This window comes from Dermacentor andersoni, chromosome 2, assembly GCF_023375885.2.
Source record: "Dermacentor andersoni chromosome 2, qqDerAnde1_hic_scaffold, whole genome shotgun sequence".
Taxonomy (NCBI): domain Eukaryota; kingdom Metazoa; phylum Arthropoda; class Arachnida; order Ixodida; family Ixodidae; genus Dermacentor; species Dermacentor andersoni.
Genome location: NC_092815.1, coordinates 184,781,569 through 184,914,381, shown reverse-complemented (window position 1 = coordinate 184,914,381; position 132,813 = coordinate 184,781,569). Strand labels below are relative to the sequence as shown.

Genomic DNA, 132,813 nt, shown 5'->3' with positions numbered 1-132,813 from the left:
GGCAGGAGGTAATGAAACGAGTGTGCGGGAAAAACCGGATTAGTAGCTTGTATTCCTGTTTTCTTTTTCACAGAAATTCATCGCCCGCGCACAACAGCTGAGCTTGGTTACGCATTACGTATTTCTCGTTACCAGATGTCTGGGCACTAAGTAATCGAGTTCAATTTTCCTGTTTAACTCATCAATAATGGACATCCCTACGCAACTGTGTTTGGTCGATTGTTTTTTACCGGCCTTCTGCGAAGACATTCCAGACGTTTCATACTAAGTACGGAAAAAGCGGCTGCTCTCAGTAAAAACTCGAGTAGGACTTTTGACGTCGTTATTGTTGCAAAAGTGCGAGCGCTCCTGCCGCCCTTTGAAAAGAAATTGCGCGTATACATGACACCGTATGGCGGGAATCGCTATCTGTAAAGGCCGCTTCTTGCATGGCTCTAGTGGAGTCACAAATGGTCGTCTGCATTTTTTTGATGGTGTATGAAATCATTTAGCGTTGTGCTGTCGTCTTTGCGCTGTTGTAAGATCAGTGAAAGCCCGTCCCGAATGCTCGATATGTTATTCCAGCACCCTCCACTCGCGACAATATCATCAATTTTATTAACGCTTCGTTTCTAGAGAACATCTCAAAGAACAAGTTACATTTATTTTAAACAAACGAAGCGAATACCGCGCTTCAGTCGCTTCTCACGGTGTTTTATTAACTCTGCAATCTGTTATACCACAAAACATGAACCGGGTGGTGTGAACGTCAATCAGCAGTAGAAAAATGAAAAGAGTCGTAAGCACGTACGCACTAATATCATATCGCGTCGTACACATTATATTACGATAACAGCATTATGATAATGGCGATAATTGCATCACTCTAGCTTATCACCTACGCAACCAGAGGTCTTATTTTAAGTGGTCCTGGTGCCACTACGGTGAATTATTTTCAATTAAACCGTGGGCTTTGCTACTCTGATTCCCTGCTCCGAAAGGAAAGTTAAAATTTGGTATTTACCGAACATCATCTGTGACACGGCAGTCTCAAGACAGAGAACGTCATAATGATTTGAAAGGCACCTACTATAATTTCGTTTCCCTCTTCATTGTGACTTTGCTAGCGCAATGCAAGCGGCCGCTATTACCTCAAATAAAGCAACCTAATGATTTTAGCTCCTCAAAAATTTAAAGCTTTGTCGCATCGCTTCCGTACGTGTAACCGTGCAAGAGCGATAAAAATAATCTCGTTTGAGCAAGCTGATGATCCTACTAACGTATCGCCACTCACAGGGGCTTAGCTTATCTAAATGAACTTTTTGAACATCACAGCGAATCAAAAAAGAAAAGGAAAATGAGATATAGAGCGCGCATTATTTGGTGATGTAGAGTGCGCCTTAACTTGCTACTTTACCTTACTTCTGAAGGAATACAGATCTTTCTTACTAGTGCAAGATCTGCACAGAATGCCGTAATGCTTAACTGGCGCTACGATTATTATCAACAGAGCAGGCGGAACGCAAGCGAAACATACACAAAAAAAATTGGCAGAGGCTTAGCTTGGCTAAGCATAGTGGATTGCGAAAGGAATCTTCTGTTCAGGTTGTAGAGTTCCATAGTGCTCATCGAACGTGTAGATGCAGTCTTGTCGCCATTTAAAGCATCCATAAGGCTTGCTGTCGAACGATCAGGTGTCGCCAAAGTCGCGTCAGCATTTAGGGCATGCATGATACTTGTAGATGCACCCAGATCAAGAGATGTTGAACGCATTCGCCTGGCTGCATAATATGCACGCCGTTTAGCTAAACGTTGTTCCCGCTCTTCATCCGTTTCTTCCGCACGCCGCCGCTTCTTAGCTGCAGCACATCGTTGCAGCTTCACCTTATACACATCATCCGACATGCCGTGGAGGATTCGCTGGGACGACTGCGACGAGCCGAGTTGGGGGGCCGCTCAGGCCCCGCACACTCTCAAGTTCAACAAACGGCCACAGAGGGCGAAAAATCAATCGTGGCACGTTTCAGCGTAAGCGCGCGAGTGGAGCTACTGTAATTTGGTCGCATTCTTTAATTTGTGCTTTCTCTGCCAGGGGCGCTGAACATGCTGAATTTTTTACTTTACACAAACCATTGACATAACCAATCGAGGTGTCTAAGGATGTTTTTTACCTCAGGCAAATAGGCAGTTGATTTTTTTTTAATTGGATTGTTGAAGCTGCTTTTTAGTCATAGCGTCAAGGTTTTTGTACTTGATTAACCACCGACAGCCTATTGGTATTGATGTGTTTCCTGGCCGTTGGCGTTCGAATACTACGGCGGTACAACATTTTCAAAAAGCATGCTGGTTTCGTCTGCGAGTCATTACACAGACTTGCTATAAAGAGGTCTACTCTTGGCAAAAAATAGTGCCTCATATTGTTTAGGCGTTGATTATCATAATGAATGCGGCGGAGGTTGAGGGAGTACGCTTGAAGGTACGTTTTTATGCCGTTGATCTCCATAACACCGTAAGTACGCAAACCGATGTCACAGAACACCCGATGCATCATTGTGTGTTCTCCGTCATCGCTTGTTTGCTGCACGCCTACTAATCCTTCATTTGTTCTTCAAGTGTTGTATCCTCCTTTTGTCCTTGTTCTCTTGTGCTTCACTTAGAGTATGTCGTTCCGTCAGCTGTAATGCGCATTTGCGAAACCAATACATGTTTGATAAGACGCAGTGGTTATCATAATTTCACTGCACATGTATTAAGCTGGCACATATGGTTCAGATACAGATATCTGTATGCGGACTTGCACGACGTTGATGCGGAGATTAGAATAATTATTACACCCGTAAAGAAGAGGCAGCTGACGGCCGTAAGCAGTTGCGTTCTTTCCGCCAAACTACCCGGCCTGGTAGTGCTGTAAAGATGCTGTATAAAAGTGACACGCGGTGACAGGGAAATTATTATGCTTAGCAGCCGACCGTACGTTTCGTAGCTTAGGTCTTCTTTCTTGTGCGTTTGTGCTACCCTTATTAATGAGCCATTTCTTGACTATGTTCTTGACTATGTAACCGCGTTTGTGTGGATGCGTAGACGTGTGCTTTTTGTTGTGCTTGTAAAATGCAAATAAAATATTTTCAGGCTTACTCAATATTTGGTGTCGTGTGCGTTTATTCCAGTCGAGGCCATCGTGCCGCCTGGAAACCGTATTCTGTCAGTAGCCCTACACGAAATTCAACAGCTGGAGCGCGGCGGCACAACTCGGGGTAACGGCGGCGTAATAAACGAAAAACCGCTCGGGATGCCCTTAAAAGTCAGTTCAGAGTGTGCCTTAACTCGATATGACTCAGCGCTACATATATGTATATATGTAGGCGCTACGTTTGCCACACCGTTCTAGAACACTGTACCACACAGCAACCAAACTGGCGGGGGCACGATAGAGGCGCAGCAGCCAGAAACCCAGTAAAGCCACAGAACACCTGCGGCCATACTGTACAAAACCCCGTTTCCGTTTCCTGTTGTACAGCGCCACCTGTGGTCGCATACTTTAGTTCACGACGCCACCGCTACGCTTATTTTCGTTGCACTGTGAAAGGTACAGTTTCCCTTCTCTAAGTTTGTATAGGTGTTCTGTGGGCCGCTTTTCCACAGCTGGCATGACGTCACGTAGAGCGAGCGCCTCCCCCACGGTAGCGGCGCGTGGAGGATTCGCTGCAACGATCGCGACGAGCCGAGTTGGGGGGGGCCGCTTTTCCACAGCTGGCATGACGTCACGTACAGCGAGCGCCCCTCGCGGCAGCGGCGCGCAGCTGCAGCATGGAGCCACGGCCGGTCTCGAGGGGTGCGCGCGCTTCTCTTCTTACGGCCTTCGCAATGGGGTCTGTTTCCGCCTCCCACCGCACCGCGGTGGGGTCGCCACTGCTCCACCGCTCCGCCGCTGCGACCGCCGTTCACGCGGAAGGAGAACGCGCGCCCGCTCCAAGTCCGTCCCGCGTGAGTGGTAACGTCAGGTCCTGATATTTCACCCCTATGCATTATGCAAAGACCGCGCAATCAGCCTCTTCGATTTGACAGCTAAGAGTTATAAACAACAGAATAACTACCGCGCGCCATCGCGTGCTCTTCTTCAGTATGACTGCATGGTCGCATGAGGCTTTGGTACACTCAAGTCAACACTTTCTACCCGTTAAATTTGGAGAGAAACAAATCTATATCAGCCTCTTCAGTTTGCCTACTGACGGGTTTTAACCAGTGTGTAGAATTATAAGCGACCTGAAGCGTTTATATGACAGATTCCTAAGAATTCCGAAGCGTATAAAATATAGCTCCTGAAATCTCAAGCACTGCCATTTTTGTTTTGCACGAAAGCGGATTTAGCATGAATTCATGACGCTGGACGGATTCAGAGAAACGAAAACAAATTTATTCACAGCTAAATTCAAGGTGTCCAATGCGTTGCGCTCAGATCCATAACTTCAGCTTCAAACGGAGTCACTCGCGAGGAAATGCCGGCTGCAAACCACACTCGATGCCGACTTGTCGTTGAAGACGAAATTTTCTCTGGAGATGTTTTTGAGCCATTTTGCAAACAGTTCTGAATCACTTGGGAATTGATGAAAAGAAACTCCCTGAGTCTTAACCAACTGCGACTTGCAAAGCGGTACGCAGCAGTACACCATCGCCGCGTTGGATGAGCAACGGCGGGCAATAAACACCGTCGCACAGCAAATAACTTAATCCGTGGAAGAAACAGGTAGAAACGTGCACCAGCGCTCACAACACTAAAGGCCACGCTGCCTGCCGGCACGCAGTGCGATGAGAGCACTCCCCGTCCAAGAGAGAAGTATGCGAGGCTCGGAAAAAAAAAAAAAACAAGCGCAGACCAACAGTGACGTTTGCGCTTCGCACATAAGAGGGAAGTCAAGTTGGCAGGCTTTTCTGCACATTGTTAAGATCGGCGAATTCGGACCTTGGGAGGATTCTTAGAAAACCACCGTAAGGCGGATGAGTCGGAATTCGAGACATAATTCGACACACAGCTGCGAGGAATGCCGTTCGCGGAAGCAGCGGCGACAATGGCATCGTCAGGTAGCCGAGTCAGGAGACGATACGCCAGGTGGTCGAAATTTCCAGAGCCCTTCACATTGGCGTCCCTCATAGCCCGAGTCGCTTTGGGACGTTAAACCCCCATAAACCATTCCGTTAACCTTCGCATTAACTAAATTCTCTACCAGCACTTAACTTCGGCATGGACTATGAGACATGCAAGAAATTGACCGAAATACGACCTTCGGCATTTGAGACCGCAACATCTGTCATTTCCCTGTCATACCTTTCAGGAATGAGAGTGATTGGACCTTTGATGTTTCTATGGTTCGAATTTTTCTATGAAAACTCCGTTCACGTGTGAATTTATTGGCTGACATGTAGATAAATCATTTGCTTTTTGTTTTCTTTCGTTTCGGTGAATCGTTGAACAAGAAGCAGCGGAAAAACAGCACGAAACCAGGCGATCACTGCCCGCCGCCGCAGAAGCAGGCGGGCAGAGAGCAGTCCCTAGCAGTAGGGTCGTCGCGCCCCTGGCGGCGGCCAAAGGCGTAACTCTTGGAGAAAAACTCCCATTGCTTCCGCGGCGAATGCGAAGGCCGTAAGAAGGAAAGCGCGCGCTCCCCTAGAGACCGGCCGTGATGGAGGACAGGCCCCGCGCACGCGGCCGGTCTCTAGGGGAGCGCGCGCTTTCCTCGAGAAGCGCGCGCTCCCGTTTCCTCGAGAAGCGCGCGCACCCCTCGAGACCGGCCGTGCCGCGCACTCTCAAGTTCAAGAAATGGCCACAGAGGGCAAAAAAATCGACCGCGCGCCGCTGCTATTAAACAAGCATAGTAGAACACCTCTAGGGATTCCCGAGTTAGTTTTAATATCTCCCGCTATGGGCGCCGTAATAAGCGCAATTTTTTTTTTACAAACTTTCTCCTACAGTTAGCGAAGCATGTTTATTACATAAGATAAGCCATAAAATTATCTTTGCTAATTAGCTACTGTACTTTTCATGAGTAAGTTTACTGTTTTTGTCATTATAAACGCAAATAGCGTTCAGCATCATCCATCTTCTACGTGACCCCTCGCCTGGATTCAAAATTTTTTTCGAGTGCATGGCGGCACGGATTCATTCGTTCGTACACTTAGACTGGTTGCTTCTTTGTTGCTAAAATTAGTTTATTGCGATTCGATGTCTCGCGTTACTTAACTTGGGGTGAAGTGACGTGTTTGCAAGTGGACATGTAAGCCCGAAAGCTACGTTTCGGTCGTAAGCCATGCGTCTGCATCGAAATGGGAACCGTATTCTGCGACTGAGGACAGCAGTACCGGTGATTCGTTTAATATCGCTGCCTGAATCCTTAAGTAGTATTGCTCTCGTTAATTTACAGGCGGAGACAAGTTAACGAACTAGATGCTGCATTAAATATGGGCAGTTAGGACCCTCCGTTGCTGTTTCCGAAATAAACTTTTAGTTGCGAATTCACGAAAGAGAAAGCGATATCGGAACGTGCGTCACATTTTTTATCTCGCAGCCGTAGCCATGGGTGACAGAGTAGACTTATCAATGTATTTTTTTTTTTTCGAGTCCGCCTGCAAGTTCTTTCGTCCGCAGAACCCAATAACCCTTTGATAAACTGAAGCTAAATTATTGAATTTATTGTATCAAACAGTTGCACGCACGATAATTCACCCATATTTCGTACCTGCTGGTTCGAAATGTTCTTGCTGTTTAGTTTGGTTTACCTGAGGACATTTATTTTTGTAGTAGTGAAGCGGTTCATCACGTTCATGCAGAAAAAGAATGCATCATTGATAATAGCTTCATGTCTTTCATGCATTTGCTTGTGAAACCAGCAGTGTGATCTCTTCTATTGTATAAAATGAGCGCACGAATGCTCTCATTTGTGATCATAATAATACTTAAGCTATTGACACACATTGTAGTTAAGTAGATACCAAAGTTATGAACAGTGGCAATATTTATTTAACCCCACAAGGCCCAACATATCATTTTTGATAAGCTGGATTCGATGCCTGAAAAATTTCATTTTGTGCTATAAACCCAATGTACAGCCCATACTAGCCTTTTCGATATTCTGGAGGAAGTGTTCAGTTGTGAATAGTTCAGCGAATGAATTACTAATTCGGTAATCATCACACTAATTCATTTTACTGAATTGTAATTTTGCTGTTGTCTTCGTACTAATATACTCTCTGGGACCAGAAATATGTGTTAGCAAGTATTTTTTTAAAGTTTCTTTGACGTGGGACGGTGTGCATTTGCATGTGTTCTGCAGTCACAAACCATTACAGTGTCACAGTTTCTTGCATTTCACATAGCAAAATTGATCTTTTTTCAATTTCTGATTGAGTCAAAATTTATTTTCCAGACATGCAGTAAAAAGGAACAGAGCCTGTCCCAAGCACGCCTGAACCCAGTCAGTTGACGCAGCTCCACTACCCAGTGAGCACGACTCCGCCAGTTGTCATTCAAGGTGCGTTAACAGCTAGTGTGTGGCTAATTGCTGACGTTCTTGCCTGTGCTGTATCTGATGTGTTGCAGTTCTGCCCCAACAGAGCCTGTCCCAAGCACGCCTGAACCCAGTCAGTTGACCCAGCTCCACTACCCAGTGAACACGACTCCGCCAGTTGTCGTTCAAGGTGCGTTCACAGCTAGTGTGTGGCAGTGTGTGGCTAATTGCCGACGTTCTTGCCTGTGCTGTATCTGATGTGTTGCTGCTCTGCCCCAACAGAGCCTGTCCCAAGCACATCTTGGTCCTCGTCGCAGGAGCTACCATCTACGCCAACAGGAAGAAGCCGGAGCAGAATCCGCAAGGCTTTTACACCACGAACTAAGAAGCGGATACAGAAATATTTCGATGAAATAGCAAGCCTAGGGAGGACGGTGTCAAGACTGAAAAGTGCCTCGGCCTACATTCCACCAGCACGGATATTGGCAGAGTCATCCAGGTACCTCAACAAAGACTTTTTAGAAATTCTTCGTGTTCAGATGCACCTGCAGCCCATGAGCAAGCACGGACGACGCTGGCCAGCAGAGTTCCGCCAGTTTGCACTTAACTTCTATTTCAATAGCCCAAAAGCATACAGGTACCTGGCAAAAACCCTTAGCCTTCCAACAGTAAAAACATTAAGAACCTGGCTGTCAGCAATATCGCTCAAACCAGGATTGATGCCAGAGATTCTGGATTTTGAGAAAGAAAAAAACAAAAAATTGGGATTTGATGGACACGGCATGTGTCCTTATTTTTGATGAAATTTCTCTGAAACGAAACCTGCAGTATGACTCTAAGAATGATGTGGTTCTTGGTTATGTTGACACAGGCACTGAAAGGTCTGGTCGTGTAGCAAACACAGCACTCTTGTTTCTTGTGTCTGGTATAGCGAAGCAGTGGCTCCAACCTGTAGGTTTTATGATAGGTGACGGCACAGTTCCTTCTGAAGCCATCTTGAGTTTGCTGAGACAACTAATAAGTAAGCTGAAGGACAGTGGTCTCCTTGTAAAGGCACTGATCTGTGACCAAGCTGCCAACAACTGCGCACTTGGGAGAGCCCTCAAAATAACCCCACAAGATCCTTTTTTTGAAATGGATGGGACGAAAATATACTTTATTTTTGATCCGCCACACTTATTGAAGTGTACTAGGAATAACTTGCGGAAGTATGACCTCAAGGTTGGCAAGGATGTTGTTTCATGGAAACAGATACTCAAGATATACGAGTCCACCCACCACTTAAAGCTCAAATACCTGCCTAAAATCACTAACAAGCATTTGTACCAGACTCCTTTCGGCAACATTAGAGTAAAGTTCGCCTTGCAGGGCTTCAGCAACAGCGTGTATTTGGCAATTGAGGCCTTCATTGCTTTTAATGTTCTGCCTCCTACTGCCCCACACACGGGCAGCTTTGTAGAAAGGATGGACAAGCTATTTGATGCTTTGAACAGCTCCGCAGTACGTATAAAAGAGCGAAAAATGAGACATGCCATGACCTCATCCACAGAGCACATTGAATTTTTAAAGGCTTGCGTGCCTTGGATCAAGTCCTGGAAGTTCGATAGCCCTCGCCGGCCTACGACTATATATGGATGGCAGGTAACAGTCAAGGCAATCTTGTCGCTGTGGCAAGATCTGCACCACTCTTTTAATTTTCAATTCTTGCTAACCCGGCGACTCAATCAGGACCCAATTGAGAATATGTTCGGGCTCATTCGGCAGCAGCATGGTTGCAATGAAACTCCAAACGTCTGCCAGTTTTGTGCCGGTCTACGGCACATTGTTGTGTCAAAGCTTTTCAAGCTTTCTGACAGCAGTAACTGTGAGGAGGACAAGGGGTTTCCTTTAACTCAACTTAAGTCGCTGCAACTGAACAACCTTAGCAGCCCGGCTGAAGGGGCCCCTAGCTCCACAAGTGCTGCTTTTACAGAAGGGCTCTCTGAAAGTAGTGTAGAAGCAAGTGATGACGTGCTTGAGTCAAACATAGTTTGCTATGTGTGTGGATATCTTATACATGCATTGCTAAAGAAAAGTCAGTGCAGCTCGTGCCACGACCTCCTGAAGGAAAGCAACCAGGACCTTGCAAAACCTAGTCAGTTATTTGTGATGTTTAAAGCTGTCCCATAAGCGGCAAATCCCTCGGCCATTTAACTGTTCAAACTGACGCAGCATATGCGTATGTCGTGAAGCTTGAGGACAAATTTACACACGCAGTAGAGGCTGTTGTACACCATCAAGGTGTTACAAATGAAGTGTTTTCCGTTGTGGCAGAGGAGACCGGCAATCTGCTATTTTGTAGTTCAGTCTGCAAGCAGCAATTTCTGCAGCTCTATGTCCACCTTGGACTTCTTTGGCATTTGCGGTTGAAAAACCGGGAGTTAAGCTTGTCAAAATCACCTAAATCTGCTGCGAAAAGAAAACTGGAGAAGCTGCAGTAGGTAACTGTCAGGGCGCCTTGCAAAAGTAAGGGTAACACTTCCTATCTTTTTCACTTCAATGACTCGTGGATTTTGGTTTTCTTTTCTTACTTAGCTTCCTGGCCTTGTCCAATTCCATTTGTGTCAAGTATAAAAGCTTTTTCATTCTCAATTTTTCTTCGAGCCAATTCTTCCCCCTCATCCAAACGTACAGGTCAAGCAATTCTTGCTATGTAGCATTTGCCTTCTTGTTTTTGGCCTCCATTGCTTACAGAGCGTAGTGGCTTCCTACTTAAACGCAAGATTTCTCATCCCCATATTGCATTGCTGGTCTCATCCAGAATTGCTCTCCTTGCTGGGAAGACTGGGTTTTTTGCCAGGTACTGAAGCAAAACAGATTGAAAACACTCTGTTTCCACTGCTGGTTGTCGCTTGTTACCAGACCGCCAGGTGCGACGGAAGGCAAGCACTATACCTGCATTCTAACGGCTGAATGTGCCGCAAGCCACCCATGTACGCGAGTGCTCGCTGATGCCATGTTGATGTTAACCAATGTATACAGTATACAGTGAACCTTATGCGAGTGGTACGCTGAAGTGATTGATTGCAGAGTTTCGTTGAGATGCTGTCCTTCTCGGTCATGGTTCTCGGATGTGGCGGCCTGGTCAGTTGCATTGGGTAGCATTCTCTCGAGGTAAGCACCTGCTGCTGCAGTCCGCACAGTGACATGGACTCCCAATTCACACGAACCATGGGCAAATTGTGCTTGCGGCCTTCCTCGGCGGCCGCGGTCTGGCATGAATGGAGACCAGCATACGTGCTCGCATGGTCTGAAGTGTCCGATATTGTTAGCCACGTGGGTGGAAAGGCCCACAAAAGTGGCTGCCAAAGCTGATGCCCATGAAACGAAGGATGAACACATTGAGACAAAGTGGGGCGCGAAGTGCGAGCGACACTTTAGCGGCCCCCGAAAGAACAAAAAGAAACATGCAGGTTGGAAAGGAGTTTGAACTCTAAAGTGGCGGGTAGTCCATGTTACTGTGTTGGCTGCGGCAGCAGATGCTTGCGTCACCCGATTGCTTCGCAATGCAAGTTGCTCATCTTTAACGGCGACTGCCACTGCAAACAGGTGGGACACTCTGTCCAATCTGCTTGCGCCGCTCGTTGTCGCTCGTACTAGACCGCCATGTGCGACGACGACGGTGAGCCGTTTACGAGCGCGCGTCAAAGATTCCAGCGTATCTCGACATACAAATTTTATTTCTGCTATTGCACGAGAATGTACAGGGACACTGCTTTTCTTCTGCCAATAAAGTCGCACGTTCAGTTCACTCACTTGTCTTGTTTGTATGGGCGTCAGTAGAGGCTCTTTGGTCTCCTGGCAATTAGAGCGCACCAGCTACCCAGCAGCCAAAACAAGCCATGCCGCAGAGCCATAGAATGCATAGCCAGCAGGGCGAGCACAGCGCGTTCCAGCGCACGCTACCGGCGAGAAGCGGCCATATTGTATATTGCTCTAAAAAAAAAAAAAGAAACTGCTATTCCGCTTCCGTGTTAAGCATCGCCATCTGGCGTCCCCCCCGCTAAGTTCCATGCGCTGCCGCTGCTTATTTTCGTACCACTGCGGAAGGTACAGTTTCCCTTCTCTAAAGTTAGTCTTTATTCTGAAAAAGGCCGCTAGGGGGCCGTGACGAGCGGACGTGTATCACGTCGGCTCTGTCTTCCTGCAGTGATTTCTAGCGGCAAATGTTGACGGATCGACCAGAGCTGGTTAAAATCATCAATCGGAAGCTGCGAGGACTCTGCGGACACCAGCGTTTGGTCCGTAAGTGGATTTTTCGCCACCTTAGAGCCACACGTCTGCCAGCCGTGGTGCCGACGCGCTAACACGAACGCCGGCCACTGGGCCTAACGTGGGCTAAGGCTTACCGAAGCCCCCGGTGCCGCCGCGTCAGCTGTGCGGCAGCCAACAGAAGGAATGAATATCACCGTGGAAGGTCGCAGCGCCGAACAGGGCGAGCTCGACGCCCCGGATTGGATCACAGTACTCAACAAATGCAACCTCGAGGAGAAATGGGCACGGAACGCCAAGCGCGTCTCAGAAGACACCCCACCACCATCAGCGAAGCGCGACGGCAAACAGCACGCGGAGAAATCGATCGCCTCGAACCAAGTCAAGCTTCCCGAAAATGGATGGAGAATCATTTTCCGCCCCAAGGGAGGCATGGTAGTCAAACAGTACGATGGACCAACCCTGACCGAAGCCATACATGTAGCTGCGAAGATTGAATGGAACAAGGCGTGCCAGCTTGTAAAGAACGAGAAGCAAGGAATTTTGGTCTTCTTCACCCCCAGCACGGAGGCAAGAGACAAGCTCCTACGCCTCACAAACCTGGAGATTGAAGGAAAAGTGCACGAAGTCACCGTTCACCTGGCAGTACCCGACGACTTCTCGAGAGGCGTCATCCACGGCATAGGACTACAGACCTCACTGCAAAAGATCACGCAGGGGATAGCAGAACATGAGGAGAACCCCAAGGTGCTGGCGATCAGGCGACTAGGACAGAGCAAGACCATCATGCTCACATTCGCCACCAAGGAGGTACCGAGGAAAATCAAATGTCTAGGTGCCATCCTGAACTGTTATTTGTACAAAAAAAAGTACGACGTATGCTATAAGTGCGGAGCCCTGGGACATCGTTCCGACGTTTGCGAGAGCAAGGAAGAGAAATGCAGAGGCTGCGGCATCCCCAACCCAAGCGAGGGACACGACTGCAACCCCACCTGCAAGCTGTGCGGCCAACCGCACCCCACTGGCGCCAGAATCTGCAAGGGGATCTTCAGAACGCCATACATCGTTAAGAAACGACAATGGGAGAAGCTGCAGCAACAGGAGGAGGCGGAGAAGAAACTACCAGAGCATCGCAGCCGGCGGGACGCTAGCAAGACGCGGGCCACGAGCAAGGAGCGCCGCCGGTCAGCATCCTTTCCGAGGCTACCACAGCAGGCCACCCCCACCCCGCCAAAGAAGCAAGGGACAACAACCATCAAAAAGGTAGGCTGGGAAGCGGGGAATTCCCATGACTCTGACATAGTGAGGGAGCTCAAAGAGCAAATGCAACAACAACACGAAATGATGAAACAGCAACAGGAACAATGGAAACTTTACCAGGAGCAAACAGTGGCTCAGATGCAGGAGCTCCGTAATCACGTTATCGAGTTGCAAAGGGAGAACACTGAGCTCAAGGCTCAACTCATTAGACAACCGGCAGCGCGTCAGGATGCCATGGCCGATACGTCGTCCGAATCAGAGCAAGAGGTATCTGCACCACCAAAGAAAAAGCGAGTTAAAAATACCGCTTCGGGCCTTGAAATCGCAGAGGGCAGGGCAGAAAAACTTGAGGTAGACATGCAGCAACTCAAAGAGGTAGTACAGCAGGCGGCCATAGCTACCCAGCGTAACGCGGAGAGGATAGACCAACTCTCAGCCCAGCTCAGCCAACTAGTCATCCCAATGGGAACTCGCCTTGATCAACTAGCAGAACAGCAAAACCAACTCTTTCTGCGGTTGAACCATGGCCAGACTCAACACTAGGGCAAACACAATATGGCAATGGAACTGTAGGGGCTTTATAAAAAAAAGAAACGTTCTCCAAGCCTACCTTGCGGGATGCGATGGTCCCGACATCATCGCGCTGCAAGAGTGTGGGAAAAACGCTAAACTCAGCGGATACAAAACATACCCAGGCCAGTCGCCAAACACTCAGACTGCTACCCTGGTGAAGAGAAATATCACCGTCATACAGCATGAGGTAGGATGCACGCAGATTGACTATGTGTTAACGGAGATTCTACCGCAGAGGCGGAAAGAACGCAGCCTGCTAGTCATAAACGTCTACAGCTCTCCTAAGCTAAGGAAAGGCTGTGGCTTCAGGGAGCTCTTTGCCAAAGCGCAAGCATTAGCACGGGGTAAGCAGCGTCTCGTAATCGTAGGGGATTTTAATGCTCCCCACCAAGCATGGGGCTACCACTACTCCCAGATAAAGGGAAGGGAATTATGGGACGCTATGATGAAATGCAATTTAACACTCCTCAACGATCCACTCGCACCGACAAGGCAGGGGAACAGCGTGTCATTCGACACCTCCCCCGACCTGGCCATGGTCGGAGCGGACGTTGAGGCTACTTGGCACAACACGAGAGAGAACCTGGGCAGTGACCACAGAATCATAGAGATCGTTGTCCAAAACGGAGTAAACATCAAACGGGAGAGAAAAATCCTAAAATCTATCAACTGGCAGTCCTTCCGAACCAATGGAGCGGATTGTGGGGCGATCACCGACATAGTTGAATGGACCAATGGCATTAAGCGGGCGTGCAAAGACGCTGAGGAGGAAGTAGAATTAGATGAGGAACAAAACTGGGTTGATAGCCACATGAGACAGCTGTGGCGGAAAAAAAACGAAGCAGAAACCGAGCTAGCCCAAAAAAGGGGCAACCGTAACCTGAGAAGAAGAATAGCAGCTCTCAACAAGGAAATTGAGAGCCATGCCCAAACCCTAAATAGACAACACTGGAACGACATCTGCGATAGACTAGACGGTCAATTAAGCTCCGTCACCACCTGGAAACTATTGAGACACCTCTTAGACCCAGACAACACCAAAGCTGAGACCAGGAGACAAATGCAACGACTAACCCACAATTTCCAGGGGTCGGAGGAGGATATGATAAACCAGATCAAAGACAGGTACATAGGAGAAACAAACACCGAAACATTGCCCGACTACAGTGGCGAAAACAACGAAGAGCTGGACCAACCAATCACCTTAAGAGAGGTCCAAGCTGCCTTAAACAGGCTCAGCGGAAAAACCGCGGCTGGCCCAGATGGGGTCACCAATAAGATGCTTCGAAACCTCGATGACCACTCCCTCCAGCAACTGACAGCATTCTTTCAAAAGTGTTGGGAACGGGGGGAGATACCCGGGGAGTGGAAGACAGCAAATCTAGTCCTCATCCCCAAATCAGGAAAGGAACTCAAACTTGAGAACCTTAGGCCAATCTCGTTAACCTCCTGTGTAGCCAAGCTCATGGAACACGTCATACAGACTAGGCTCAACGATTACTTGGAAAGTAAGGAACTCTACCCAGACAGCATGATTGGTTTCAGACAACAACTGTCCACAACTGACGTCATGCTACAACTCAAAGAACAAGTATTGGAACGGAAGACTAGCGACTCGAGAGTCATAGTCGGACTGGACGTCAGCAAAGCATTTGACAACGTCAAACACAGAGCGATCCTGTCACACCTCAGTCACCTAAATGTTGGAAGCAAGCTATACAACTATATCAAAAGCTTCCTCACGGACCGAACGGTGAACATAGAAATCGGGGGCACAATAAGAAAAAACATTAAGCTAGGCAACAAGGGAACACCGCAGGGATCAGTGCTCTCCCCTACCTTGTTCAATATTGCAATGATCGGGCTGCCAGCACGACTCAGAAAGATAGAAGGCCTCTGCCACACACTCTATGCTGACGACCTCACCCTTTGGGTCGACAGAGGGGGGAGCGATGGCCAAATAGAAGGCACCCTACAAAGGGCAATATGGGAAACGGAATGCTATCTGAGACCCATAGGGCTAAAATGCTCGCCGGAAAAATCGGAGATGCTCATCATGGGCAAGCAGCAGGTCAATATCCAGCTCCTGGTCAACAACACCCCGGTACCAAGGGTGGACAAGATCAGGATACTGGGTATGTGGATACAACAAAATGGGAAAAACACCGAAACAATTAACCGACTAGCCGCCACGACCAACCAAACATGCAGGCTTCTCAGGAGGATAGCAAACAAAAACGCGGGGATGAAAGAGGCAAACCTACTTCGGCTCGTTCATTCTTTCATCATTAGCAGAATCACCTACGCTATCCCGTACTTAAAAACAACTAAAGCAGAGAGAGACAAGGTAGACATTCTCATCAGGAAAGGTGTCAAAACAGCACTAGGTTTACCAGCATGCACATCAACCGAGATGATTCTGAACCTAGGAGTGTCGAACACCCTAGAGGAAATGTGCGAGGCGAAACTCACGGCACAATATATCAGACTAACTGGCAGCAAAACGGGCCGATCCATCCTCAGAAACCTGGGCTATCAAAACCCAGAATCACGTGATAGGATAACCGTCATCCCCAAAGAAATTGCTAACAAGTTAAGAATAACCCCTATCCCAAGAAACATGCACCCCATACACAACAAGGAACGCAGGAGAAGCAGGGTCCAAAGACTCCAAGGCTCCCTCCTCCAAACACAAGGGGTAGTGTACACCGATGCGGCAGAATACCCAGAGGGGCATTATGCTGCAGTAGTAGTGAGCGACAAAGGCGCGCTAGTCTCTAGCTGTAGCGTACGACACTCTTCACCAGATGAGGCAGAGATGGCGGCGATTGCCCTGGCAATCACACACCCATCAACTAGAATAGTCATCACCGATTCTAAAACTGCAATCAAAGCCTATGACAAAGGTAAGGTTTCCAAAGAGGCCGGCAAAATCCTGCAAGCAGGCAAGGAGAACGTACCTAACGACCTAATTAGGATAATATGGGCACCCGCTCATAGTGGACTCACAGGGAACGAGATCGCCAATGAGGTCGCCCGAGGACTCACACACCGGGCCCCAGCGCAGGCGGATTACTTCCTGTCCAAAAAGCGAGAGTTAACCACATACAGAGAAATTCTAGAACACTACAGAATGGGGAGGAGAACTCTGCCTCCCCCCCATAGATCTCTCACAAAGCAGGAAGAGGTAATATGGCGAAAACTGCAGACAGGTACCTTCCCAAACCCGTATATTCTGCACAAATGGCATCCTGAGGTGCACTCTCCAAAATGTAAAAACTGTGAAGGCACAGCAACGCTAAATCACATGCTTTGGGCTTGCCCAGCACTAAACGGCCTACATGGAAACAGAGAGTCATGGGAATCCTCGTTCCATAGCCAGGAAGAGCAAGCCCAAAAACAGGCCATCCGTCAAGCCCAGGCCGCCGCCGGAAGCCAACTGATTCCGGCCGACGTCTAGGGGGGAGGTAGACGGTGATAGGGAGAGCTGCGTCTCACCCGATCACCCATACTCTCTGACGGGTGTAAATAAAGTGCTATCTCTCTCTCTCTCTAGTCTTTATTCTATGTGGAGGATTCGCTGGGACGATCGCGACGAGCCGAGTTGGGGCCCCGATTTTCCACAGCTGGTATGACGTCACACATAGGTCACGCTAAAGGTCAATGATGGATTCTCCGGGACGACGGCCAAGAGCGGAAACCTCGAGCCGTATTGCTTTCGCAATAAAAATCATGAGCCATTCCACTCTGTGAAGGTGGATGACCAGCGAAACTGCGTAGCACACTACAAAGAGGTGACAAAGAATTTCGAACAAAGGTACGAACACATTTCTAGTCTTGATTGGTGGTCATCGGGACGAATGGTAGGCACATACGTTTATTTTTATACATCCGCGTTCTTTCGCGTCATCCATTCGTCATATGCATTCGTGTATTCATTTCGCGATATATTGAGGCAAACCTTTCGAGACCGAAATCACCGCACCGACTGTCAGTGGGCCAGTGCCATCAGCGCCTTCGCATAGGGTGGGGCAGTATGGGAATGCTGGCAAGATGAGCGGCAACGGAGCCAGCTGTGGAATAGGATGAGGGCGTCGGACGCCCGAGATGCGACACGAGCGAGTTCGCGCGGTTACGCCGAGGGGCTCCAAGGAGCCAGCTGTAGTAGACAACGACGAACGCGCTAACAGTGTAACAAGCCATTGCTGACGATGATAGTTTTCGCTCAAACAGATGTGTTGACGGAGACTAAAAATGCACGGAACCCTAGCCATGAACAGGTTCGCTGTAAAAGCCCCAGAAAGTGCCGAAACAGATATTGTGTGACTGAGTGCCAGTCCCCCCGTTGAATGCAGGTTTGAATGTGGCCATTGGAGGGCAATCCCTATTGCAAAACCCAGTGCCACTGGGACCCAGTGCACCAGATTATGGGCCCAGTGCAGCGCGCTGGACGCTGGGAAGGCGCGGCGTACTGGGAGGCACTGGCTACTCGTGCGAAAAACAGCTGTAGTGCGTTAAATATGCGGTGCCTGGACACCGTATATAGTTTTTTGAATACAGAAAGCAAGAAAGAGCGCTTTAGTGCAATAAAAAAAAAAACGAAAAAAAAAACGTGAAAAGTAAGGATTTGAACGTCCGACCTATAGATCCCAAGCCCGTCACTTTACCACTACGCCACGCCATTTTTTTTCTTTATTCACAAAATGACATACATACATAAAAACACGTTGGCCTACTTGGACCAACGTGACAAGCTAAAATTTCTTGAAATTCACTAATTCATCAAGAATACCCAACCAGTCAGGCGGATCTGCCTGTAACGATATATCTCACGTATGAAAATAATGCTTTCAACAAAATTTTCTCGTGCTGAGCGCGCATTCACATCGGCGTGCTTTACCGCCATCCGTGTCTTCCAAAGACTATGGAGGCCCAGGAGCATTATCATGTCGTACGGAAAGCCCTGATGGCTGTCTACCGACAGGAAACGTATACCCTGTGCTGTTATCGGCAGTTCCTTTTTAAGAGTTCTTTGCAAGACGTCCCAATAAAAAATTGCATCCCAGCACTCAATGAAAGCGTGCTCAATGGTCTCCGGCTTGTTACATAGTGCACAGTTTGTCGTCCATGGTACAAATATTCCTTTGTCGGCTATCCATGTTTTGACCGGAAGGGTAGATGTATGCAATTTAAAGAAGAACGACTTTGCGCTTGCTCTCACTGGCATCCTTTTAACTCTTTTTAAAACATCTTCTCCTGGGCCTCCATAGTATTTCATTCGGTACAATGGCACTGGCATCATAACTTCAACTAAATCCTTGTAAAGTTTCTTTCTTGTTACTGTGCTCAGGTACTGAAGGGAAAACTGAGCTTTTAATATTCGAAGGGAGTCGACTACCTCTCGCAAGTAGCTTTAATTATCCGAGCAGCTCCGTCTGATGGCGTGGCGTAGAGCTTAAAAACACTACGCCGCGCCATCAGACGGAGATGCTCGGATAATTTGCCATGTCAAACCCGAGAAGCAGTTTGTTCCGCAGAGCTACGTCTCGTACAGACATGGTTGATGCGCTATGGCCCAGCAACTAAAACTCACGCCTGTTCCTGAAAGAAAAAGTTGCTCTCCGTATTCAGCAGTATGCTTGGAAGTGCCACACCATCGATTTTCACTTGCGATTGCTATTTTAACTACCCGCGCCGAGATCGCTCCCCACCGAAGCTTAGGCCTAGGGTATCCGCCGAGTCCGTCCTCTGGGCGTGTCTAGGCGCAGGAATCAAGAAATCTAACAAGGATAAATCACTTTATATTGCAGCTTTCGCATCGATGTTCTTAAACAAACAATTTTTTCATGTCTACAGTGCCAGCACAAGAAGCGATGACCGCAGATGTGACGCGTCATAAACACAGGTATGTGTGCTATCGCCGAAGGCTCCCAGCACTAGCGCGCGCTTCTCTGACGAAGATCTATGACTAGACAGGCGTGTTGACTGAAAGACATCACTGAACTAAGACAACGGTGCATATCCTTTGCGTGAAGAACAAGAAATGGCTATCGAAATCGGCAGTAACAAGCGATACACCATCCCGAGTCGGCGGTTCATTTAGGACTTCTTTTCGAAGTTAAAATAGCAATCGCAAGTGAAAATCGATGGTTTGGCACTTCCCAGCATACTGCTGAATACGGACAGCAACTTTTTCTTTCTGGTACAGGCGTGCGTTTTAGTTGCTGGGCGATAGCGCATCAACCATGTCTGTACGAGACGTAGCTCTGCGAAACGAACTGCTTCTCGGCTTTGACATAGCAAATTATCCGCGCGATCATGTGTGGTGGCGTGGCGCAGTGGTAAAGTGACGGGCTTGGGATTTCTAGGTCAGGCGTTCGAATCTTGTTCGAGCAGTTTTTTTTTCTTTTTTTTTTTTTAATGCACTAAAGCGCTCTTTGTTGCTTTCTGTATTCAAAAAAATATATGCGGTGTCCAGGCACCGCATATTTAACGCGCTAGAGCTGTTTTTCGCACAAGTAGCCAGTGCCTCCCAGTACGCCGCGCCTTCCCAGCGCCCCAGCGTCCAGCGCGCTGCACTGGGCCCATAATCCGGCGCACTGGGTCCCAGTGGCACTGGGTTTTGCAATAGGGATATAACATTAATTCATTGCAATCAGCGTGTTTCACTGCCAGAAAATTGGGACAAATCTTTCATAGCGGAACGCGGTCGCGCCAATTTCAATGGGTACCGTCGACAGCCTCTGCACACTAACGCGGCGGCGGTGCTACCACCTATTGTTCGATCACGCAGCGACCAAGCAGACACCACAGCGCTTTGTGGTGTCTGCTCTGTCTGTGTCTGTCAATTTCTTGTGCGCTGTGATGAAATGGACAATTTTTGGTGGTATTCTTTTTCAAACATTCATATTCTATTAGAAAATTTAACTATTCCAACACCCCCACTACATATGCATTACAGTGAAGTTCTGTTTCGCTAAGCCTGTACTTAATTCGCCTCATTCATATTTTGTGGGCTACTTCCTTGGTGATAATTTATTTCCTTGAAGAAAAGGATCCTAGAAGAATAAGCCATTAAAGAAAGATAAAAAACACGATTATAAAACAAAGGAAGCAATATAAAATATTGCGCTGATCAAGTGCCCGTTTTTGTAATCTTTGTACTCGAAGCCGTCCTGAAGAGGTTAATATAAATACCATAACACTGCTCGTATTTCACAAGGTAAGCCGCATATTAACTGCCAGCCTGCCTCAGAAATCAGCAAGAGACGTAAATCCCCACTACGCTACTCACGTGCCCAATGCGATTGTGGATCACACTGTATCCGAGATCGGCTGAGAGTTCATCGCGCCACCGCTTGGATCAGTTCAGTTTACTGTTGAACTGTTTCCAGGACCAGCACACATTATTTGGCAAGAAGCCGACTGAGCAGATGCGCCAAACTCCTAGAAGTGGGAGGCTTAGACAGCTTCGCTTTAATAAGGGAATATGCGCATGCAAGCTTATGTCTGTTGCAGCGACAACATTTAGGTACCATTTGTTGTTTCAGTGCGTATTTGTGCGGAGAAGAGAGCAAGAAACCGGCGCAAGTGCAGGGCTAGTACAGATGGGCTACATATAAGCCGATTCATTATATAGGTGCTTTCGTGCGTCTGGGTGGCGGTGGCGGCGGCGGCGGCGGCGGCAGCAGCAGCAGCAGAATGGTAGCCAAGTACGCCATCGTTCGGGAGTTTTCGTCTATACAGGGTGTCCAAGCTAACGTTATCCAAGCTCTTAAAAAAATATGTAATGTACGAGGATGCAACCAATGGTATTTCGTCAGCAGTGGCGTACTGCAGCAGGACGTTTCTTTTTTTTCATAATTGAACTATCGATAATTAGACTAATTAGTGAACATTTTAATTATTGATCTGAGGGCGCGAATAATTGTTTTCAAACACCCGATTCAGTTGTTTTCAATATGCTATGTCTCGCGTAATTATTTTTTTCCCCTGTTATAAAGAAAACGTGCGAAATATTCAAATAGCCGCATGATTATGGGTCCGCACGCCGTGACACCAGCGGCGCCAGGCGTTACTCGGAAGAAATAACTCTCTGTTTATTCGTGTTCGCCGTCCTCCGTCTCGTTTTTCTTCGCGCTGGTAAAACACTGGTCATATATTCAACATTTTATTTTTAGGAGCTTGGCTATAACATTAGCTGGAACATCCTGTACATAGAAAGCTTCGCTTTTCAAAAATGCCGGGTGCTGGGAACTTGCTTCAGAGTACGACTAGCACTGCACGTGTCGTTCCCAGCGTGAGAAAACGCCGTCCAAAGTCTTACAAACAAGCTTAGATAGCCTGCCACAAAGCCGCCTGGCTCCCAGGAGAAATAGCATTACTTATCTGCAGAAAGCCTTGTCATGTCCTATCACTAGCATTATCTTCTGCGATTTTTCTGACCGCCCTGTGCCTGCTGACCATGACGCTACCAGGATTTCGTGGGCGCCAGCTGGTGTGCACTGATTACTATGCGGAATCGCCACCAGTGTCTGCGGTCCCTCTGCGTGAGTAGCCAGGATGGCGCGTCAAACGCGAGTTGTGATGGCATAAGATTGTGCACCAAACCCGGGTGAGTAGTTGCCTTCCCTAACTTCATTTCGGATATTTGATCCAGTCGCCCCTGCGTGATAAGTACCGAATGAAAATGAAAAAAAAAAAAGAAGTTGTGGCTCACAGCGCATTTACTTTTCGGGAACATGTGTTTGGTAAACAGAATTCGTAAGGCCAGCTCTTGCAGAGAACGTAAGTTTTTGCGAAATAGGTTTTGAAGCAGTTAAGGAGACGGCGGTAATCTTGAAAATCCGGGATTCTATATACATTCTATTTAGTAGAGTAGTTTTCTGGGCCAGTTGGTGCATGGTAAACGTATAATGGTTTCCAGCAAGTACGGACGCGAACACAAGTAGAAACGGACATTCTACATTCTATTCTATATTCTATCAAGGCACAGGTGCAACGGCATCTGAGCGCTGGAACCGCTGCTCATTCCTCACACATGTCTTTTAAGGATAATCAGATATTTTAACCTTTGAAAATATGTACGTTGAACACCAGCCATTGTATACATGTAATTTTTTTCAGTTGGCGAGTGTACGTTTATTCAGCCATGTATTTTAAGCAGATACACTTTAATACCTTGGTGGCTTGGACTCATTTTCATATCCATGGAAGAATTGCAGTTTATAATTGCAGGCCCTATCTTTATTTTGATTCGCACATTATCCGCAGCTACTGGCTGCTTCAGTATAACCATTTGGTTTCCGTACTTTCTCTACGCTCATTGGGGTGCCTTTTCGGCGGTTATTTCCACATATAAAGTCACGCGCAGTTGTAGGAAAATATAATTACAAGAGCGGTAAATCCTGGCTGAAGGGTAGAAAAAACACGCCTGCTCAATCTTTTTGCCTGCTTCGTTGCTCAGGATTTTTGTAATTCTATTGGCACTCCTACAAAGAAGTATGCAAGTCAATTGGTTAACACTTCCTTACGATACATTTATTATTATGGACTGTTCATTATGAGGTTACAGACGGAAGAATACGGGGTTAGCGTGCGAATGCGGCGCCTAGGCTGTAAGATAAGCCGCAGAATTTCAGACGCCCCTCTTTCTGACGCGCAATACAGGCGGAAGCTAAGTAACCTCGTTCTCTGCAGCAGAATATAGTTGCCTACAAAAAATACCAAAAAAGGGCATCACTTGAAAGAATGACTTGAGTAGTGTAGCAGAATGCATCGGGTAACCTTGAAGGAGTTAAGATGGCGGCAAGATACCAGACTCCTTGTCGCCATCTTAACTCCTTCAAAATTACCCGATGCATTGCCACCACACTACACAAGTCATTCTTTCAAGTGATGTCTGTTTTTAGTCTTTTTTTGTTACTCGCGCACTGACCGGCTCTTCTAAAACCACAAATTCCTGCCGCGAACGACCCCCTGAATGCTCCCTAATCTCTCGCTCCCCCGACAGCCTCACATGCCCTTCTTTTTCTTTTCTTTTTCTTTTTTTCCCTCTTGGTCTCTTCAATGTTCCCCTTTTTTTTTCTATTTGTTTTCGCCCAGCCTCCCCACTCTCCTGCTCTTGTAACCTAGTCTTAGTACCCTAGTCTTACAGACGTCAGGCGACAGGGCTCATTTTCTTTGAAATCTCCCCCTTTACGACCGGCCGCCACCGACAACAACAGGACGTGACGTCACTCTACTAACCCGTTAAAACTAACATATCGACGATGACGAGGCCTCTTTGACGAAGAATGGTACTCCTATCGAAACGTTGGCCGGCCTTTCTGAGACAGCTTATCGCTATTTACAACCACCTTCACACCACCTTGCGCCACTCCACATCTCAGCCCCACTCTCGATTTTGTATTACCTCCTTGTATGAGATTTTCTGAAGCACGCTTTTTTTTAGGCACACCATGCCCGTGCACTTCTCCCATCTGCATGATGCTCGGGCATGTAAAAATCGGCATCGCACCTGTTGTCATATTTCTTTTCTTGGTAGTAACCGTGACCACCCGCCATGAGCTTCCAAACACACATATAGTAACTATTAACTTCCAGCAAGCAAGCCAACGCCAATGCCGACATCGCGAGTGCGTCTAAGGTGTCTTCAATAACGGTACTTAATTGAAACCATTTTGGCGGAATATTGTTGCAGGCTTTGTTAAGCTACACAAACCGCAGACATAGTTCACGGCGACTGCATTGTTGTTCATGTCGTCACCTTGCTTCTCATACAGAAGGTTCTGGTGGTGCAATCACAATATCAATGTTGTATTCTAAGTTTGCTGCACGCTCAGCTACATCCAGAGCATCGCGCAATGTCACTGCACTGCACCATATCAAGTACACCAAACTTTGAATGCGTGTTCCGCTCTTGGGAATGAAGCCCCAGATTCGACAGTTGGTTTCTAACGCGTGCACAACACATGAACTAAACACTGTGAAAAGCACAACGCAAATATATAAAGCAGGCGAGCAGACAAAAAGGAAAAGAGAGTGCTCGTCCCAGTTCTTTACGAATCCGCAGTTTTGCTGGAATTGGCACAACATTTTTAGCTATGAAATAAACAATAGATTTTAACCTGTGTTAGGTTGTATGTGTGGGGCCCTCCGTGCACGGTACAAGAAACGAAAATAGCCAAAACGAAATATTCAGCTCTTCGAGACGGAGGGATACAAACACAAGTGTAGTAGTTACAGTACAGTGTGCGCTAATGTGTTTACCCATTAGCGTCCACTGCGTCAATTGCCGCGCGACTGGCCGCTCGAGGCGCTTTGCGCGTATTCGCGGGCTTCTTTGACGCTCGGAAAAACATTTTTATGCAGCACGCATTGAGCAACATAAAGCTGTATCGGGAGTATTTTATATTGCTGTACAATTTTCTCATTGACGCTTTTATTCTAATTATAACATTTTTCAAGTTACTTTTGCGCTTGAGTGCACAAAACGACGATTTTGTAAGAAAGTAACTGGAACGCCGATGCATTTCTCCGCAGGATTCGGGGATTAATATCTCGAAACTGGTGTCACCTAGAGAATTCATTCCGAGAGGGTCTGCCTTGCGAACTCGACGGCTTGAATTTGGAATTTGCAATATGGGCAAGAAAGTAATTAGTTAAAAACCTAATTAGTGAATCATGATTAATTAGTCGACTATGCATTTCCATTTTTCTTTTGCAAGTAGTGTCGACCTCTACGGGTAAACCAGCTCATGAACTAGAATTGGGCTATTCGCGACAGGCAACCTTTAAAAATTTTTGAAAGTGTTCGCTGAAACCCCCGGTATACACGTAGGAACAAGCATACGAAACGGAATTGCGTCCCTCTTGCTAAGTCGCGGAGTAAAACAAAGACTCGCAGATATTCGGTTTGTGGGTTTTTATTATTTCTCTAACCATTACATCGTCTAGTTAAGCAATAGATCAAACAAGTAACTGCACCAGCCTTCTATAATTCTCGAGGTCACGTACCGCGGTGAGAGACGTTACAGCAGTGCGAATTACGCAGACGCACTTGTGCGTCAGGCCTCGACTCTCCGGTGGGGAGTGCGGCTCCTTCGAGAAGAACGGCGTGGGGCGTTTGATTTGAAATTTCTGTTGTTTTTGCAGCTCACAACGGCGCAATACTTTGCAGACGCGATCGTCAGTGCGCAGTTTATAGACTGCGCTTGTCTGTTTAAAACAGCCAAACCTGGTAAATGGCCGTTGTAAGAGAACTTATCATTTGATGTACAATATTTGTTGCTTACTCTCCGTATGAAAGCGCAGCTCACCATTTATTCCGTACTAATCAAAATTCAGGCAGAACTCATCTCACGAGGAATATCGACATCGATGGTAATCTTATTTGATGAAGCTGGTGACATAGCACATTACCAACGCCGAAACGCTTCATGCATGTGGCTTCCCCTTGACATGCTGCACCATCTCGTGGCGCCGCCATGAAGTCCGCGCGTGAGACGTGTCTCAGTATATGTTGGGACAAGATTGTCTTGATTGACATGAAGAGGTTCGATAACGCCCGCAGAAAAGTTATTTAAAAATATTTGTAATTAAATGGCTGTACACACCCAGTAACACTTATCCAGTGACACAAGTTGACGGCAAAGAGGTCTACTGAACAACGGCACATATCCAGTGTCACACATAGTCAGTGAAACAAATGGATCCGACGGCTGGTTTTTAACATGGTTCCGTCAGCACAGTAGCCCGATGTTTTAACCATTAGAACATGGGCTACCCAGTGACCGACGCTGGCGGAATAACAGAACGCAAATAACAAACAAACTGCAGGGACAAATACGGGTGCCAGCAAAAGACGTCAGAGAAGACTATTATTGCTGCTCGCGCTCGCTCTGCTAGGCCGTTAACAAGGCCGCTTTCATGTCTGTGGACTCCTGTGACAAATAATGTCTGGAGCAAAACTTATGCTTGCATTTGGTGGAGGTGCTGGTTCCACTCTCCATCTTCGGATTACGTACCCGGACTCTAGTTCTGGCCGCGGCTATGCCTGACGGCGTCGGACAGCAAGATGCTACCTCGCCCCCACCTGTCGTCTGTGCCCACATAATGTAAAGCTATTCCAATATGTGTTATTGTAATATCCTCACTTCAAATTCAGAGTTACGTAACCGTCGACGGAAGGGTCGGGCGGTGACCCGCAGCGTTGTTTCAATCGCCCAACCAATTATGCTCTCCTCGTTTATTGGAAGTCACTTTTGTTTGCTTCCAGAGCGAATAAGCCTCGTCGACCTTGATATGTTTTTCTTATCTAATTGGCTGACTAGAGGCGAGGAGCCCGCATACGTGGAGAAGGTATTGGGTAGGGCCGAGCTAGCGCAGTGAAAGTAGAAAACCTGGTGATAAGGGTGGGGCCGGCGTTTGCGATTTGCCCGCTTAACTTTGCTTACCCTTGCACGGCACGCTTGTTTGTTTGCAGTGGCTGGTCGAAACTCGCGGCAGCGTGAAATGGAAGGGTAAATATGCCACCGAAACACATCCTCAGCCAGCAAGAGTTGGCAGAGCGATGTCGTATTCGTGAAAAAAGGGCTCGATAGCGTGATATTGCCACACAAACATTTTTATTATGCGCAAATAAATCCATTCTTCTGGGCAGCTCCGAGTAGCCAGTGCCAGAGTGATCGGCGGGTAGGCATCCTCGCTTCCTTTCGGAATGATGCACTCTCCTTCTGTTCAGAAAAAAAAAGTTTTGTCCAGCATGTTAATGCAGCTTTAATGCGTACACGTCACTTGTACGTGGTGAGTTTTCGTGCCTTTGTGACGTCGCATCACAGACAGGCGAAGTGGGCGAAGCTGGAAACATCTTGGCCAATCGCGGAAGACTAATAGTAAGAAAGGTGTAGAATCGGAAAGAAATCTTTTTTGATGTTGTTCGGTCTAATCATGCCTATTCAGTGCGTACACGTCATATCAGACGGGCACTTTTTGCGGTTTTCGCAATGTCGCGTGACAGACAGGTGAAGTGGAGGGGGCCCGAAAAGTTTAACCAGTTTGGATGACTTACTGCAGAAATGAAATAGAAATAGTTTGGAATCGCTTTACATTATAGCGCCCAAGTCTCCGGCAATTCCGAAGGAAAGTTTAGTTTTGTTCGGCATATAAATGCATCTTTAACGCGTACGCGTCACTTTTACGGGTGGGTTTTCGCGGTTTTGTGACGTCGTGTGACAGGAAGGCGAAGTGGGTGCAGCCACGAAGCTTTTGACCTATAGCGGAGGGCTAACGGTGAAAAAGATGTGGAATCGGAAACAAATACTTTGGTTTCGTCTAATCATGCATAATAAGTGCACACACGTCATGTCAGATTGGGAACTTTCGCGGTTTTCGTGACGTCCAATCAAAGATAGGTGAAGTGGGGGTACCTCGAAAAATTTTCGGCCAATGGTGTAGGGCTGATTGCAGAAGTGGAAAAGGAACAGTTTGGAAAATTTTTAGGCCAGAAAGAAACCAAAGAATCACACTTCTCCGCTGCTCAGCAACGTCGTTCGTAGTGGGGCTTATAGCGCGTGAAGAGACAAGGACGAAAAGGAGACATATGACACACACAGTAGCGCTTGTGTGTGTCACGTCTTCGTTTCGTCCTTGTCTTTTCACGTGTTATAAGCCTCACGATGTCAAGCCATCAAGCCCAAATCTGCATTACAGTCGTCCGTAGGGCCCAGGGGCTCTACCACTTACAAGAGGCTTTACCAAAGTGCCGTCATATAACGTGGACAATCGGGTAGAGAAAAATGAAAACTTTTTCTTTTGATTTCTGCTGTCCCTATTGGTCCCCTCCATTCGGTTCACCTGATTCTTCTTTCCTTTGGCCACTACTTACATTGCAGCTTCACGTCAAAAAAAGCATAGATAAACGAAAGCGAAAAGATACACAATTACAAACAAGTTAAAGTAGCGTTTCCCTTGCATATTTCTGGAATCCGCGTGCTACCCGGTCTCGTGCGTTCTCACGCAAACGACATGCTCGAAAACGAGCCGCGTACCGTTTCCATCTGGGCTACTCGCTACCATACGCGACAGCCGTCGCAAGCAACGCGGCCTCCGTTCGCTCATCAGTTCGAGAGGACCGCTGGCGGTGCGTGGCTTTGTAGCCTTTGTCTAGTTGGTCCAGCGACGCCGCAGGGCGACGACAACAATCGAGACCGCCGCGACGTGTGCGGCGCTTCGCGGAAATCATCAACCAGTGGCGCGATCGGAGATATTTTGTTCGATACGCGTTCTGTTCAGTTGCTGCAACGTCACAAAGTTGCAGTATGCAAAATTTGTGACAGCGGGGCGGAGAGAGCAGCCAATCAGGAAGCGGTGACCTCCCCGGAAGTTTACTTCCGTCGTTTGTCGACTGCTTGCAGACAGTATACTACAAAACGAAATGTTTCTCGTCTTCCAAATGAATGAAATCGTTACCAAAAAAAAAAACGTATTTTATCTTCTCAAGCCCAAACACGTTTTCAAATAGTAGTACGTGTGACTACTGCAATTTATAACTATTAGGTTCTTCGCCTCGTCCCTAGGTGGTGTCGCGCACAGCGAGAAGAAAAAAGAAAAAGAAAACGACAAGAGGAGTGGCGCACTTTTCAAGGGGCAGCGACAACATTCCAGTGGCTCGCTGGCACCAATGATGTTGTCGATTTATCTGTGCAACCAACGAATTATTTGTTTCGAGAAACAACAACGACGCCGGAATTCACTTTCTGCCATTTCTTCAAACGCGTTTCGCACCGCCACCCGCTCTCCTCTTTCCTCTAGAAACGCCAGCGCAACCACCTAAGTTCCCAACGCAAGCGCCATTTTCTCGAATTAAACTATGGATCGGATTCAAACGTGCTATTCCGCAGCCGAAAAGGCCGCCTGTTGGATCCGATCCAATCCACCAGACGCGCCATGCGAAGCCGTATGATCGCTCCAAACTTCTCAACTCCCGTCGCGTTCGGACGAAATGCTCGGTGCGCGGATGATTGACAGGAGCGTGTCGTCATTTTGACGTCACCAAAAACGGGGCGGCGCCCCGCGGCTGGCGACGTCGGCGCGGAGTAGGCCAATCGCGCGCGCCGGTAACCGAACGAACGCGCCGAACAACCATCTCCGATCGCACCCCTGGTGACAGTTACGGCGCTTCCTGCTTAGAAACTCGTCCGACCCGCCTTGCGCAGCACCGACCAAATGCCGGGCCAGCGGCCAGCAACCACTTAAAAGCCAGCCGGCAGCGTCAGAACAGGATGGTCGATCCGTCCGTCCGTTCCGCCTTAGCCCGGCCACGTGCGCACGCCCAAAAGGCGGATAGTGTCGCAAAATTCGATACACGCTCAATCCGCACGAGCGGATCGCACGCGCATTCCTATTGGGCGATGCGGCCTGTTGACAGCTGGCAACCGTTCGGCGGAGCAAAGGCGTTCAAGGTTGGCAACGACCTTTGACAGCACACGACACTGGCATATTTTTACAGATGTGGTTTCAAGTTTCCGCGTACCGGTGAAAATGCGATTCCAGGCTGCCACATTCTGTTCTGCAGCCGTATGTGTTGCATTGGCACCGTCATTCTTCTTCGAAACATTGCACAGTCGTCTTACCTGCGCCACCTTTTACAGATGTATTGCAATCGCATGCACGCGACGTATTCTAGGCTGATTACTTTCAGTGTGCGCTGCTTTGGCTGGTTGAACAAAACCTCTCTAATTATCCAACGTGCTGCGTTTTGCGTCACGCGAAACTGATAGTGTCGCTGGAAGCGCGGTGGCGCGGTTTCTGTAGTGGTAGTGACAGCTTACAAGAATACGGAACGCGCGCACATCTGTCGCGGAATGCATTTGCGTAGATCACCAAGACACACCTTTTCACCACTGAGCACGCGTGTGAGGCTCCGAGTACAGCTTGCTGATACGCTTGCTCGTGCTTCTTATTTTTTTTTCAATCTGCCAATTTTAAGAGAGTGCTTAAGGCAGTTGGATGCATGGAATGCCTTTTCCTTTTTTTACAGATATAAAGGCACCAAAGGATGAGGCATGAAACATGCACCTTAAAAATTTAATACTTGCTCCTTGTAAACTTTCAAAACAAAATATAACCTTAAATGATGTGCTCAGCAATGAATGAAGTTCTCACCCTGTGCAAAAGGTTGTGCATAAGTGGTTAACTTCATGCAGCAAGGAATTGAAGGTTAAGCAGTGAGTGCACAATTCATTATGACTGGCTTAAAGCAATATGTATGTATAGCGGTGACCTTATGCAGATATATGTATATTCATGAGATGTTTCCAAGGGGAGTTTATTTGAAAGCATATAATTTACATTGAGAGAGAGAGAGAGAGAAAGAAATGATAAGAAAACTTATGTTGAGTGAAATCGAACAATTGCATTCTTTCTTGCCAGCCTGGGGGGCCAATATGTTGCAACCTTACTACTTAATATACCTAATTTAACATTTCAACAATGTACAAAAATTACCAAAGCGCACAAAATTAAGCAGTACCTTGACAGGCATGCTTCCTCTCTCACCCATGGCAACAAACAAGGATGTCCGACTTGAGACTGTTTGATACTGTCAGCGTCATAGATGCGTGTTACTATTTTGATTGCTCTACATATAAAAAATAGGCTCTACTCAGGTTATATGAGTTGGTTGGGCATGGCTGCATGTTGTTTATGTATTTATGCACTAACAACATAACTAGCTCATGCACAGCCATATTTTAGGAAAATGAAAATTGCATAGCACAACATAAACAGCTGGCCAGTGCCTGCATTTATTTGAAAGCAAACCGAGATTGTCAAGTGTAGCTTAGCAGTGAGTTCAGTGACCTTTCGTGGTGTGAAAACGTTGATGTAGTTAGTAGTTTTGTGTTTGTCTTTCTTAATTAGTTGCTGTTTTAACATGCGCATGAAATTGAAATGAAGGCACATAGGGCAGAAGACAGGGCCACACAAAAATAGAGTTAACAAACAAAATAACAAACCAGCGAATTCAGTTCAGCTCAGTTTTGTGAATAATGCACAAGGTGTTCTGCATAGAACTGAAAGATTGTTGTGCTCCCTTACCTATTCATTATTCGGGTAGCCAAATGAATGATACCCCCTTTAGAACTGCGAGAGCACAGAAATTGGCATACAAGAGGCCGCAGTGGCTCAGCCTTTGTGCCAAATGTAAGATTGTTCCAGAAGAAAGCATGGATACTGGTGAATTGGGTATGCATTCGCATCTACTATTCAAATGCACACATCACAAGTAATTTCTCATTCCCTGATGCATTGCTCACCATTGTACAGACCTTGTCTCAGCGTTGTTGTGCGTAGTAATATAACTTGGCAAATCAAACCTGTGGTCATTCAGTACACTGGAATCAACTTTGCATGTGGGTTAGATAATATAATGCTCTTACATATGGGCCAGCTTAGTATTATCAGCCGCTTTGTTTACTTGTCGTTCATTGTTATGCCTGGACTATACTGTGCCACTGGACAATGCTGTATTCCTGCAGGCATGCTTGAACAGCTTGGCTATGCCCAAACATCCCTTTACATTGCGCTTAAATTGAGGTGGTGTAGATTTGCTCTCAGAATGTGCTTATAAGCATAACTGCTGAGCATTCAAAAAAGCATTTGAAATGTAAGGGTGGATACTCAGCTTTGCAGGTGTGACATTTTACATTTATAGTGCAAGGACACATCGATGGACAGGAAAGATACCGCACAGATCCTCGTGTTGTGACCTCGCAGTCAAAATGCGAGTAGTTTTCTGTCGTTTTTAGCTATAAACATGTGAAGCAATCTGTAAATTCAAAACTGTATTAAGTAAACTTAGACACCATGAAAAGCATTATAACACTAAGGTGTACACATTTTTTGTCACATCAGCTCTTTGTGGTGCAGATCAAATATGTATACACGCTATTTGTAGCTAAAACAGCATGCATTTCACATTTAGAGCTCAGAATATTCAATAGAAAAGATTTTTAATGTGTCAGACATAGATATGGTACCTTGTCCAATGCTTTGCACACAGATAACTATGCTTGGCACAATTTGAGTAGCACATTTATAAGAGACTACTACATGCAAAATCCGTTTTGAACCTCTCCTTTGATATTCTACCCTCCGACACAGAAGCAGAGACTGGAATTTTTCTTTATGTGAATATGTAAAAGGAAAACAGGTTTTTGGCATGACAGGTCTCAATCTTCCACTGAGGGGACTTATTACATACTCTGAATGTGCATTAATTGCCGATGATATATCTTCTAATGTTAAAATAGGTTGTTCGACATAGCTTTACCTGATTATTTTTTAACTTAGCCATAAGTTCTCTGCCCTACTTGTATATACCTCCTTCAGTACTGTTATCTGTGATGTGCCTTCATTAGCGCAGTAAATGTTGTGAAAGCTCTTAATTCATAATGCAGGAAGCCCATCCAATATAAACAAGAAACTTGCAGGCAAGTTAATCACGACAAACCGGCTGAGATGGTGGTACTAATCTACTTGTTTTCGCTTGTGATAGCACAAGTGTTCCCACTTGTGCTGCTGGATCGTTGTGACCAATATGCTCGCGAAGGTTTGGGTCATTCACATTTTAAGAGATGAGTAACTGTTACATACGTGCAACATCTTCCTCTGCCTATATCAATGACTTAACTATATGTGGCAAGTTTAGCTGCGCAATTACTGGTGCAGCTGAAGTGATGTGTCACACATAGTTTCCGCACACTGCCCGATTGGCGAAAAGCATGCAGGAATTGGTCTTTGAGCTATTGGTTCAACGGTGGCTTTCCACTAAACTGGCTGTTGAAGAGGCAGATTTCACTTCATCGAAAGGCTCATGTGAAAATGAGCCTCGAACTCATGACCCCAAATACTGTCACCATGCGTGACTGAAGAACAACACGTGACAGAACAATGAGCAGTGGAATTAATCTCACTAGTATACAAAGAATTGCAACTGCATTCAGTATTTCACTGCTGGTGTACTAAACACAAACCTTTAATGAGTTGTTTGGATGGCATAATCAACAAGATCCCTCTAATAAGCTACGGAAAAAGCTAAATAAAAAGCAGCTACCCCAGGTACAGCATTGGCCTAAAATACGCATTCTCACATGCATTGAATACAGTTCCTAAATTGGTTTACATACAGGTATGAAATGTTGTAACTGCACCATGTGATAAAATTTTAATAAGGTCAGCTGAATACCACATACAACAACTTTAATGGGTATAGTTGGTGCAACGTGCCTTGATATTAGAAGTTGTGCTGTTTTATTCACACACACACGTGCACGTAAATGCAAGGTACACATACGTTTGTGTTTGTGTGTTACTGTGTGCATCAAATGAACAGCACCACTTTACAACAAGCCATAAAGACAAATAATTTTTTCTTACCAGTCTAATTCCTATAGCTACGCAGCGATTTGTTTTCCCACATGCAGCAACTCAACTCCGTGCATAAGTTCAGCTGATGTTGCTAATCTAAGCTAGACATAGGTGTCCTGTCCAGAATATCATAAAATAAAGAAGTTAGCATGTGTACGGGCCTAAAATTGATGGTTTGGCAATATCTTGTCTGGCTGGGTAGTAAATTTATGTCAAAAAAGAACAATTTAGCACACTGACAAAGCAGTGTGGCTAACATAATATAGGGAGCAGACACTCTGCCGGCAGAGTCACTTGAAAATTTTGCAAACAGTTCGTTCTCATTGGCTGGCTTCCGTCACATAACTAATGCTGACATAACTGTGAAAATTTGTGTTCAGGATAAACTCATAGCAGCCAATAGAAACGTTTTATATAGCAGCTGACTTCTCAGGAACAATGCACTGTGGCCATCAACATGCTAAAGAATGACAAGAGGCAAGGTCCCCCTTTTCATAGTCTGGCAGTGCAGCTGAAAACGGTTCATTTAATGAGTGCAACCGTGGCCTATGCAAAATAAAGATCAGTCAGATAGCCACTTATAGCGTCCTACATCCCACACCCACGAATGATAGGTATCAGTAAGCTTACTGGCAGATGAAAGTGCACTGGAAAAACATTTCATGGACATACTTTGCAGGCCCAAGTCAGTTTAATACACATTATTTGCTAATGACTGTTGACAGAATGAACACGAGGAAAGGAAATAAAGCACTTATCAGGCACATAATGCTGGTACTAGTGCTATTGTTCGCTTTACACTGAAGGCTTGTGCCAAAACAGGCGACACGAACCAGATAATCAAATAGGGTGGATAAACAAAGTAATGACAAACTTTCGCTTACCGAATTCTGCCTGCATTAGTAACGTGACCATGGCTAGCCAGTCAGGAAGAACTCTGGGCGAAATTTCTTTCACGCAGTTCTGCTGGCTGCTCACCATACCTGTGACACTTACTTACTTGTTACTACTCGTCCTACGTGTTCATTTTTACATTCATATTGCTTTTTATCAGCAAACGTAATATTTTTACTTAATAAGAAGATACTATCCAGTTCTTATCTATAACATATTCATCTACCACGCAACTGGTGTCTTCGCAAACTGGCTCTGTGCTTAGTCACTAGTCAAAAACAAGCAGCTCAGAATTTTGGCTATGTAAGCCGCTTGCATCACAAAATATAAAACAATGTACTTTGTGAAATCTAGAAATTCTTGCTCTTCACACTAATGTCCACATTATGAAAATCAAGGCGGCCAGAAATTTGCAATCATGACATTAGTGCTCTCAGGCGCGTCCACATTTCACGACAGCGCTGAACGTCTTGACGTATGCAATTATTATGATGTTCTTCCTCCACCGATAGAAGCATCTTCAACCGTGCAGTAACAACGTTTGAAAGAAACTATAGATGTACGAAGCAGAAATGGCCGGTGTGATAGGGCTTATCTGTAAGGGTACTAAATATGGAAACGCGATCGGCAACACTTCTGCACAATTCAATTCTGAGCACACGCACATCGCGTAGAACGAGTACTTCAACACCCAGCAACACTGCGACACATCGCACATAATATCGCGGTTTGTAGCTTGCAAACGCACTTCATAACAGCAAGAACACAGCTCGAACGTCGCGGTCACCTCGGCGCGTCGCAGCCGGCAAAACGGCTCACGCGCAGTATAGCACACGCAGAATGGCAGCGATAACGAGGTGATAAAAACTTATCGCTACTGATCGTATCATTACTTCTGAGAGTTGCCAAGGGCTGGCGTTCACGACTTCGCGGCAACGATCCGCATACACAGAACAGAAACCAAACGTGTTCGCTGGGGGCGCCAATCGGACGCTACTTATTTCGCCACGCCTTGAACATGTGTGCTGCTCAGAATGCACGTGTATGTGATGGAGTTCTCGTCTGCGACACACACGCGAAGCATGGCACAAGAAATCACGAAGTCGATTGCTTCAAATATTTCTTCCGACGCTATCGTAAACACAACACACTTCCTGCGCTCCGTCTGTTTCTTTCGGCGATCGCACGCACTGACGATGCCTGGAAGGGTGCACCGGCTTGCTGCCTTCGGTGACGAGGGTGCCAGATAACTCTACTAAAAATCATAAGGAGAAAAATAGTCTGTTTCTTACGCGGCTGTAGCTTACGCCTCGCGTCGATCCCCGCTTCGCTTCGCTTCGACCAAGCGCCATATTTGCTGTGACGACACCCGATACCATCCGCCCGCCTCGGACAAGCCATGCTCAATCCGCACGAGCGGATAGCAGGCGCACTCCTATTGGACGAAGCGGTCAGTTGACAGCTGGCAACCCTTCGGCGGAGCAAACGTCTTCAAGGTTAGCAACTAATTTTGACAGCAGACGACACTGGCATATTTTTGTGGATGCAAGTTCAAGTTTGATGTAATAGTTCTGCGTAACAGTTCTGCGTAATTTTCCCCCATTATTAAGTTCAAGTTCAATATACAATTAATTTCTCTATCCATCTATTTATGTATTTAGAGAAAGAAATACGAAGAGCCACGGCCGAGACATCAATGCGTGTCTTCTGCTACGAACCCGAGCATACACTGCCTAGCTGCACCGAGCATTTGCGCTACAATCCAATGGGACGTGCAACTTTGAGGCATTACAGAATCCTGATTTAATCATGCATAATTAAGAACGACCACAAAACTTTTCCGAGCATGTGTATTTCGGAACGAAATGGCTTTTTTCGAAACAGTAACAAAACTTCTCCACAGTCAGGGAACGCCACAGCCTCGAATCGAAAGGTGCTGTGACTATTTCGTCATACGGCTGCCGCATTAATCGCTTGCATAGCGCTGCTTGGTTCTTCGCATATTGCGGGCTCCGAAAAATTTACCGGTCTGCTGCAGGCAGGCTTTGTGCCTGCCCAGCAAATTACGAATTATGTACACTTGTATAAGTAGCGAAGTTTCTGAAAGGCACCGGTTACGAATACCAAATATTTTCTCATTTCGAAACACATAAATACAAAGTTAGAATCTTGTGTTTTGGTGTTACGAAGCCAGTAAATATTTGCAGATATTAAATGCTCGTGCTTGCAGTGCCAATCACAACTGAGGAGCATTAGAATAAGAAATCGGAGCGTTTTCGCATTTAGTCATTTTTATTTATTTATTTATTTCCTCAGAGGTGCCTTGTTGAGACATTACACGAGGTAGTGGGTGTTTACTTGCCAAAAAAAATAATACAATTTACGATGGGATGTTTTCGAGGAGCCCCTCGAACTCATCTTATGCTCCGTGTCAATGACAGTAGAATGAAACAAGGTACAACATGTCACCACATACAATTAGGCTTAGGCTTGAGCTTGGTGCACTCTGCAAGGACGTGTGCTAGAGTGCCTTTTGATCGTCTGCAAAACGGGCACGAAGTGTCGTGCTCTGTTGGGAACATGTTGTGCAAGAGCACGGGATGCGCTAGCGACCCCGCTTGCGTGCGTCGCACGATCGTTTGCTGCATACGGCTGAGTTACGGATGCGGACGGCGAAGCCTGCATCTGCCGCTTCACGTAATGGCAAGCGGTAGTTTCAATTCTATACCACGCAGCTGCAGTGGATTCGTCGTCCGTTAGTATGTTGCGCGGCTCAGAACTAATAGCGGATGGTCGTTTGGACCGTGCGGAGAAATTATTGCCGTCGCAACGGCGACGATTTCAGATGTCGATGGTGAAAGCTAAAGGAACCAACGCGGCGAACAGAAAGCTAGCGCTACGGGCTGGAGAAAGCCGCGGGAACTCCGGTGGCCAGCAGTACTCAAACCCACCACGAAGCCACATACGGCCTGTTGTTTACCGGATTTAATGCGCTGTATGCTCATTTCACATGATTCCGCAAGTAAAAACATGAGAACGGTATGAGAAGACGTTGCCTTGCAAAGGCTCATTGCTTAACGTCATACTCCCTGCTAGTCTTTCTTTTTTCCTTTTTCGTCCATGGGGCGGCAAAGAGACCACTCTCAAACTCTTTCGGACTTCTTGGCGCTTCAACACGCGTGAAGTAGCTTCGCCCCTGTAGCTGTCCCTTTCTATATAAATGATTATGCTTATTTAAGCAACGACATGTACTATCCCTATTCATTTTTCACTTGTACGTAAATATAAACTAGAAGGGCTTCTTTCCATTATTATTATGTTATCGCCTGTGCTGTGTACTGCTAGCCTGCCTAGCGTTCAGCAGTGGACGAGGCTGCTATTTTTCGCGGTAGCGAGGAGCGGAGGAACAATGCTGCTTTTCTCGCGACTGGCGCGGGGTCGAAGGACGCTTCACGGCTTTCCGACGCGACTCACACAGCGCTTTGTGGACGGCGGTCAGCCCCAGGGCGAGGCTAGGGAGTGCGCGTGCTGTGACCAATCACCGAAAACACGTGGGCGGCTTAGTGGACACAGAAAGGGGTCGGGTACACTGACCCAGCGACGTCTGGCGGACGACTCGGCAGCCGCGGACATGTCACCGCCGGCGTACAAGTGTGGCACGGTCAGTGTTGCTTCGGCAGTGTGTCCGTCGGACGAGACAGGTTCCTGTCCAAACCAGGCCGGATTAACGAATGGCGGAAAGCACGAAACCGGAGTCCTTCGGCACTCCCCGGTAGATCTGGCGTGCAGTAGGTAAGCACCGTTTCTTTGAGAAAGGCAGGTGACGGAGCATTTACGCGTGCCTTTTGGGACTGAAAAGGACGTCCTAGCCCCGCGACTTCACGCGCCGCATGCCCCCCCCTCCGCACTCAGGAGGACATTAGTGGGCGCCAGTAGCAGATACAGTTTGTCTCCAGTTAGCGTCGATATAGTACGCTCTGTTTCAATTTTTCTTAACGTTGTTCTTTCGTTTTCCTGCGCAGCGCCTGAAATTATTTCGCATAGTTCTGACACGACATTTTCCTACTATTTATTTTTGCATTAAGTGAATTTCCTGCAGCCTGAAACCGCAGAAAACCTAACATACCAGGGAGTGTCAGAGCGTCGTGAATAATTTACTATTATAGGTGTTCCACGACAGAGCCTCAGTTTCGTTTCCCAGGAGGAGGTGTACGTGTCCCGACAACACGACGCTGAAGATGGCCACAAACTCATGCCGACATTCTGGCACTTGCTTCGGGTCATTCGGGCATCTGTTACGCTGCCACATGGAGTCGCGAAACGAGCAACAGCATAAGCGACAAGGTCGATGTAGCAGACGACCGAGCGAGTGACTAAACCTCGCCATTTTCTGCTCCCTCGTGACCACCTCCTGAGTAATGACGTCATTACACATACGGGAAAACCAAAACTGGGCCCGTATTGACATGAATTCTCCTGCTAGACTTGTTCGTAGGAGTATATGCAAGCCAATCGTGATTTCGGACTTGTTAACAAAGACGACTGCGGTGGGCAGATGGGGAACATCCTTTTTCAGAACTTTAGTAGAACTTAGAAGAGTGGGCACGTGGGTAAAAAGTCCTCGTGTGCTACCTAATGGCATCAAGGCTGTCAGGTTCGATACCTTCGCTATGAGTGAACGAGAAAAGGGAAACCAAGAAGCTCGATTTTTGCTAATCATGACCACATAAAGCCAACAGACAAAGAGTAACTACACTTATGAACAAAAAGTATTGCCAGTAAGGCTCCTGGTTGGCAAGTACGTATACAAGGTGTTGCCCTGTATACCGCGCGACTGGCCGCTCGCGGCATTTTTCTTGTATTCGCGGGCTTCTTTCAAGCTGGGAAAAACGCTTTTATGTAGCACGTATTGAACAACATAAAGCTGTATCGGGAGCTGCTCATGTTTCTATACAATTTCTCATTGGCCCATTTAATCTAATTATAATATTTGAGAAGTTCATTAATCAATAGTAATTGTCTAATTAGGCAGAATGCAAAAAATTACCTCAGCATCTCCAAACGATGACAAATAACATTGCCTTGGTTCAGTCCAGCTACGTGGCATTTGCATATTTTCAAAGCATGGCTCAATTTACGTGAAACACGCATAGACGACCATATAAAGCCAAGAGAAGATGAAGCCAAGTAAAGCAACGGGGGAAATTAGTTGTGGCTGAAATTGAAATGCAGATAACCAATGGGGGAAACGGGAAATGACAGTGGACGAAAAAATAACTCGCCGCCTGTGGGAAGCGAACCCACAACGTCTGCATTAAGCGTGCGTATCACTACGACTTGTGCTACGGCGACCGCTATCGATTCGTCCACTAACTCGGGTGTTTACTAGATCCAACACTGGGACTGTTAGCCAGCGCCACCCATAGCCGTGGTGGGCGGGTGTGGATTATTTCTTCGATGGCGTCACATCACATGTGTACCTTCATTTAACGCATCAAGCAATCAAAACCTAAAAATGTCAGTTCATATAGCCACAGCAACGGGTCCGGACCTTACGCGCGGGTATGGGTCTGCAAGTAGTTGGATGGCAGAGCGCAGTTCCATTTTTGTTTTGTCGGAATACTTACCGTGTTGCAGTTTCACAGGCGCGTATATACATGCTACCACTGCATGTAAACGTGTTTACGAACTAATGAAAAGCCATCGTGACAACTGCTTCTCTTGCTGCTGTGCAGTGATCGCTTACAATGTATAAAAACAGTTGGCGTTGTTTAGTTTGCCCAATTTGTCCACCGTTTGACCTGCTTTAATCGCTCGGTCAGTAATAACAACACACGTGGTGATCCATGTGCCGTTACTACTTAGGGTCCTGCCTTGTGAGCAAGGTGTTCGTACTTTGCAACACAGCCCTTCTCTCCAGTGCGCTCATCGAGCCAGCTTTCAGTGTCACTGCAGATGTCTTCGCGAGAAAACGAGGGAGTATTACCGAAGCAAATTTGGAAAAGGCAATTAGTTAAAATAAACAACGTGTGAAGCGCGGCGTAGGACGCATTGAATAAACTAGTCTAGCTCGTTCTATTTACTGTAGTTGTGCAGTTGTAATAAATGTGGAACGGAAAGTACCGTTAATTTTTATTACTTATTTAGTTATCTTCATGGGGCTCTAATTATTAACCGTGATCAGCTACATTTTTTCAAGGTGTTGCAATGTGTACAAGTCTGCCTAGAGTCCACACGATGTGTGTGTACGGTGGAAGTTGGTGGACTACCCTAAGAATGTGATGTGCGGCCCTAAAAATTTTGGCCCTGCAAAAATCTTTTCATGTCACCTGAAAGTACCAGCACGTCAGTATATGAAGCATTCCCAGTGCGGTCTCGTAGTGATGGCAAACGCTATCGTTAGTTCATGCGCCTCCTCAGCGCTCGTTCCGCAAACCTGGCTGATTTAAGCCCGTATGATAGTGAACCAGTTGCTTTTTCCCAGAATGTTCGGATTACGGTTCTCCGGTCCATTACAATGCGACTCAAAGAAAGGCATTTTATGTGACGCCGGCAGGTAGCTTTGACACCCTTTCACGCCTTCAGCTCGATCGCCGCCCTATAGCCCCACGGGTTGCGTCACATCGTTAAGGCGCAGCGACAATTTTTCCTTGGGTTATTGCGTGAAACAGCAACTTACGTAAAGCATTGAATTGGCGCGTAACTAACTGCCTCCTTTGAAACGGTATTTCGAGCGTAAAATTAGGAGAGACACCTTACGTTCCGACGCCCGTCTTGTGCCACCAAAAGCCGCACACCAGCGATTTCCAAGAGCTCCTCGAAGTGGAGAAAAATGCATTTGAAGGCAGAATAGGCTATTTCAGAAGGCACCTCAATGCGTTCAACAGAAGCGGACTTATTCGCAATCAAACACGCCCTTCGCTTTGCTTCCGCTCGCACGGCGAAGGCTACGGCGGAGCGGGGCGTTCCCATAACGCCCCAGCTACTAAATGTAACCGCGGCTTCCAGTTCTAATTGCATTACGGTTGTTAACGTAGACGCCACTGTTTCCGATTTCGGCGCCTACGACGCGCCAAACTTAAGGTGCACGCGGTTGTCCTCAGCGAGCCGCAGTCCGCTTAGCCAGTGGACTCGTGGCGGCACCCTGAGGCGACCGCGGTATCTACGCTACGTAGAACGTGGCCTCCGCGATCGGCTCCGTTCCGTTGCTCCGGCCATTCCATTCGCACGGAGAGAGCGTAATCGGAGAAAGTGGTGTGACTGCTCCTCTCGCCGCACCGTGGCGCGCGCAACCCAAGGCTCGCTTTGCCTGATGCGGACGGGCGCAGAGGACGAAAACGCAGTTTTCGCAGTCTGTGTGCGACGCGCACTAGAAAATTATCGCACAGCACAAGTAGCTGACTGGTGCAATTAGGCAATTGCTTTTTAAATTATGACGAAGACTTAGGACCGGGGTGAGGCAGATCGTCATGAGAGCGTTCGTTTCACAACACACAGGCAATTTTCTTTATTTCTGTAGCCGTGCATGGTTTGAAAACACGGAACATTTTACAGTTGAGCGGAAAGGATTATTTTTTTCTGCAGTTCTTTTACATATTAGTTTAGAACCTGAAATTACTTTTGATATATAGAGATCAAGGAGTTCTGTCAGTTTTCCTCTAGAAATGGTACAAATGTGATTTGTACTTACATGCGTGTAATATGTTTAGCTTTTAACGCTTGCAGATGCCACTGAATGCATTGTCCCACTCAAATGTCGGGCTTCCTTTTTGTAGATGGCTCTTTTGTGACGCGTTCAAATGTATCATATTGTACCCCAATCCTGCTACAGCCTCGAAAGAGGCTAGCAGTATCCCCAAATAAATAAAAGCCTGCAATGCATAAGGTTTTTTTTTACGTTGTGCATGGTTGGAACTGAGGCGAATTTGGTCTCGTTTTTATTCTTTCGCGCGCGGCAAGCAAGAAAGAGGGTTTAAAGCGCCGAAGCTACAGCTTGGCAGGAGGACAGATAAAACCATTTGAGGATAAATGACATTTTATTTACAAAGGCAAAATCGGAGCCATATTGTTCGGCATCCGTTTTTACATTGTGTTTATTTTAAACACGGAGCACTTTCCTGTGCAGTGGCTTGCAGGCCAGCTTCTTGCGGTAAGCAGCCCTGTCTGTCACAGTAGCGCCGACGTTGGCGAGGAGTGGCCTCATGAACTTATCAAACACTACAGATAGTGTGCTTGCGGCGTGGTCCTCCCTTGCTGGGCAAACGAAAAGGGGGCACTGCTCTAGTCGAGGCAATAACAGTTCAGCCAGCTGCTGACGCACGTTGCTCTTTTTTATGTGCGGCAGGGCAATGTCAACAGCCTTCTTAACGGTCACAAGGACCGTGACAAATTCTGACCTTGGGAATGTTAGCCCACCCCTTGATTGCAGGTCAATAAGCCCCATCAGCACGGGGCTGGGTCCATCCGACTGGTGGAGGGGAGGGCAGAAGCTGCATGTTCTCCGCTCCTCAACTGCTCTCGCCACGAACCCTGCTATATAAGCGATGCTGGCATTTGCTATGGTTGATGGGGGCCGCTGCACTGAAATAGAACATACCCATATTAGTATATGGAGCTAGACATTCTGCAATGTATTCCCATTTGTGAAAGCACAAAAAAAACTGCTTTTGGCACTAACCTATAAAAACGTTTCGCAGAGCAAATTTTAGACAGCATGTAGACAAAGCTTGTGCATAAACCAAATATGACATTTATCATATCGCCACTCAACGTGCATTCCCTCAAAATTTTCAAATTTTGGGCATTGATACCACTCAGTTGTTATAGCCTTGACATAACGCGAAATGATCGCTTTTTGGTGGCACTTCACATGGGTGGAGTAGGTGAACGAGTGTGCACTCACGAGGCATCGCTTTCAGGGATGTGAAGAGCTCGTCAATGTGCATCACAAAATCTTCAGTGCCCGTGAACCTGAAACAAAAATATGCACACTATTCATATCAGCCAAATATATGTATTAGACGAATCGCTGTTGGCTGCAAAAGAACAGCACTAGTAGTCCAGCGAGCCAGCCAAGCGTAAGCTCTTGAGAAACATTTGATGCAAGATATACCTGGCTGGGGCAACTTGCGCTGTCTCGGTCGAATCATGCGTGGTTGCCTGTGCTTTTGCTTCAGCCGGAACATCAAATTCGGAGGACGTCACATTCAGGGAGGCACCATGCATACTGCAATACATGTAAAACAGTTACCACCACTACTAAGCAGCAGCCACATAAAACCAAAAACTGCTTGTAAGACATATTGCCCATCGGCACAGCAGGATTTGCGTGCTCGTGTGTTCTGAACTGTAAAAAATTCCAGTCAGCCGGCAGGCTACAACACTAGTAGCTGCTCGCATCGTGAAATCTTAGTTGTGCAAGGGCCTGAAATGTGATAAGCTTTCTATTTTGAAACAAGATACAACCAGTTCCCAACTATGAGCACTCGTCCCGGAGCTCAAATAAAATGCACGTACCTCAAAACATTCTGTCCGTTTTCAACGTTTGAAGCTTGGGATGGGCACAGGCTGCCAGTCCGCAAGATCCTCTCCAGGCTAAATGTCACGGCTCTTGCATCGAGACAGTCGTTGCCGCCAGCCATTTGCCGCAAAGAACTGAAGAGGAGCTCGACGGGGTCGCTCGAGAAGTTCCTTGTTAAAACATAAAAGAAGCCGCTCTCGAGAAGGTACTTAATGCATAGTACCGTAGATTTGCTTGTCAGCAAGATAGCTTCGTAGGTTTCAGCACTAAGAAACTTTTTCCCGCTCCTTTTACAGGCATTGTAGAGAGTTTCGAGGTAGTCTGGGAACTCCTTCTCAAGCCATTGTAGGCGTTCGTCGGTAGCGCAAAAAAAGTGCATTTGGTCAGGCTTTCTCATATGCACATGTGCTGTTCGGTTGGCCACATTGTGGATGGAAAACCACTTCTGCATCATCTTCATAAACAATATTGTTGCGTCTGCGTTCCTGAACTGTTCTGCCTGAGGGTGGTAACTGGGGTATTCTTTCAAAAAGGAAAGCGCCGAGATAACTTCATCGGAAAACAGCTGCACTGCTCTGCCCACATGCATCTTCTCAAAATTAGTTGGCTCTATGTGTTTCTGTGTCAGGAATCGAACTGGTTTCACAATCTCGTTTTTTTGAAGGACATAGAGCTGCTTCACAAACTCTCCAGTTATTGGCTGACTGCCATCTGTCATTTCCCCGTCCAGAAGAAGGCTTCGCACGTTTTTTATAATATGACACTGGTCAAAGGACAAGAATAGGCTTCTTTCTGGATCACATGGATGACTGACCACTGGCTTGAGGGAGCCATTGCCCAGGTGGCGCATCATTGTGACATTAATCTTGTGGTTATCCGTGACGATCCGGACGACGTAGAGGCCACACTTTTCAACTTCAGCGATCACTTCTTTTGTCAGCTGATACAGGAGCTTGCCACTTAATCGGTTAGTGAAGAAAAAGCCACAAGGAATTTTGTACGACGTGGACAGGCCTGTTGCAACGAAACACAGCACCTTGTTGGCAAGCACGATGTTGTTTACATTCTCTCCTGTCCCAGCGTCTTCTCTCACAGTTTGCTGACCAAAAAAGCAGTCCATTTTACGATCGTAGATGTATTTGGAGCTTATAGCCATTTCATCCACAATAATTGAGGAAAACCGCGCTTGCTCTTTCAGCTGCCCCACCTCTTGCTTTAGGCGTTCTTTCATTAATGGTGTGATCCCACTTTCACTGTTGGATTTGCCAACATAGCGAAGTAGCGTGTTTTTTGAAGGCAATTTCAGCAGTCCTCTGTTGCGTATGTAACGGTATGCCTTAGGGGACAAGTAGTACAAGACTACACATTCCCGGACAAAGTCTGGAGACCACACGGGCCGTTGCCTTGACGCATTGGCGATCTGTTCCGCTAGGCAGTCTTCTAAGCAGAACTGGGCTGTGCCGACCTTGTCCAAGCACTTTCTCAACGCTGAGTGGAGAGCGTGGTTTTCAAAACCACTGAGCTTCTTTTTTAGGCGGCTGTTTTCTCGCTGCAGTCTCCCGATAGCATCTGCTTTCCTGAACAATTGCACTCTCATTCGGTTTATAGTCCTCGAATCCGACTGCTTGCGCGGTAGAAGGTCATCGGTAGTTTGCGTTGCGCAATCAAGCGCCTCACTATACTGCATTAATTCACCGACTGCATCTTGTGCACTTGGTTCCTCATATCCTGCACCTTTAGGACTTGCTTCTTCATCTCCTAACAAGGGTGCATGAATCAGGCTATCTTCATACACTACAGCAAACGAGCAGGCAGAAGTTGCCGAATGGCCTGTGCTTTTTTCGCGACCACAGGCTGAACCAGCAGCTTCATCAGGGCCGCTTGATAAATTTGATGCCCTTTCTTGGTTTGGAGTAGAATTCTGCGTGAATCGCTCCAACTTGCGCCTTTTTTGTGGCTGTTGTGGCTGCATGTAGCTTGGGTAGCCCGCGAACACGCTCGGAACAGCATCCCGTTTCAGGTGCCGCAGCTTTGTGGACCCCAAAGTATAATCCGAATCTAAAAAGTGAAGGCTGCAGACGACACTGCTAGCAGACTTGTCATTTGGGACAAAATCTTTTCTTGATATGGCCTTCAGCCATGCTTGGCGGCGATCATCATTCGCGGGAAATTCGTGAAAACTTATTCCAAGTTTCTTTTTTCTGTCAGAGCGGCAGAAAGGTACGCAGCAGTACATTTATCTGCAAAATACAGAAGCAGATAGGATTGTGGTGCGAAGCTCATGACAGAGAACCGATGCAGTTTTCATCACACAGCAAATAATTTCATTGCGGGATCACATTAGCTACACGAAACCACTCGCAACTACCAGGAGCACATGCACCATAGCAAAACAAAGCCCAGCAGAAAGTTCTCGCTTCAAGAGCAAGAAAGCAGAGCTCAGAACTTCTGACTCTCGTGGTGGCGTATAAACAATGCACGAGCGCTTATCGTAATTAATTATGTTGTTCGAGCCAGAGAGAGTTTCGCTGTAAAGTAGTTGCCCATTACTTTAAAAATCAAGTGAAAGGCACAAAATTCATACCTGAGTTTTGTCATATAGCGCGGCAACTTTTGCAACAACACAAGAATGACATTCAGCACGATGGCATGCAATCTGGACGAAATGTTGCGCGGTAAGAGCCTCGGTTGCCCCAGTCGGCTTTTAGACGACCACTAAAGCTGCATGCAAAAGCAATCCGTAAGTGTTTAACAACGTACCTCGACTTCGTTGTAGCTGCAAGAAGGAGTCGAAAGAAATTGACTTCGTATTCACCGTTCTTCTGCGTGAAAACGTGCCAACAGCGTTGATGTCGCCACTGAAATCGCAGGCAGTGCCGGCCAGGCGAGCGCCGCTTGAGCCTTGGGCTAAGGTCGCCACCTCGCGGTGTGTTGCGGAGTTAGCATAATTACACTTCTCCGCTGCGCTACGCGCCGAATGGGACGGCCGGAGCAACGGCGCGCCGCCGGAGCTGATCGCGGAGGCCACGCGTAGAAGACCGCAGCTACGTGCAACTGTAGTGCGTGTGAGCAGCGTTTGCTTTGTGCACGACAGGGCTTGAGTGCGCACTCGCGCTCGTATGCCCCAGTCTGACCGTGCTATATACGTGGTGCGAGCCGGCTTTGTCCTTCATCAGCTTGACCGACGGATAGTAGCCATATCCAATGTTCGCATTTTGAAGCTCTGTCAATAAGTCCGCCAAGGCGTCTGTTGAAAAGAGAGCCTTTGAGAGAAACCTGACTTCGCGCTCTTCTTGCGAGCTCCATGCGCCGCGCACTTCTGCAAAACTTTGCTGAGATGTTCACTGCAGCGTATGCTATCCGCGGACTATGTCTTTTCACCAAGCCAGAGGGCTTGCCTAGGACCCCTTTAAGGTTCAATCCTTGGGTCTGTTTCATTTTCATAAATCATTAACGATTTTGCGTCGGTCTTGTCGCACTCAGAAGCATTAGACAGTTTTAGTTTAGCGTACGCTATACCATTGAGTACGCTATAAAAAAGCGGGTTGTCACTGCGCATGCGCAGAACGCTAAACGACCCATAGCGTATGGCGTACGCACGCTATTTCTCAGATTCATGGTTAGCGTCATTGCGTGGTTTGCGGAGTTTGCGTGAAACATGGCGGCGGTCTCGGCTGCCCGCTTCGAATTGAATTTCGCGTTGCTTTTGTAAAATGCACTTCGTTCGTAGGAAATGACTATGTAAACGGCTTTCGCTTAGTCTCGTGCCGCCTCTACGACAGAGTATCATGAATAACCTGGCGGTGGTTTCGAGATTGCTTCTCGTTTCGAACGTGTCGAAGCCTAACGAAAGAAAGGATGGATAACATGTTATAAGCGTTCCCTCTGGAATGGAGCGGTGGGTTGCGCCACCAAGCTCTTGCTATTATACTGCCCAATGTCCTACTTAGGTTAAAAAAATAAAGAAAACACTATGAACTCGCACAACCAAATTTTCGTATCCCCTTTTGTGAACTGTGCTTTGGTGCGTCTCCGTTTTTTGATGTTTCCCTACTTTTCTTCCACCAATCCACCAAACGCCTCTTACTAATCCCTATTGTGGACATGTTTGCTTTTCCACTGCTCTCGCTGGACCCAGAGGCTTCAAGGAGGCCAATTTATTTATTAGTTACCTGTATCGCCCCGTAGGGCATTACGGCAGGGAGGTTACAAACTCGAATGAATACATCAACAAATTATTTCAACGCGTGGAAAAAAGCATCCTTTTCTGTGATGTTTGCTCGATGGCAAACTTTTACAATCCCGAACAGTTCTAACAAAAAAGGAATAACCGAAGACGTCACCCCTACAAGAAAATTCCCTGACCTTCAAACAATGGTCAAGTCGCTTGGATATATAGTGTGGTGCCTAGATATATTGTTCGCGGTTTATACCTGTTTTAGAATAATAAATATTGTGGAAAATTTTTAATCTGATATGCCTTCTAGCATCCTTCAGCTCTTGCCATTTAAGTTTAAGTTTGCTTTCTGTCATGCTAAGCTGCCGGCTATAGCCACCAAGATCAAATCTAACTGCCCTATTCTGGATTTTTTCCAATTTATTTATAAGCTCAGATGTGTGTGGGTGCCAACAAACACATCCATATTCAAGTATTGAACGTACATGACTGAAATACAACTGCATCCTTGAGTTGCTCGGTAAATGACGAAAATTGCGCCACAAGAATCCCAAAACTGATGCTGCATTATTTCCAATGGTGCCTAAATCAACCGCTGGGCACGCGTCTTCACATTCTAATAAAACATGCTCTATAGTTTCGCTAGTTTTACAGCTTCACGTCAAAAAAAGCATAGATAAACGAAAGCGAAAAGATACACAATTACAAACAAGTTAAAGTAGCGTTTCCCTTGCATATTTCTGGAATCCGCGTGCTACCCGGTCTCGTGCGTTCTCACGCAAACGACATGCTCGAAAACGAGCCGCGTAACCGTTTCCATCTGGACTACTCGCTACCATACGCGACAGCCGTAGCAAGCAACGCGGCCTCCGTTCGCTCATCAGTTGGAGAGGACCGCTGGCGGTGCGTGCCTTTGTAGCCTTTGTCTAGTTGGTCCAGCGACGCCGCAGGGCGACGACAACAATCGAGACCGCCGCGACGTGTGCGGCGCTTCACGGAAATCATCAACCAGGGGCGCGATCGGAGATATTTTGTTCGATACGCGTTCTGTTCAGTTGCTGCAACGTCACAAAGTTGCAGTATGCAAAATTTGTGACAGCGGGGCGGAGAGAGCAGCCAATCAGGAAGCGGTGACCTCCCCGGAAGTTTACTTCCGTCGTTTGTCGTCTGCTTGCAGACAGTATACTACAAAACGAAATGTTTCTCGTCTTCCAAATGAATGAAATCGTTACCTAAAAAAACGTATTTTATCTTCTCAAGCCCAAACACGTTTTCAAATAGTAGTACGTGTGACTACTGCAATTTATAACTATTAGGTTCTTCGCCTCGTCCATAGGTGGTGTCGCGCACAGCGAGAAGAAAAAAGAAAAAGAAAACGACGGGAGGAGTGGCGCACTTTTCAAGGGGCAGCGACAACATTCCAGTGGCTCGCTGGCACCAATGATGTTGTCGATTTATCTGTACAACCAACGAATTATTTGTTTCGAGAAACAAAAACGACGCCGGAATTCACTTTCTCCCATTTCTTCAAACGCGTTTCGCACCGCCACCCGCTCTCCTCCTTCCTCTAGAAACGCCAGCGCAACAACCTAATTTCCCAACGCAAGCGCCATTTTCTCGAATTAAACTATGGATTGGATTCAAACGTGCTATTCCGCAGCCGAAAAGGCCGCCTGTTGGTTCCAATCCAATCCACCAGACGCGCCATGCGAAGCCGTATGATCGCTCCAAACACGGAGGAAGGAAACTAAGGAGAGGCCCTACCCCCTCCGCGCGCTAGGAGAAAAGTGTGGCGGAAATGACGTAGTAGGTTCTCATTTTTTTGCTGCTTTTTTGTTTTTTTTTTGTTGTATGACCACGCCTTTTGGGCCACAATGGCGGCGTTGTTATGGTTTTCAGCGCTCACACGTGTTGCTCTGGTAGGTTTCGGGCCGTGGCAAAGGCGCTGAGTGGGCGGGTTTGCGTTAGTCACCGTGTCTTGTTGCGCTGTGTTACCTGCACCGTGCTCTGCCAGATGTTGCGCGAGCGCGCGCGACACCACGCGCAACGCGGCGTGGTTTCGCGAAAGATGTAAACAAGAGAGGAGGGTGGCCCAAAAGGCGGAGCATCGCCATGAGCAACGCCAATTTCCGGCTTCACTTTTGCTTCACAAAGAGTGACGTCAGGGCCTCTCCTTAGTTTCCTTCCTCCGTGGCTCCAAACTTCTCAACTCCCGTCGCGTTCGGACGAAATGCTCGGTGGGCGGATGATTGACAGGAGCATGTCGCCATTTTGACGTCACCAAAAACGGGGCGGCGCCGTGCGGCTGGCGACGTCGGCGCGGAGTAGGCCAATCGCGCGCGCCGGTAACCGAACGAACGCGCCGAACAACCATCTCCGATCGCATCCCTGGTGACAGTTACGGCGCTTCCTGCTTAGAAACTCGTCCGACCCGCCTTGCGCAGCACCGACCAAATGCCGGGCCAGCGGCCAGCAACCACTTAAAAGCCAGCCGGCAGCGTCAGAACAGGATGGTCGATCCGTCCGTCCGTTCCGCCCTAGCCCGCCCACGTGCGCATGCCCAAAAGGCGGATGGTGTCGCAAAATTCGATACACGCTCAATCCGCACGAGCGGATCGTACGCGCATTCCTATTGGGCGATGCGGCCTGTTGACAGCTGGCAACCGTTCGGCGGAGCAGAGGCGTTCAAGGTTGGCAACGACTTTTGACAGCACACGACACTGGCATATTTTTACAGATGTGGTTTCAAGTTTCCGCGTACCGGTGAAAATGCGACTCTAGGCTGCCACATTCTGTTCTGCAGCCGTATGTGTTGCATTGGCACCGTCATTCTTCTTCGAAACATTGCACAGTCGTCTTACCTGCGCCACCTTTTACAGATGTATTGCAATCGCATGCACGCGACGTATTCTAGGCTGATTACTTTCAGTGTGCGCTGCTTTGGCTGGTTGAACAAAACCTCTCTAATTATCCAACGTGCTGCGTTTTGCGTCACGCGAAACTGATAGTGTCGCTGGAAGCGCGGTGGCGCGGTTTCTGTAGTGCTAGTGACAGCTTACAAGAATACGGAACACGCGCACATCTGTCGCGGAATGCATTTGCGTAGATCACCAAGACACACCTTTTCACCACTGAGCACGCGTGTGAGGCTCCGAGTACAGCTTGCTGATACGCTTGCTCGTGCTTCTTATTTTTTTTTTCAATCTGCCAATTTTAAGAGAGTGCTTAAGGCAGTTGGATGCATGGAATGCCTTTTCCTTTTTTTACAGATATAAAGGCACCAAAGAGGTGGCATGAAACATGCACCTTAAAAATTTCATACTTGCTGCTTGTAAACTTTCCAAACAAAATATAACCTTAAATGATGTGCTCAGCAATGAATGAAGTTCTCACCGTGTGCAAAAGGTTGTGCATAAGTGGTTAACTTCATGCAGCAAGGAATTGAAGGTTAAGCAGTGAGTGCACAATTCATTATGACTGGCTTAAAGCAATATGTATGTATAGCGGTGACCTTATGCAGATATATGTATATTCATGAGATGTTTCCAAGGAGAGTATTTATTTGAAAGCATATAATTTACATTGAGAGAGAGAGAGAGAGAAAGAAATGATAAGAAAACTTATGTTGAGTGAAATCGAACAATTGCATTCTTTCTTGCCAGCCTGGGGGGCCAATATGTTGCAACCTTACTACTTAATATACCTAATTTAACATTTCAACAATGTACAAACATTACCAAAGCGCACAAAATTAAGCAGTACCTTGACAGGCATGCTTCCTCTCTTACCCATGGCACCAAACAAGGATGTCCGACTTGAGACTGTTTGATACTGTCAGCATCATAGATGCGTGTTACTATTTTGATTGCTCTACATATAAAAAATAGGCTCTACTCAGGTTATATGAGTTGGTTGGGCATGGCTGCATGTTGTTTATGTATTTATGCAGTAACAACCTGGCCAGCTCATGCACCGCCATATTGTAGGAAAATGAAGAATGCATAGCACAACATAAACAGCTGGCCAGTGCCTGCATTTATTTGAAAGCAAACCGAGATTATCAAGTGTAGCTTAGCAGTGAGTTCAGTGACCTTTCGTGGTGTGAAAAGGTTGATGTAGTTAGTAGTTTTGTGTTTGTCTTTCTTAATTAGTTGCTGTTTTAACATGCGCATGAAATTGAAATGAAGGCACATAGGGCAGAAGACAGGGCCACACAAAAATAGAGGAAACATTCATTGCCATTTTTTTATTTGCATAACAAACCAGCGAATTCAGTTGAGTTCAGTTTTGTGAATAATGCACAAGGTGTTCTGCATAGAACTGAAAGGTTGTTGTGCTCCCTTACCTATTCATTATTCGGGTAGCCAAATGAATGATACCCCCTTTAGAACTGCGAGAGCACAGAAATTGGCATACAAGAGGCCGCAGTGGCTCAGCCTTTGTGCCAAATGTAAGATTGTTCCAGAAGAAAGCATGGATACTGGTGAATTGGGTATGCATTCGCATCTACTATTCAAATGCACACATCACAAGTAATTTCTCATTCCCTGATGCATTGCTCACCATTGTACAGACTTGTCTCAGCGTTGTTGTGCGTAGTAATATAAGTTGGCAAATCAAACCTGTGGTCATTCAGTACACTGGAATCAACTTTGCATGTGGGTTAGATAATATAATGCTCCTACATATGGGCCAGCTTAGTATTATCAGCCGCTTTGTTTACTTGTGGTTCATTGTTATGCCTGGACTATACTGTGCCACTGGACAATGCTGTATTCCTGCAGGCATGCTTGAACAGCTTGGCATACCCAAACATCCCTTTACATTGCGCTTAAATTAAGGTGGTGTAGATTTGCTCTCAGAATGTGCTTATAAGCATAACTGCTGAGCATTCAAAAAAGCATTTGAAATGTAAGGGTGGATACTCAGCTTTGCAGGTGTGACATTTTACATTTATAGTGCAAGGACACATCGATGGACAGGAAGGATACCGCACAGATCCTCCTGTTGTGACCTCGCAGTCAAAATGCAAGTAGTTTTCTGTGGTTTTTAGCTATAAACATGTGAAACAATCTGTAAATTCAAAACTGTATTAAGTAAACTTAGACACCATGAAAAGCATCATAACGCTAAGGTGTACACATTTTTTTGTCACATCAGCTCTTTGTGGTGCAGATCAAATATGTATACACGCTATTTGTAGTTAAAACAGCATGTATTGTTGGGGTCTCGGTGCTGGCGCCCGTTATTGCGAATGGGTCGCAAGCCCCAAGGGTAGCGTTGGCCTGGCGGCCTGGGGCACTGGAAGCATCCGAAGGTCCCGGCAAAGCATGAGAAGACTGGTAACAGAACAACTTGTTTATTCTAACATAGCAAAAGAGCGGCCGGTCAGGTCGACCGAAGTGGAGAGACGGGAGAGCACGTAACTCAACAGTACAAATCGGAGCCTCTCTCTGGCGTCCGGGGGCAGCTGCTCTTATACTCTCGGCGTCGCGGGCCAGAAGGAAGGTCACGGGATGAGCCCACGCGACGGCGGAGCATGAGCCCACGACGGCGCGCACGGTCGAGCCGAGAGACATGGTGAGCCGAGTGTAGTGACGCATCGCCAACCCGCCGACGGACAGACCTCCTGGCACCTCACTTGGGGAGCTCCGCTCCCCGGCTGCCGCGCTTTGACAAGCGTGGGCACACACACACACACGCACATACGAAGACACGTGGCACTGAAACACGCCTGGACACGCTTGGCGGGGAGGCGTTGCGGCGGCGTCGAACGGGCCAAAATGTCCGCCGCTTTGAACGAAGCCCCGGCGTCCGTTGCATCCGCGCCGGCATTACCGCGCGTTGTAGGCGAAACGTAATAGTATTTTACATTTAGAGCTGAGAATATTCAATGGAAAAGATTTTTAATGTGTCAGACATAGATATGGTACCTTGTCCAATGCTTTGCACAAAGATAGCTATGCTTGGCACAATTTGAGTAGCACATTTATAAGAGACTACTACATGCAAAATCCGTTTTGAACCTCTCCTTTGATATTCTACCCTCCGACACAGAAATAGAGACTGGAATTTTTCTTTATGTGAATATGTAAAAGGAAAACAGGTTTTTGGCATGACAGGTCTCAATCTTCCACAGAGGGGACTTATTGCATACTCTGAATGTGCATTAATTGCCGATGATATATCTTCTAATGTTAAAATAGGTTGTTCGACATAGCTTTACCTGTTTATTTTTTTAACTTAGCCATACGTTCTCTGCCCTGCTTGTATATACCTCCTTCAGTACTGTTATCTGTGATGTGCCTTCATTAGCGCAGTAAATGTTGTGAAAGCTGTTAATTCATAATGCAGGAAGCCCATCCACTATAAACAAGAAACTTGCAGGCTAGTTAATCACGACAAACCGGCTGAGATGGTGGTACTAATCTACTTGTTTTCGCTTGTGATAGCACAAGTGTTCCCACTTGTGCTGCTGGATCGTTGTGACCAATATGCTCCCGAAGGTTTGGGTCATTCACATTTCAAGAGATGAGTAACTGTTACATACGTGCAACATCTTCCTCTGCCTATATCAATGACTTAACTATATGTGGCAGGTTTAGCTGCGCAATTACTGGTGCAGCTGAAGTGATGTGTCACACATAGTTTCCGGACACTACCCGATTGGCGAAAAGCATGCAGGAATTGGTCTTTGAGCTATTGGTTCAGCGGTGGCTTTCCACTAAACTGACTGTTGAAGAGGCAGATTTCACTTCATCGAAAGGCTCATGTGAAAATGAGCCTCGAACTCATGACCCCAAATACTGTAACCATGCGTGACTGAAGAACAACACGTGACAGAACAATGAGCAGTGGAATTAATCTCACTAGTATACAAAGAATTGCAACTGCATTCAGTATTTCACTGCTGGTGTACTAAACACAAACCTTTAATGAGTTGTTTGGATGGCATAATCAACAAGATCCCTCGAATAAGCTATGGAAAAGGCTAAATAAAAAGCAGCTACCCCAGGTACTGCATTGGCCTAAAATAAGCATTCTCATATGCATTGAATACAGTTCCTAAATTGGTTTACATACAGGTATGAAATATTGTAAATGCACCATGTGATAAAATTTTAATAAGGTCAGCTGAATACCACATAGAACATCTTTAATGGGTATAGTTGGTGCAACGTGCCTTGATATTAAAAGTTGTGCTGTTTTATTCACACACACACGTGCACGTAAATACAAGGTACACATACGTTTGTGTTTGTGTGTTACTGTGTGCATCAAATGAACAACACCACTTTACAACAAGCCATAAAGACAACTAATTTTTTCTTACCAGTCTAATTCCTATAGCTACGCAGCGATTTGTTTTCCCACATGCTGCAACTCAACTCCGTGCATAAGTTCAGCTGATGTTGCTAATCTAAGCTAGACATAGGTGTCATGTCCAGAATATCATAAAATAAAGACGTTAGCATGTGTACGGGCCTAAAATTGATGGTTTGGCAATATCTTGTCTGGCTGGGTAGTAAATTTATGTCAAAAAAGAAAAATTTAGCACACTGACAATGCAGTGTGGCTAACATAATATAGGGAGCAGACACTCTGCCGGCAGAGTCACCTGAAAATTTTGCCAGCAGTTCGTTCTCATTGGCTGGTTTCGGTCACATAACTAATGCTGACATAACTGTGAAAATTTGTGTTCAGGATAAACTCATAGCAGCCAATAGGCACGTTTTATATAGCAGCTGACTTCTCAGGAACAATGCACTGTGGCCATGAACATGCTAAAGAATGACAAGAGGCAAGGTCCCCCTTTCCATAGTCTGGCAGTGCAGCTGAAAACGGTTCATTTAATGAGTGCAACCGTGGCCTATGCGAAATAAAGATCAGTCAGACAGCCACTTATAGCGTCCGACATCCCACACCCACGAATGATAGGTAGCAGTAAGCTTACTGGCAGATGAAAGTGCACTGGAAAAACATTTCATGGACATACTTTGCAGGCCCAAGTCAGTTTCATACACATTATTTGCTAATGACTGTTGACAGAATGAACACGAGGAAAGGAAATAAAGCACTTATCAGGCATATAATGCTGGTACTTGTGCTATTGCTCGCTTTACACTGAAGGCTTGTGCCAAAACAGGCGACACGAACCAGATAATGAAATAGGGTGGATAAACAAAGTAATGGCAAACTTTCGCTTACCGAATTCTGCCTGCATTAGTAACGTGACCATGGTTAGCCAGTGAGGAAGAACTCTGGGCGAAATTTCTTTCACGCAGTTCTGCTGGCTGCTCACCATACCTGTGACACTTACTTACTTGTTACTACTCGTCCTACGTGTTCATTTTTACATTCATATTGCTTTTTATCAGCAAACGTAATATTTTTACTTAATAAGAAGATAGTACCCAGTTCTTACCTATAACATATTCATCTACCACGCAACTGGTGTCTTCGCAAACTGGCTCTGTGCTTAGTCATTGGTCAAAAACTAGCAGCTCAGAATTTTGGCTATGTAAGCCGCTTGCATCACAAAATGTAAAACAATGTACTTTGTGAAATCTAGAAATTCTTGCTCTTCACACTAATGTCCACATTATGAAAATCAAGGCTGCCAGAAATTTGCAATCATGACATTAGTGCTCTCAGGCGCGTCCACATTTCACGACAGCGCTGAACGTCTTGACGTATGCAATTATTATGATGTTCTTCCTCCACCGATAGAAGCATCTTCAACCGTGCAGTAACAACTTTTGAAAGAAACGATAGATGTACGAAGCAGAAAAGGCCGGTGTGATAGGGCTTATCTGTAAGGGTACTAAATATGGAAACGCGATCGGCAACACTTCTGCACAATTCAATTCTGAGCACACGCACATTGCGTAGAACGAGTACTTCAACACCCAGCAACACTGCGACACATCGCACATAATATCGCGGTTTGTAGCTTGCAAACGCACTTCATAACAGCAAGCACACAGCTCGAACGTCGCGGTCACCTCGGCGCGTCGCAGCCGGCAAAACGGCTCACCCGCAGTATAGCACACGCAGAATGGCAGCGATAACGAGGTGATAAAAACTTATCGCTACTGATCGTATCATTGCTTCTGAAAGTTGCGAAGGGCTGGCGTTCACCACTTCGCGGCAACGATCCGCATACACAGAACAGAAACCAAACGTGTTCGCTGGGCGCGCCAATCGGACGCTACTTATTTCGCCACGCCTTGAACATGTGTGCTGCTCAGAATGCACGTGTATGTGATGGAGTTCTCGTCTGCGACACACACGCGAAGCATGGCCCAAGAAATCACGAAGTCGAGGGCTTCAAATATTTCTTCCGACGCTATCGTAAACACAACACACTTCCTGCGCTCCGTCTGTTTCTTTCGGCGATCGCACGCACTGACGATGCCTGGAAGGGTGCACCGGCTTGCTGCCTTCGGTGACTATCTCCGTGGGTGCCAGATAACTCTAGTAAAAATCATAAGGAGAAAAATAGTCTGTTTCTGACGCGGCTGTAGCTTACGCCTCGCGTCCCCCGCTTCGCTTCGAGCAAGCGCCATGTTTGCTGTGACGACACCCGATACCATCCGCCCGCCTCGGACAAGCCATGCTCAATCCGCACGAGCGGATAGTAGGCGCACTCCTATTGGACGACGCGGTCAGTTGACAGCTGGCAACCATTCGGCGGAGCAAACGTCTTTAATAGCGTCCTCGATCACCTTGCCCCGGGTTTGCTCCGAAACCAGAATGGTACGCTTTGCACCGCGGTGGTGGCGCACTGCGGACGGTCAACATCGAGGACATAACTGCACCCCGTGCAGGTTGCTTGCCGGCAGCGCTACTTTGCCCCTGGCGCACAAAACGTGCGCGAACAAGCGCGCGCGCACATTATATTGGTGCTGAGCATCCGCGGCAAGCGCTCGAACCTTGTCAAACTTTATGCTCCGACATACCTGGTTGCAAGCAAACACCAATGGATTTTATAATTAATCCTGACGACCCGTTCAACGAACCTGTCCACTTTCGGCTGCTATTCACCACATTGTTATTGGACGAGGTCGATCAGCATGTCGTCTTGGCTCTCAGACGAACTTGACAAAAGCTCATCGATTGCGGCAGCTAGCCGCGCTTCATTTCTCATTGCCGACATCTCCTCTAGCTAACTCCGTCAACTCCGTTGCAACCGCAGCTATCGGGCCAGAGCGTCTGCGACTCTGCAGTCGGCAGTGCGCGCACGCGTGGCGCGTCCCGCAGTGCTTGCTGGGATTGCACCCCGGCGCACCGCCGATTTTTTCGGTGCGAGACGGGGCAACAGAAAACCGCTTCAACAGGGTGGCTTCCGGTGATCGAGGATGGTCGGTGCGCACCGGTGCGGCTGATCGAGGATGAAAGTGCGCACCAAGGCGCCCCGCCCCGGTGCGCACCGGTGCGGGTGATCGAGGACGCTATAAGGTTGGCAACTAATTTTGACAGCAGACGACACTGGCATATTTTTGTGGATGCAAGTTCAAGTTTGACGTAATAGTTCTGCGTAACAGTTCTGCGTAATTTTCCCCCGTTATTAAGTTCAAGTTCAATATACAATTAATTTCTCTATCCATCTATTTATGTATTTAGAGAACGAAATACGAAGAGCCGCGGCCGAGATATCAATGCGTGTCTTCTGCTACGAAACCGAACATACACTGCCTAGCTGCACCGAGCATTTGCGCTACAATCCAATGGGACGCGCAACTATGAGGCATAACAGAATCCTGATTTATTCATGCATAATTAACATTGACCACAAAACTTTTCCGAGCATGTGTATCTCGGAACGAAATAGCTTTTTTCGAAACAGTAACAAAACTTCTCCGCAGTCAGGGAACGCCACAGCCTCGAATCGAAAGGTGCTGTGACTATTTCGCCATACGGCTGCCGCATTAATCGCTTGCATAGCGCTGCTTGGTTCTTCGCATATTGCGGGCTCCGAAAAATTTGCCGGTCTGCTGCAGGCAGGCTTTGTGCCTGCCCAGCAAATTACGAATTATGTACACTTGCGTAAGTAGCGAAGTTTCTGAAAGGCACCGGTTACGAATACCAAATATTTTCTCATTTCGAAACACAGAAATACAAAGTTAAAATCTTGTGTTTTGGTGTTAAGAAGCCAGTAATTATTTGCAGATATTAAATACTCGTGCTTGCAGTGCCAATCACAACTGAGGAGCATTAAAATAAGAAATCGGAGCGTTTTTGCATTTAGTCCTTTCTATTTATTTATTTATTTCCTGAAAGGTGCCTTGTGAGACATTACACGAGGTAGTGGGTGTTTACTGGCAAACAAAAATAATACAAGTTACGATGGGATGTTTTCGAGGAGACGCTCGAACTCATCTTATGCTCCGTGTCAATGACAGTAGAATGAAACAAGGTACAGCATGTCACCACATAAAATTAGGCTTAGGCTTGAGCTTAGTGCACTCTGCAAGGACGTGTGCTAGAGTGCCTTTTGATCGTCTGCAAAATTGGCACGAAATGTCCTGCTCTGTTGGGAACATGTTGTGCGAGAGCACGGGATGCGCTAGCGACCCCGCTTGCGTGCGTCGCAGGATCGTTTGCTGCATACGGCTGAGTTGCGGATGCGGACGGCGAAGCCTGAATCTGCCGCTTCACGTAATGGCAAGTGCTAGTTTCAATTCTATACCACGCAGCTGCAGTGGACTCGTCGTCCGTTAGTATGTTGCGCGGCTCAGAACTCGTAGCGGATGATCGTTGGACCGTCCGCAGAAATTATTGCCGTCGCAACGGCGACGATTTCAGACATCGATGGTGAAAGCTAAAGGAACCAATGCGGCGAACAGAAAGCTAGCGCTACGGGCTGAAGAAAGCCGCCCGAACTCCGGTGGCCAGCAGTACTCAAACCCACCACGAAGTCACATACGGCCTGTTGTTTACCGGATTTAAGGCGCTGTATGCTCATTTCACATGGTTCCGCAAGTAAAAACATTATGAGAACGGTATGAGAAGACGTTGCCTTGCGAAGGATCATTGCTTAACGTCATACTGCCTGCTGGTCTTTCTTTGTTCGTTTTTCGTCAATGGGGCGGCAAAGAAAACACTGTCAAACTCTTTCGGACTTCTTGGCGCTGCAGCACACGTCAAGTAGCTTCGCCCCTGTAGCTGTCACTTTCTATATATTCGATTATATATATATATATATATATATATATATATATATATATATATATATATATATATATATGCTTATTTAAGCAACGACATGTACTATCCCTTTTCATTTTTCACTTGTACGTGAATATAAACTACGAAGGGCTTCTTTCCATTATTATTATTTTATCGCCTGTGCTGTGCACTGCTAGCCTGCCTAGCGTTCAGCAGTGGACGAGGCTGCTATTTTTCGCGGTAGCAAGGAGCGGAGGAACAATGGTGCTTTTCCCGCGACTGGCGCGGGGTCGAAGGACGCTTCACGGCTTTCCGTCGGGACTCACACAGCGCTTTGTGGACGGCGGTCAGCCCCAGGGCGAGGCTAGGGAGTGCGCGCGCTGTGACCAATCCCCGAAAACACGTGGGCGGCTTAGTGGACTCAGAAAGGGGTCGGGTACACTGACCCAGCGACGTCTGGCGGACGACTCGGCAGCCGCGGACATGTCACCGCCGGCGTACAAATTGTGGCGCGGTCAGTGTTGTTTCGGCAGTGTGTCCGTCGGACGAGACAGGTTCCTCTCCAAACCAGGCCGGATTAACGAATGGCGGAACTGCTATGCACGAAACCGGTGTCCTTCGGCGCTCCCCGGTAGATCTGGCGTGCAGTAGGTAAGCACCATTTCTTTGAGAAAGGCAGGTGACGGAGCATTTACGCGTGCCTTTTGCGAATGAAAAGGACGTCCTAGCCCCGCAACATCACGCGCCGCACGTCCCCCCCCCCCCCCTCCGCACTCAGGAGGACATTAGTGGGCGCGAGTAGCAGTTACAGTTTGTCTCCAGTCAGCGTCGATATAGTACGCTCTGTTTCATTTTTTCTTGACGTTGTTCTTTCGTTTTCCTGCGCAGCGCCTGAAATTATTTCGCATAGTTCTGACACGACATTTTCCTACTATTTATTTTTGCATGAAGCGAATTTCCTGCAGCCTGAAACCACAGGAACCCTAACATACCAGCGAGGGTCAGAACGTCGTGAATAATTTACTGTAATAGGTGTTCCGCGACACAACCTCAGTTTCTTTTCCCAGGAGGAGGTGTACGTGTCCCGACAACACGACGCTGAAGATGGCCACAGAATCATGCCGACGTTCTGGCACTCGCTTCGGGTCACTCGGGCATCTGTAAAGGTACGGACACACTAGCGTCAAAACGCGCGCGGCGCGCCGCGTGCCGCGAAACCTGCCGCGGAACCGGTTTGGTCTGCCGCGCAGAGGATGGGTCAAGGAGCCATTTTCGGCGGCTTGCCGCGTGCCGCGAACCAATGAGAGACGTCCGGGCTTTCTCCTAAGCGCCACCTCGTGGCTACTGCCCAAGTTAACTTCCAGCGGCGGCGGCGGAACCACGATCGACGACCGAGCGCTCCGAGCCAGCCGCGACAAACAGCGCTAGTGCTTCGTCTGCGTGCATTTTGCGCGCGCCGCCGTCGCAACAGCAGAGAACACACAATGACCAAAACGCTCATCGTCGTCAGAACATCGTCGTCTGCATCTGCCATTGCAGGAATCAACGCGATCAGCGCGGTATCTGCTAACCGAGCCAGGAAAAAGCGCGCGACAACCGCGATATCGCGCCTATGCTCGCGCAGTTCGAGACAACGCGAGATCAGCGCTGTCACGTGACTCCGCGCCGGCCGCCGCGCGCACAACCGATGTGGCCTCTCTGCCGCGCGGCGTTCTTGCCACCGGCGGCGTGCCGCCCGCGTCTTGCCGCCAGTGTGTCCGTACCTTTACGCTGCCACATGGAGTCGCGAAACGAGCAGCAGCACAAGCGACAAGGGCGATGTAGCAGAAGACCGAGCGAGTGACTAAACCTCGCCATTTTCTGCTCCCTCGTGACCACCTCCTGCGTCATGACGTCATTACACATACGGGAAAACCAAAACTGGGCCCGTATTGACATGAATTCTCCTGCTAGACTTGTTCGTAGGAGTATATGCAAGCCAATCGTGATTTCGGACTTGTTAACGAAGACGACTGCGGTGGGCAGATGGGGAACATCCTTTTTCAGAACATTAGGAGAACTGAGAAGAGTGGGCACATGGGTAAAAAGACCTCGTGTGCTACCCAATGGCATCAAGGCTGTCAGGTTCGAGACCTTCGCTATGAGTGAACGAGAAAAGGGAAACCAAGAAGCTCGATTTTTGCTAATCATGACCACATAAAGCCAACAGACAAAGAGTAACTAGACTTATGAACGAAAAGTATTGCCAGTAAGGCTCCTGTTTGGCAAGTACGTATACAAGGTGTTGCCCTGTATTCCGCGCGACTGGCCGCTCGAGGCATTTTTCTTGTATTCGCGGGCTTCTTTCAAGCTGGGAAAAACGCTTTTATGTAGCACGTATTGAACAACATAAAGCTGTATCGGGAGCTGCTCATGTTTCTCTACAATTTCTCATTGGCCCATTTAATCTAATTATAACATTTGAGAAGTTCATTAATGAAGAGTAATTGTCTAATTAGGCAGAATGCAAAAAATTAACTCAGCATCTCCAAACGATGACAAATAACATTCCCTTGGTTCAGTCCAGCTACGTGGCATTTGCATATTTTCAAAGCATGGCTCAATTTAAGTGAAACACGTATAGACGACCATATAAAGCCAAGAGAAGATGAAGCCAAGTAAAGCAACGGGGGAAATTAGTTGTGGCTGAAATTGAAATGCAGATAACCAATGGGGGAAACGGGAAATGACAGTGGGCGAAAAAATAACTCGCCGCCTGTGGGAAGCGAACCCACAACGTCTGCATTAAGCGTGCGTATCACTACGACTTGTGCTACGGCGACGGCTATCGATTCGTCCACTAACTCGGGTGTTTACTAGATCCAACACTGGGACTGTTAGCCAGCGCCACCCATAGCCGTGGTGGGCGGGTGTGGATTATTTCTTCGATGACGTCACATCACATGTGTACCTTCATTTAACGCCCCAAACAATCAAAGCTCAAAAATGTCAGTTCATATAGTCACAGCAACGGGTCCGGACCTTACGCGCGGGTATCGGTCTGCAAGTAGTTGGATGGCAGAGCGCAGTTCCATTTTTGTTTTGTCGGAATACTTACCGTGCTGCAGTTTCACAGGCGCCTATATACATGCAACCACTGCATGTAAACGTGTTTACGAACTAATGAAAAGCCATCGTGACAACTGCTTCTCTTGCTACTGTGCAGTGATCGCTTACAATGTACAAAAACAGTTGGTGTTGTTTAGTTTGCCCAATTTGTCCACCGTTTGACCTGCTTTAATCGCTCGGTCAGTACTAACAACACACGTGGTGATCCATGTGCCGTTACTACTTAGGGTCCTGCCTTGTGAGCAAGGTGTTCGTAGTGCGCTCATCGAGCCAGCTTTCAGTGTCACTGCAGATGTCTTCACGAGAAAACGAGGGAGTATTACCGAAGCAAATTTGGAAAAGGCAATTAGTGAAAATAAACAACGTGTGAAGCGCGGCGTAGGACGCATTGAAGAAACTAGTCTAGCTCGTTCTATTTACTGTAGTTGTGCAGTTGTAATAAATGTGGAACGGAAAGTACCGTTAATTTTAGTACTTATTTAGTTATCTTCATGGGGCTCTAATTATTAACCGTGATCAGCTACATTTTTTTCAAGGTGTTGCAATGGTAGTCGGTTATTTTCTTTCTGGAATGTGCCAAGTCTGCCTAGAGTCCACACGATGTGTGTGTACGGTGGAAGTTGGTGGACCACCCTAAGAATGTGATGTGCGGCCCTAAAAATTTTGGCCCTGCAAAAAAATTTTTCATGTCACCTGAAAGTACCAGCACGTCAGTATATGAAGCATTCCCAGTGCGGTCTCGTAGTGATTGCAAACGCTATCGTTAGTTCATGCGCCTCCTCAGCGCTCGTTCCGCAAACCTGGCTGATTTAAGCCCGTATGATTGTGAACCAGTTGCTTTTTCCCAGAATGTTCGGATTACGGTTCTCCGGTCCATTACAATGCGACCTAAAGAAAGGCATTTTATGTGACACCGGCAGGTAGCTTTGACACCCTTTCACGCTTTCAGCTCGATCGCCGCCCTAGCCCCACGGGTTGCGTCACATCCTTAAGGCGCAGCGACAATTTTTCCTTGGGTTATTGCGTGAAACAGCAACTTACGTAAAGCATTGAATTGGCGCGTAACTAACTGCCTCCTTTGAAACGGTATTTCGAGCGTAAAATTAGGAGAGACACCTTACGTTCCGACGCCCGTCTTGTGCCACCAAAAGCCGCACACCAGCGATTTCCAAGAGCTCCTCGAAGTGGAGAAAAATGCATTTGAAGGCAGAATAGGCTATTTCAGAAGGCACCTCAATGCGTTCAACAGAAGCGGACTTATTCGCAATCAAACAAGCCCTTCGCTTTGCTTCCGCTCGCACGGCGAAGGCTACGGCGGAGCGGTGCGTTCCCATAACGCCCCAGCTACTAAATGTAACCGCGGCCTCCAGTTCTAATTGCATTACGGTTGTTAACGTAGACGCCACTGTTTCCGATTTCGGCGCCTACGACGCGCCAAACTTAGCTGCACGCGGTTGTCCTCAGCGAGCCGCAGTGCGCTTAGCCAGTGGACTCGTGGCGGCACCCTGAGGCGACCGCGGTATCTACGCTACGTAGAAGACCGCAGCTACGTGCAACTGTAGTGCGTGTGAGCAGCGTTTGCTTTGTGCACGACAGGGCTTGAGTGCGCACTCGCGCTCGTATGCGCCAGTCTGACCGTGCTATATACGTGGTGCGAGCCGGCTTTGTCCTTCATCAGCTTGACCGACGGATAGTAGCCATATCCAATGTTCGCATTTTGAAGCGCTGTCAATAAGTCCGCCAAGGCGTCTGTTGAAAAGAGAGCCTTTGAGAGAAACCTGACTTCTTTAGCTCCATGCGCCGCGCACGTCTGCAAAACTTTGCTGAGATGTTCACTGCAGCATATGCTATCCGCGGACTATGTCTTTTCACCAAGCCAGAGGGCTTGCCTAGGACCCCTTTAAGGTTCAATCCTTGGGTCTGTTTCATTTTCATAATTCATTAACGATTTTGCGTCGGTCTTGTCGCACTCAGAAGCATTAGACAGTTTTAGTTTAGCGTACGCTATACCATTGAGTACGCTATAAAAAAGCGGGTAGTCACTGCGCATGCGCAGAACGCTAAACGACCCATAGCGTATAGCGCACGCACGCTATTTCTCAGATTCATGGTTAGCGTCATTGCGTGGTTTGCGGAGTTTGGGTGAAACATGGCGGCGGTCTCGGCTGCCCGCTTCGAATTGAATTTCGCGTTGCTTTTGTAAAATGCACTTCGTTCGTAGGAAATGACTATGTAAACGGCTTTCGCTTAGTCTCGTGCCGCCTCTACGACAGAGTATCATGAATAACCTGGCGGTGGTTTCGAGATATCTTCTCGTTTCGAACGTGTCGAAGCCTAACGAAAGAAAGGATGGATAACATGTTATAAGCGTTCCCTCTGGAACGGAGCGGTGGGTTGCGCCACCAAGCTCTTGCTATTATACTGCCTAATGTCCTACCTATGTTAAAAAAAGAAAAAGAAAACACTATGAACTCCCACAACCAAATTTTCTTATCCCCCATTGTGAACTGTGCTTTTGTGCGTCTCCGTTTTTTGAAGTTTCCCTACTTTTCTTCCACCAATCCACCAAACGCCTCTTACTAATCCCTATTGTAGACATGTTTACTTTTCCACTGCTCTCGCTGGACCCAGGGGCTTCAAGGAGGCCAATTTATTTATTAGTTACCTGCATCGCCCCGTAGGGCATTACGGCAGGGAGGTTACAAACTCGAATGAATACATCAACAAATTATTTCAACGCGTGGAAAAAAGCATCCTTTTCTGTGATGTTTGCTCGATGGCAAGCTTTTCCAATCCCGAACAGTTCTAACAAAAAAGGAATAACCGAAGACGTCACCCCTACAAGAAAATTCCCTGACCTTCAAACAATGGTCAAGTCGCTTAGATATAGTGTGGTGCCTAGATATATTGTTCGCGGTTTATACCTGTTTTAGAATAATAAATATTGTGGAAAATTTTTAATCTGATATGCCTTCTACCATCCTTCAGCTCTTGCCATTTAAGTTTAAGTTTGCTTTCTGTCATCCTAAGCTGCCGGCTATAGCCACCAAGATCAAATCTAACTGCCCTATTCTGGATTTTTTCCAATTTATTTATAAGCTCAGATGTGTGTGGGTCCCAACAAACACATCCATATTCAAGTATTGAACGTACATGACTGAAATACAACTGCATCCTTAAGTTGCTCGGTAAATGACGAAAATTGCGCCACAAGAATCCCGAAACTGATGCTGCATTATTTCCAATGGTGCCTAAATCAACCGCTGGGCACGCGTCTTCACATTCTAATAAAACATGCTCCATAGTTTCGCTAGTTTTACAGCTTCACGTCAAAAAAAGCATAGATAAACGAAAGCGAAAAGATACACAATTACAAACAAGTTAAAGTAGCGTTGCCCTTGCATATTTCTGGAATCCGCGTGCTACCCGGTCTCGTGCGTTCTCACGCAAACGACATGCTCGAAAACGAGCCGCGTAACCGTTTCCATCTGGGCTACTCGCTACCATACGCGACAGCCGTCGCAAGCAACGCGGCCTCCGTTCGCTCATCAGTTCGAGAGGACCACTGGCGGTGCGTGCCTTTGTAGCCTTTGTCTAGTTGGTCCAGCGACGCCGCAGGGCGACGACAACAATCGAGACCGCCGCGACGTGTGCGGCGCTTTGCGGAAATCATCAACCTGGTGACAGTTACGGCGCTTCCTGCTTAGAAACTCGTCCGACCCGCCTTGCGCAGCACCGACCAAATGCCGGGCAAGCGGCCAGCAACCACTTAAAAGCCAGCCGGCAGCGTCAGAACAGGATGGTCGATCCGTCCGTCCGTTCCGCCCTAGCCCGCCCACGTGCGCACGCCCAAAAGGCGGATGGTGTCGCAAAATTCGATACACGCTCAATCCGCACGAGCGGATCGCACGCGCATTCCTATTGGGCGATGCGGCCTGTTGACAGCTGGCAACCGTTCGGCGGAGCAAAGGCGTTCAAGGTTGGCAACGACCTTTGACAGCACACGACACTGGCATATTTTTACAGATGTGGTTTCAAGTTTCCGCGTACCGGTGAAAATGCGACTCTAGGCTGCCACATTCTGTTCTGCAGCCGTATCTGTTGCATTGGCACCGTCATTCTTCTTCGAAACATTGCACAGTCGTCTTACCTGCGCCACCATTTACAGATGTATTGCAATCGCATCACGTCGCAGCACGCAACGTATTCTAGGCTGAATACTTTCAGTGTGCGCTGCTTTGGCTGGTTGAACAAAACCTCTCTAATTATCCAACGTGCTGCGTTTTGCGTCACGCGAAACTGACAGTGTCGCTGGAAGCGCGGTGGCGCGGTTTCTGTAGTGCTAGTGACAGCTTACAAGAATACGGAACGCGCGCACATCTGTCGCGGAATACATTTGCGTAGATCACCAAGACACACCTTTTCACCACTGAGCACGCGTGTGAGGCTCCGAGTACAGCTTGCTGATACGCTTGCTTGTGCTTCTTATTTTTTTTTCAATCTGCCAATTTTAAGAGAGTGCTTAAGGCAGTTGGATGCATGGAATGCCTTTTCCTTTTTTTACAGATATAAAGGCACCAAAGATGAGGCATGAAACATGCACCTTAAAAATTTAATACTTGCTGCTTGTAAACTTTCCAAACAAAATATAACCTTAAATGATGTGCTCAGCAATGAATGAAGTTCTCACCGTGTGCAAAAGGTTGTGCATAAGTGGTGAACTTCATGCAGCAAGGAATTGAAGGTTAAGCAGTGAGTGCACAATTCATTATGACTGGCTTAAAGCAATATGTATGTATAGCGGTGACCTTATGCAGATATATGTATATTCATGAGATGTTTCCAAGGGGAGTATTTATTTGAAAGCATATAATTTACATTGAGAGAGAGAGAGAGAAAGAAATGATAAGAAAACTTATGTTGAGTGAAATCGAACAATTGCATTCTTTCTTGGCAGCCTGGGGGGCCAATATGTTGCAACCTTACTGCTTAATATACCTAATTTAACATTTCAACAATGTACAAACATTACCAAAGCGCACAAAATTAAGCAGTACCTTGACAGGCATGCTTCCTCTCTCACCCATGGCACCAAACAAGGATGTCCGACTTGAGACTGTTTGATACTGTCAGCATCATAGATGCGTGTTACTATTTTGATTGCTCTACATATAAAAAATAGGCTCTACTCAGGTTATATGAGTTGGTTGGGCATGGCTGCATGTTGTTTATGTATTTATGCAGTAACAACCTAGCTAGCTCATGCACAGCCATACTTTAGGAAAATGAAAAATGCATAGCACAACATAAACAGCTGGCCAGTGCCTGCATTTATTTGAAAGCAAACCGAGATTATCAAATGTAGCTTAGCAGTGAGTTCAGTGACCTTTCGTGGTGTGAAAAGGTTGATGTAGTTAGTAGTTTTGTGTTTGTGTTTCTTAATTAGTTGCTGTTTTAACATGCGCATGAAATTGAAATGAAGGCACATAGGGCAGAAGACAGGGCCACACAAAAATAGAAGAAACATTCATTGCCATTTTTTTATTTGCATAACAAACCAGCGAATTCAGTTCAGTTCAGTTTTGTGAATAATGCACAAGGTGTTCTGCATAGAACTGAAAGATTGTTGTGCTGCCTTACCTATTCATTATTCGGGTAGCCAAATGAATGATACCCCCTTTAGAACTGCGAGAGCACAGAAATTGGCATACAAGAGGCCGCAGTGGCTCAGCCTTTGTGCCAAATGTAAGATTGTTCCAGAAGAAAGCATGGATACTGGTGAATTGGGTATGCATTCGCATCTACTATTCAAATGCACACATCACAAGTAATTTCTCATTCCCTGATGCATTGCTCACCATTGTACAGACTTGTCTCAGCGTTGTTGTGCGTAGTAATATAACTTGGCAAATCAAACCTGTGGTCATTCAGTACACTGGAATCAACTTTGAATGTGGGTTAGATAATATAATGCTCCTACATATGGGCCAGCTTAGTATTATCAGCCATTTTGTTTACTTGTCGTTCATTGTTATGCCTGGACTATACTGTGCCACTGGACAATGCTGTATTCCTGCAGGCATGCTTGAACAGCTTGGCTATGCCCAAACATCCCTTTACATTGCGCTTAAATTAAGGTGGTGTAGATTTGCTCTCAGAATGTGCTTATAAGCATAACTGCTGAGCATTCAAAAAAGCATTTGAAATGTAAGGGTGGATACTCAGCTTTGCAGGTTTGACATTTTACATTTATAGTGCAAGGACACATCGATGGACAGGAAGGATACCGCACAGATCCTCGTGTTGTGACCTCGCAGTCAAAATGCAAGTAGTTTTCTGTGGTTTTTAGCTATAAACATGTGAAGCAATCTGTAAATTGAAAACTGTATTAAGTAAACTGAGACACCATGAAAAGCAACATAACACTAAGTTGTACACATTTTTTTTGTCACATCAGCTCTTTGTGGTGCAGATCAAATATGTATACACGCTATTTGTAGCTAAAACAGCATGCATTTCACATTTAGAGCTCAGAATGTTCAATGGAAAAGATTTTTAATGTGTCAGACATAGATATGGTACCTTGTCCAATGCTTTGCACACAGATAGCTATGCTTGGCACAATTTGAGTAGCACATTTATAAGAGACTACTACATGCAAAATCCGTTTTGAACCTCTCCTTTGATATTCTACCCCCCGACACAGAAGCAGAGACTGGAATGTTTATGTGAATATGTAAAAGGAAAACAGGTTTTTGGCATGACAGGTCTCAATCTTCCACAGAGGGGACTTATTGCATACTCTGAATGTGCATTAATTGCCGATGATACATCTTCTAATGTTAAAATAGCTTGTTCGACATAGCTTTACCTGTTTATTTTTTTAACTTAGCCATAAGTTCTCTGCCCTACTTGTATATACCTCCTTCAGTACTGTTATCTGTGATGTGCCTTCATTAGCGCAGTAAATGTTGTGAAAGCTCTTAATTCATAATGCAGGAAGCCCATCCAATATAAACAAGAAACTTGCAGGCAAGTTAATCACGACAAACCGGCTGAGATGGTGGTACTAATCTACTTGTTTTCGCTTGTGATAGCACAAGTGTTCCCACTTGTGCTGCTGGATCGTTGTGACCAATATGCTCACGAAGGTTTGGGTCATTCACATTTCAAGGGATGAGTAACTGTTACATACGTGCAATATCTTCCTCTGCCTGTATCAATGACTTAACTATATGTGGCAGGTTTAGCTGTGCAATTACTGGTGCAGCTGAAGTGATGTGTCACACATATTTTCCGCACACTACCCGATTGGCGAAAAGCATGCAGGAATTGGTCTTTGAGCTATTGGTTCAGCGGTGGCTTTGCACTAAACTGACAGTTGAAGAGCCACATTTCACTTCATCGAAAGGCTGATGTGAAAATGAGCCTCGAACTCATGACGCCAAATACTGTCACCATGCGTGACTGAAGAACAACACGTGACAGAACAATGAGCAGTGGAATTAATCTCACTAGTATACAAAGACTTGCAACTGCATTCAGTATTTCACTGCTGGTGTTCTAAACACAAACCTTTATATGAGTTGTTTGGATGGCATAATCAACAAGATCCCTCTAATAAGCTATGGAAAAATCTAAATAAAAAGCAGCTACCCCAAGTACTGCATTGGCCTAAAATACGCATTCTCACATGCATTGAATACAGTTCCTAAATTGGTTTACATACAGGTATGAAATGTTGTAACTGCACCATGTGATAAAACTTTAAGAAGGTCAGCTGAATACAACATAGAACATCTTTAATGGGTATAGTTGGTGCAACGTGCCTTGATATTAGAAGTTGTGCTGTTTTATTCACACAGACACGTGCACGTAAATGCAAGGTACACATACGTTTGTGTTTGTGCGTTACTGTGTGCATCAAATGAACAGCACCACTTTACAACAAGCCATAAAGACAAATAATTTTTTCTTACCAGTCTAATTCCTATTAGCTACGCAGCGATTTTTTTTCTCACATGCAGCAACTCAACTCCGTGCATAAGTTCAGCTGATGTTGCTAATCTGAGCTAGACATGGGTGTCCATGTCCAGAATATCATAAAATAAAGAAGTTAGCATGTGTACGGGCCTAAAATTGATGGTTTGGCAATATCTTGTCTGGCTGGGTAGTAAATTTATGTCAAAAAAGAACAATTTAGCACACTGACAAAGCAGTGTGGCTAACATAATATAGGGAGCAGACACTCTGCCGGCAGTCACTTGAAAATTTTGACAGCAGTTCGTTCTCATTGGCTGGCTTCAGTCACATAACTAATGCTGACATAACTGTGAAAATTTGTGTTCAGGATAAACTCATAGCAGCCAATAGGCACATTTTATATTGTGATAGCAGCTGACTTCTCAGGGACAATGCACTATGGCCATGAACATGCTAAAGAATGACAAGAGTGGAGTTGAGTTGAGTTGAGTTGAGTGGTTGTAGGCTACTGGTGGGATTAGCCTTGCAGTAGCTGCCGGCAATTGCTCCACCGTAGCGACACTTAAAATACATAAATCATATAAATCAGACACAGACCTCACAACTACACTACACATAGTCACACCTAAGGTCACCATGTGGAGGCCAAATCCGTGTCCTGCAGGTAATTTAAAAGAAGGCGAGAAACCTCCTTCCTATCTAACCGGTTCCCGCGCGGGAAAACAATGTCCTGTATAGAACTGTGGGGAATTCCTGTCCTCTTGAGGGACCCGAATAACACGCTCCTTTCCGCGTCATACAGAGTACAGCACATAAGGTAATGTTCTATGTCACCGCACACACCACACGTTGAACATAATGGTGACAACGCCAGGCCAGTCTTACACATCCACGCAGGGGTACGAGCAGAGCCCGTGCGAATGCGGAGCAGTAAAGTGGCTTGGTTTCTTTTGAGACCCTTAGTCACACATGGCTTGTGAGGTGAGCTCCACAAAGAGTGGAAGTGGCACGACACCGCTTCTCTGAAGAGTCTCTTGTCCTCTTGAGGCACTTTTCTCAAAGGATTCCCAGACAGCGCTCTATGGGCAAGGCTGTCCGCCATCTCGTTGCCTATGATACCTATGTGCGAGGGCACCCATTGGAATCGTATGGAGAAGCCTTTGATAAGGAGAGTGTGCACCGAGCGTAGGGAGCTTAGACATAAAGCATCAGTAGGGAACCCATACTCTAACCTTTGAAGGGCGGATTTCGAATCTGTAAGAATGACTACGGGTTGAGGCGTACAAAGCCGTAGCTTTTTTAGGGCTGCCTCAATGGCAACGCTTTCGGCCGTTGTGGAGGACACGACTGTAGTGAAGCGAACCGACCAATCATACTTTAAAGCGGGAATATGAAAAGCAGCTGCACTAGATCCTCTGACCTTGTCCACAGAGCCATCAGTAAAAATTTGAAGATGACGTGCATATTCAGTTTCAAGATGTTCCAGTACGAGCGAACGTGTTGCCGCCAAAGGAGAACTCCGCTTAGCACGAACGTGAGGAATTGTCAACGAACAATCGAGGCTCGCGAAAGACCAAGGTGGATTCAACCTCTTAGTTCGACCTCTAGCGTCAAGACCCAGGTAACCAATAGTATTAAGGGCCAAGTACGCTCGGGACTCGGATCTCTTTCGAAGGCTCTGTAGAAGGGCTCGACCGGCTATCGTCTGTTTGAGGCGGCCAATTTGCATCAATAGCCTTTGTGAAGCGACTAGGCTAAGAGGTCTCGATAGAGACTCATAAAGTACTGCATTATTAGGAGCAGACTGCGGAACGCCAAGAGCCCTCCTTAGGCCCTTTCTGTGCAAAACCTCAAGTCGTTCCAGCTGTGATAGTGAGGGGGAAATTAAAGGGAGCTGGTACATTATTCGACTCGTCACTAGTGCATCGTGCAGCCTGATCATTGAAGAAGGGTGATTTCCCCATTGCTCACTTGCAACTCTACGGATCACATTGAGACGCGGAGATAGTGATGTCACAATAGAGTCCACAGCTCGTCGCCACTGTAGACGGTAGTCAATAATTACGCCCAAAAAGCGTTTGTACTTCAATTGACGAAGGCAAGATTGGTCAATGTCTATCTTCAGCCGCGCATACCGTCTTCCTCTACCTGGAAACATGATGAAGCCAGATTTTTCCACCGAGAGAGTCAACCCTACACCTTGAAGGTAATTTTGAACTGAAAGTAAGGCCTGTCGAGCTATCAGAGCTAAACGCTTGTGTTGATATCCGCTTAACCAAATACAAATGTCGTCCGCGTATATCGACATATGGATATGCCTGCAATGTTTTTGCACTTCAGCGGGAAGACCAGCCATTACAACATTAAACAGCGTCGGGGAAAGAACACTTCCCTGAGGTACACCTCGCGATACCGCCCTTTCGGTGCTTATGGTACTTCCTAACCGCACTTGGATTTTACGATCACTGATAAGTGAGTGAATGAAGCGCAGAAGATAGCCCTGTACGCCTATGTCCATCAAGCTATTTAGTACTGAACTTTGAAGTACGTTATCATAAGCCTTTGATACGTCTAGGAAAATAGCTAGTGTTGAGAGGCCGAAAGCTCTTTGATGTTCAATGTGGCTTATCAAGTCCAAGACGCTATCTTGCGCGCTTAGACCTGTGCGGAATCCAGTCATGCATGTTGGCAGAGCCCTTCTATCTTCAAGCCACCATGATAAACGCTTACTTGCCAGCTTCTCCATGAGCTTAGCCACACACGACGTCAATGATACAGCTCGATACGAGGCCAAGTCTGTCATTTCTTTGCCGGGTTTCAGCACTGGGACAACACAAGCCACCTTCCATGAAGGAGGGACGTCGCCAGTCTCCCATACTCGATTGAGAAAGCTTAGGAGCATCTTCCGGTGTTCTAGAGGTAGGTTCTGCATCATCTGGTTGGTAATGTCGTCAGGACCTGGTGCACATCGACGCCGCAGGCTGCTGAGTGCTGTCTGTAGCTCTCGAAGTGTGAACGGGGCGTCCATAACAGACGTAGATGTTGCAGGCCGAGCGCACTGATGAATTCCTGAGCTTGCACGTACAAATGCATCTGCAAATTCCTCTGCCAAGCAAGCGAGAGGTTTCTGCTTTAGCAGTGCAAGCGCTTCGAAAGGCTTACGAGGACGAGAATCACCAGCAAGGCTGCCAATGACTCGCCAAATTCTCGTCATTGGTGAAAAAACAGACAAGCTGGCGCAGAAGGACGCCCACTGCGACCTACAGAGCTTGTTCGTATGGCGACGAATGGCAGAGTTAAGCCTGTTATAGGTCGTCTTCAAGGATCTGTCGTCCTTCTTCCGCATCATTTGTCGCTCCGCCCTTCTGCGCGCTGCGCAAAGGTTCCTGAGTTTTAAATCTGGAGTCGGAAAATGATTAGGCAACTTGACCGCCGTGGTAGCTGCCATCTTGCCATAAATCATTTTTTCTATCACATCTCCAGAAACACGTGCAAGTTGCTCCCTGTATTTGTCCCAATTAACAACATGGCTTCTTTTAGTGCCGCGCGTATTGAAGTCGGCAGTAAACACAAAAATTGGGTAGTGATCACTTCCCATGCGGTCAGGTGCAGTTGACCACTTCACACGAATGTCAGGTGAATGCAGAGTGAGGTCTATAGATGTGGCTGAGGCGGGAGGCCGGAAGAAAGTGGGACTTCCGTCATTGGCCACGCACAGGTCCAAACTGTCGATAACTTCTACCAGTTCGCGTCCGCGGGAGTCTGTGTTCCTGTCACCCCAGACCGAGTGATGGGCGTTGAAGTCACCGCAGATAATTCGGGGCGCTGGGCAACGGTCACAAAGCTGCTGGAGAAACAAATCCATTGCTACCTTCTTCCGCGGAGACACGTATACGGATGCAACTGAAAGAGTTCGAAAGCCGAGCCGTATCTTCACAGCCGCTACCTCAATGCTATCGGTGCAAAGATCGGTAACGTTCACAGCCACATGAGGAATCTCTCTTCGTACGTAAAGGGCTGCACTTCCTGTGGGAAATGACTTTATGCTGCAATTCTTGTGCGCAACATATCCAGTCAAAGATCTCCCCCTTGGTAGGCCAGCCTCCGAGAGCGCCAATACTGGAACACAAGTTTCTTTCAAAAATAATTTCAGTTCTGCTAATCGACTTAGAATCCCAGCGCAGTTCCATTGCATAATAAACGGCACTTTTCGGTGATTTTTGGTTGCACGAGGTTGAAGAAAACTAGCCATATTATAAGGCAAAGTTCGCTGCGAAGGCGGTAATCATGGACTCAAACGAAAGAACGAGCTGTAGAAAGGTCTTCAGGGTGCCAGCCTGCATCGCTTGAACATAGGAGCGGAGGACTTCAAACAGAACTCGCAGAAGGTCGGACAGATCCCGATTTTTGAGCTCCTTATTTTGTTGAACGCACTGCCTCACCACTTCAACAAAAGATGCGGACTGGGACTCACTCTTCGTCGCTGCAGCTGGTTTCTTCGTCTCTTTTGAGGCAAGGGAATGTCCTCCTTGGCTTCGAGTCTGGTTGTGATCTGGTCGCTGAGGAACTTGGACAGTTTTGGTTGAAGCAGATCGAACAACCGACTCACTCACAGAGGACTTTGCCGTCTTGCTAGGGTCAGGTCGCTCACTGACGTCGCTTGTTACCAAGCCACGAACTTCCGACTCTAACGCAGGGAACTCAACTTCCGACTCTAACGCAGGGAACTTGTCACTTCCAGGTGTCGGCTTCTCAGTAGGTCGTGGTTTGGGACCACTAATGAAGGACACTCGACGGTGTAAGGCGCTTACACGGAAGGGGCAGCCACCGAAACTCGCTGGATGGTCGCCCCCACAATTAGCGCAAGCAAAATCTGCCTTGCAGGCTTTGTAATCGTGGGCGCCACCACATCGTTTGCAACGTTGATCTTTGATGCAAACTTTGGCTACATGCCCAAAGCGTTGGCACTTAAAGCATCGGGAAGGAGTTTCAACGAATTCTTTGACTGCATGCTTGGTGAAACCGAGGTTAATTTTCTCTGGGCGCTCGGTGTTGGGAGCAAACGTTAGCACAACAGAGGTAGTAGGCTTCGCTGCCCATTCTTTTTCTTGAGTTTCCACCCGGCGCATCATACGTTTCACGTGCAATACACCTTGCGGTTTCAAGTAGTCAAGAAGGTCGCTTTCTGAATACCACACTGGTACTCCCCTAATAACACATGTGTTCGTCATGTAGGAGTGGGGCAACCGGGCTTTAACTCTTATGTCACAAAGCTGAGAGCACCGGAGAAGAACGTCAACTTGCTCTTCCGTTGCGATATCTAGATGAAGAGCACCTTGCGTAGTGAAGCGACTGCGAATCGGAGCAGATCCCAGCAGCACTTTAATGGCTTCGAAGAGCCTGATAGGGTTCTGCTCTCTAAAATCAGCACCTTTCTCTGTTGGTAAAACTATCACTGGGATTCCGACCGTTCTTTGCTTCCGATGACTCACCACCTTGAAGCCGTCGCTGTCCACTTCCGCCATATCAGCCACTTCCTCGTCAGGGTTGACGATAGTGGAGTCGTCCCTTTCCATAGTCTGGCAGTGCAGCTGAAAACGGTTCATTTAATGAGTGCAACCGTGGCCTATGCGAAATAAAGATCAGTCAGACAGCCACTTATAGCGTCCGACATCCCACACCCACGAATGATAGGTAGCAGTAAGCTTACTGGCAGATGAAAGTGCACTGGAAAAACATTTCATGGACATACTTTGCAGGCCCAAGTCAGTTTAATACACATTATTTGCTATTGACTGTTGACACAATGAACACGAGGAAAGGAAATAAAGCACTTATCAGGCATATAATACTGGTACTTGTGCTATTGTTCGCTTTACACTGAAGGCTTGTGCCAAAACAGGCGACACGAACCAGATAATGAAATAGGGTGGATAAACAAAGTAATGGCAAACTTTCGCTTAACGAATTCTGCCTGCATTAGTAACGTGACCATGGCTAGCCAGTGAGGAAGAACTCTGGGCGAAATTTCTTTCACGCAGTTCTGCTGGCTGCTCACCATACCTGTGACACTTACTTACTTGTTACTACTCGTCCTACGTGTTCATTTTTACATTCATATTGCTTTTTATCAGCAAACGTAATATTTTTACTTAATAAGAAGATAGTATCCAGTTCTTACCTATGTTAGATATGGAGCTGTTTCCTGCGCCTACTTCGAGTTCCCCGGACCACATCGAATCGCAGCACATTCCAGAGGATCGCTCGAGCCAACAAGTTCACGTGCCAACAAGTTCGTACGCCGCGGTAGCTATTCAATGCTTGAGTTTTCCAGAAAACGAAGGGATCGCCCGGCATTGTTGCAAGGAAAGTGGGTCCCGAAACAAGACGGCTACGATATACCGGGAAGGCCTGGCAGCGTCGCCCCCACCTGGCTTTTGTGACGGCGAGTTGCTAGTCAGCTAGGCAAGGGGGATCAAGCGATCAAGCAAGGGGGACCACGGCGACTCTCTTCGCCGGTGTGACACCACTGCCCGGGCGCCTTCCATTGGCCGAAGGTGGCGTCCACGGAGCGGGCCCTCCCATTGGCCGAACATGACGCGACTTCCAGTCCTCGAAGGGTTTAAAAAGAAGCATTCCAGAGAGACCAGAGCATTCCCTGATTCACCTCTCTCGAACTTCCTGCCGCGGGCCGCAGCGTCCGAGTTGCTGCCGGCCCGTAATGACTGTACAACTGTTACTTGTCTCTCACCTCTCTGTATATAATGTAAAATAAACCTCCCAAGTTTTGTTTCATCCCGAAGTCCGTCCCTCAACCCCTACACCTATAACATATTCATCTACCACGCAACTGGTGTCTTCGCAAACTGGCTCTGTGCTTAGTCACTAGTCAAAAACAAGCAGCTCAGAATTTTGGCTATGTAAGCCGCTTGCATCACAAAATATAAAACAACGTACTTTGTGAAATCTAGAAATTCTTGCTCTTCACACTAATGTCCACATTATGAAAATCAAGGCTGCCAGAAATTTGCAATCATGACATTAGTGCTCTCAGGCGCGTCCACATTTCACGACAGCGCTGAACGTCTTGACGTATGCAATTATTATGATGTTCTTCCTCCACCGATAGAAGCATCTTCAACCGTGCAGTAACAACTTTTGAAAGAAACGATAGATGTACGAAGCAGAAAAGGCCGGTGTGATAGGGCTTATCTGTAAGGGTACTAAATATGGAAACGCGATCGGCAACACTTCTGCACAATTCAATTCTGAGCACACGCACATCGCGTAGAACGAGTACTTCAACACCCAGCAACACTGCGACACATCGCACATAATATCGCGGTTTGTAGCTTGCAAACGCACTTCATAGCAGCAAGAACACAGCTCGAACGTCGCGGTCACCTCGGCGCGTCTCAGCCGGCAAAACGGCTCACACGCAGTATAGCACACGCAGACTGGCAGCGATAACGACGTGATAAAAACTTATCGCTACTAATCGTATCATTACTTCTGAAAGTTGCGAAGGGCTGGCGTTCACCACTTCGCGGCAACGATCCGCATACACAGAACAGAAACCAAACGTGTTCGCTGGGCGCGCCAATCAGGCGCTACTTATTTCGCCACGCCTTGAACATGTGTGCTGCTCAGGAGGCACGTGTATGTGATGGAGTTCTCGTCTGCGACACACACGCGAAGCATGGCACAAGAAATCACGAAGTCGATGGCTTCAAATATTTCTTCTAACGCTATCGTAAACACAACACACTTCCTGCCCTCCGTCCGTTTCTTTCGGCGATCGCACGCACTGACGATGCCTGGAAGGATGCACCGGCTTGCTGCCTTCCGTGACTATCTCCGTGGGTGCCAGCTAGATAAGAGAGAGAGAGAAGTTTAATGATACGAAATGCTGAGAGGTCGGCCTGAGGTATATTCCTCTAGCCAGCTGCTCGGCATTGGGGGAAGGGGAAGAGGGAAAGAAAGAGGGAAGAGGTGCATGATGGGTGACGATGACGATAATAACTCTAGTAAAGATCATAAGGAGAAAAATAGTCTGTTTCTGACGCGGCTGTAGCTTACGCCTCGCGTCCCCCGCTTCGCTTCGAGCAAGCGCCATGTTTGCTGTGACGACACCCGATACCATCCGCCCGCCTCGGACCAGCCATGCTCAATCCGCACGAGCGGATAGCAGGCGCACTCCTATTGGACGACGCGGCCAGTTGACAGCTGGCAACCATTCGGCGGAGCAAACGTCTTTAATAGAGACCGTTTCATCGGGCGAGGAGGATAGGGCGCGAGGAGAGCCTTTCCTCCTCTCTGGCTTGGGCGATCCGGTGCGGCGCTGCTTGAAAGTATTGCTGCCGCGTGCTGCGGAACGATTTCGAGATGTTTTAAATCTTACTTTGTGAAATATACGCCATGTTCTTTCATATAAGGTCGTCAGGGAAGCCTTTCGGTGCATCGGTAACTACTGTAGGCAGAAGTATGTCTTAGGGGCGCAAAAATGTGACGCGCATAATTAGCCGCGGTGTACGCACATTATCAGTCGCGGTGCGTGTATGTGTTGTTTACTATTTTGCTTATATCGATTTTAATTCAACAAAGAAAACCGGTGTCCCTGTATTACTAGCATTAAATGGTAAATCAGCTCACTGTCTGATCGAATGGCGTAGGCAGTAAAACATAAAACATAAGAGTGCATGCTCATGCACGGCCAACCTAAGGCAACCACGAAACATCTGAGCGGCAGGCGCTATCAAGTATTTGTGATACACTGGCATCGTTCTCACGCATTTCAAGTCTAGTATGCTTGAAATTACCATATGTCTACGCTAGCATTGCTGCATGGGGCCCATGGCGTCGCTCAACACAGCGATCACTGCGGTTGGTGAGCCAGCACGATACATATATAAGCTGTGTGCTTCGGCATTGCCTTTTTGGCCTGTATACAGCCATAATATATGAGAGGGTTCGCATAAAAAGAATGTGATGACAATTTTTGAGCGCAAAATTTCCGTAATACGTGTGAGTGCGTCGTAGAGAACTGAACGAATACAACCGAAAAAAAAAATTCGGTTATCGTGCTCTTTCTCTAAAAAAGCAAGAGAAAACGGGCTAACGCCGCACAACGTTTATAAATATATAACCGCTGATGCCGTATGCTAACAAAGATATCTGTAATTCAGCACTATACTACTGCTTAGAATGCTCGCGAAGTTCGTAAACGGTCCAATTTGATGGACAAGCTTAATTCAGACTGTAAGGTATGCTGCTATTACTAGCCAAAACTATTTTATTCATGGGTGGAAACCTCATCCACCCAACCAAGTAGTCACGCAATGTAACCTGCAGCGAACAGTTTGAACGCTTGCCAAAGTATAACAGCACAGCTCCTATCGTAGCAGAACGGTACACATGCTGTTACGATCGTCGCGTATGTTTCATGGCTCCTAAACCGCAGCTTAGAAATAGAGGATAATACTGAAATAAGGTCACATTAGTGATTGAAACATTCAGAAATACACAACTAATCTCCGAGGCTGATTGTAGGCTCAAATATGCGCGCGCACTTCGCGCTGCGTGTTCCGTCCACCTCAACGCCAGCAGAAATTCCGGCCACGACGCCTTCAACCACTTGAGCACGTCTCACAGAACCGTTTACCACGTAGAAGACGCACGTCATACGAAACAGACCGCACGACCGCGAAAACAAACGCCAGAACCTACCGCCGAGCGTATGCCTGCCATGCAAAAGACCGCTTTCACCCAAGCCAGTATGGCGCTGCTCATAGGCGGCGCCACTGCGGTCCCAATATGGCGGCGCCTACGAAAAAATGGTCTATAGCGTCCTCGATCACCTTGCCCCGGGGTTGCCCCGAAACCAGAATAGCACGCTTTGTGCACCGCGGTGGTGGCGGACTGCGGACGGTCAACATCGAGGACATAACTGCACCCCGTGCAGGTTGCTTGCAGGCAGCGCTACTTTGCCCCTGGCGCACAAAACGTGCGCGAACACGCGCGCGCGCACATGTTATTGGTTCTGAGCATCCGCGGCAAGGTCTCGAACCTTGTCAAACTGCGTGCTCCGACATACCTGGTTACAAGCAAACACCAATGAATTTTATAATTAATCCTGACGACCCGTTCAACGAACCTGTCCACTTTCGGCTGCTATTCACCACATTGTTATTTGACGAGGTCGATCAGCATGTCGTCTTCGCTCTCAGACGAACTTGACAAAAGCTCATCGATTGCGGCAGCTAGCCGCGCTTCCTTTCTCATTGCCGACATCTCCACTAGCTAACTCCGTCAACTCCGTTGCAACCGCAGTTATCGGGCCAGAGCGTCCGCGATTCTGCAGTCGGCAGTGCGCGCGCGCGTGGCGCGTCAGGCAGTGCTTGCTGGGATTGCACCCCGGCGCACCGCCGATTTTCTCGGTGCGCGACGGGGCAACAGAAAACCGCTCCAACAGGGTGCGCTTCCGGTGATCGAGGATTGTCGGTGCGCACCGGTGCGGTTGATCGGTTGATCGAAGTGCGCACCAAGGCGCCCCGGTGCGGGTGATCGAGGACGCTATAAGGTTGGCAACTAATTTTGACAGCAGATGACACTGGCATATTTTTGTGGATGCAAGTTCAAGTTTGACGTAATAGTTCTGCGTAACAGTTCTGCGTAATTTTCCCCCGTTATTAAGTTCAAGTTCAATATACAATTAATTTCTCTATCCATCTATTTATGTATTTAGAGAACGAAATACGAAGAGCCGCGGCCGAGACATCAATGCGTGTCTTCTGCTACGAACCCGAACATACACTGCCTAGCTGCACCGAGCATTTGCGCTACAATCCAATGGGACGTGCAACTATGAGGCATAACAGAATCCTGATTTAATCATGCATAATTACCATCGACCACAAAACTTTTCCGAGCATGTGTATCTCGGAACGAAATAGCTTTTTTCGAAACAGTAACAAAACTTCTCCACAGTCAGGGAACGCCACAGCCTCGAATCGAAAGGTGCTGTGACTATTTCGCCATACGGCTGCCGCATTAATCGCTTGCATAGCGCTGCTTGGTTCTTCGCATATTGCGGGCTCCGAAAAATTTACCGGTCTGCTGCAGGCAGGCTTTGTGCCTGCCCAGCAAATTACGAATTATGTACACTTGCATAAGTAGCGAAGTTTCTGAAAGGCACCGGTTACGAATACCAAATATTTTCTCATTTCGAAACACATAAATACAAAGTTAAAATCTTCTGTTTTGGTGTTAAGAAGCCAGTAATTATTTGCAGATATTAATTACTCGTGCTTGCAGTGCCAATCACAACTGAGGAGCATTAGAATAAGAAATCGGAGCGTTTTTGCATTTAGTCATTTCTATTTATTTATTTATTTCCTCAAAGGTGCCTTGTTGAGACATTACACGAGGTAGTGGGTGTTTACTGGCAAACAAAAATAATACAAGTTCCGATGGGATGTTTTCGAGGAGCCGCTCGAACTCATCTTATGCTCCGTGTCAATGACAGTAGAATAAAACAAGGTACAGCATGTCACCACATACAATTAGGCTTAGGCTTGAGCTTAGTGCACTCTGCAAGGACGTGTGCTAGAGTGCCTTTTGATCGTCTGCAAAGCGGGCACAAAGTGTCGTGCTCCGTTGGGAACATGTGCAAGAGCACGGGATGCGCTAGCGACCCCGCTTGCGTGCGTCGCACGATCGTTTGCTGCATACGGCTAAGTTGCGGATGCGGACGGCGAAGCCTGCATCTGCCGCTTCACGTAATGGCAAGCGCTAGTTTCAATTCTATACCACGCAGCTGCAGTGGACTCGTCGTCCGTTAGTATGTTGCGCGGCTCAGAACTCGTAGCGGATGATCGTTGGACCGTCCGGAGAAATTATTGCCGTCGCAACGGCGACGATTTCAGACATCGATGGTGAAAGCTAAAGGAACCAATGCGGCGAACAGAAAGCTAGCGCTACGGGCTGAAGAAAGCTGCGGGAACTCCGGTGGCCAGTAGTACTCAAACCCACCACGAAGGCACATACGGCCTGTTGTTTACCGGATTTAAGGCGCTGTATGCTCATTTCACATGGTTCCGCAAGTAAAAACATTATGAGAGCGGTATGAGATGACGTTGCCTTGCGAAGGATCATTGCTTAACGTCATACTCCCTGCTAGTCCTTTTTCTTTTCCTTTTTCGTCCATGGGACGAAAAGTCTTTCGGACTTCTTGGCGCTGCAACACACGTCAAGTAGCTTCGTCCCTGTAGCTGTCCCTTTCTATATATTCGATTATGCTTATTTAAGCAACGACATGTACTATCCCTTTTCATTTTTCACTTGTACGTAAATATAAACTACGAAGGGCTTCTTTCCATTATTATTACGTTATCGCCTGTGCTGTGCACTGCTAGCCTGCCTAGCGTTCAGCGGTGGACGAGGCTGCTATTTTTCGCGGTAGCCAGGAGCGGAGGAACAATGGCGCTTTTCCCGCGACTGGCGCGGGGTCGAAGGACGCTTCACGGCCTTCCGTCGCGACTCACTCAGCGCTTTGTGGACGGCGGTCAGCCCCAGGGCGAGGCTAGGGAGTGCGCGTGCTGTGACCAATCACCGAAAACACGTGGGCGGCTTAGTGGACACAGAAAGGGGTCGGGTACACTGACCCAGCGACGTCTGGCGGACGACTCGGCAGCCGCGGACATGTCACCGCCGGCGTACAAGTGTGGCACGGTCAGTGTTGCTTCGGCAGTGTGTCCGTCGGACGAGACAGGTTCCTGTCCAAACCAGGCCGGATTAACGAATGGCGGAATGCACGAAACCGGAGTCCTTCGGCACTCCCCGGTAGATCTGGCGTGCAGTAGGTAAGCACCGTTTCTTTGAGAAAGGCATGTGACGGAGCATTTACGCGTGCTACATACGGGAAAACCAAAACTGGGCCCGTATTGACATGAATTCTCCTGCTAGACTTGTTCGTAGGAGTATATGCAAGCCAATCGTGATTTCGGACTTGTTAACAAAGACGACTGCGGTGGGCAGATGAGGAACATCCTTTTTCAGAACTTTAGGAGAACTTAGAAGGGTGGGCACGTGGGTAAAAAGTCCTCGTGTGCTACCTAATGGCATCAAGGCTGTCAGGTTCGAGACTTTCGCTATGAGTGAACGAGAAAAGGGAAACCAAGAAGCTCGATTTTTGCTAATCGTGACCACATAAAGCCAACAGACAAAGAGTAACTACAGTTATGAACAAAAAGTATTGCCAGTAAGGCTCCTGGTTGGCAAGTACGTATAGAAGGTGTTGCCCTGTATACCGCGCGACTGGCCGCTCGCGACATTTTTCTTGTATTCGCGGGCTTCTTTCAAGCTGGGAAAAACGCTTTTATGTAGCACGTATTGAACAACATAAAGCTGTATCGGGAGCTGCTCATGTTTCTCTACAATTTCTCATTGGCCCATTTAATCTAAGTATAATATTTGAGAAGTTCATTAATCAATAGTAATTGTCTAATTAGGCAGAATGCAAAAAATTATCTCAGCATCTCCAAACGATGACAAATAACATTGCCTTGGTTCAGTCCAGCTACGTGGCATTTGCATATTTTCAAAGCATGGCTCAATTTAAGTGAAACACGTATAGACGACCATATAAAGCCAACAGAAGATGAGGCCAAGTAAAGCAACGGGGGAAATTAGTTGTGGCTGAAATTGAAATGCAGATAACCAATGGGGGAAAAGGGAAATGAGAGTGGGCGAAAAAATAACTCGCCGCCTGTGGGAAGCGAACCCACCACGTCTGCATTAAGCGTGCGTATCACTACGAATTGTGCTACGGCGACGGCTATCGATTCGTCCACTAACTCGGGTGTTTACTAGATCCAACACTGGGACTGTTAGCCAGCGCCACCCATAGCCGTGGTGGGCGGGTGTGGATTATTTCTTCGATGGCGTCACATCACATGTGTACCTTCATTTAACGCCCCAAACAATCAAAACTCAAAAATGTCAGTTCATATAGTCACAGCAACGGGTCCGGACCCGGTTACGCGCGGGTATCGGTCTGCAAGTAGTTGGATGGCAGAGCGCAGTTCCATTTTTGTTTTGTCGGCATACTTACCGTGCTGCAGTTTCACAGGTGCCTATACACATGCAACCACTGCATGTAAACGTGTTTACGAACTAATGAAAAGCCATCGTGACCACTGCTTCATTTGCTACTGTGCAGTGATCGCTTACAATGTATAAAAACAGTTGGTGTTGTTTAGTTTGCCCAATTTGTCCACCGTTTGACCTGCTTTAATCGCTCGGTCAGTACTAACAACACACGTGGTGATCTATGTGCCGTTACTACTTAGGGTCCTGCCTTGTGAGCAAGGTGTTCGTACTTTGCAACACAGCCCTTCTCTCCAGTGCGCTCATCGAGCCAGCTTTCAGTGTCACTGCAGACGTCTTCACGAGAAAACGAGGGAGTATTACCGAAGCAAATTTGGAAAAGGCAATTAGTGAAAATAAACAACGTGTGAAGCGCGGCGTAGGACGCATTGAAGAAACTAGTCTAGCTCGTTCTATTTACTGTAGTTGTGCAGTTGTAATAAATGTGGAACGGAAAGTACCGTTAATTTTAGTACTTGTTTAGTTACCTTCATGGGGTTCTAATTATTAACCGTGATCAGTTACATTTTTTCAAGGTGTTGTAATTGTAGTCGGTTATTTTCTTTCTGGAACGTGTACAAGTCTGCCCAGAGTCCACAAGATGTGTGTGTACGGTGGGAGTTGGTGCACTACCCTAAAATGCGATGTGCGGCCGTCAAAATTTTGGCCCTGCAAAAAAATTTTTCATGTCACCTGAAAGTACCAGCACGTCAGTATATGAAGCATTCCCAGTGCGGTCTCGTCGTGATGGCAAACGCTGTCGTTAGTTCATGCGCCTCCTCAGCGCTCGTTCCGCAAACCTGGCTGATTTAAGCCCATATGATTGTGAACTAGTTGCTCTTTCCCAGAATGTTCGGATTACGCTTCTCCGGTTCATTACAATGCGACTCAAAGAAAGGCATATTATGTGACGCCGGCAGGTAGCTTTGACACCCTTTCACGCCTTCAGCTCGATCGCCGCCCTAGCCCCACGGGTTGCGTCACATCGTTAAGGCGCAGCGACAATTTTTCCCTGGGTTATTGCGTGAAACAGCAACTTACGTAAAGCATTGAATTGGCGCGTAACTAACTGTCTCCTTTGAAACGGTATTTCGAGCGTAAAATTAGGAGAGACACCTTACGTTCCGACGCCCGTCTTGTGCCACCAAAAGCCGCACACCAGCGATTTCCAAGCGCTCCTCGAAGTGGAGAAAAATGGATTTGAAGGCAGAATAGGCTATTTCAGAAGGCACCTCAATGCGTTCAACAGAAGCGGACTTATTCGCAACCAAACACGCCCTTCGCTTTGCTTCCGCTCGCCCGGCGTAAGGCTACGGCGGAGCGGGGCGTTCCCATAACGCCCCACCTACTAAATGTAAGCGCGGCCCCCGGTTCTAATTGGATTACGGATGTTAACGTAGACGCCACTCTTTCCGATTTCGGCACCTACGACCCACGCGGTTGTCCTCAGCGAGCCGCAGTGCGCTTAGCCAGTGGACTCGTGGCGGCACCCTGAGGCGACCGCGGTATCTACGCTACGTACAAGACCGCAGCTACGTGCAACTGTAGTGCGTGTGAGCAGCGTTTGCTTTGTGCACGACAGGGCTTGAGTGCGCACTCGCGCTCGTATGCCCCAGTCTGACCGTGCTATATACGTGGTGCGAGCCGGCTTTGTCCTTCATCAGCTTGACCGACGGATAGTAGCCATATCCAATGTTCGCATATTGAAGCGCTGTCAATAAGTCCGCCAAGGCGTCTGTTGAAAAGAGAGCCTTTGAGAGAAACCTGACTTCGCGCTCTGCTTGCGAGCTCCATGCGCCGCGCACGTCTGCAATACTTTGCTGAGATGTTCACTGCAGCGTATGCTATCCGCGGACTATGTCTTTTGACCAAGCCAGGGGGTTGGCTATATAGGACCCCGTTAAGGTTCAATTCTTGGGTCTGTTTCATTGTCATCATTCATTAACGATTTTGCGTCGGTCCTGTCGCACTCAGAAGCATTAGACAGTTTTAGTTTAGCGTACGCTATACCATTGCGTACGCTACATTATAGCGGGTGGTCACTGCGCATGCGCAGAACGCTAAACGACCCGTATCATATAGCGTACGCACGCTATTTCTGAGATTCATGGTAGCGTCATTGCGTGTTTTGCGGAGTTTCCGTGAAACATGGCGGTGGTCCCGGCTGCCCGCTTCGAATTGAATTTCGCGTTGCTTTTGTAAAATGCACTTCGTTCGTAGCAAATGACTATGTAAACGGCTTTCGCTTAGTCTCATGCCGCCTCTACGACAGAGTATCATGAATAACTTGGTGGTGGTTTCGAGATTGCTTCTCGTTTCGAACGAGTCGACGCCTAACGAAAGAAAGGATGGATAACATGTTATAAGCGTTCCCTCTGGAATGGAGCGGTGGGTTGCGCCAACAAGCTCTTGGTATTATACTGCCCAATGTCCTACCTAGGTTAAAAAAAATAAAGAAAACACTATGAACTCGCACAACCAAATTTTCGTATCCCCTATTGTGAACTGTGCCTTGGTGTGTCTCCGTTTTTTGAAGTTTCCCTACTTTTCTTCCAGCAGTCCACCAAACGCCTCTTACTAATCCCTATTGTAGACATGTTTGCTTTTCCACTGCTCTCGCTGGAGCCAGAGGCCTCAAGGAGGCCAATTTATTTATTAGTTACCTGTATCGCCCCGTAGGGCATTATAGCAGGGAGGTTACAAACTTGAATGAATACATCAACAAATTATTTCAACGCGTGGGAAAAAAGCATCATTTCCAGTTATGTATATAATGCTCGATGGCAAACTTTTCCAATCTCGAACAGTTCTAACAAAAAGAAAGGAATAACGGAAGACGTCACCCCTACAAGAAAATTCCCTGACATTCAAACAGTGGTCAAGTCGCTTAGATATATATTGTGGTGCCTGGATATATTGTTCGTGGTTTATACCTGTTTTAGAATAATAAATATCGTGGAAAATTTTTAATCTGATAGGCCTTCTACGATCCTTCAGCTCTTGCCATTTAAGTTTAAGTTTGCTTTCTGTCATGCTAAGCTGCCGGCTATATTTACCAAGAACAAATTTAACTGCCCTATTCTGGATTTTTTCTAATTCATTTATAAGCTCAGATGTGTGTGGGTCCCAACAAACAAATGCATATTCAAGTATTGAACGTACATGACTGAAATACAACTGCGTCTTTAAGTTACTCGGTAAACGACTAAAATTGCGCCGCAAGAATCCCAAAACTGATTCTGCATTATTTCCAATGGTGCCTAAATCGACCGCTGGGCACACGTCTTCACATTCTAATAAAACATGCTCCATAGTTTCGCTAGCTTTACCGCAGCAAGCGCGTGGTTCTTCTTCCTTCTTATATCTCCCTTTATAGGTGCGCGTTCTAAGGCATCCCGATCTCACTTCGAATAGTAATGAGCTTCCCTTTGTGTTATCATGAATTGTTTCTTTCCTGATTTCTTTTTTCCTGTTAAGTAGTTACTCATGGCAGGTTTCTTTTCCTTTGCCGCTACCCATGAGATTATTTCAGCCTCTCTGACTTTCCGCTTGACCTTTGTTGCTGTGTTGCCCATCCTATAGGCCGCATACTTGCTCGTAAGCTTCCTAGTTCTTTTCCTCGACTGTGAATCAATGTTTTTCCTCTACAGATACCGGAACACTCTCCCAGCCCAATAACTTTCTTCCATATTCCTCAGTCGTTCTTCCTACTCAATTTTACTGCGAGCTTCCCTCACTTCAAAACTAGTCCACCCAATATCACCCTGCACAGCTTCATTGTAGTCTTCCCGTGAGGCCCCAGTGCGAGGCGTCCCACTGGCCTTTGGTACCCATCGAGTCCTGATTGTAGCCCTAATTTAAAGCAAACAACCGCATTTCCAAAAGTAAGTCCAGGAACCATTATGCCTTTCCACATACCTCGGAGCGCCTCGTACCTAGTGTATTCCCATAGCGCTCTGCGCTTTATTATGACTGCATTTCTCTTCCCCTTCACTGTTATTGTTTTTTCTTGTGTTTCCATATATCTATTGCCTTCGTTTATCCATATACCAAGCTATTTATATTCTGTTTCCGGAGGTAGCCTTTACCGTAAAGGCTACTCAACAATAGACCATGTTCACACTATCAATCAGGTCATAGAGGAATGTGCGGAATATAAACAAACCTTATAAATAACTTTCATTGATTACGAGAAAACGTTTGATTCAGTCAAAACCTCACCAGTCATGGAGGCATTACGGAATCAGGGTGTAGACGAGCCATATGTAAAAATACTGAAAGATATCTATAGCGGCTCCACAGCCACGGTAGTCCTCCATAAAGAAAGCAACAAAATCCCAATAAAGAAAGCCGTCAGGCAGGGAGATACGATCTCTCCAATGCTATTGACAGCGTGTTTACAGGAGGTATTCAGAGACCTGGATTGGGAAGAATTGGGGATAAAAGTTAATGGAGAATACCTTAGTAACTTGCGATTCGCTGATGATATTGCCTTGCTTAGTAACTCAGCGGACCAATTGCAATGCATGCTCACTGACCTGGAAAGAAAAAGCAGAAGGATGGGTCTAAAAATTAATCTGCAGAAAACTAAAGTAATGTTTAACAGTCTCGGAAGAGAACAGCAGTTTACAACAGGTAGCGAGGCACTGGAAGTTGTAAGAGAATACATCCACTTAGGACAGGTAGTGACCGCAGATCCGGATCATGAGACTGAAATAATCAGAAGAAATAGAATGGGCTGGGGTGCGTTTGACAAGCATTTTCAGATCATGAACAGCAGGTTGCCATTATCCCTCAAGAAAAAAGTGTATAACAGCTGTGTCTTACCAGTACTCACGTACGGGGCAGAAACCTGGAGGCTTACGAGAAGGTATAAATCGTCACTTACAGCGAAAACATAGACGGAGGACAAAAAAGGACGACGTATGTTTGCGCTGTAAGTGACGATTTATACCATGGAATTCCAACTAGCCCGTAGTCAAACCTTGTTACGAGAAGGGTTCTACTTAAATTGAGGACGACTCAACGAGCTATGGAAAGAAGAATGATAGGTGTAACGTTAAGGGATAAGAAAAGAGTAGATTGGGTGAGGGAACAAACGTGAATTAATCACATCTTATTTGAAATCAAGAAAAAGAAATGGGCATGGGCAGAACATGTAATGAGGAGGGAAGGTAACCGATGGTCATTAAGGGTTAGGGACTGGATTCCAAGGGAAGGGAAGCGTAGCAGGGGACGGCAGAAAGTTAGGTGGGCGGATGAGATTAAGAAGTTTGCAAGGACGACATGGCCACAATTAGTACATGACCAGGGTATTTGGAGAAGCATGGGAGAGGCCTTTGCCCTGCAGTGGGCGTAACCAGCCTGATGATGATGATGATGGCCTGATGTATTTCCTGGCCCTGTATTGCCACTGTCTGTTCACTGTTTTCATTGAATACCATAACACCTGATTTTCTAACACTAAATTTCAAACCCAAATTGTTGCCTTCCTCTCCACAGATATTAGCCAGACGTTGCAAATTTCTTTGCTTGTTAGCTAGCAACACAACATCGTCCGCATAAAATAAACCTGGAAGCTGCTGCTCTACTAATGTACCCGCCTGTTTGTAAGAGAGACTAAACCCGATATTACTTCCTTCTAGCACCCTCTCCATCCTCACCATGTACATCATAAACAGCAGTGGGGATAAAGGGCACCCCTGCCTCAGTCCCTTGTTGATGTAAACTGTCTCCTCGCTCCTCATCCCTTCCCATTCAACGCAAACGGTATTTTCTAGCTAAATATCTCTCAAAACATGTAGACAATCGTCACCTAAGCCTTCCCCTTCCAGAATATCCCACAAAATGTTGCGGTCTACGTTGTCATGTATAAAAAGGCCATATATAACGGTCTGCTTCCCACTTTTGATATTTCCGTACACTGAGTATGAACAAATAACTTATCGTCTAAACGCCTACCTATTCTGAAGCCATTCGTTGCGGCTATCTCCCGACTGCAGCGATAGGTGGTGCTGACATCTCAAATGTTTCTCGAATGGAAGGGTATTAGCCCCGACAACGAACTACTGGGGCGCTGCGAGCGCCGCTCGCGTGACGTCAGGGTAAGGACTCGCGCCTGTCGTCTGCTACAGTTCGGACGTTGTCCGGGCGCTTTCTGCGGTGTTTTCGTTTGTTCGCCCTCGTTCTCTCTGCTTGTATACTTAAGGTGGTCGTCTCAAATATATTTTTACGACGTCTTCCTTTGCGACCATTTATTGAAAGAGCTAATTTCTTAGACAGCAATGCAGCTCTCAAAGCTGCATCCAAGCCGCAAAGTTTCTCGACTCACGCGCTTTTGAAGAAGAAACTGTGGTTAAGGCATGGCAGCTGAAAGAAGCCGACGTATCCTTCAATACGTACGGCTCGAGCCACCCATACCCCAAGCATACACGAAGGAAACGAGCGCGCGCGGCAGCGGGAGCGAGCGGCGCCATGGCCATGACGTCACTCGCGAGAGGGCGCCACTCCTAATTCTCGCCGCTAATAGCAGCATAGGGAGTGACCATAAACGCATCATTTTGAATATGAGATATGTAGTTGGGAAAGAGAGCAAAGACTGCAAAATGGCCAGTCCAAATTTGAACGCTGAACAAATAACAAATATAGTCTCTAGAGTCGAGGGAGAACTTGGCAAATGGCCAAATAAAGAGTGGGAATATAGTGAGCTTCTAAGTGTAATAACGACAGAAATACGGAAAGAGAAACAACGTGTTCGTTGGAAAGGAAAAAATAAACCGGAAAGCTGGTGGAACAGAAACATACGAGAAGCGATCGCCGAACGACAGAAAGCATACCGAGAGCACAGGCAGGCAAAGAAGGCGCTGTTGCTGCATGATGAAGTAGCCAGTAAATGGGAAATATACCGGCAGAAAAAGTCTATGGTTCAAATACGGGTGCAAGCAAAGATAAAAAGTGAAAGTTACTGTTGGTTGTCAGAAATACGTGAGCAAAGGAAGGCCGCACCTAGAATATTTTGGCACCACATTAAATTATTAGGCAGGAAGTCAATAACATTTCAACAACATATCCTAGAGAAAGATGGAAACAGACTGGAAGGAGAAGCGGCAATAAATTTGATCCGAAGAATAACAGCCGAATCTTTCCAAAGCAATGACGACGTTGTATTTAAAGAAAAAAAAGAGCATGAAATTGACCCAGGTGGAAAAGGAGCTAGTGCTGACAAATTTCAACTGGAAGAAAGTCGAAGAGAAAATTTCTAAGCGCACAGCCACAGGGCTAGACGAGGTTCTCGTTGTGCTGATTAATGAACTAGGATCAAAAAATAAGGAAGCTATGGTGAAAGCAGTGGATAAAGCTTTAAAAGACAGATGAAAACCAGACAGTTGACGACAAAGTAGAATGAAAAAAAAATTATGGGGTTTTACGTGCCAAAACCACTTTCTGATTATGAGGCATGCCGTAGTGGAGGACTCCGGAAATTTCGACCACCTGGGGTTCTTTAATGTGCGCGTAAATCTAAACACACGGGTGTTTTCGCATTTCGCCCCCGTCGAAATGCGGCCGCCGTGGCCGGGATACGATCCCGCGACCTCGTGCCCAGCAGCCCGACACCATAGCCACTGAGCAACCACGGCCGGTAAAGTAGAATGAATTTAATTTATAAAGGTAAGGGGGAGAAAGATAGAATTCACTCATATAGATCGTTGATCGGTAATATACAGGCTAGCTATGCAGGCAATCAAATTAAAGTTTCAAGCATGCGCAGAGGATAATGGCATTTTGGGAGAACTTCAGAATGGAAGAGCGTAGGTTAGGGCGTGTTGGTATTCCATAACTGAGGTTTTTAGCGCACGAAAAGGGACGAGAGACAGAGGCAAAACGCGGACGGCATATGGCCTGTGAGATCCGAAGATCTCGCACGCCAACTAAAACTAAAAACGCGCACTGCTTAGCATACGGTATACTATAGCGTATAGCGCACGCTACCCAGGTGGCACGTCAGCTCGGGCCAACGTTCGATACGTATTGGCAGTTCCTGGCCCAGTGATGGCCTAAGGTTAACAACGCAGTTCCAATATTGGCTGTGCCATTCTGATTGCTTGCCCAATGATAGCCCAAGATAAACAGCGTTAATCGAATATTGGCTCTACCACTGTGATAAAGATCCAAGGTTGGCCCTGTTTGCACATGCAACAAACAATATTAGCACTGTCATTCAAAAAGGAGGGAAATATTGGACCGACATTCGTGTTGATTTGCCAACATGGGTTACTAAGCTGGCTTTCTAGGAACAACACAGGGCTTGAAATAAGTAAACGTGTTAAGCTTAAGTGACGTTTAAAAATGTCAATACAAAATTAAAATATGGGGTTTTAAGTGCCTAAACAACAGGGTGATTATTAGGCGCATCGTAGGGGGGTGGCGGCGGGGAACTTGTACTACCCACCGGCGGTTCTTCCACGTGAACTCCTAAAGAGAAAAGCAAATGCACAACGTAGCAAGCAGGGGAAGTCGCATAACGGGCAAACTATACGCTGCTTTATTGATCGTGCATGGGAACATAAGCTTTCCATACGAAACAATGGTATTGCGCATTTGCAGGCGCATTGTATATTCTGCATGTACGCTCCGCGACTTTGGAGGATCAGGATTCTGGGGAGAATCAAGAATTACAGTGCCACAGAGCTGATGGTACCGTTTTATATTGCATCGAGATGGAGCGCACATGTATTATAGAAACTTTTGTTTGTTTGTTTAGCATACATGGCATGTTACGGTGACAGAATCATCATGCTCCTATTCCAATATATTTGTTTCTTCGTGCATGTGTAGTAAGCTCCTTTGTGAATGCCCCTGACAGAAAGAGAAATTAGTTGAAAGTTTGTGCTTGTCTGTGTCAACACCCTCTCGTCTTTGCCTGTTTCGGCACGGCGCATTCCAGATATTTTTTTTTATAACTTTCCGTCCTTCAGCCTCCACTTTCCTCTCCTCCACTCACCCACGTGAGCCTGGTCAATGCTATCAGTCAAGCGCTCAGACAGCTACAAGCTGCTGTGTCGAATTGGCTGCTCTCGCAGGCACGGGAAAACGCGGCGGGGTCACTATTGTCCTCTTTGTCTCCCTCCGTCGCTGCCGCCCAAAGAACGCGGTCGGGCTAGGTCCAGCGCGCGAAAAGTGTGGCGTTTACGCCGCTTTCTTCATTGACCCTTTCCTTTTACTTTTTCCTTCTATGCATCGCTAGCACACCGAGTGGGTGCAACACCACCTGAGTGCTTGCACTCTTGTCCATTCTTGTCAGCGCACTCCTGTCGTGAAAAATGCTCGCTTGCGGTCGTCATTCCTGCTGAGAGGCCTACATAATTGAAATACGCAGCAAAGTGGCCACCGATTTTTGCGAGTGTTAGAATTAATATAGGCGAAACAACAAGTAGAAAGAAGTCGGCGCTGGTTACCACCGTCTTCCATGTGGGATGAACTCGGATACACAGAAGCATGGATCTTACAGTGGTGAGTGCATTTGTATTGCGCATGTTATAAGTTTTATAAGGAGCCAGACGGAGTGAATTAGGAAACGACACATTAAGTTGCGTGTTTTACAAGCAAAGTTGTTTCAAAAGGCTAAATTTCAGGATTATCTTGCCTTTAATATTATGTCCAGCTGCTCAACACTTTTTCTTTTCGCTTTTTAATTCCACGATCTGTGTGTACACTGCTGTTCAAGTTCTAACATTTCTCATGGTTTCGCTGCGTCCTTAACGTTGAATTTTTTTTCTATTCATGCTCAGCACTGCATCAATTTCGGACGGCCTAAAGAACAATGTGTGGTGGCGATTGCTACGTTATATTGTGTTTGCCTGCTATAAGCTTGGGGCATTGATGTGCGCATTTTAAATTTAGGTTGACTAGAAATTTAAAACAGTTTTTATGTGTAGAGGTTCCATGTCAAATATGATAATACATATTTTTCAGTACACTTTAAATGAATACATTTTCATATAACCGCTAGATCGTTGTCGAGTTCCTTGTAGTGGGGGAACGCCATTATTTCAGGAATAAGCAGGCAATATAAAATGAAATGGTGGTCTTCACAGCTGGAAAATGGTGCTATCGCAGTAAGTTAGCGCACAGCCGAAAGAATCACTTGAATATCCTTTCTCATTTTATTCACTTCGTGCCTGCGGAAATTTAGATGCTGATAAATAGCTCATGTAGACCCGTCAACTTTTACTGAGCAGAAACACTGTGAGCCCAATCGACAATTCTTTTGTGATGTTTAGTGTGAATGATACAAACTGCTGCCAACCCAAGCAATATCACGCGGTGTATATATTACTGAAACAGCCCTGGCTAATTAATGTAGAGTGCCTGTAGTTACATAGCTCTTTTTATTCGCAGCCTTTGAATAGTGCCCGGAGTAGAACACGTGCGAATCTCTGTTTGTGAATTTCACCCAAATTCCAGGACTTTGATTTTATCAAGCGATACGCGCTGCCTGATCCTGCTAGTCATACCGAGGAACCGCGCTTCTTCTCACTGTTCTAGGTCAAGCCTCATTTCCAGCCGGCAGTATTTATTTCTTTTCGTATAATAAATGCCTATTTTGCTAGTGTTTCCTGACGGAACTTCTCGGATTTCACATTAAAAATTTCGTACGAAGGCCGCATTGTGCCTACGCACTCTGAGAGTAGGCCTTTTGTGCTGTAGCGGGTTTTGCTGCAATTTTTGAATTATAAAATGCTAGCCTGACTAGGTGTGGGGTGTAAACAAGGCGGACGGATCCTGCACATTTTATGTTTGTGTTCTAAATATTCTCTGCTACACCTTCCACGAAATATGCCATATATGTTGAAATATTAAAAAGTGTTACCTGACAACTCTCTTGCAAGAAAATTTCTTGATTCTCCCCTTCGAACTCTCTGCTCAAACTTATATTCTTGCGGTATGGCGATTTTTCAAATGGCAACACTGCCACATACATTTGTCACACGAACAACTCTGATAATATTTCTTTTTATTTTACAGTGCAAGCATCTCCTCCAAGTAATGGTGATGTCGCTATTGGAAGTGGTAGCAAATTCAACGAAACCATCGCATTATCGTGGTCCTCGGGGGCCTGACCAGCCCGCCGTCATCGAAGCACGGACCAACCTGCCTATACCGACGTCAGAACCCTGCCCTGAAACCCCTGGCCAGCCCACCGTCCTCGGTGCCTTGCCCAATTCCTATCCTGAGGGCCCTGCCTGTAAATAAACTGTTCGATTATAACCGAGCGGCACCCATCTAGGTCCACGGAAGATGCCTGTTTGTGCAAAATTATTCGTAAATAAACTCTGATAAAAGTGAATTTCAGTATTATTTTATTATTAATTGCAAGTATAGAGGACTTCTGCTTCTTGACATATCTTTTTGTCGAGCTTTCCTAGCTACTATTGAGGAAGACGGTATGGGGACAATTGCTATCAGAAATTCCGCTAGCAAAAGGTTCGCGGTAAGAATGGCTGCGTGCTCTAGGGCCAGCGTATCTACAATATTCGTCATGAACAGGGCATTGGCTCAAAGCTGGCATTAATGATGGCAACGATATGGCTCAACATTAGTCGTACGCTGGCAGCACAATGGCTACTGCATTGGCTAAACGCTGGTATTAATAATGGCAACGATATGGCTCAACATTGGTCCTACGCTTGCAGCACAATGGCTGCTGCATTGGTATAACATTGGTCCAATCTTGGCTTTAACTCTCGGCCAGAATTGAATTGGGTTGCACTTTGCCAATATGCCAACATTGGTCAAGATTTGTACCAATTTCTGCCAGGATTGGGCCATGCTTGGACCATTGCTGGTGTGCTGCGTGGGTAGAAGTGTCATTCAAAATACAGGGAACCATTCTCCACTTCCGGCGGCGTTTTCTCTACTTCCGTTTTAAATAAAAGGACTTCCGTGCATAAACATTTTCACAAACAAGGGTTATTTTTTTAATTTTTACTTTTCCTTCCTGTATCGCTGTGCATTCGATTCTCTCCCTTAGAAGGCTTAATTTTTTAACTCGCGACTCTTTTCTGACGTTGCCAATATTGCACGAAAAGTGCTATACATTTAAGGGGAAAGAACAGACTGGCGGTAACGGGTGACATTCGTATTCTTTATGGGTTCAACGGTTATTCCAGGGTTTCATTGTAATTGTGTTTCCTTTTTTTTTTTTTGGACTGGCTGTGAAACATAGATAGTTGAAAAGATATCACTGGGGCCTTCCCAGCGGTAGCACCTTGAGATTTCGAAACAAACATCGAAATAATGAGAAAACTAGGCGAAGACATCCCGCCATCTTTTAGCGGGGAAAATATCAAGCTGTTTCACCCTCACAGTTCAGTGGCCTTTCCCTCGACCCGATCAGCGTTCGCTTCGATGCCTCGGCCATAATAATACTGTAACAGCAGTCCAGTGTTGACCGCCGAACAGCTCTCAAGTCTCAAGCATCTTTCGTTGCATAGAATGAATTGCTGTTATAGTTTGTGAATATTCTAATCCACCCCTGATTGGGCCAAGCTAGACCTGCAGTATGAATCAATAAATAAATGAATTACAGAAACGAGCAGTAGCAATAATCACATCATCGAATGCAACAGATAGCAGCTAACTTCTTTTTCATTCAAATAAAGCTTAACCATTCCACTCGAATTATAAATTAAAGGTTGCCCAATCTATGAATAGCATGACAAAGTATATCAATCGCCTTCCTGCGACTACATAACGTTCCCGACTGGCAGTACGAAAGCTGCAAGCAATAATTGTTTTAACTTACCTCTTTACTGCTATATAATGGGCCTTCAATGTTAAACTAAGGACAAGTATAATAAAAGAAACTATATGCTAGCTACAGAAAATATGTCTGTACTGGCGGTTAGTGCGCTTTGGCGTGCACAATTTTCTCGACAAATTAGAGTCACCAAACAAATAATTACCAGCACCTTTCGCTTGTTTATTTGCAGTCTTTATTATGGCATATGTTTATGTTTGGAAGTGAAGTATTCAGCAGCTCGCTTTTCCCTTTCCGTCAAGTTGACGTTTTCTCGCGGCTTCACGTTATGTGTAGATCGACGCTCCTTAATGCGAAATTAGCCGATCAAGTGTGAAATTTGATAATGGATTTCTGGTAACGGAAACGGTCAAGGAGAATCAAAGAAAGTAAAGTAGTCTTCAAATATTATTGTCCTAACATTTCAAATATAAACATACACCGTCATAATGATAGGAAAAAAAATCAATAAATGTTTTTATCGGTAATTATGTGCTTTCTCACTCTGCAAGAAAATTGGGTGCGCCAAAGCACACTAACTGCCTGTAGAAGCATTTTATTAAAATGACTATTTAACTTCGAAGGCCAAGCACATCTGAGGCGGCTTTTAGAATTTTCAATCTCTGCTATCTGGAACTCCATACCCTACCACATCAAAAACTCTTACCATTTTTTTTGCAATCTCTAAGCAACCTTTTCGCTGTGTTTTTAAAAAGTCTTGGTTTTCAACAACACTGTCAAACAGTATGTATCGTTGTCTAATTATGTAAATACCCAGGTATTGAAAGAAATTTATAGATACGCTGCTACATGTTATTATGTTAAATGTCAATGTTGTTGTTTACACGGTACTAGCCTTTTTGGCTATAGATCCTAACATGTTAGTATACTTTAAAAATAATGTGCGTGGTATAAACAAGTTTTTGTTCAATCGCATATTTCACGCTCTAGGAGTCCAAACAATCATTCCGCAGCATAATCGCGCATGCAAGATTAGTGTTTGTGGTGCCCCGGCACGTTGCGCATATTCGCTTCGTTCCATAACAGCAGGTGTCTCACATTCAGGTCTTTTTGTTTCTCCTAGGCGGAAGAAGCGAGCCGGAGTTCAGCCAATCTAGAAGCCACGCAACAGCCTCCCTATTGAGATCGGGACATCACCGTCAAGATGGGTGGCTTCTTCAGCCGTAATAACGAGGGTAATGAAAGCCTCAATGCGGAACGCATTCTTTTCATCTACAGCTTCACAGTCCATGTTTACTCTAGGTTATAAAAGCGTGGCTAAGCATAATCTCAGCTTGACAGCCTCATTAGATGTGCAGGAGAATGCAGTCTTTCTGAACTCGTCAATAAGGCTTCTGGATAGCGTAGCAAATAAACCACTGTCAACGTGATAGGATGCGGAAGAAGCTACCAATTGGGTTCGATAACGATGGTATTGACCAATACTTATTTAGGCGCATTTTGCTTTCTTTTATTCGTGAGGGCTCGCGGTGTCACCTCATCCCCACTAGTTGCTGCGGACGTGAATGTTTCCGTCCTGTGCATGATGCTTAGTTTACTCCCCATCAAGCATTAGTTGCAGTGCACTCAGGTATTGCCGGCTGTACTACGTCAGTATTTATGGGGAGCAATATTTGAATCGGTCCCTGATGGTCTTATTACGGGGAACAGATTAGTACAGTTTAATTCCGACCGACATAGTAGTACCAGTGAGCGAAAAATGTGTTCTGCGTAATGAAAGAATAAATCACAAGATACAACCTGCAGACACCCAGTGTCGGTTTTTTTCTATTTTCAAGGCACACTAATCACTTATTGAAAGAGCGCATGATATTGAACTTCTCTGATTTTTTTTTTTTTATATTTAGGGTTTACATGATATCTTCCTCCAGACGCTGCGGCTTATGTAGCACCAAATTTTGATCGATGGACTAGCATTACGTTATCAGAGAATATTTTTTTTGCATTCCGCATAATAAATCGGGTAGGGTGAAGCAGGAACTAAGCCGCAACGGAGTACGGGCAATGTGTTGCGAGTACTGTCGACGGTGTATGGGCACTAAGGGTACGTGAATTACCTAACCAAATGACTGTAACATTTATTCACGCATTAGAAAGCTTACATGCCTAATTTACGTTGCAGCTAGTGGGAGTTTTCAGGTCTTAATTTTCGATGCTGCTCGCTTTCTCCTCGTAGAGGGACTGTTTGTTTGGAAGAGGATAATTCAGCACTAGGGTACGGAAATGAACCCCCTGCTCATGGCGCCATGACTGCCCTGCGCCGTTCAAGCCCGCCGTACTCGTACTTGCCTCTGGCTCCTGCCTTTGAGCTGCCTGTGGAGACGGACACATTCTACCGCGGTCTAAAGGGTTGGGTGTCCCTCTCACTTGCTGCGCGAGCCTCTACACGCCCTTCCTGGAGAGCACGTGTCTACCGCAGCGAGGCCATAGCCGAACAAGCCTGGAATTTCTGCAAACAAATTGCGCACTTGTAGGCCTCACTAACTGCTGCTGAGCAGTGGCTTGAGCTTGATGTATTATGCCTACACTATTGCTGCGTAAGCTCCCTCAAGGGCCACCACTCGCACTCGTATCGACAAACGCACTGCCGAGCTAAGCCTCTCGGAACGCCGAGCGAGAGGCCGAATTTAGCTCCGATAGCGTAACGCGTGGCGAGACAACGGCACCATCTGTGCGCTCGACACATGCGTGAGCGAGTAATGGCTTCTTTTCTATGCACAACGATACTGACTGCTTTTGAAGACGTTTCATGTAAAAAAAAACAAACAGCGGATATATTTATACACTGTATGTCGTACTTGTCTGTGTAAACATAACCATTCTTTCCACAACATGTATCCCATATCGCTTTAGTCCTTGCGACATTCGCCTGACGGCAGTTGGCACTTTTCTGCGAAGTACAGACACCGCAACAAAATCACACGCAAGGATGTCTAGCCCTTGCCGCGTATTAATGACGCCTTGTACTGCTTGCACGGAGCCATGTACTCTTCATCGATAGACCTCCGATCACGCTATTGGCAAATCTCGGTAGATTACATGGACCGCGAGGAAACTGCCTTTGTAACACCTGACGGTCTCTGCCAATTTAAGGTTATGCCTTTGGGCATTTGTAATGCCCTCGCAACCTTAGAAAGTATGATGGACTCCTTACTTCGCGGCTATAAATGGTCCGCATGTCTTTGTTATCTAGACGATGTCATAGTCTTTTCAGCAACTTTCACAAGTCATCTCACGCGTCTATGGGCTAGTTTTGCTGTTTTCCGACGCGGCGGCCTGCACTTGAACTCATCCGACTGCCACTTTGGACGTTGTCAAATTACCGTTCTTGGTCATCTCGTCATTGCCGCTGGCGTTAAACCCGACCCTGACGAGATTCGCGCTGTCCAGAACTTTCCTGTTCCGTCTTCCGCCGCAGATGTTAGAAGCTTTCTTGAGCTATTCTAGTATTCCCGTCGTTTTTCAAGAATTTGGCCGAAACCGCTCACCCACTCAACGACTTACTTAAGAAGGACGTTGCTTTCACATTGGGTATTGCTCAAACCAAAGCCTTCTCCACCTTCGTACGCTTGCTCACAGCTCCCCTATTGCTGGCTCATTATGATCCACCTGCCGCCACTGAACTTCACACGGATGCCAGTGGCCATGGAATTGAGTCTGTACTTGTTCAGTGGCAGCGTAACGCACAACACGTAATTGCATACACCAGCCTCCTCCTGCCACCTGTCGAGAACAATTTTTCAATTACCGAACAGGAGTGCCTGGCGGTAGTTTGGGCTTGACTTGTAGCACGAAGTGACATAGACAGAGACTAGAAGAAGACAAGACGAGCGTTCGTCCTGTCTGCTTCTAGTCTTTGTCTGTGTCACTTCGCCCAACAATTCACGATCCTGTTACCGTACCAACTCGCCCAACTTTCTCGCATTTTGCGTTAGTTTGGGCAGTTGCCAAATTCCGCCTCTACTTGTACGGCCGCACATTTTCAATGGTTACCGATCCCCACGCCTTGTGATGGCTCTCCTCACTCGAAAACACCACTAGCGATTGGGTAGATGGCGCTACGGCTCCAAAGATATCCATTTCCTGTTTTATACAGCTCTGGCCGTTTGCACAAGGACGCCGACTACCACTCCCGTCATCCAGTCGACCGCCCCAAATATGATGCGCATGAGACCGGCTCTTGCGTTCTGGCCATTTCCGATCTGCATGACATTCGCACTGAACAATGGCAGGGCGGCTGCTTGCGTGTTCTCATCGATCGTCTCAATTTTGGACATTCGGAACCCAGGACGCGCATGTTCGTGATCCGCGACGACCTTCTCTAACGCCGCAGCTTGCGCCCTGAAGGACCAGAATATTTACTCGCTGTATCTCCGGACAGCAGTTCTTGAGCAGTTGCATGACGCTCCTACTGCAGGCCACCTCGGCGTTTCGCTTACTTGCGACCACGTACGGCGCCGCTTCTACTGACCAGACCTGTACCGCTTCTTGCACCGCTATGTTGCAGCCTCTGCGCTCTGTCAGTGCCGCAAATAACCTGCTGTGCTGCATGCTGGACGCTTTCACGACATTGATGTGCTCTCAGAACCATTCTTTCAAGTCGGTCTCGATCTTCTCGGCCCTTTTCCGACGTCGAAATCTGGCAATAAGTGTGTCGTCGTACCGACTGGTTACACGACCTGGAACGCGATCACGCGAGCATTGCGCGCAAGCTGTCCAGGTTAGGTGGCAGATTTCATTTTACATGACGTCATCCTCCATCACGGTGTACCCCAGCAGCTCCTCACTGATCACTCCTGCACCTTGTCCCGAGTAGTTTAATACCTACTTCGCTTCTGTTCTGCCGAGCACAAGCTTTCCACCGCCTATAACCCGCAGACAAACGGACTGACGGAGCGGCTCAATCGCACGTTAACAGAAATGCTGTCTATGTACGTTTCCGACGACCACAGCGATTGGGACACCACGTTACCCTTCGTGACCCTCGCCTAGAATTCATGCCGTCACGAGACCACTGGCTTTTCACCCTTTTACCTTCTGTTCGGTCGCCACCCTTCTTTTCCCTTTGACACGCTGATTCCTTCCTCGACGAACACTCCCATTGAGTACGCTCAAGGCGTGTTCGCCAGCGCTGACGCGGTACGCCAGATTGCCGGCTCCCGGCATCTCAGGCCGCCAGAAGATCCGGTACAACAGCCGACATCGGGACGTTCGATTTTCTCATGGCTCCGTTGTCCTATGGACACCATGCCGCTAGGTCAGCTTGTCTGATGCTGCCGCGCTGCACAGGGCCTTTACACGATATTGCGACAGCTTGGGGATGTGAATTACGAGACCGCTCCGCTGGACGCGCGTGTCCCCATGGCCGTTATGTATGTGTCCTGGCGGAAGCATTACTTTGCCACGAGTACACCTCCCTTGCCCCCGTATTCAGAAATGCATCTTAACTTGAAGCCCACGCTTGCCTTGATTTAAATGACGCCTGTCGTGAATGCACCAAAAGAAACGCAATGAGCGTCTTGGGTGCGTTCGCACCAGGCGACATTTATATCAAGTCAAGCATAAGCTTCAACTTAAGATGTATTTCTGAATACGGGGGTTAAAATTACAGGCAGGGGTTATGCTACGGCGCAACCAAGAGTGCCGCCAGTCAGAAGAAGACGATTTGTCGAGTAGAGGTGAAATTGGTCTCGACAGCCATAGTGTTTATGCATCGTTGTCGCTGTTGTAAATATTATAAATACGTATTTATATGCAACTTCTGCAACGTAACAATACATATATATATATATATGTGTGTGTGTGTGTGTGTGTGTGCGCGTGTGTGTGTGTGTGTAAAGAGAAAGAGAGACTTGTCACCTCTACTGAAGAAATAGTTGGTACACAGCTGGCTGGTTAGCGGACTTTTCGCACGCACAACGCAAAGCTTTGCACATAGATCAGATCAGTTACATGCAGCATGTATGCGAAACTTAAAGCTTAAATAAATAAAAATTATGAGGTTTTACGTGCCAAAACCACTTTCTGATTATGAGGCACGCCGTTCGGGAGGACTCCGGAAATTTCGACTACCTGGGGTTCTTTAACGTGCCCCTAAATCTAAGTACACGGGTGTTTTTGCATTTCACCCCCATCGAAATGCGGCCGCCTTGGCCGAGATTCGATCCCGCGACCTCGTGCTCAGCAGCCCAACACCATAGCCACTGAGCAACCACGGCGGGTGCATAAATAAATAGCATTCCCCGACGTGAGAAGCGCTATCACGGTATACTAAACCTCGTCTTCCGTAACGCTATTTCCCTTAACCCCCGCTACCGGCTAACGTTATACTTTAAAGGAAGAGTATATCTTAAGCCTGTTTCACATGGTTCGATTTTCGTGATTCCGGGAGTGCGATTTCAGTCGCATGCGACGGCGATCGCAGTCGCAGACTGCTGGCTATTTTGGTCGTTCCTGGGTGGCCACAATTTGTGCATTTCAACGCAAAATTGAACAAATGACTGTAGTGCAATACAATAAAAAATCGCTTCCATCAATGTAAGTACGACTATTCGACAATGATATAACTATATGCGCATATAAATATTGCACGCGAATGCTACGTACATATACAGATGAAATCACACTTCGACTGAGTTGGTAGCCATCTTGCGCAAAAAGAAGTACTCGCCGGCACTACAATAAGTCTACTCATGGTCATGCCGCTTTTCGAGTGCATTTTCTATGCGAGAAAGTTCCGTGAAACGCAGCAGATAGCGCGAGGTAGCATCTAAGGACGCATATAAGACGCATCTAAGGGTAGCATCTAAGACCTAGAACGATAAGTAAGCCTAAGAAAATCAGGAAGCCATGGCTTACGCTTGAATGTATGGACTTAATACAAAAAAAGAATGCAATGTACTCAAAGTTCATGCACACACGGGATCCTACTGACCTGGCCTCATTTAAGAAATTTTGAAATTATGTAACAAAATGTTTGCGCAGTACGAAAAATTTGTATTACAAAAACTTGTTCTTACGATGTGCCGGCCGAGGGGAAGCTTTATGGCGAACTTAACAAGCTCTTGAATCGTAGTAGTCAGTTCAATGAACTACAGGGGCCCTATAACGTAAAACTATTCCAATATGTTTCTATTCCAATCTCCTGACGTCAAATTTGCGTAACCACCAACGCAAGCACCGGGCGGTCACCCGCAGGGTTGTCTGAACAGACCAATCAAACGCTCTCCTCGTTCATAGGAGGTCACTTTTGTTTGCTTGAAAAACGAATAACATTGCCAACACTGAGCGGCTTGTCGTATCTAATTGGCTGACAAGAGGCGAGGAGAACGCTCAAGTGGAGAGGGATTCAATGGGGCCGAGCCACTGCACTGAAAGTCGATAACCGGACGAAGAGGGTGGTGCCAGCGTCTACGATTGGTCGGCTTTCCCTTACTTAGCATGCGGTGGCTGGTCGAAAATCGCGGCGGAATGCAACGAAAGCTCAAGAATGACGCTAAAACGGGCCCTCAGCAAAGAAGAGTTGGCAGAATGAGGGGGTAAACGTGCCGAAAGTGCTCGAAAACGTTACACGGCCACGCAAGAAGCTTTATTGTACGCAAATACACCCATGCTCTAAGGCAAGTGCGAGTAGCCAGCGTCTGAGCGATCGGCGGCAGCCACCTTCTATTCCTTTCGGAACGGGGCAGCCTTAGGCTATTCCGAAGAAAATGCAGTTTTGTTCGGCATATTAATGCATCTTTATCGCGTGCACGTCACTTTGACGCGGTGAGTTCTTGCGGTTTTGTGACGTCGCGTGGCAGGCAGGTGAAGTGGGTGCAGCCCGAAAACTTTTTACCAATAGCCGAGGGCTAATGGCGAGAAGGGGTCGAATCAGAAATAACTGCTTTTCTTTTTTCTCTCAAATCATGCATAATCAGTGTGTACACACCATATCAGATGGGGAGGTATCGCGGTTTTCATGACGTCGTGTGACAGACAGGTGAAGTGGGGGTGGTCGAAAAATGTTTTTGGCCAATCGTGGAGGGCTGATAGCAGAATTGGAATAGAAAAGTTTGGAATAGTTTTACGTTATATAGCGCCCCAGCTTACATCCAATGATAGGCTTATGAAAGGCCGGGAGATAGCTGACAAATTTAATACATATTTTACTAATTTAGTGTCAGGCGTCAACAACAATGCAGCTATGAGCTTTTTAAATGAACCTAACATTCACTCCGCATTTTTTTTTCTGCGACTACACCCGAGGAAACTTATTGCATATTCTTAAACCTAAAGAACAGTAAAGCTCGAGATATTGATGGTCTTCAAATACGGCCAATAAAGTATGTACTTGACTTTCTTGTGCACGTGCTTAACCACATATATAACATTTCTCTTTCTACTGGCATTTTTCCTGAAAAAATGCCGCACGCGAAAGTAACAGTTTTATACAAGAGCGGGGACAAAAACGATTTTTCAAATTATCGACCCGTTTCTGTTCTCCCAGTTTTTTCTAAGGGTTTGGAAAAAGTAATTGGTAAAAGAATCGTCTCGTTCTGCGAAAAACACTCTCTTATATCACCGCAACAGTTCGGCTTCCGTCTTTTTCTGTCTCTTCTTTCTGCCAAGTGATGGGGCAAGCACCCAGTCAAGCTGCAGCTTAGCAACTTTTTGTGCTTGTCCTAGCATTCTTCTGTTTGTACAAAAGAAATGCTGAAATAAATTGACTTGACTTGACTTGACTGGTTATTATTTCGCAGCCGGTCACTCAACCACCCTAGACAAGTGTGTTCAGTCTGTACTTGTTTTTAGGCACACTTTTATTGTCCATATATGAAAGCTTTATCGTGGTCTCCTAAGAAATTCCACAATGTTTGGATTCTGAAACTGGCAGATGTAAAGACTCTTATTCCATTGCTCTTCACGTAGAAAGCTCATACAAAAGCTTGGAGATATTCTAAATGCTTAACACTTTCCCCCAAAACAAAATGTGGTATGCCACTCAGATTTTCAATAGCAAGTAAAGGAGACTGTCTGCCCTGTTTTGGGCATTGGTTTAATGTAGGCAGTTCTAGCAAGCATAAACTTTTGCTAATGGATTCCGTTCGGAAATGCCAGATTAGAATTTACCTTGGGTCTTTCTTTGCATTTTGTTATTTGGTCGAATAATCTACTTTGAAATCGTTCCTATTAGCCTGCTCTAACTTCGATCTAATGCAGGTTAAGCACATGGTGAGATTAACAGATTGAAATGATTGATTTGATTTCTAGTGAAAGAACCATAACATGTGCTCCAGTTGCATGGATTTTTGGTAATCTGAGGTTTTCAGCCCTACTTTAATATTATGTGCTGAAGCAGAATAAGAACTACACGCATGTCAACGAGATTGCCCGATCATTCCGACAGCTTCCTACTTGTAAGTACGAATACAGCACTCTAGCGTTATATTTCGTTATTAAATTAACAAAAGTAGTCCAAAGAAAGTATTTCATGATTGTCGTGGGGGCTACACCGCCGCAATTCGTGATACAGACCCACAGTATGCAAACAGCGCAAGACACAGGACGAGAAAGTAGACGACGTTCGTGTCTGTTAGAATGCTGTGATGCTAGGTGCACAAGTGACTGCAACTCGTAAAAATATCGTGGCGTCGGCTTTTACGCCTGTCCAAATATTGCGAGGGGACTTTAAAGGTAATTGCAGTACACGCATCGTGATGAACGAACCAGGCTAACGCTAAGATCGAAGTTCACAACACAAATTCCATTGCATGTTCAGCCCTCACACATTGATAATTTGCGGCTTCCTTCAGGGGCAGACGCGAGCTTTAGGGTTGGTGATTGCTGTAAGTTTGGAGAAAGAATCTGGCTATGAGCAGGCACCGCTTATGCGCAATTACGAGCAACATACGCGCATCATTTCTTCAGAAGCTGACGCTGAGCACGGGTAGTGCGAGGGTCTCTCTGTGCTGGCATGACTTCACTGCAGTCGAATTCTGAATACTGTATATGCGATGAAGATAGCTGCATAGGCTTCTTCATATGTCCTTTTGCAATTTGTTGTAGCGCCGGCAGAACGACACGGACATAGAAAGCACACGAGACAACTCGCAGCGGTGAACGAAGAGCTGCGTACAGCAAGGGCCCTATAACGTAAAACTATTCCAATGTGTTTTTATTCCAATCTCCTGACATCAAATTTGCGTAACCGCCGACGCAAGCAACTCGCGGTGACCCGGAGGGTCGTCTAAACAGACCAATCAAACGCTCTCCTCGTTCATAGGCGGTCACTTTCTTTTGCTTGAAAAACGAATAACATTGCCTATACTGAGCGATACCGCGATAGCTTCCAATCTGATATTACGTGTACACTGATTATGCATGATTAGACCCAACAAAAGAAAAATTATTATTCCTGATTCGACGCCTTTTCGCCGTTAGCCCTCTGCTATTCGTCAAAAGTTGTCAGGCTGCACCACTTCACCTGCTTGTCACGCGACGTCACAAAACTGCTGAAACTCATCGCGTCGAAGTGACGGCTACGCGTTGAAAATGCATTAATATGCCGAAAGAAACCGAATATTTTGCTGAATAGCAGCAGGTTGGCCCGTTCCAAAACGAATGAAAGCTGGCTGCCGCCGATCGCTCAGGCACTGGCTACTCGTACCTGCCGGTGAGCATGGGTTATCTGCGTATAATAAAACTTCTTGCGTGGTCATGTAACGTTTTCGAGCACTTTCGGCGCGTTTTGTACTTCGCTCTGACAACTCTTCTTTGCTGAGGATTCGTTTTGGTGGCATTGTTAACTGTTCGCTGCACGCCGCCGCAATTTTAGACAAACCACCGCAAGCTAAGTAAGGGAAAGCGGACCAATCGGACACAGAGGCACGTGCCTCTTCATCTGGTTATCTATTTTCAGTGCCCTGGCTCGGCCCCATCGAACCTTCTACACTTGTGCGTGCTCCTCGCCTCTTGTCAGCCAATCATATAAGAAAAGCCGCTGAATATAGGCCGTATTATTCGTTTTGAAAGCAAACAAAAGTGACCACCTATAAACGAGGAGAGCGTTTGATTGGGCTGTTCAGGCAACGCTGCAGGTCACCGCCCGATGCTTGCATTGGCGGCTGCGTAAATTTGACGTCAGGAGATTAGAATAAAAACATATTGGAATAGTTTTGCGTTATAGGGCCCCTGTTTACGTCACTCTTCTCGCACTGAACTTTAGGAACCGCTGTTACGCACTGCAAAACAAATGTTAACTTCGAAGCGCTTTTAAATTACAAAACACGCGTAATGTTTTCTCCTGTTAAATGCAGGTCAAGAATATCGCAACGCACTGTCTTTTTATTACATTAGAAAATTTATGTGGCATATACCACAAAATCCGGCAGAAAGCAACCCTGGGCGTCCCTCCAGCCGCATTGTTGAAGTCGCATTCGTGTGAAATGGGCCCTCTAAAGATTGCATTGAGACGCGCGCGACTGCACCGAGCTTTTTGTTTTTCGCTGCAGTCGCAGCATGTGAAACAGGCTTATGTTGACGTGCAGCTTAGCAGGGTAAGAGGCTACATGCTGTCGTGTTAGGATTGAACTGCGTGTGCGAATTTATCACTTTGCTTTCTTAGTTATCAGTCAGTTTTTTTACCAACTGAAATCGCCTTTTTCCATTTCGTGCTCACAGACGCAGAATGCCTCGACCTTCCACCCTGTAAGACGAGCCTGGATCGCGTGTGCCCTATATTGATGGAAGTCAACAGACTGAACCCGTCGCTGTGGCCTGTTGGACTGGACCTCAGAGAAGCATTTCCAGGACAACTATCTCTGGCCCGTTTCTACTCAGCAATCCCATCAAGCACAGTGCGCTATTTGCCGCCGAGAGCGGCGCGCGAGGACACGGCGGTAGGCGGCCAACGCAGCGCCACGCCGGCCGAGCAACGCCGGGCGCTGAGCATTGTGAGCCATATCCTCAAGCATCATCGGTGCGCTATCGGTGCTGATATCGCCGGATTCGAGTTTTCCGAGCATCAAGCGAAACTTCTTTCGAACGCCCTCATTCAGCCGAAACCCTCCCTCAGGCAAGTGAACCTAACTTCGGCGCATCCCAATGCGAGGCTCGTCCAAGGATTCGCCGCTGCCGTCCAATCCATGAATTGCCTCGAGGATCTGGCGTGGACCTGCGACACCCTCGACGCAGCTGCGGCGAACTCGCTCTCCGCTTTCTTTGCACGAACGTCGACGCTTACCACCCTCGATCTGACCGAGTTACACGTGAAAAGCTCAGACGCTAAAATCTTGTTCGAGGGGCTCATGAAGAACTCGACGATAACGACGCTGAGCTTGTCCGCCTGCCTGGTCAAGGGGGATCCTGAGAGCACTACCGTTCTCCTGGCAAACTACTTGAAAGGCAAAGACTGCAAGGTGCATTCGCTGACCTTTCAGAGAGGCTGCGCTGAAAAAGCGCCTTCTCTGGCAGCCGTGATAGATTCCATTATCTTAAACAAGAACGTGCAAACCTTTATCATCTCGGGCTTTTTTGAAACAAGGTGGAACTTCCTCCTCATGGCCAAGTTGCTCAACGAAAACAAGAATCTGCGATGCTTGGACGTAATGTGCGCTTCTGAGGACCAGCTCAAAGAGGGGGAAACTCACATAAGACAACTACGGCGACTCCTGCAGCATCATCATGTAGACCCGCACTTTTTCAGGTGGTTAAATGCCTTGGCGAGGCACCCCTCGCTAGAGTACTTGACAGCGGACGTCTCCGGTTTCAGCGTTCGTGAGTGCGAGGCATTATTCAAGGCACTCGTGAAAACTTCAATCAAGGGCGTGACCGTCACAGGCGTGCGTGACGAAAACGTCGTCGCCATTTTCAGGGCTGTTCGTTCGTCCGGTACGGCTGCGCTCGTCCACCTAGAAAGCGCCTACATCGCACGGGCTTCAACAGATGAAATTGCCGATTGCAAAGAGTTATTGACGCAAGTGATCGTGAATACGGACCGCTTTGACACATCGGACGCCATTAAGGAGGCGATGCGTCAACTTTCTTTCTGCACCCGCGTCTCTTCGTTCATGCTCAGAGTGAAACGGGAGGCTCCTCTCGAAGCAAGTACCCGCTCTATTATTTTGAGATATCTGGAAACAGTGCGTACGCTACGGGAAATCGTGCTGAAATTTCCCAGCAGTTCCGAAGGCGATGACACCGAAGCTGGAGGCCATAGCGATTATCTCAGGACGCTTTCACAAAGAAATAACATTGAAATGCTTCACTTGGAAAACGTGCGGCTTACAGACGCTGACGCATCTTTTCTGGCTGTGGCCATTGCGAAAAGCAAGTCGCTGTGCGAAGTTACTCTTTGGGCTGATGTCCGCTGTGAAGCGGCAATGGAGACCTTCCTTCGAGAGCTGTCGCCACGGTTTAGTGATAACTATGCTATTTTCGCGCTGATTCACAGCCCCGTCACATGCGGGAAAGAGTGCCTACATATTCAGGGGGTCGTGCGTCGAAATCTTGCACTGATCACGCTCGCGGCTTACTTCGTTGAAGGCGTTCGCAACAAACGCACTGCAGAAGCACTGGAACTTGTAGCCGGCAGTCGTGGGTTAGTCAGAAAAGTTCAAGAACTGCTCTCTCTGACTGAAGAAGAGGCGACAGCAAGAATTCGCGCTAAAGTGCGCGAAATCAAGCGCCTGAACGGTTACATGCGATACACTGGTGTCGTCAGAAATACGGTGAAATGCAAAGAACGTTCGCAGAGTAAGGGGCTTCAGCTGGATCGTCTTCACGAAGACTGCTGGCAACATATTCGACAGTATCTCAAGGTGACTGACGTCTTGGACAGTGATTAGACTTTCATCTTCGCTTCCTGAAGAGCGCACGACATGCTCTGTAGAAGGACGGACCAGTGCCTCGTTCCTGCGTGCCTCTGAACCAGACAAAATATAGCAAATTATGTGTGATGCTTGACGATTAGGTTTAATATATAAAAGTGAACAATATCGCTTTCATTTTCCTCTGCTTTTAACTGGGTTTTAATACACCACTCCTGTTTCACGCGCGACTATTCGAACACCATTCGCGTATGCGGTACTAGGAGCCGCATACATATTCGAAGCCAACAAATCGATGGGGCACATACAGGGCCAACACAGGGTATTGCACAACGTGTGTATAACGTTGTGCAAGTTATTGTACTGTTAGCGGCCAGAATTTAGAGTGGCGCCTTCTCGCGAGTTACGTCCCGGCCAGGACGCCGCGCGCGTGTTCGCTCGCTTCGTCCACGCTATAGGAATTGAGTACGCGCGCGAGCCATGCTTCCTGACGGTTGTTTGGGCTGCTTCATGCTTTCGTACTTGAACTTCACTTGGATTTTTTTTTCCGAAACGGGGTGACTCATGAAAATATGAGGCCTGGATATCGTAAGCTACGTATAGTTGAAGGTGTTTACTGCTCTTGCAATGCAAAGGTGCTCTACGTATGCCGACAAAGATTGTTGAAAAATATTGCCTCCAAATTCAGCGCGTAAAAGTTTGAGTGATATTTTGCTCAGAATAGGACGATTTCGTCATATCTGTAGTTGACTGACCCACTGACCTCCAGCGAAGCGCATAATAGAGGGGTGCTGTGCACACGGCCGTTGACACGCCGGCTGACACACGGCCGTTTCACCGGCCGTGTGCATGGCACCCCTTTATTCTCAATTTTACACCCTTGCTGCTAACACAACTTCGGTCGCTGTCTCACACACCCGCCTTGCCCCTTCTCTCATTAAAAGGAACGCTAGAATGGCATACAACTCAAGTCTGCAGTGGAGCCCCACCCACGCCCTCGGAACCGCCTGCCATTATTCGCCCGCGAAGCTCCAAATAGTTCGTACTTCAAACTTTCCCTGTTACCTAAATAAGGCGGTAACCACAAAAATAAAATTATAAGCTCGTAATTTTGGGCGTTTGCTCTCGTCTGTTGTAGTGTTACGGTAAAAACCTAATTCTTTATTGAACTGAATAAAACGCTTGCTTCGCTGCAACTATTTATCGCCAAGTTTCACTTCAGTTGGCAGAGAAGCTTCATGAGTAAAACGGGGTCAGCAGTCAAGTGAACTGTACTGCGGACTTTTGAAGAGTGAAATGCTCAGACTCCATACACTTTGTTCATGTGTGTTGTACACCTCTTCGCTTCCGCCGATGAAAAGACACTTCAAGAACAGCAGACGCTCCGGAGGTATCAAGTACGACGCCATTTGGAAATGGTCGCATGACGCGGGTTTTGTCTGCTTCTCTGATTGGCTGGCGAAGTCACAACCTTGCGCGGTCTGTGTGCCTTGGTTACCAACTGCTCTTTCTTAAGTTATATGCTACTATGCCAATATACACTGTGCCGCGGAAAGCGTATCTCGCCTTGAAAAAACAAGTCAACTTGTCGAAACGTTCGCTCCCGCTTTTAGCTTGTTCACGTTTTGCTCATCGTCTTGAATTTCCATCTCCAGCCTTCTCCGTGTTTTCCCAAGGTTTTCTGTAGTAGGCTTACTCTAGGTAGGGTAACTGGAAACTTCTCGGCCTATCAATGAAAGGTGGTAAGGTGTTGAATCGTTCCTGGCTATTTTACAACGTATTCTCCTTTCAGCGCCACAAGCCTTTACGTACAAGCGTAACTCGCCAGGCAGGACCCATATTCTGCAACGCTCCGGTTTCCGAATAATTTGCTTTGCGAGCAGCGATTGGTCGCCGCCTCGAGGCGCGCACGCATATTATGGTGACGTCACGCACATGCCAATCATGTGGAACCCGAATTTGTCGTCTACTACTAAGCGAAGTGGCGCGAGGTGCTTCGGTGTCATCCAAAGCGCCATGTGCCGTATGCAGAGCCTGTGCGTGCCGTGTGCAAAGAAGAGATCGGCGCCCCGAGCAAAACGGCATCGATGGTGATCCCTGTGACGCCTGTGTTATTGCTGTTAGCGAGCGTCCGTGAGAGACAATGACGACCTAGGAAGCTATCGCGTAAAGCTATTCCAAGCTTTTCTGTTCCAATCCTGCAATCAGCCCTCCGCGGTTTGTCCAAATCGTTTTTGAACCACCCCCACTTCGCCCGTCTGTCCCGCGACGTCACGAAAACCGCGATAGCTACGCATATGATATTACGCGTACACACTGATTACGCATCACTGGACCGATGAAAAGAAAATTATTATTTCTGGTTTGACACCTTTTAGCCATTAATCACATGCTATTGGTCAAAAGTTTCCGGGCTGCACCCGCTTCACCTGCCTGTCACGCGACGTCACAAAACAGCAGAACCTCACCGCGTCAAAGTGACGTGTATACTCGTTAAAGATGCATTAATATGCCGAACAGAGCTGCATTTTTTTTTCTGAATAGCCGCAGCCTGCCCGTTTCGAAAAGAATAAAACATGGCTGCCGCCGATCACTCAGGCACTGGCTACTCGCACCTGCCGGATAGCATGGGTTTATTTGCGTACAATAACCCTTTTTGCGTGGCCGTACCGTTTTCAAGCCCTTTAGGCACGTTTAGGACCTCGCTCTGCCAACTCTTCTTTGCTGAGGATCCGTTTTAGCGGCATTCTTAACCTTTTGTTGCATGCCGCTGCGATTTTCGACCAGCCACCTCAAGCCAAGTAAGGGAAAACGGACCAGTCGCAGACGCCGGCACCACCGGTTATCAATATTCAGTGCACTGGCTCGGCCCCATCGAATCCCTATCCACTTGAGCGTGATCCTCGCCTCCTGACAGCCAATTAGATCAGACAAGCCGCTCACTGTAAGCAATGTTATTCGTTTTTTAAAGCAAACAAAAGTGACCTCATATAAACGAGGAGAGCGTTTGATTGGTGTGTTCAGACAACACTGTGGGTCATCGCCCGATGCTTGCGTCGTCGCTTACGAAAATTTGACGTCAGAAGATTGGAATAAAAACATATTGGAATAGGTTTACGCTATAGGGCACCTCGGCATCGACAAGACGTGTTTGAGATGGCAGACAACGGGTTCAAGAGGCGAATGAGCCTCTCCTAAAGGACCGTGCACGGCCTGTGCGAGGAGCTTGAGGTTTTTGGGCCGCAGCGCATGAGCTGCATTGATACTGTGGCCAAAGTGCTGCGGGCATTGCAAATTTTGCGACTGGAAGTTTCCACCAGTGCGTGGCCAACGAGCAAACCGGCGTACGCGGTTCAATCTCGCGCGCGCGAGCGAGGAACGCGACAAGGTTTGGGTACGGGCTAGTTGGTATTCTATTGTTTCAAACATCACTTACAGCGCATACATAGACAAGGGGCCAAAAAAACGACGAAGACAAGCGCTGTTACTTCCAACTGATTTTTATTTTGAATAACACGCACATATACTGAGACACCAAGACAAAAACGCCCCCCACCAAGCATCACACCGACATGAGTGTGCATTCAAAATTCAAGGGAACCACGACCGCCGCCTAAGACAAACGAGAGCGCTTGTCTTCATCGTTCTTTTGGTCCATTGTCTACGTATGCGCTGTAAGTGATGTTTGAAACAGAGGAACGCAACCTGGGTGCGTGCCCTTTCCTGTCGCGCGCAAGGCATTGGGGTCATGTGAGGGAGGAGGGGCGTTCTTCTCCGGCGGCTGCTAGGGTGCATCGATGTTCCCCTCGCCCGCCGCTTCGTACAAAGTGGAGTACAGAGTTTGAACTAAATTAACCAGTGCGGTGTCACGCGCGCGCAGGTAAACATGAACACATCTCGCTCGATGACAGCGGAAACTGTCTGTGAAAACGCTGTAGTTAGGAATCGCGGCAGTAGCCGCGAACCAATTCACCTCCGTGCATCTGTCGCTTCAACACGAAGAAAACGTTGAAAGCACAGCGCATACGAAGCTACCGGCACTACGCGCACTCTGCAAACATTGCAGATCGCTTTGAAGATGAGGCCCACGCAAGCACACTTTGGCCACGTCGCAGATCACTTTCAGACACACGAGCGCCGGCAACGCGTCCCTGTCCGCCAAAGGTGTCTATTACGGCGTCCGCGGTTCACGTGGCCAGTGCCATCATAGACGCCGCGATTGTATCCACCCTGTATGGAGTGGCAGGCGAGGCACCCCAAAGCCACCACCACCCCAAGGCCCCCACACGCCGGTGTGACGTCATGCTAGTCGGATGGGCCAGACAGTCGACGCCGTCGGCATCCCCGCGCCTTGGTTCGTTGCGCTTGCAGGGTGTCTGCGCGTCGCGGTTACTATGGCTTCGGAAAATTAGTGCTGCCCTTAAGGTGACAGCCACCTAGCAATGCATATGCTTCAGCTTCAAAGCAAGACACGTATAGCTGACGCAAAAAATAAAGGGGAGTCGCTGGTTCACCTCAGTCAACACTACCATCGAAAGCAACATTCTTTCATACCTTCCTTAGATTAATTACTTGACTGGCGACATTGTTTTTTGTGTGTATCATAACATGACCTGTCTTATTGTCCTTGTGATGTTTGGTCGGGACCAAGACTAGCAAGCTGCATGCTGCTTAGTCACTTTAACCTTAGACGGAAAGAGAGCAAGAGCAAGAGTGCATATTGAACACACATAATATACTTTATTCACAAATGGTAAGAACTGCATTCTGAAACAAACATTTTAAATGTTCCATACACAATTATCATTCTCACTCTTCCATTGTGTAAAACAGACCTCGCTAGACGCACGAATATCGAGGTTCACCTTATTGGTGAAAACTTTCTCATTATAGGGTCACGCGCACTTGATACTCATATAGAATAAGCTGCCGCCTTGTACCATTTCTTGTGTTTCTTTTATTTCCACCCAACTAGTTTGCAGGCCCTTTTGGTCTTCATAAAATGCTGAGATAATGGTGAAAAGTAAGTCGAAAAGCAAAGGCCTACTCTCTATCCTGAAGGAAAACATCCAATAATGGATTGCGGTAGCATGGAGAGTTCCAATCATAAACAGGTATCACGATACATTCAAACGCTAACATTTGGAATGGCCAAAATGCAGGATTTAAATTTGGTAATGTAGACAAATAAATCCTAGCCACGCCACAGATTTGTTTTTACAAGGGTTCTGTCAACACAAGCACACGTAGATCTTCAACAAAACAGAGCTTCATGAATAAAAAATAAGGAATGAGAAAGGCCTTCCAGATCTGCAATTTTCGATCATTTTTGGCGTTGCGTAATTTGCCTCGGCAGCTCTAGAGAGGCAGCGACCTCGCGAAACCGAGGAGAATTGGGGCAGCACCCCGAGGAAGGGGGCGGCGGCCCTCTCGGATCCGCGGAAGTAGCGAGGAACCAAGACCTCGAGGAGCACAATGCACGAGATTGACGTAGTGGCCGCGTCGCGGTAAAAGCTTGTCCTCCCTGCGTGGAGGGAGCCTAACCGACTCTGCAGGCATTTTCGCTAAAGTTGTTCTCTCTCTCTCACAAGTTGTTCAGCAGTGTATTCGCTGCAGCACTTACAACATGCTCCATTACCTCCTGTGCAGGATGACCGAAATCACACACATCTACATCCTCAAAGTCTGGAAGGGTAGCGAACACAAGGCTGACAAGAGTATCTTTCGGCCTAGGAATGCTGACAAATCGTGCGGCATATTCTGGTGTCCTGAGCTTATCCAATATAATTTCAGTAAATAGTATAGCATTAACTACAACTGCTCGTGGAAACTTCAGCCCACCCCTCGTCATATTCGTGATTAATGCATTCTCAGGATCATCTAGATTGACGTCTCGCATCACAAGGTTTCCACTGCAAGATCCGCATGTCAACTTTTTCAGAGCTGCATGAGCACATGGGTTAGTGCCGGTAGCCTTGTCGTTTTTTTCTTAATGTCAGAGTCGGTCACAGTGACGTGAAACCGGCCGTTTACTGAATTTACACTTGTCTCCAACGTGCTCGCGCTCGGTGGTAGCAGCACGTCCAAATCTGAACAGTTCCAGAACCTTCTGTAAACGCAATTTGTTTTCCGATTCACATATCTGCCTTATAGACAAGTGGCAATTGGCACCAGACAATTACTGGTACATTCCGAAGCGATCCTCCAAGCTGTAAGTTTGAAATTTGCCCAAAAGAACATACTCAAAATGAAGCTCTTCGAGAGAGTATATGGCAAGTTCATGCAAGGCGTGGGTAGTGTGGCTGAAAGCTGTGTGCGTTTCCCGTGTCGGACGGCCATTATGTTTAAGGCTTCCCCAGTGATCAAGCCATTGAACTATTCTCTCCAAGAATTCTAGTTGAGGACATGACGATGAAACTATTGGACCTTGCAGCTGATCTCGCAACCGCTGTCTTTTTTTTTTGGCGTCTTGACGTTAACAATGTTCCAACAAGTCAAAATGGCGTCGACATATTGAGATGTTTCCTTTGCATGCTGGAGCGTTGCGGCACTGAGAGCAGCAACAGTAGATGAGTTAAAAATCTTTAAGACCAGTTTAACGTTCTGCCGTTCCATGTTCGAGGGGTTCAGTGCCTTCAAAGTGAGCGTTGGCGATAGCTTCAAGAGCTCAAGCTTTTCAGCTTCGTGTGCTCATGCTTTTCCGCTTCGTGCAACTGGCATAATACCTTGAAATATACTCTAAGTATCTTTGGTTGAGGCTCATCACTCTTCGGTTCAGGAAAGTACATGTATTTGCCAATGTTTCTTTGATTCAGCCAGTCATTTCTTATACACTTTAGTATGTGAACTGGGTCCACCACGAAAAACAGGGGTCGTGATGGGTCAGTAGGATGCTGGTAAACAATGCTGACATTTGCCCGTCTTAGCGAAGTAGGACATCGCTTTTCTCTTCATGGAGTTATTGTCCGAGATCAGTGCTATCATTCTAAAACCAGGCGCCTCTAAATCAAGAACAATCTTCCGAAGGAAGTCGCGCAGAGCCTTAGCATTGATCGGTGCCACAGGAAGAATGTGTACAACATCCTTGTTTGAAGAAAGCAGGCCCTGTATCATAAATACGTGGGCAGTTTTTGCTGCAGTCGATGAATTTACCGCAGAACCAGTAACAAAGCCAGCCTTGTAATAAAAAAATGATTGAAGGTGAACCTCATCAACCATTAACGTTACAGTCTTTTCATGCTCTTTATAAGTGGTTACAATGCGCTTTGCATAGGAAAGGAAGCTACATTCACGCTGCTCCGTTGCAGGGCTTACTTCGTACGATGAACACAGTCTTCTGATCGTATCAGCATCCGGCTCTTAAGCTTTATCGACCTTCTCAGGAATCTGTATGGATGAGGTGAAATTGTGAACAAAAGGCTAGCAAAAACCAATAAATTGGGGGGATATCGGCCAGCATTATTGAAAACGAGATCAACTTGACTTTCCAAGTATTGAATCACTTCCAAATGCCATTCTTGCAACTCGCATGCGAAATGTTTTCCACTTACTTCCTCTAGCAACGTCGAAACCAATGTCAGTAGATGACGGACCTTTTCAGAACGCTCAGTGCTGATATCCTTATGTGTCTGTTCGATCATCTGTAACACACTTTCCAAATCTCACATGTCGCACTTTTCAGGAACTAACATATCACCACACTTCCTCACACCCGTTTCACAAAAAAATACTTCGACGCGCAGATCTGTGGACACGATCACCGAAGCACGGACTGCAGGAGCAGATTGAAGTGACAAGTCCAAAAACAAAACCTTGGAGCCCTTGTTCATTACTGTCCAGAAGTCAGAATTCTGAAAGCTTAGCAAGGCCTTCAGCAAGTCCGTAAAACTACCATTACCAACCACATTTCTGGCGTCCTCTTCTGCTTGGTTTTGCTGTGAAAGCATTATTGCTTTTTGCAAAGATGCGGCTTCCAAGCGCGCGCTTTTTTCGCACCCGACGCTTCTCGAACACACGCTTGGGACGCGATAAACAGGCAAGGCAATTGGAAAACAAGCTCGGAACAGCAGTTTTGTTGAGACGAATGTTTCTCATGGCAACTACGACCACTTTCCTGTCTTGATCGATGTCCGTGTAAGATGTCGTCTTCAAGTAATCTGATGGCAGGAAATGCTTTTCACAAAGCTGAAATAAAAAAAAAAAGCCCTTACAGATATGACGCCCTATAAAAATGTAGAATTTACAAGCGCGTCGACAGGCGCAGAGACCCATCTATTGTGCGCACGTGCACGGATACATTGGGCACTATGCTGACGAAACCTATTCGTCTGGAAACCCAGAATAACAACAGAGAGAAGAAATGCTTACCACTGTGTACTTCGTTGCCGAGAAGTCCTTCCGAGGAACAGCTCTCGCCCATGCCGCCTGAATCGCTCGGTCAGATGAGAACTTGTGCACTCGGACACTTGGTCTTCCGTCATAATTGGACTTGCAGTTTGGTGCACAACAACAGCCAGGCATCATTGCGCTTCTGCGTACGACGAGCCACGCACAATCGAAGGAAAGCAATCGCGTTTACGGTGCAGCATGCCCCACCAAAGCCACCTAGAAAAAGTTCTACGCGATGCCGCTGTAGCGTTGCAGTCATGGAGAAAATTTGTTTTCACAACGCGCGCCGCGTTTTAAAAACGCAGCGCTCTCCCATCCGCCGCTACCATCCGACTCTCGTGGCGTATTGAGAAGGAGAGGAGGTGATGCGGTGACCTCTTTGGGCACCCTAGCATCCGCCGGAGAAGAACACCCCTCCTCCCTCGTCTGACCACCCTGCCTCGTGCGCCAAAGCAAAGGGCACGCATCTGGCCGGGGTTCCTCGCTCGCGCACGCGAGGTTGAACCGCGTTCGCCGGCTTACCCGCACACGTTTTCACTCATACGGAACCTCACGGCGACGGCTGAAATGCGCTTGGAGTGTCCATAGAAATGCGATCGCAATAATTAAATATTGGCCCAAGCAAGAGGCCGCGTTTATACCAGAAAGGGCGACCTCGTGCATAGCGTTTTGCTTAGACGCCGCAGTGCTCGCTGTGCATGTTCACGGCTGCTCTTTTTTGCATGTTTAGCAATGGCGCGTTCTCTGTGGCACACCACCTTGCATCGTCGAGATCAGCGTATCGACCGCGTTCGCACCCTTTCCGTTTGTGCTACGCTGCGGTGCTCGCTGCGAATGTTCGAGGCATATCTTTGCATGCCTAGCACTTGCGCTTTCCCCGAGGCACAACAGGCGTCGCGCCTTCGAGATCAATATAGCGACCACGTTCGCGCCATTTAAGTTGGTGTTTCTACACAGTAGGGCTCGCTGTGCATGCTCGCGGCGTTCATACGCTTGTGCGTAACATGTGCTGCCGAAGTGGAACGTCACTATTTTTTTCCGCCAGTGCTGCAGGCCCATATCCCTTCTAGAATGCTTCATCCTCGACGTCAAAAAAGTCCTCCACCGAAGCCATGACACCACTATACGAGAGAAAATGGGCTCCAGCTAAGTGTTCCCTAGGCCGAGGGAAAATATGATTCTTAGGGAGCTAAATCTGGCGAGTAGGGAGGATGTGGAAGCAGTTACAAGCCACATGACTCGATGGCGGACACTGAAATGGTAGACTTGTGCACCATTGCGTTGTCTTAGTGGGCACGGTTCTGCAGCATTTCAAGCCGTTTCGCCTTGATGGCCTCCCACAAACGCTTCAGTCGGGCAGCATAATGTGCTCCGTTCAGTGTGCCACACTTTTTGAGGTACTCAATTCAAGATCTGACAACTCTGGCATCCTAAAAACAGAGGCCATCACCTTGCCAGCTGGCGGGACTGATTTCAATTTTCAGGGGTTGGGGAGAAGGGGTGTTTCCACTCTTTTTATTGCACCTTCGACTCGGGCTGAAAATGCTGTACTCATGTGTCATTCACGATCACAAAACATTTGAGAAAATTGACAGGATCTGCCTCAAGGAGGGTCAAGTTTTTGGCAGACATCATGTGTCTCTGGCGATTGTTTTCATTAGTCACCATTTTTGGATCCACCGAATCGGCACCTTGCGCATGTCGAGTACAAGTGTTAGGATGTGTGCAACTAGTTCCAGGGACATCCCCACCTTATCTGCGATGAAATGTTCTGTCACACGCCTGTCTGTCATTAGAGTATCCTGGACTGTCCTCCCCTTCGAGGGGAAAATTGGACACAGGTCTTCTCCCTCTTCAATACAGCCACCAACTTTTTCACTGGGGAATAGGATGGGGAATCCTTCTCTAATGTTTCCATCATGTCCTTGAGAACGCCATGGCCACTTATGCATTTTTTCAGCAGGTATATTTGCCGGTTCGCTAGCTGATATCCATTTTTCAGGCATATTTTTGTCACCTTCTGCATTCGGGTATTTAATATATAAAACAAAGAATACGCTATTAGTGAGAAATATGCAACCTGACAGTCATTGAAAGACGGCTTACAACCGCGGAACACAGTACATACGCCCAATGGGCAGATGCCTGAAGGATAAGCTTCGAGGCCAAAACAATAAACTGTATAGGGCGGTGCAAGGCCATCTGGGTTTGCAAGGTCGGTATTGTGGTTGTGAGCTCAATGACTGCAAGCTTGTAGCCAAACACAATAATCAGACGACACGAGAGGTAATTGAAGCGGCAGAAATTTATCGCCTTGGGAAAAACGGCACCAGTGTGGCTTCGTTGGGACTATCACAAAAAGAACTGATTTATCTTATCGAGCCGAATTATGCGAATACTGAGCGATAGATGCCTAAATCAACGACGTGTGTGTCTTGAGTATGGTACTTGGTATTTACAATTTAACTGACCATTTTTATATTTCAAATGCACGTGTGTAAGACTGTTTTGTTGATGACAGGCGCATATTTTATGATGTCTTTCATGTTACGTCACACTGATATTTGTGCAGAACCACTCGACTCCCTACCATTAAAACCAGTTTAAAGATTGCGCTTGTTCAAGGATTGCGTTTCCTAGCCCTAGTTTCAAGTGGTTCGCAAGCAACATTTATCATGTATTATCTACTATGACTTGAGAAACTAACATTCGGCTGAGACAAATGCATTATAGTTACCCCGAGAAGTCTTCAGTCACCCCTCGATGATTGTGAGTGATCACAGACTCGGTCTCGCAAGGCACTGTCTTGCGACACCACCAAATTTATTGCCAGTACTACAGAGTTCCAAATGTATGGTACGCAGCTATATACAGAATAATAAACAAATTAAATTCAGCTTGCTTCTAGATTTTATACAAGTTACTAAGGCAAGCTTTGTACTTACACATATAGCAGTCCTCACTCCTTTCTCTCGAGGATTATAGGATGTGGTTTAGGGTCCAATAAACGAGTATCAATATTAATTGTTTCCTGCAAGTATCCTAGTATATATTATGACTTTTCTGTGCCCTTTGAAAGAGTGACAAACAAGTTTTATGACACACATCTTTTAATTGAATGAAAAGCTTACCGCTCAGTGTTGAATCATGCAGTCGCAAGGAGGAAACCGTCGTGGAACGCCTTTATCAAAATGTTTCCATATCCAGTGAGGATGTAGTCGCTCACTGAAAGCATGCTAGAAACAATGACAGATGAGCGCAATAGCGATTATACGCCGGCATTGGTGGGAGCCAGACGACAAGTGCGGTCTCAGCTGTGAGAAAGTAACACTGTTTATGAAACTGATGTTCCTGCGATTAGTGTTTTCCGAAGTATTAAATTATTGTTACAGTAATAGCTACGTGCACTCCTGGTTTCCTCTCCCACTGCTTTGGTTAGTAGCAAGTCGAGGGTGTTTTTTAGTCAAGCCAAGGTAAGTTACCGAAAGTGAAACGATGCTTTTACGCGTCATGGGCAGTTCAGCGTGTTGCTGAGACCACGCTTGCGTTTTTTTTATTATCCAAAGCATCTGGTAGCTCGAAGACCTCAGCGACCTGGAACAAAGGAATTCAAGCGCCCCGCGGTGAGCGGTGCAGGTGACGGGATGGCGAAGGGGAGCGGTTTGATCATGCTGGCCATGATGGCGGAGCGCTGTCGTCGTCATTGTGTACCGGCATTCGGGAACTACCACCTGGACGTCGGATGTTTCGATAGCTCGGTAAAGGCTGCGTGTTCCAAGCACTGCGACAATGGAGGGAGATGTGCCCACACGTCCACAACTGAAGCAGATGGACCTGTGATTGGAAGTGCCCCATTATGCAGAATTCTGATAACGAGGACGAACGGTTGGGCGTCTATATAACTCAGGTGCCGCGGGCGGGTGGTGGTCAGGTCCGTTGATTGGGCAAACCGTCTGTAACCCTGCGTTTGCTAGTTCTTGACGCACAACCGTTCGGATACGGGAAATAGTTGCATGGACTCGTCGGCGTTACGCACCATAATGGTAATTGGGGAGGCAGCTTTAATCTCGAGGCAGATGATGCGCACAATATTGTCGGATGCAGCAGGAACGGGTGGGATACGGAGGTGCTCGCAAGTAGATATCGCAGCCGTGTTCGGAAGACGTGTCAAGTTCAGAGTAACGCGGCGACTTTTGGCTTCTTCATAGCATCGGCATTCATTGATGACGCCTTGCCCTGTGGATGAGTTCTTAAAAACCAGAAGCGTAAACTCGTCATCCGTGATAGCTTTGAGGATATGCGCAACCTTTTCTGTTTCCGGCAACGTGTCATCGACTTTGCGACAAAGCGCGAGCATGTCCTGGATGTACGTCACATAGGACTCGGTGCAAGTGTGAGCTCGGCATGCAAGTTCTGTCTGCACAGCACGACGGCGTTCAATGGGCTTGCCGAAAAGCTCGATGAGCTTTTGCTTACACACCTTCCAGGTTGTAATTTCGTGTTCGTGGTTCAGAAACCACACTTATGCCGTGGCCGCCAGGTAAAATATGATGTTCGCTAGCATGAAAGTCGGGTCGCAATTGTTGCTAGTGCTCACCCGTTCGTAGAGTTGCAGCCAATCTTCGACGTCGGTGTTGTCAGAGCCGGAAAAGGTACCTGGGTCACGCGGTTGTGTGAAGATGAAGGGGCGGTTGGCGGCGGAAGGTTGAGGCAGGGTTGATGACCTGCTCGAAGCATTCTCGCCCCTGCCGTGCGCTGGCATTGTAGATGCCGCCAAGGAGCGTCCGCTGCGTAGATCCGTCTTGAAACTTGAAAAGCCCGCGCTCTCCATCAAAACGTTACGGGAGAAAAGACGCTTGACAACATAATCATAACATAAATACAGTGGGCAGAAGACAGGCGTACAAGATGGAGCCCATGGCCACCACAATCGGCGATCGTCGTCTTCATCGGTCCTATCATCATCGTTCGCTGCTGCAGCGCCTCGTAGCTCGTAGCAATATATATATATATATATATATATATATATATATATATATTAAGCACACACCCACAAACATATATATATATGTATATATATATATATATAGGTGTTTGTGTGTGTGTGCTCAATATACACGCGCACATACACTTTTTTTCGACCTTGGCACTACTAATGCTAAGGCATAAACAAAATAAAAAGCCAAGATGACGAAGTGTTAGTGAACTCGTTTGCCTCGCCCTGGGCTCTTGTGCTGCCACAACACTTTGCAATGGAGTTAATATGGTTTAAGTTGTTTAAAAGGTGCCTTGAATAGGTGCGACGTAATGCGAATGCATTTTATTTCACTCGGATTTGTTATTAAAGTGCTACTAAATGTTTTTGTTTGTTCCTTGCATTGCTTCCTACCTCTGCATGTTCGGGAGAGGCTTTGATTTATCCCGTTTTCCGGGCTCGCCGCAGGCACCGGAACGTTTCCGACAGGAGTCTGCGTTTGTGCTTTACCACTTTTGGTGGATGGTGCAGACCTGGTTCTGTGTAGTTTGGCTGTTTCGCCGTGTTGATCTTTGTGCGGCAACCGAAAATTGCGCAGGTCGGCATGATCGCAACACGAGAGGCACCATCGGATCAACAATGCAGCAGCGGCACAGCTCGCTATAGCAGCGCGAGCAATGTTCCCTAGCAATAGTGAACAAGACAACTGCTTGTTGGCCTAGTTGGCCTAGTTGGTGCTGGCTAAAATACGTGTTTTTTGCCGCAAGTTAAAACACACACAAAAGGAAGACACATAAGGACAACACGGGCGGCCTTTCCAACAGGTTTAATTAGGGCTGTGACAATGAATATATATACACATACACGCATGCGCAGGCTGTTCACAAATCTACGTTACCCAGCGGTCAAACAATATTGTTTCCGAATTGCAGAGAGCACGACAGATGTATCGCTAATGCAATTTGAACCTTTCTTTTTCATATAGTAAGTTTCCATTAGCTCAAGTGCTATTTGATTTTTACTTCTGCCAAGAATCCTAATATCAGAAAAACGGGGTTTGCGCATGCAAGCATTGCAGTGCGCTGGCAAATGTGCCACGCCTTCTTTCATTAGAATTAGTTCGTGTTCCATGGCTCGTTTATTTATGCAGCGTTCATTCTGTCCTATGTAGGACTTGCCGCACTCAAGGGGAATTTCATACACCACGCCCGTAGCGCATCTCCTGTCGGACGTGCCATGTTTTTTGCCACAGCCTTGCGAACCGGTATCCTTGCGAGTGGTTCTCGAACAGAGTCGACCCAGTTTGACGGGGGAAGAAAAAGCAATGGGTACGCCATACTGGCCTGCCACCTTCTTGAGGTTATGGGAGACTTTGTGAACATAAGGAATCACTGCAGATCTTACGGTTCTGGCACTTTCTTCCCTTGGAAGTGCCAGGAAGTGCCGCCCATGTTGTCTTTATGTGTCTTCCTTTTGTGTGTGTTTTAACTTGCGGCAAAAAAAACATGTCTAATACTGAACACGCTCGCTGAAGGAACCAGAAATGACGCACATGCAAATTATGTAGTGTATTTATTAGCATATATTGCAGCTCTAGTAAACGGCTGTAGCAAGAGTGGGTACCATAAATTAGTATAAAGGCAACTTAACATCAACAATAGAAGTAAAGCAGTCAACGTATTCGAGAAGTGCTCTTTTAGCGCTACTAAAAACTCATTTATTGGCCAAGATCGATTAGTACAGGAGAATGAATTCCGGGATTGTATTGCGCATGGAAAAATGATACTTGAACGTGTTATTATGAACGAAAACGGTATCTTCTAAGCACAGAGATTAAAAGTAAACTTTTCTTTGGCAAGTCTAATGTGACTACAGTCGCAAAAGGCAGAGACGGCGTTCAAGTGCACAAACATTAGAGATTAACTGTGATAATGCAGCAAGAGTTATTGGAGGTTCAGTGACTGCGACTGTAATTATGGCAGATGAAACGAATAAATTTTCTTTACCTGACTTAAGTAAACTTATTTCCCATTATTTTTACGAGTACCAAATCACGGGTGCGTATTCAAGAACGGTGCTAATTTGTAACGTAAGAATAGCTTAGTATACCGTGGGGCATTAGTTCAAAGTGCCACGCGATTATTCTAAGTTTAAAAGTGTTTTCTTGTTTACATGTTTAGTGTGCTTAGACTGATAATAAATTATTGCCCAAATAACCCCTAAATACTTATATTTAAACATTCGTTTTGGTTTACTGATATGAAAGAAACGAGACATGAACCAATAACGTGTGTTAGTAAATCACAGAACTGTTACTGCAATCATTAATAATAATAGTAGAGTAACATAATCAGATGATATGACATCATATACGACCTGCAGTGGTTTTTTTCTAATATTAACAAATTAATTACGCCGACCTCATACCACAAATCTTTATTTTTGCTTACGTCACGGGCTCTCGATGCTCCCAGGCACACAATCATTCAAATATGAGCCCCTTTTCAACATCCAGGGATGCCTTCACTAAACGTGGTAAGTAATACCATAGTGAGAGAAACGATTATTGATGTCCGCTCAATTCTAGCAATGCTGTGCATCCATCTGGAGGCTTCATGTCTGATACTATAACGCAGAGCATGAAACTGCAGTACTCGAGCTCGGCAATAGGGTGTGCATTTCGATACCGGTAGAACGGAAAATGACTTGTGAATAGTGTTTATGTGCAGATCCAGAACAAAAATCCAAGCTCTTTTAATGACTTCTTCAGACCATTTATGGTTAGGGATGGTACATCTGTGTCGTGTTCAAGCCTACACCACATCAGTGCAAAATATACTGCTCAAATTTATGGTGTAGTCAATTTTCCATCTGCAACATTGATTTCGTTTTTATTCTGGTTTTAGGCTTGCCCATAGTCCGTTTTGTGGACAGTAATGAAGTTGATGCAGTCCTGTCACACAAGAGTGAAGGTATAAGCCATGTGCCCTCTACAAAAGTGGAAATGATCAGAGGGAAATGCCGCTACCCAAATAACCATGAAAATGAAACTCAACAATGCGAAAAATCCACGTAACTGCTCTTTTCACATTGATGCCGTTGTCGTAAATTCCCAGCGTGTGCACATGCAACATAAATAATGAATTCACAATGTTAAATCAGAGTTGTATCGAGCAGGCATTCTCAAAAATTAATATAAGCACTGGGTCGGTATAATTTAACAACTTAATAAGTTATGGCCTTAAATACTGGTTTCTTTTCATCCAGCCTAGTAACTTCAGCGACAGCCCATGGTAGAAATTATCTGCAGCTCAAAAGATGTTCCTTGTTAGATTACGAAAAAATATGTTAGACTGTGCATTAGGTGGTTCATTGACCTCTTGCAATTTGTTTGTCTAAATAAATTCCGCATATTGATCTGCAGTAAAGAATATCTAGAAAAGTTTGTTGCACGATTGCAGCTCTCTAAAGTTCCATAAAACCCTCTTAAGCGCTACAAGCTTCTATAAAAATAAGATGACGCAATTTCTTTACAAGTGCTTGAAAATATTATTGTGGGCAGGGTTTCAAACAGGCAACTTGGAGGCATGCAGCCTTTTCATGTTGCTGTAAGTGCTTGAAACAGCTTTGCTGCGAATGGTTGCCATTCCTCAAGGTTGCACTCCTCTGCTGTAATTTTTTAAGGAATCTCAAAATATTCGTTCAGTCTTAAACATGCACTGTTTTTCTTGAGATTTCCAAGGGTTCAACATTTTTTATATGAACTGGTGTTGCAGGTATATGCTAAAGCCTTCACCATTTCTGAATTAGCTATGTCATCTGTGTAGTGAATAGAGCTTTCAATTTACCACAGTAATTAAAATTCCATGGGGTGGTGTAACAATGCCACGTCATTGCAGCTGTGCCTTTGCAGTGCCGCCATTACCTAATTTCTGGTGCTACTTTGCCTGAAATGCATTACGTATTGCTTTTTTGAATGAAATACAAACGCCCTTTGTCGGAGGAAAAGATCCTGGCACATTGGCCGAGACCGTGCTCAGCACAGCAAGCTTTTAAGGCGCTGCGCTTCTTTCAGAGGACTGGTCTTGGAGACAGACTTTAGACGGTGCCGTATTATCGTCTTCTTTTTCTCTTTTATTCTTGCTCTTCCTTTCTTATTTCATTTTTTCTAATATCTTTTCTATTATCTTTTATTCTCTTATCCCTTTTCCCAGCACAGGGTAGCCAGCCGGTCTCAGCCTGAGAACTGGCTAGCCTCTCTGTCTTCCGTCTATTTCTCCTCCTTCATTGAATGATAAGGGGTACCTTTGGAAATTTTCAGGAGGCTTCTGTCATCTACCAATCACCAACTAGTCAAGACAACAGCCACTTCAAAACTTGCAAAATAGGCAACCTTACACTGATTGGTGATTTCTATGTATAACAACTTCAGTTAGATTTAAAGTATGTCTACAAGGAAAACAGAGAAGTGAATTTCACTTGCGACCTGTCAATGTTAGAGCCCTGTTATAAAAGTGAAATGCTTAAAAATTGTGCGTTGGGACCAATACAATATTGCAGTGTTTATTCCCAAGTCATATTGAAAAACGAAAACGTTCAGTAAAAAAAGGTTGCTTCAATTCCCATGCGCTTTCCACATGCCTACTGTTTTTAGATTAAGAAGACCTGCCGAAGGAACTAGCCCAGCAACCTGTTTTGGTACACAAGCAGCCCACGAGAATTTCGGTGCTTTCAGTGCACGAAAAAGCCAAGCTGAATTTTGTAACGGAGGGAGAGTGGAATCTCTTTGGCATCGTGAAGAGGCAAATGCGTCATACCACAGAAAGCGCATCCAGAACATCGGAAGAATTGAAGCCTGTTGAAGAAGTTAAGCCTTATTCGCTTTGCATACTCTTCACACTACCACCATAGTGCACCAAGGTCTGCTTGTGTGTGTGTAAGAGGGGGGGGGGCACTTTTTTTTTTCTTTGAAGTTCAAGTGGGCATCTGCTTCAAGGAAGACTACAGTGCAAAAGAACCCAAGTGGGGAGAGCTTCAACTTCTGTGTCCCGTGCCTCAAGTGATTGACAAAACTAACATTTTGTGCTGTTTTCAGTAAAGTGTGCGTTAACATAAAAAGTGAGACTGATGACCACCAGTAAGATGAGAAAACTGTCGATTGTTGAGTGCAGTGAATGATGTTGACCATTTGTGAGACTGGAAACCTCTAGGAACTAGTAAAGGCATGTGTATTATTAAGTCTTTGTTTTCTAGTTTTTTTATGAGGATGCATCTAGAAACAATAAAAACTCTTAATCTCCTCTTGCTTTTTTAGGCTGTGTGATCATGGAAGTGTGACTAATCATGTCTAGCCTCCTTGTAGTATATAACATGCAATTTCTTCAGATTTTAGTTCTAAATAAGGTTTACTTTGATTATTGCAGCTATTGTTTCAGCAGTGTGCTGAGCTGGCATGGCTATTGCGTGTTTATAATGGAATTAAACAATGCTGTGGAAGAGATGAGGTCAGCCTGTCATCTTCGCTTCGTCCTCTCTGTAGCTCTGTCCGATCCCCTTTCGTGTTACTTCCTTGTAGTTGCTCTTCAAATGTTGTACAGGCTTTCACTTTTCTTTCCCACCAAAGAGAAGGCAAGTTGTGATGTATTTTATACGATGCGTGCAGTGCTTTAGTCATTTGTATTTCTTGTAATTTATGGATGTGTTAATTGCTTATTCGTGCCCTTTAATTTTATTGCTTGTTTACGGTTTCTTTTTGCCCACATTTGGTTTATGAGGCTTTTCTTGCAAATATTAGTAGCTGATTTCAAACTGTATTGCGCAGTATTATTCATGTGTTCAAAATGTCAACAGTATGCATGTAGTTTTTGTATGAGAATCTGTAGCCCTTTTCATTGGGCGAGGGGAATGGGGAACGCACCGAGCCAGTCCTCCTCTCTGGCTTGTGCGATCCAGCGCGGCGCTGCTTGAAAGTATTGCTGTCACGTGCACGGAACGATTTCGAGATGTTTTAGATCTACTTTGTAAAATTTATGCAATGTCCGTTCATATAAGGTCGTCAGGGAAGTCTTTCGGTGCATCGGTAACTACAGTACGCGGAAACATCTCTTGGGGGCCCAAACATGTAACGTGAATTATCAGCCGCGGTGTGTGTGTGTGTGTTGTGAACTTTTTGCGTATTTCGGGTTTAATTCAACGAAGAGAACCGGTGTATCTGTATTACCAGCATGAAATGGTAAATCTGCTCACTATTTGATCGCTTGGCGTAGGGACTAAAACATAAAACATAAGAGCGCATGCTCGTGTACGGCCAACCTAAGGCAACCACGAAACATCTAAGCGGCAGGCGCTCTCAAATAATTGTGATATACCGGCATCGTTCGCACGCATTTCAAGTCTAGTAGGCTTGCAATCACTATATGTCTACGCTAGCCTTCCTGCATGAGGCCAAGGGCACTGCTCAACACAGCGATGTTGTGATCGGCCTTTCAACTCTCCAGGCGAGCCTGGGACTTCGAGCCGGAGCTGCGCCTGCTGAGCGGCCAAGGACTCTTCAAGGCGCACCGATGAGCTGCCCCCTTTCGAGCCTCCTTCCTGGCGGTGTACGGGCTGTTGTGATCGGCCATTCACGCCGCGACACCCTTCGGTCACGGTTCGCACGATTGTGGGGAACGGGCCGACGGCCTCGTCGGTATAGTTCTCGACACGGATGAATTATGAGCAGCGCGGGAATACCTCGTTCATGAGAGGTTTCAGTGGTTAGCGATGATACGGCTGTCACCTGTCAGCAGCACAAACTGGCGTGTCCAAGCCAAAGACGTGCTCAATATGACCC

General features: G+C 46.7%; 2 protein-coding genes across 2 annotated transcripts; one reads left to right on the top strand and one right to left on the bottom strand.

Annotated features, from left to right (window-relative positions):
* The first annotated feature begins 22,002 nt into the window (after window positions 1-22,002).
* Window positions 22,003-112,793, top strand: LOC129387217 (uncharacterized). Its single transcript, XM_055075978.2, has 3 exons — window positions 22,003-22,176; window positions 99,874-99,985; window positions 110,472-112,793. Exons 2-3 carry the CDS (start codon window positions 99,955-99,957, stop codon window positions 112,634-112,636), a joined length of 2,196 nt encoding a protein of 731 aa, XP_054931953.2. The 5' UTR covers window positions 22,003-22,176; window positions 99,874-99,954; the 3' UTR covers window positions 112,637-112,793.
* LOC126538466 (uncharacterized) lies at window positions 42,912-44,371 on the bottom strand. Its single transcript, XM_055074844.2, has 3 exons — window positions 43,999-44,371; window positions 43,789-43,856; window positions 42,912-43,466 (listed from the first exon to the last, which is right to left on the bottom strand). The coding sequence occupies exons 1-3, from the start codon at window positions 44,121-44,123 to the stop codon at window positions 42,985-42,987; spliced, it is 675 nt and encodes a 224-aa protein (XP_054930819.2). The 5' UTR covers window positions 44,124-44,371; the 3' UTR covers window positions 42,912-42,984.
* Window positions 112,794-132,813: the final 20,020 nt, after the last annotated feature.

Excerpts from the sequence above, each read along its gene's own strand:
- LOC126538466 (XM_055074844.2), bottom strand. The coding sequence starts at position 44,123 with ATGTATTGCAGTATGCATGGTGCCTCCCTGAATGTGACGTCCTCCGAA. Across the intron at positions 43,857-43,998 it reads GCGCAAGTTGCCCCAGCCAG|GTTCACGGGCACTGAAGATT; the intron begins GTATATCTTGCA and ends TTTTTGTTTCAG. Across the intron at positions 43,467-43,788 it reads ATCCCTGAAAGCGATGCCTC|TGCAGCGGCCCCCATCAACC; the intron begins GTGAGTGCACAC and ends GTTCTATTTCAG.
- LOC129387217 (XM_055075978.2), top strand. The coding sequence starts at position 99,955 with ATGGGTGGCTTCTTCAGCCGTAATAACGAGG. Across the intron at positions 99,986-110,471 it reads CTTCAGCCGTAATAACGAGG|ACGCAGAATGCCTCGACCTT; the intron begins GTAATGAAAGCC and ends TCGTGCTCACAG.